We start from the raw sequence: 144,179 nt of genomic DNA, 5'->3' as shown, positions 1-144,179 counted from the left end.
GCCAAACGTCCGGCACCTCAGTGCGCGTTGCAAGCCCACCAGCGTGGGACTTCATTGCGCTTGCTGGGGCCCCAACCCTTGGCTGTGCTCCCACCCGGGGCTCAGCCCAGCGCTGCAGGTGCCCTGTACTATGCCCATGAAAGCCAGAATAAAAGGGTGGTGGGTGTTGGGAAAAGGGCATCTTTTGCTGCTTTAAGGTGCGGATCAGAAAGGACAATCTTCTTAACAGCCAAGCCCAGCTATGCCACAAAACCTGGCTACAAGCCACTGTGGCCCCAGAATGTTAATTTAGGTGAAGAAAAGGCAGTGGCGAGGCACTGGCCCAGGTTGCCCAGAGAAGCTGTGGCTGCCCAATCCCTGGAGGTGTTCAAGGCCAGGTTGGACAGGGCTTGGAGCAACCTGGTCTGGTGGGAGGTGTCCCTGCCCAGGGCAGGGGGGTTGAAACTGGGTGATCTTCAAGGTCCTTCCAACCTAAACCATTCTATGATTCTATGATCAGCAACCGATGAGCTGAATTATTTTTTAAATAGGAGCTTTCAGCGTCCATGGCTTCCCTGGCTCACCGCTTTGGCCCTGGGTTCTGCAAAAATCAGGCATTACAGCCCCAATGCCTCCCGTACAGTGGTGCACATCTGCTCTGGGGGCTGTGTGCATCAGCAGGTGGTTCAGATGGGCAGGGTGGCACGGCCGTGTGTCCCCCCCCAGGGCCAGGGGTGCCCGTACAATAGGGATCCTGGGGCGCCTCGCATAGTGGTGCCAGTGTGAGCCGCAACAGAGGCTTCATTCAGGCTGCGGAGGAGCTCTCCCCGGGTGGCACTTGGGTCCCCACTGACCCCAGGGCAGGTTTTGCTTGGTTAAATAAAATGCTGGGGAAAAAAAACAAAACAAAACCAAAAAACACCAAAACCCCCATGTTTGATCCAGGCCCGGGCATTCTGATGTTCTCCGGCTGGGGTCAGAGGAGGTGTGCGGTCACCCAATATTCGCCCTAACGGCCGATTTGCAGATTTATGGCAGCAATCTGAAAAATGCGGCGTCTTGCAAGCAAGCTGCTGAGGCTGGGAGGAATGTGCTGAAGGCGAAACATGATGAGAAACAAATAGACAGGAGGTCCCCGAGAGCAGGGAGGAACCCAACCCAAGGCCAAAACTCAGCTCTGGGACTCAGGAAAGAAAGAAAAGAGGCACGGGAGAGGGGAGGCTGTATTGTGTTGGAGAAAATGGTTTGGAGGTGAGCTGGGGGAAGGAGACGTCAAGCCATCAGTGCGTCCCCGCCGGTCCCTACCCTGTTACCTCACGCGCTGCTCTTCATTGGCGTATGGCATCGTGTCAGGGGAGATGAATTTTGCCTTAACAACTTGAGCGGGAGAGAAAAGAGGAGCAAGGGATGTCTCAGCCCCAAGCCTGAGGAGGCCCAGCAGTGGTGCTCCTGGGCTGAACTGTCTTGGGTCTAGCCAGAAACAGAAAAACACAGGTATTTGCTTTTTCCGCCCCCTCCTAGAAATATGCTGGTGTTTTGTTTTTTTTTTGTTTTTTTTTTTTTTTTTTGTTTGTTTTTTTTTTTTTCCAGAGAGGACACACAAAACAAAGCCAACCATTCTAGGCAAAAAAAGGAGTTTTGTTTTGATTTTCTCTCCACCTAGTTCAATCAGGGTTTGCTTAAGTCCACATGCAGGCAGAGTTTGTTCACCATCGTATGCTCTTAAAACTCTTCATACATGGTCAGGCATCTCTGGCTCGGCGTATTTGCTCTTACTGTGAAAACCAGAGGATTTGCACTTACTCTGAAAACCAGGGTTGTGATCAGTGGCACAGAGTCTAGTTGGAGGCCTGTAACCAGTGGTGTCCCCAAGGGATCAATACTTGGTCCAATCTTGTTTAATATATTCATTAATGACCTGGATGAGGGGACAGAATGTATCCTCAGCAAGTTCGCTGATGATACCAAACTGGGTGGGGTGGCTGACACCCCAGAGGGCCGTGCTGCAATCCAGCGTGACCTGGACAGACTGGAGAGCTGGGCAGAGAAGAACCTAATGAGGTTCAACAAAACCAAGTGCAAGGTCCTGCACCTGAGGAGGAAGAATGCTAGGCACCAGTATAGGTTAGGGGCGGACCTGCTGGGAAGTAGCTCTGAGGAGAAGGATTTGGGGGTCCTAATAGACAGTAAATTATCCATGGCCCAGCAATCTGCCCTTGTTGCCAAAAAGGCCAATGGAATCCTGGGCTGCATAGGGAAGAGTGTGGCCAGTAGGTCGAGGGAGGTCATTCTCCCCCTCTACTCTGCACTGGTGAGGCCACAACTGGAATACTGTGTCCAGTTTTGGGCTCCCCAGTTCAAGAGGGACAGGGAACTGCTGGAGCGAGTCCAGCGAAGGGCAACTAAGATGATTAAGGGCTTGGAGCATCTGCCTTATGAGGAAAGGCTGAGAGAGCTGGGACTCTTTAGCCTGGAGAAGAGAAGGCTGAGGGGAGACCTTATTATGGCATACAAGTATCTAAAGGGTGGGTTGAAGGAGGATGGAGCCAGGCTCTTTTCAATGGTTCCAAGTGACAGGATGAGGGGTACAAGTTGGAACATAGGAAGTTCCGTTCAAATACACGGAAAAAACTTCTTTACAGTGAGGGTGACAGAGCACTGGCACAGGCTGCCCAGGGAGGTTGTGGAGTCCCCTTCTCTGGAGATTTTCAAGACCCGCCTGGATGCAGTCCTGAGTAGTGTGCTCTGGGCAATCCTGCTTTAGCAGGGGAGTTGGGCTAGATGATCTCTAGAGGTCCCTTCCAACTCTGAAAACTCCGTGATTCCGTGATATGATGGCAAAGAGACACCTCACACACCACCGCCCCCTTTCCCAGAAGCAGCCCGTTTTCCAGCTAGTGCTCCTCGAGCACAAAGATGTTTATGTGAAGCCATCAAAGTCCACCACCCGTGGGAATGCTTGGCTGGGGAGGCAGTTCCCACTCCCACTATCTCTGGCCGTACAGCTCCTGGTGACAAGGTGGGGCCATGCAAAGTGTGAGGGTGTCACTACCGGTGGCTTGTCCCTGGCATGGTGAGGGCTGCTGGTGTCTGGCCAGCCAGGGGGTGAAGAGGTGTCGGTCGACCTGTGCCTCTGCACGTGCTCCTCTGCTCCGCCAAAGACATTATTTCAACGCTGCAATTTCCCTCGTGACCTTTACAGCTGTTGGTTTGAAATGCTTTTTGGCTTCTTGTCCTGGAAGGGATTTGATGTTGAAGATGAAGTGTCTGAACACTTAACCCCTGCTCTCCCCCATCTTGTCTTCCTTTTTGTCAGCACTCAAGGGCCTTTCAGCTGCTCTTGCCTTGAGGTGAGTGGCTCTGGAGAGGGGTTCAAGGCAAGAGGACCAGACCCAGGTTAAAACCTCACCCAGAAGATGCAGATGGTGAGCCTGGAGTGAGGTAAAGTCCGTCAGGCTCCCCACGGTCTGTGGAGAAGAAGGAAGCCCAGAGGCTCCAGACCACGGTGGACAACACCCCATAAGGGTGTCCCCTGCCTCCTACAGGAAAGCTGTTTTCTTTGCCCTGGATTAGGTAGAGCATCTTTGAAACTGAGAAGCCCCAAGACCTTTGCGGTGCTAGATGACATAAATCAAGGTCCCATTTAAGTGGTGTGAAACCCCAAGGGTGCATTTGTGGTGGGTTGGTCTACACGGGTAATGTTACTTATTCCTGAGCTCCATAAAATGCTGAATTTACCTTGAAATTATCTCCCAACTGTGTAACTTGAGCTCACCTTTGGGCTCCGGCCCTCTGGGGCTCTGCGTGCCCTGACCTCTGGCTCCCCTGTCTGGCTTGTTGGTCTGCGATGGGACCAGCCCCCTTTCCTGAGCAGAAGCACCCTTTGGTTCTATGGTGGGCACAGGGAAGGCAATAGAGAAGGCAAAAATAGGGGAAAACAACATTTCCCCTCAGCACCTCCTCCCTTGCAAGTCCTCCCCACTCCAGCTCCACTTCCAGAAGCTTCCCAGGCTTGCATGAATCTCTGAAGCACTTTGACCTCCTTTTTTTCTACCTTGGTGGCACCGTACACTTTATTCTCTTCCTTCAGAACTCATCGTAACTATGCAGGGGATGTTTTTGAAGCAGCAATTTCTCCCCAGGAAGCAGAGAGCTGCTGTCTGGCCATAGCAGACAAAGAAAATATATACAAAGACATGGAAAGACACAATTTCGAGCCATGAATTCAACCCAAGTGTGAGGAACTAATGTTTTTATGAAGGAACCGTTGTGCAATTGAAAGTCCCAGATGTAAACAACAGCAGTAGGCAGTGCTCAGGAAAGGTTACAAAACCTGAGATGTGGTTATTGAAGTCTTTGAATGATCCATCAAAGAATGCAATTCGCTCACAACTGGTGGAGCTGGGAAAGGCTGCACAGCATAGAAAGTTGGTCACAGAGGACTTGGAGGAGTTGTGTGAATCGGGCAGGAAGGCAGACAAATGTGGAGACTGTTTCAAGATGGCGCTGCTGCTGCTTTTGCTGAGCATAATTAACACCATGAATATGTAGGTCGAAAACGGGTGACATGCAGGGACATCGCCTGCTGCGTGGACAGGCGAGATGCTTCATAAAGCGTAGGTGTGAATGCAGATTTAGCATGCTCGAGGATGGAAAGCAAGCTGGAAAACTCGCAGGCATATCCGGGCATCCCGATCTGCTAAGGCTCACTTCAGGGGCTGTCCCTCTCCTATGGTTTGCCCACCATAGGGTCAGCAACAGACGCGGCTCCTTCTGCTCCCAGGGCCAAGCCCTGGCTTTCCTGAGGTCCAGGAAAATTTGTTTCTCTTGGATTCAGTGAACACGTGCCGTGGCATGACCAGCAATAGGCATTAACGTCTCATTGTTTCAGTGAACACAAACAGGGTTGCAGAGTTTTAGGTGTCCACCACCGCAAGTATTCGTGCTGGGCGCCTTGGGGATGTACCCCAGCTTTGGGTCTGCTCCCAGAACCACTTCCTCACCAGTGCTGATGTGGGGAAAAGGAAGAATTTGAATTGGCTGCTTGGGAAGGAAGGTCCAATGTAAAATTTGTGGTATCACCAAGACCTGTGGTCATTTTTCACTGCCGAGCTCTACTTGTACAGTGTTAATTTAATTCCTGTGATATCCTGGGGACAATGGGTAGCATCAGCACCCCTGCAGACTAAGTGATGGACAAGGCTGTTGAGGAGTGGATTAGTGTTGAAGGAAGAAAAGCAAACTGGGAGTTTTCACCCACGTCCTACTGGGTACCATCAAGGATCAGATGCTTCAATTCAGGGAAACCAAGTTGTGGAGTGCTGCGTGGTTCTGCTCCAGCACATTCAGGAGTCTTCCCACCCCACCAGAGGTGTCTAATACACAAAGAGCAACTCTGATGGGGAGAAATGATCTGTCCTACTAGAGGTACCCATTTGAGGGTGAACTAAATCATGAGTGTTTTCCCTGAATATCCACCGCCTCAGCCTCTCCGAGGAAATGACTCACTCGACTCCTTTGAGACTCTGCTTCTAGTCTGGTCTGCTGTGGGCTGTGGTTGCGCAGTCCATGAGCCTGTTAGAGATGAGTATAGAGGTTTTTTAGGTAGGACACGGCACGGCAGAGCCCTGAATTTACTCAGTTTGCAGTGGAGGGTGACTGGGGCAAGAGTGGGATATCTCCAACTGTGTTTGCGCTACATGAATCGTAGAATCATAGAATCAATCACAGAATAGTTTGGGTGGGAAGGGACCTTTAATGCCTGTCTAGTCCAACCCCCTGCCATGAGCAGGGACATTTTCAACTAGATCAGGTTGCTCAGAGGCCCATCCAACCTGATCTGGAATGTTTCCAGGGATGAGGCATCTCCCACCTCTCTGGGCCACCTGGGCCAGTGTTTCACCACCCTCAGCGTAAAAAATCTCATCCTTATATCTAGCCTAAATGTTCCCTCTTTTAGTTTAAAACCGTTACCCCTTGTCCTATTGCAACAGGCCTTATTAAAGCATGAAGGGGTCCAGGACCATGATTAGTGGTCCAAGCTGCTTCTATGATATTAATATTGAGAAATGATAATGACAACACTGATAAAACCAGCAGCAATGACGGCAGTGCATGATGCAGGACACGTCTCCTGGGGGAAGGTGGAAAGGCAGCAGACGGCTGGAGGAAACGGGAATGTACAAAGGCCGTCTTGGGAGCGCTGTCTTCGAAAGCGCCTTTCCTACACAGTTTCTCAGCTGATGAGCACAGAAGGGTTTCACAGTATTAACTCATTAAGGCTGACAATGTCCTGGGGGTGTAAAAGCAACGGGGCATCCTTTCATTTCCATCTCCACGGCTCTTTTTCTGAGCATCGCAGGTGATGGAGACAGGGAGAGGTGTTTCGGAGCAGTTGCTTCTCCTCCTCCACATTTTTCTCTTCTGCCAGGCAGACTGCGGCCGCCGCAGAGGTTTTCTGTTGGTGCCGCATGTTGTATGGCTGCAGCTTTTTGTGCATGGGAGATAAAACGCCCACTGTCTAGCAAGTCATTAGCTCTCCTTCGGCAACGTTAGTGGTTAACAGTGTAATTAGTTTCAGTGGCAAAAGGAGGTTTTTGCAGACCCAGGAGAGAGATTGTTAATCTTCTGGCATTTCGGACAACGGCAAAAAGTAGCAAATTGCTTGTTAGAAACATCAGCAGAAATATGGGCGTGCTGTTAAGCAACTTATAACTGAGCCACTGACCTGAGGTGGCTTTGTTTTGTTTGTGAGTTATGTTAAAGAATAGTGATTTTAATGTCGTGATACGTCTTATAATATCAATGAGCAGGCAGCAAAATATCCACCAGGATCCCGGTGTTCGTTACCGTTTCTGGGTAGTTTGTTACTCTGTGAGTATCTGCAAAATACTGTGTTCAGGCTCAGCATCTGAGTCATCTCCCTGCTGTGGGAAGGAGGCAGATTTTATAATGAAGATAAGAACATGCAACTGTCCTTTGCTTACATGTGTGCCCAACATTTAGCAGATTGGGCCTTAAATCAGGGCAGGACATTGCAGGAATTGCAGAATAACGGTGTTGCAGGTAACGGTGTGCATTTGTCATCTTCAAGCCTCCGGGTGATGGTCATCCCTGCCTTAGAACTGGCAAATTGGAGCTCAGAGTAGGCAGTTCTTGCATGATAAGGGAAGATCTTTGAGTGATTTCTGGGTCTTGGGTCTCAAGGATTGGAGCAAAGGCAGGTGGAGGAACATCTAAGGGCCACGTCCATGTTGTTGGAGACCACCTGGAAGCTGTCCAAAGCATCGTCTGGTGTTTGACCGTGACCCAGACCCCAGCCCTCCTGGCCCTGGTCAGCAGATGAAGCCAAGGACCGACTGCTCCAGGAAAAGCATTTTTGTGCTAGTGATGCTGCAAACTTTGCTAGATTCATGACGTGTTGGTAATCTCATGAGGAACACTGGTTGCGTCGCATTTCCAGACTGAAGAAGGTCACATAAAGTTCAGGGAAGCTTTGGGAAAATATTTGAACTTCAGGATGTTTGTATGAACCCAACCTCTGACCTCCTGAGCCTCACATTTTACTAATTCATAAGTGCTGAGGGACCAACCCATCTACGTACATGTGTGTGTGCATTGTGGAAAGATGACCAGATTGTTACAAGAACATAAACTAGCAAGGATGTGAATGCATTACTCCAGAGTGTTGTGTCCCAACGCTTGGCAGAAGGAGAAGAAACAACTTGGATCTAGACAATGTCTCTGGAAACATGTCCATCCCTGAACAAAAGGAGGTCTGTTACCACTAGGACTCAAATAACTCAGCCCCTTTGAGGAAATGGTCCTTACACCCTATTTATCGACTTGTGTATGAGTATCCCTGTCCCCCCGGAGCAATTTAGGCACTGTGTATCACACCGTGCACATTATTCCTGAGAGCATATGGAAGACTGGCTCATTGTTTGAAGAGGGAAGGCGGATTTTATCGTCGTGGCAGTGAGCTGGGGATGCAAGCGCCAGAACGCAAAGGTGGCCTGAGGGTTCGGCGTGGGCTTGGAGCGGTGCTTCTGGCTTTTGAGAGGTTGTGATTCTCCTCTGGCCCTTTTCCTCCTGCTCTGAGGGCTTGAGTCCCTCAAAACCAGAAAGCAGAATTACAAGTTATTTAAAGGTTGTCTATTGCGTGCTGTGTGCATTTATACACGTGTATGTAAATGCTGAAGGATTGATGGAAACAGGGAAAAAGGAGGAAAAATGGAGTGAGGTTTGCATTTCTGCAGGATCTTTATGGGGCCGAGAGGAGGCTGCCCCGCAGCAGGCGCACTCCGTGCCCAGGACCAGGAGACCCGAGGGCTGGGGAGGGACCGTCTCCTCCGGCAGCAGCCCCCGCTCAGCCTGGCACGCTGCTTCCCAGCTGATTTCGGGGTCCTTGGCCACCATCGCTCGCTGCTCTGCAGGAAAACCGTGCTGCATCTGGCCTCGCAATCTGACCGCCGAGCTCGGTGAAGCATCGCTAGCACGCGGCCAAATGTGCTCATCCCACCCAGAAAGGGGGTATGGAGATGAGAGGAGGAGAGATGCTTAAATACGGGAAGTCAAAACCTCTGTCTGATGGGCCCCGTTTCCTGCTTTTCCACTCAAAAGCAGCGTGCGGGGAAGGGCGCAGCAGTATTTCCCGACAGCTCGCTTCTGGTAGCTATAGAAACTTAAAACACAGCCAGAGTAACAAAAATACATCTCTTTGCTGGAGCTTCCTTCCCTTGCGGGCCACGGCTCTTCCCCGACATGAGCCGCCCCAACCATGCAAGACCCCAGGGACCCTCAGCCTGGGGTCGGAATTTTTTTTTGCCAGTTATAAATGAACAACGTGATTTTTTTTTTTTAGTTGCAAATGGAGACATGCGGAGGCAAAACAGGGAAAACTGGGGACCAACGGGCACTGACTCAGGGCAGAGTTCCAATCTTAAACAGTGTGTTTGCGATAGCAGTGATATCAGTACGGCTACGAGTTTCCTACCAAATGGATGGAGATATATTGAAGCAGAAAGGCTGCCGGGAGGGCAGGGATGCCGGGGAGCGGCGGATGCCAGGAGCAGCTTGTTGGCAGAGTCCCGGTGGCACCCTCCTGCCCACAGGTCTGCCAGTCTGGTCTCTGGCTCGCATCCGTGCAGCTTCGTGCCATGCCATGGGCATCCGAACGGCTTTCAGGCTTTGCTGCGCACCACGGGGCTCAGCGACCTGCTGGGACGAGGTGGGGTTCCCTCCATCACACCTGATGGGCTGAGATAGCTGCTGAGATGATTAGCAAAGACACAGGTGGAGGGGAAGGGAGTTTTTTTTCTTTTTTTTTTGCTGTTCTCTGGCTTTTTAGGAAATGTGTGCTCATTGCAGGCAGGATTATGAGCAGCAGAACCTCCTGAGACATCCATCCCACCGCACATTTCCATGCTCAGACGTGCCCTACAGCTCAGCACCCCAGTTTTGTCCCAGATTAGAGGCAACATGGGGCAGAGATACACCTGAAAAGAGCCAAGTGAACAACATATTTCATTGTTTGATCCCCCCCAACAAACAAATAAATAAGCAAAAGCCTACTAGACATGGGATTTGTCACCCACCTGCGTGCCAGCAGACTACTCTGCTCTTGATCTCACCCGCTGCTACGTACTGAGCCATGGTGGCCCCTTTGCAATCCCCTTGATGGGAGTTGCCTGCAGCTGCTGGGGCCGGCTCTGCAGCAGCAGGCACGCCGGCAGGCAGGGGGGGTCAGCACAGCGCCCCATTTTCTTCCCTTGAAAATTGTTCATGGGGAGTAATTTAGTTTAAAGGGAGCTTACGGCTTTTGGGGTTGGTTGCTTGCTTGGTTTGCTAGGGCTAGCAGAAGAAAAATGGATTTTTTTTTCACTTGTAAGGGAATAACAGGTGGCCTTCCTTAAGTATGGACCCCCTGCATGCGGATGATGCTTGGGTGGGCTGCAGAGCAGACCTTGCAAGCATGTTCTGCCGCTGCTGCCGGTAAAGAGGCAGTGCCAATGGGGGTGGGCTTGCAGTGGATACCAGCGCGTGGCTTTCCTGCCAAGTGCTGCTCATGAGGGAAAGCGAAACACCCACCCTCACCTCCCCATCCGCCCTGCTGCCTTCTCCCAGCCCTTTGGAAAGGGGCACCATGTTCTTAACCTTTAGAGGGACTCTAAGCGTAGTGGGTGCCAAGGGTCAGGGAGAGACCCTGGAGTGTGGTGCTGTCAGAGGAGGGATGCGGGGATGCCAGAAGAGGTGATGTGATGGGGTCAGGAAGAGAGGGTAACCCCGTAAATCAGCGTGGGAGAGGATCAGGTATGGACCACAGAGGATGAGGTGACAATGTTGCAGGAGCTGGTGTACAGGAGAGCATCTCCCATAAGGCCGTTTCTTAAAAATATGGCTGTTTCCGCAGCCGCCTGCGGTGGCTGTTCCCATGCGTTGCTGCACTATTGCCAGGAAGTTTTTCCTAATAATCTTCCTAATTGATGTCTTTCTTTGCTGCAGATAGAGCTGATTTCCTCCTCTTGTAGCCGCAGCGGATGAGGAGAACAATAGGTACTGTGCCTGCTCTGCCCACCCTGTGTGACGGGGACTGTTATCCTGCTTCCTTAGCACTGATGCCCAGACCTTCACTGGGAACGAAACAAATTCAGAGAACTCACCCGAGGGAGAAAAGCTACTCCGAAGAAGTGATTTGGAAAATACCTTTGCAAAAAATGGTGGAACGCAGCAACGGAATGAAGAACAGTGTCTACAGCTGTTCCAGGACAGGTACAACAAAATACACATAGGTACCCATAGCACAACTTTTATAAAATTAAAATAATCTTGTCACTGGCATTTCTGTGAGCTCTGGGAGTTAAGAAGCAGCTGAGAGCGACCAGCATGGCAGAGGAAAATCGTGACCAAGCTTCATGCGCTGTGTTGCATTGCTGCGAAGGGAAGATGCTGCTCAGGGCAACCACAGCACGGGAGCCCTTCGCAGGGCAGAGACCCGCTTTGGGGATCCAGCCACCGACGTGCAGCTGCTTATTGTGAAATATGCAGCTGAACATATCCAATTATCACTCTGTCTCTGGGTAAAGTAGACAAAACCTGGGCCTGATTTTTTTTTTTTTTTTTAAATAGCAGATGGTGTAAAAGTCTGCAGCCCCCAATTCTTTAATCCTTTCTGCGTCGGCTGTTGTTTCCAGACCACGTCTGGTTGCTCTTTCCTGGACTGGCTCCAGCTCATCTGTATTATCCTTAAGCTGTGGTGCATCACGGTGAGTCGAAGCATTGGGCACAAAGAGAGGTGTCACCTCCCACAGATGTGCCCAAGGTTGGCCTTTGGGATGCGCCTACCCTTTCCCTCCTGAGCAGCACCCCAAGCTGGATCCCATCACAACCTCCTGAGCTATTTCTTGGAGGTTATAGACCTCTCCAAAAGCTATTCCCCAACTCGGGCTTGGGTGTTAGTTATCCATCCAAACACAGAGCTCTTTTCTGTTCTTAACTGAATTTTGTCTAGCTCGCTCTAAAGAAATGACATGAATTTATTAAGATTTTTTCTAACTATCTGACTTTCAAAAACCTTGCAGTTATCGCAGCCCAGAGTTATCCACACACTTTATAACATACTCTTTATCATATATATATAGCGTACTCTTTATCATGTATCATCCGGGTTGCTAATGCAAATTTTGACTATATGGAGACTGGGTGCCCTTTCAGACCCCCCTGGCAGGGAATGCCTGATAACATCTTGCTGAGCACAGGTTTTCTCCCCTCTGCTGTGCCCCCACCCCCTTCTCCCCTTTATAAGCTCACCTGGATGGGGTTTCCCTCGTTTGTTTGCAAAGTTGTCAGCCAAGATGGTGCCAGGAGCTTCCCTGGAGTGAGGATCTGTCACAGCTACAGCTTCTCTCCATCAGCCGGGCTGGTTTTCTTGTCAAAGAGTAGAAAGGATTGAGAGGAATTTGCTCGTGAAAAATCCCTGTTGGCAATTTCTCTTCCTTTTATTTCCCTCTGATTTACGACTTCTAAATTGCTTAACAATTTGTACCGGTAGCTTTCTGGATGCTGACATCCAGGTCTTGGCTTGGGATGCTCTGGGCCCTGCCTGAATACACCATCTCATTTGGGTCTTGTATTGCTGATCACTAACTGGGATCAGTTTGGCACGTTTGATTCACCAGTTCTTTCATCGGCGAAGGCTGGAAGGGACAAGAGACGCCTGCTCCCCGTGCATACTGCTGCAACACCTATAGATTCGTCCTGACCCTGGAGGGTCATCTCCCTGCCGTGCATGGAGGTTATTGCATTAAAAGGCTCTGCTACATCCACAAAGAGCAATGTCAGAGGTTAATTGTGTTTAGGTATTTGGCGCTTGGCAACATTGAGGAAGGACGGAGAAAACATAAGGGACCCGCGTATGTTCTCAAATGCTCCATAACGATGTCAGCTGAGGAAGATTTACATAGGAGCTGGAGCATATGGCATGCTTTATCACTGCAATCATCTGCCAGGATGTTTGCCGTCACCTAATTATGCACTCACATTTTGTCTTCTCTGCTTTCCATCTTGCCTTATTTCCTTCAGAGGCATCAGCCACAGGTTTTTTAGATGGAGCACTGAGTGGTTCTCCATCGGAGAGGTGCGACATCCCGGACAAGGAGAGTGGGGAGAGGTTTCCCTGCAGGGATCTCCTGGGTTTGGTCTCTGCTCGTGTTAACTGGTGTCTGAGAGCTTGCCGAGGAGCTAATGCACCTCTTAGCTCCCATGTGGCTCATACCAGCCGGACTGACTCCTGGGGAGATAAAAAGCAGAGGATAAGACCATTCAGAGAAAATAGATGTCTATTTAACACGCTGCTTCTTCCAAGGTGACGCTCTGGTCTGCATCACTCCTACATGCTTGTCTAATTTGTTCTTAAAGATTTCCAGTGATGTAGACTCCTTTGTTTCCCCAGCTAATCTATACCTCTGCTTAATTAACTTTGTCATTAGAAAGATTTCCTGAAGTCTCACCTGAATACGCTGCACTTTAATTCACCATCTCTTGTCCTGCCTGTGGTGGACATGGAGAACTGGCTCCGAAAGGCTATTATACCTCTGAGGACCGCTGGGATGTCTGCGAGGTCTTCCCCCAGCCTTCTATCCCCGTTTCCTTCAGACTTTAAGGTAAGTTTCCTCGACCTCTGATTGCCTTTATTTCCCTCCTTTGGGATCTGCCCAGTTTGCATCCTCCTGCGATGGTGGTCTCCAGCTGAGACCTCGCCAGTGGTGGGCCACCCCAAAGGAAGACTCCATGTGCCTTAAATCCAACAGCTCTGTTAACTCATCCCATTTTTAATGGCTTTTTCAGGAAAGAAAATATCAATGGCTCTCATGGCCCTGTGTTATTGGTGAAGGGGGGGGACAGACACTGTGGTGGAGAAGACAAGAGCATCTGCCCATCTTGGTGGGATATCTGACAGCCTGCAACCATGGCCTTCCAGGTTGGGGAAAAAGCTTTTCCAATCTAGAAAAAAAAAAATAAATCTTTCAGCATCCGAATGTTTTGCATTTGGAGTTTGATTTCAGTGATGTTTTCAGACCTGCTTTGGTTTTAGTGTGTCTCGTTTTGCGGGGATGAGAACATTTTGTGCTGATAAAATTGTTCAGCTTAATTGCATGCTAAAAGCATGTTGATGTTTATATTATGCGAGTATTAATTTTAATCTCCAATATTAATCAGTAGCAATGTAAACAATGTATTGAGTATTATCTTTGCCAGGTTGTATTTGTATAAAACTTAATATTTATAACAGGTGTTTAATATTTTATATTGCGTGATAATGTTTCCCTGTTATTGTTCATCAGGGATGGGAAAAGAAATAAAGATTTAAAAAAAGGCAGCAAGGGAGTTTAGATTAAACCATCAGGAGCATTTTTTCTTACGGGGAGGGCAGCGAAGCACTCGAGCATTTTGTTGGGGTGGTGAGGAACTGCCGTGACCTGAGTGTCCCCAACCCATGCTGCTGCATCAGGACATCACTTCAAGTCCCTTTTGTCCCTGTTTTCCCCACGGGGAAGGAAAACTCCAGAAGCGGCAGCCTGTGGGAGGGATTTCTGATAAATTATCCCTGACAGGTCACAAATTTGATTGTCCTAAAGGAACATTTATTTTTTTTTATTTTGTAGAAAATGAAGAGGATTAAAGGTAAGATCTGGACTGGCTAAATTTTGCTTTGATTGGGACGTTGGAGTTGTTGAAGTAACTTATACGTGAACTGCCCAGAAAACCATATTCCAATTTTTCCTGTTCCCAGAGTCACCCAAAATTCAGCCGGCATCTCCCTGCGTGGACTGAAGACGATGTGTTCAAAGATCAAGGCTAAAAACCTCTGCATAAGAAACTGCATTTTTTGCTTGTAAAACTGGGCATCTGTCCCGCTGATCATCTGCACGCGTGGAGCACCCAACTCAGGCACAGCACGGGACCAAGGCCATTCTTACCCTGAATTTGGAGGGCAGAAGAATCTGCTACTGTTCATCTTTTGCATAATAACCTGGAATTAGAAAACTTAGTGGAGACGTCTAGTCTTCAACATACAAGACGCTTTGGACGCTGCAGGAACCTCATTTTTGCCTTCCAAAGGACAATGGCCATTAGGTAGCGGTGGCAAGAGGAGGACAGGATGGAGACAGCGTCTGTGGAGTTGAGTGTTGTGTCACAGGCTATACGTTGTGAAACCTATGGGTATAAAAGCAGAAAAGACGCCTTGCTCAGCCCCCTTGTCTCAGCAGAGATACCCGATGCCAGTGGTGAACACACAGCACGTTCACACACCTCAAGGAAAGACATGAATTCAACGATATCCAAATTACCGAGACACCCGAATTGCTGTTAAAAAAGCAATGCCCCTTCCTGAGCTCTTTGAGCACTTCTAGAAGTTTTCCCCACTATTTTCTTACCCGGCGTGTCTCTTCTTGGAAGATGTGAGAAGGTCAGACCGAGCTGAGGAAACCTGGGCTGTATTTCTGCCGTGTCCTCTAACGCTCGGAGCTACGGCAGGACAATTTCCTTGCATCCAGCTCTCGATTCCCAGCACTGAAAAAGGGTTAATCCACCCTATTTTCTTCCAAAAGTATTTTGAGATCTCCTGCAACGAGTTACATAAGAGCTAAACAACATTATTATTTTTCACAGCTTAACCACACTTTTGACTTTTTTTTTGACTTTTAAATTAGAAAGTTTTTTTTTTTTTTTTTTTATTATTATTATTTTCCAGGAAGCCATTTAGTTAAATTATATTTTAATAATGTTTCAACAGACTTTAGTACAGGAAATAAAGTACTCACAAGTTATGCACCTAAGCGCTGATTTGCATTATATTTCCCCACAAAAAATATATATTCGTTGTTGCTATGAAACCAGAAGTTTTGCTTAGATCAGATCATTTTGTTCTCATGTCATGGATAAAGGAACTGAATGAACAATGCACTGCTAATGGTTTTCACTTTAAATCTACTTAAAGAAACCTTTCACCTCCCACACTTTCCAAACAAATAAGGTCTTTTTAAAATGGTTTTGGTAAGTTTAGTGCTCCTGAAAGTGCCTTCTGCAGCATGGATGGGAGAGGCAAGAAGGGTGCTGGGGCTGCGCGTTGGCCTGGCAATTTGAGTGTTGCAGTGATTTATCCCCAATTAAGTCAAAGGGTGTTTTTTCCCCTCTGCGATAGTGAGGGGCTTTGAGAGTCCTCCTGCTCCCGGGTCCTGAGTCCTGGTGGGAGCCCAGCTTGGCACCAGGATGTTGATGGTGAGATGTCGATGATGAGAATGTAGTTTTTGGTTGAATAGCTTTTTCTGGTTGCCTTTTTGAAGAAAGCTGTGGTTACGAAAGATTCGCTTGACTCCTGGAGCTGCGTTTTTAGGGGTGAAAGACACAAAAGAGGTGAAAAGCCGGGACAGAGTTGCCTTTGGGTGACAATGTGCCTGGCCTTGGGCAAGGCAGGCAGGTCCTCTGTTTCTTTTGGCTGCTTGTGTAGATGTACAGCGTGCATATATCTGTATATCTACACATATATATATATAAAAATACATATTCATACATGCTGTATATATAAGTGTATATGTACACTGTGTAGCTTTAACTTGAACAAAAATTCTTGAAAATATGTATGTGCACCTGTGTGTGTATATATATACACACACACTTTTTAATATGTATATATATAGACACGTAGGCATATCCCTGAAAAAGGACTTGAAAAGAGAAAGTTTCTCTTGCTTTTATCCTCATTTATTTCTAATTGTGGATGATGGATTGCATTTATATGGCTTCCTCTAATCTCTTTTATTTAATACAAATATATCTCCGTAAGAATTCCTTGGAAGAACTGTGGGCAGAAAGCTAATTTAGCCTCGGTACTGATTCATATTCCTTCCTCGCTGCAGACATAACACTAATGGGCTTGTAAGAGCCGGTGGTTGCAGAAAACCCCCACCTGTTTCAGGGAGCAGCTCGGGGGGGGGCTCGTGAACCCCCCTCTTTCCCGTTATCAGCGGGAGGGCGGCTGTAAGAATAGCGCCTGTGTAACAGCCCCTGACTGGGAAACGAGATGCTGCAGCCAAAAGTGGAATGAAAGTCTCTTTTTAGCCGCTGAACAGAAGATAGGAGTTAAAATATGCGAGTCCATGGGAGAGCCAGAAAAATGTGCGCTTTGTTAAAATTAACCAGTGAGGGCTGTTCCGCGTAAACACCACGGCTCCTCTCCAAACAGGAGCTTATTTTTGGGTTCACCTCGTGCAAGCTTCAACCCTGGCATCCTGATTCTTGTGTTGGAGGCACTGGGTGCCACTAGCTGCAAAAATCTCCCCGGCTATCCAGCCTGGGATGTATATTTATATATACATACATACACATATAACATATACACACATAATATATATATATTTATATATACATATTTATGAGTCTCTAGCTGCTCTGTTTGCAAAATAAACTTTCAGTCTGTGAACTGAAAAAAAAAATAAATGCAGAAACAGCGACGGTGGGTAAACTTCCAGTTGTTCGGAGTGAAGTGATGCTGTCTGCAAAATCAAAATGTTTCCAGAGCTGTCTTTGCTGTTATAGGTGTAAGTCATGCCATGAATTACCTGCCTCACTAATGCAGTGCTCGTGGCAAATTTACTTTTAGACTGAGTTTGCCGAGAACCTGAGAGAACAGCCCTGAATATTAACCCCTTTTCTACCACTGTGGCTTTAAAAAGGAGCATCATTAACTACGATGTAGCTCATTAAAGCAGGGATGAAAGGACAGGGCAGCTCAGAGCTCAGGGAATTAACTCAGCAGGGAGCAGGGAGGGATGGAGACGAAGGGGATGTAATACCCGACGTGTGGGGCTCCAGGAGCAGGTTGGTAAGAGACATTTACAGGTAGCCCTTAAAATTTTGGGAAACGCTTTTTCTACTCTGGGAGGAGGATTTTCCAGGGGGGTGAGATACCTACCAGTAATTTGGGATAAGCCCCGTGCCACACGTCAGCCACTGATCCAAACCAGTTTCTTTCAGACTCTTCGCAAATTCTGGCATTAAACTTCCAGTAGTTATACTGGTTAAACTGGTGGTCTTATATAGATACAGAGAAGACAGCTAACGGTAACTTGTCACCTTTCCATTTTGCGTCCTCAAAGACAAACTCCTGTAAGAAGGTGTCCTCAGCTTTTGGGGCAGAAAAGTTTGTAAGAGCCACATCTCTCCCCTTGAAACCAGTGCTAACTCCCAGCTGCTTTGGATGGGAGCAGAGGGGGATTAGAGGACGCTCAAAATGGAGCTGTTGTGATCAAATTGAACTTTGGGGTTTGTCACACCGGGGTGTGATACACAGTGTGGCTGTTTATACCTCCACTAGGTTAAATTAGCATCATTATCCCTTTATCAATGGGTAGATATTACCACGCTGCCTCTTAAAAAAAGCAATTACCGTATCTATTGGGCAGTGCATTAAATGACACCATTCAATTACAGCCTAATTTATCTCTGAATGAAAAATATTTAAAATTACTGTACAGTATATTATCCCATTCAATTACTGCAAATCTCTGTCCGTTTGCTGCCATGGATGAGCTCAGTTGGCAAGCCAGCCGGGCGCACCAGCGAGAGCTTTTCTCCCCTCTGCCTGGGGAATCAGCTCCAAAGGCAGCCCCAGCAGCCAGAGCTCTGCCTTTGGTGGCCTTTCGGAGCTTTAGGGGAGGTGAGATGTTTTCCAGCCATCCCCGAATAACCAGGGCTGAGTTCAGCATCGCTGCTGCTCAGCCCTCCTCAGAAAGCCCCCCGCGTCCCGGGCTGCATCCCCAGCAGCGTGGCCAGCAGGGCGAGGGGGGGGATTCTGCCCCTCTGCTCCGCTCTGGGGAGACCCCCCTGCAGTGCTGCCTCCAGCTCGGGGGGTCCCAACATAAGGAGGACGTGGACCTGTTGGAGCGGGTCCAGAGGAGGTCATGAAGATGATCCAAAGGCTGGAGCCCTTCTGCTGGGAGGACAGGCTGAGAGAGTTAGGGGTGTTCAGCCTGGAGAAGAGAAGGCTCCAGAGAGACCTTATAGCGGCCTTCAGGTATCTGAAGGGGGCCTACAGGAGAGCTGGGGAGGGACTTTTTACGCGGGCATGTAGTGATAGGATGAGGGGGAATGGCTTTAAACTGGAAGAGGTGAGATTTAGATGAGATATGAGGAAGAAATTCTTTGCTTTGAGGGTGGTGAGCCCCTGGCCCAGGTTGCCCAGAGAAGCTGTGGCTGCCCAATCCCTGGAGGTGTTCAAGGCCAGGTTGGATGGGGCTTTGAGCAACCTGGGCTGGTGGGAGGTGTCCCTGCCCATGGCAGGGGGGTTGGAACTGGGTGATCTTCAAGGTCCCTTCCAACTCTAACCATCCTATGATTCTAAATTGCATTTCTGCAGGTGACGAAGCTCTTTGGAAAGCTCATGCCAAATGGGATGCCTCATCCTTGGAAAAGCTCCCAATGTATTTCCAGAGTAGGCACTCCAGGAGGTCAGCTTTGGGGCTGCCATGGGAATCCCAAATCAAGCCCATATAGAGCTCAGGAAGAGGTTGAAACATCTTTAAGGGATGTGGGATGATATCCCGGCCCTACTGAAGTCAAAGAGGAGTTGATGACCATGTCCCTGGGGTTAGGGTTTCTCCTGGGCCTCTGCTGAGATTTCCAACGTTAACTCAGAGGGAAGCCAAGCTGAAATCCAACAGTGGTCCATCCTTTTAGTCCTCCTAGCAGAGTTACATCATGCCCCTAAAGTTTCTATTTCACAAAATTCCTTGTGTTTTTAGCTGCAGAAGCTCAACAAATGAAATAATCATGGGAAGATTTGCCAATTTGGCATAAATTTGGGCAGAAAGAGCTGTTGCTGCTAGCCAAGGACAGATAATGTGCTGCCTGTGCTGTTTAACCAGTCACAAGAACTGTGCCTGCTTTACGTGTGAGTGACTAATGGACCGGTAAATTAGGGCTTTAAAATAAAGAAATAAACCAGCTATACCTCTGGTCATATGCTGTGGGTTTAGGTTGAGTTATGTCACGTCCCATTTGGCCAGACCACTTCTGAAACCAGTGGCAGGAGGATGCATAAGACACCGGGGCAGCATACTGGCCAGGGCGCAGCAACATTGCTGAGTTTAAGCAAGCCCTCCTTAATCAGAAAAAAAGAGGGAAAGAGGAGATTAAACTATTACATTGAATTTATAATGCCACTTCTGGCAAGGTCTGCCGTCCGAAAGGGCGGACACGGGTGTGATGTGGGCCGCCATGGGATGCTGCTGCTTATCCGAAGGCAGATATTCCCCATCGCCGCTCGGGTTCATGGCAGAGCCTCAGCTCTTCTGCTTTAGCCCAGCAGAAGAGGAAAGTGCCGACAAAGCACTTTTCCATCAGCTCGAAGAGCTGGCGGCGGTGCTAAGTGCCCTAACGACGCCACGTTTGCGCCCGCCGTCCTGTTTGCACAGAGCTGTGGGAAGCGGGAGAGAGGATTTCATGGCTTTGGGACTACAAAGGGCAAACACTGTTGAAACAATAACACTTTTGTGCAGCAAACCAGAAGATACACAGCTGCCCACTGGAAGCCTGTTAAATACACGATGGCCATTAAACATACAGTCACAGTCTTGCAAAGTGCAGCGCGAGAGGGATGCTATTTCTGTTTTTCTTGTTTTCGGGGATACCGGCATCTTCTGAGCAGCCTGGAATTAGGCAAACGGGTTAGGGACGGCTGGGAAACCGACGCAGGCAGCCTTCCCGCTGCTTTTGCCCCGAGCTACAAACCTCCCCGTGTTAAAGGTGTTTTCCTCACACACAGGTTCCATCACTGCATCATCCCAGGGCTATGAAATATTCGGGTATCGCTTTGCAAAGGGGAGGAAAACCCCCTTCCAGGGACACCTCCGGCTCCCTGGCAGGGCAAGCCCTGGCTCTAGAGCATGGATTTCAGCACGCACCGAAGTCCTAGCGATTTCGGTCCTCCAGTGCTTTGCCGAACAGCTTTGCCTTAAATATATGTGTAAGGTTGGGCATTTTCCAGCCTGGGACTGGGCACTAACAGCCACATCAGCACCTGGGAAAGGGTTTTTCTCACCAGGATTGGCACAAGGGGAATGAGATGCTGATCTGCTTTTAGTCAGGGGTGAAGAGGAGGAAAAGGGAAAGGGAGAGAAATTTTTTTTAAAAGTAAAAGCAAAAGTAAAGAAAAAAAGAAATAAAAAGACAAAGGAAAAAAAAAACAAACTAAGGACAAAGAGGAATAGGAAAAGAAAAAGACAAAAGCAGAGAAGGAAAAGGAAAAGGAAAAGGAAAAGGAAAAGGAAAAGGAAAAGGAAAAGGAAAAGGAAAAGGAAAAGGAAAACCAATGGCAGACTATACCCTTTTGCAGGATGCTGCTTTCACAGTTGGTTGGAAGATATGAAAGATGTTGGTGATGGGAAGATCAGACTTAAAGCTTTAGGGCTCATTTTCCTTTAAAAACTAACTGGGAGTGTGGTCAGGTGGGAATTAGGAGCCCATTACTCCTCAGTTCACACTCAGAGCTACTCAGAAACAGCCTGGAAATGCTCTGCGGGACCCAAAATCCTCCCCCAGCTGTGGAGAAGGTGTTGCACAGCCCCACGGGGGCTGAGCTCTGGTACCAGCGGCTCCGTGGTTGTGACATCTCTGACCTATTCCCCAAGGGGGGTTTACTTCCAAAGGAAAATCGCTTTTCTTTCTTGATTAAGCAACATTGTCCCCCCCCCCCCCCCCCCTTTTTTTTTTCAGCCTCGCAGTTTCTTTTTCATTATGGCTGGGAAAAGGGAACGGGACTATAGACACGGGAGAAACCTGACAGTATTCAGCTTCGTGGGGAATCTGGGGCAGTATTTTGCTCTTAGATCTGTACCGTAACTCTCGTCTTTATTAGAGAGGTTGACAACTGTGCTTATTTCTCTGTGTGATAAATCTACTGTAGTAAAAGGCTGTTCCCAGCTGATAATAGCTGGCATATGGCAGCATACGCAGATATAAGCAAAACAAAGGAAACCGCCGGCGGGCTGGTCAAAAATTCTTCAATTTTAAAGGGGTGTGAAACGTCACGTGAAATCACTCAGTAAAAATCACGGGGAATGTGATTTTCAAATGAACTCTCTAATTAAGAATATTTTCTTTAATCTGAAACTTTCATTTGGTGCTGGAGAAGCGGGAAAAAAAAAAAAAAAAAAGCCAACGCAGCCGATCTTAGCAAGATGAAACAAGAGTATCGGAAAACTGGGGGTGGGGGTGAAGAGATAATTTAGGTTGTAAAATGCTAATTAGCTCCTGGGATTGCAAACCCATTTGTTTGGGGGGTTTTTGGCCGCAGATACGCTTACCGTGAAGCCACACAACCGCCTTCAACCTGGGGAAGGTCGGGGTGGTCAACCTGGCTGCCGAGGTCGCGCTTGCGGAGGAGGTGGGGCGGGATAAGCCCTTTGCTCCCCGAGGCACAGACCCGAAGCTGTCACAGCTGTAACGTATCTTTCGAAGCGGGTTAACTCTCCTGCTCTTCGTTACCGTGCGATCTCTGGGAAAGCGCTGGCGTTTGCCCGTTTGTTTCGCGTTTGGATGGTGCCGCTCACACTCGCGCCTGTGGCGGGAGGCGAGCGGCGTCGGGAAGGTGCGCTGTGTCCTCCCCTTCTTCCCCCTTGCCCCGGCTTCTTCCTCCTTCTGGCTGCAAATCTAATAAAACACAACCCCCCCCTGCATTTTGCAAAGCAATTTAAAATTTAATTTAAAATACTATCCGTAAATCCGGCCGGCTTTATTTTGCCGTGGGCGGTTTTTTAGCTGTATTGGCTGCTTTTGTGGTTTTTTTTTTTTTTTTTTCAGGGGTCTCTGCTCTGAATCCCCTCAGACCCACAGTCAGGGTTTGCTCGAGTGACCACATCTGCCCTCGCCCTCCTGCCTTCGTACTCCTGCCCCGCACCAGTCCTTCCAGGCAGCCACAGAAATGTGCTATATATTGCCTATAAACCATATAATGTCCGGCTGCTCTATATGGTCTGTGTGCTCTATACCGTCTATGTGCTCTATAGGGTCTATGTGCTACACAGCTATATATTGGGATTCCAAATACATTTACATACAGCGGTTGTTAGATGCACTTTTTGCCTAGAATCGCCCAGGTTTGGTTTATTTTCCGGAGGCAGCTCCCTAAGCGTGCCTTTAGGGGACACACCAACCTTCCGCCCGCGGAAGGCCTGTGCCGTTTTTCCCAGGTAAACAGTCTAATATCCACGCTGGCACCCGCTCGGCCCGTTATCAGCCTATGGATTACATGTAATGCCACCCATTATGCAATGCCGCCCGGATTACAGCCCGATAAACTCCATGTAAGCGCGGAGCTTTGCAAAGCCGACGCCGTCTTTAGCAGCCCTCGAGTGATAGTTCCCCATGTGAGGCCGCTCACGCACCGAGGCCTTTGAAGGCTCAAGCCCCGTGGTTTCGTGCTTTCCCTTTCAGATAAGCCGTGCAGCTGAGCCCCCCCGCCTCCCTGTGGGGGGCACATCTTGGTAGGGGGTTGCCTATAACCCCGGGGGAGGCATTCGCGGCGTTTCGGCTCCCGGGGCGCATCCCGGCGGGGATGGAGGGGGGTTGCATCCCTGCCGTGGGGTGCGATGTCTTTTTGCAGCATCCTCTTGTCCTGGGGGACTCCTCCCTCCGCTCAAACGCCGTTCGCCTGATCCAAAATTGCGCAGTTGGGGTGAGGTCTGCCGTAAGGTTACGACGTCCGCGTGACCTTTTTTTCCTTCTTTTCCCCCAATCCAACTACACTTCCTGCTTTTTTCCCCTGAGCTACAATAGCTCCATCTTTGCCTTTTTGGAGTATCGTGCTAATTGGGTTGGAACAGAGGCTTTCATTACCGAAAGCAATAGCTCGCAACTGGAGTAGCACCAATTATTTCTCTACTGAGTGCAGAATTATTTAATCCAAGGCTGGATTTTGAAGTCAGCGGTACAGGGGGATGGGGATGCCCCCCAAGCCCAGCCACCGGGACGCGGGGCTGCTGGTGATTATCTGGGAGAAGGGCGCGGGCAGGGCACCGCCTGCTTTTCAGCTAGGTTTTTTGGGGCTGAGGAGGCGTCAGATCTGCTAAAAGGGGACCCCCGCCAACATTCGGATTTCCTGAGGCCGAGGTTTAGCCCGTTTGGAGCTGTGCGTGTCTGTCGTGGAAAATGAGAGAACCTGGAATTGCAACGGTCATTCGTAACGAGAGAGCTGGTGGGGATATTCATCTTCCTGCTTTCAAGGTTAAGCTTAATTAACCTCTCGCTATTAGACGGCAGGCTGAAGCCTCGCAGGGGGGACGGAGCACCCGAGGGCTGCCCGTTTCCATCCCTTAGAGCAATGGGGATTTTTTCCCAGCCTTACCCAGTAACGTGCCTGCCCAGTCAGCCCAGCAGCACTCAGGATCCCCGTCTTTCCCTTCCCGAGATGAGACCAAAGGACGCCAACAGCGAGGCGACATAATACCGATGAATATGGGAAAAGCCAAATTTCTTACGGGGTGAAATTTCGGGGTTGCCACCACCTCTCTGGGTCGCCACAGCCAAGCAGGAGCTGCAGAACAGATGCAGGAAAATCTGCTTGGTCCGGGGGAAACGCTGCTCTGAGCTGTTGTGGTGTATTAGGACGGGACAAAGCCGGGCTGCGCAATAGGGATAGAAACCTCCGGGCTGTGCGGCGCCCGCAGAGCAAGACCTTTTCTAATCCCTGACCTCTGCGCAGCTAATGCAGGAGATTAAGGGAGTGAGGACAGATGCTCCGCTCCTGCAGAAACACCCGGCTTGGCTGCTGCCCCACACGTCGGGTTTTGTCCTGCCAGAGAGCTGCTGTCGAAGACGAGGAGAGAGGGAAAGCAGCGAGGAATCATCTCTGATTAATCAAATAAGAGGGCACGCGTCTGCGGGGATCAGATCAGCCCTGCACGGGAACGTGAGCACCGATGTGCCGGATTAAGCCCCAGTCCGTCTCCTTCAGCATCTTGCACCGATACTGGCCATGGCCAGATGTTTCTGGGGAAGGTGTAAGAAAGCCCGGGAGCAGGCAGAAACTCCCCCAATAATTTCTTTCCTCTGCCTCCCTGCCCTATTTCTGTGCCACGCAAAGGGAACTGCGGTGGCTGCTTTGCTCTGGGCTGCGGGATGGGCTCTGGGTGCTCAGGGGTTTGTTTATTTATTTTTGTGTGTGTGTGTGTTTGGGTTGCTATTCATCACCACTGCAACTGGCAGAAAACGCTGCATTTGCGGCTGGCTGAGGTTGCAATGTGACCCGCAACACCCTGCCAAAAAGGCACTGGGGACATGGCGGGGACAGCGGGGCAAAACCTGGGCTGTCCCGCTCGCTCCCGGGGACACCGCAGTGTCCCACCCCCTTGTCCAGCGGCACGGACACAGCCTTACAAAGTCCAGCCGGCTCAGGGAGGGGAGCAAGGCAGCGGCTGGAGACACTTTGCAGCATTTCTTTTGTATTTGAAAATTCTCCCCGTGCCGCAGCAGCTCAGGCTCGGCAGGTTCAATCCCTTTGCCTCCTTCTCCCGGCGCTAAGCTCCCGGGAGACAGAGACGCAGCCCCTTCTCCGTCTCCAGCCACGGTCCCAGAGGACATGGGACGTGGATTTTTCTTGAGCCGTTCCCTCCAGCAAAGGCAAACGATGGCTGAAGCCCAGGAGTGGTTGGCTGGGGACAGGCACCGGGTCCCCAACGGGTGCCCCCGCCTCGGTGGGCAGCTTCCCTGCCTCCCCAGCCTTAGGGCAGGACCTTGTCTTCACCCGCCCCTGCTCTCGCTTCCTCGCCCTCCTTGACACCTGGATGCTGCTGCTTTTGCGGGGCGAAGGGCTGGTGCCCATCACGCTGCTGCAGACGCAGTCTTGCGTTGAACCTCCATGAGCACAGCCACGCTGCAGAGATACTGATTTTTTTTTATTTTTTTTTTTCTCCAGAAATGAGACCCATCTTTTCTTAGATCTGCGAGGCTAATTGAGCGGAGGAATTGATTACCATGGGCATGAAAAATTTCTTATCTCTTTAAACCCATAAATGACTCGCACCGGTTTAGTTCAAAATCCCTGAAAAGTGGTTGTGCGTGGTGTGTTCTGCTGGAGAGCAGAGATGCTCGTGGGGTCCCTTCCCTTGAGAAACTCCAAATCCAGGGAGTGATGTCCCATTGCCTGATGCCTCTTCAGAGAGGAGCTGTGATTTTTGTCTCAAGTGGCCCCATGTTGCTCCAGCCAGCAGGACATTTCCCCGGCCATAGTGGTGGAGACCACGAAGGCAGCTAGTTTTTTTCTGGGATGGGGCTGATGTGGGTACATCTCAGCTCATTAGTGCCGCTCGTCCTCAGTTTGCCGTAGCCCGCCAGCCTGAAACGCACGGGAATTGCCAATCCTAAACACGCTGAAAGCAATGACATACACTTGGTGGTAGGAAACTTGTTGCAGCAAAAGACCATGGTGCTGGTTAATTAATATCACTTGTTTTAAAGGAATATAGGTATTTAATGTATGCATTTAATATTTTTAAAATGCTTTTTAAACTGTGCGAAGTGTCGGAGCTCCAGGAGGAAATACAACGAGAGGCGCCGTCCCCTGATGCATTCAAACAGCTCTGACGTTTAAACTCTGCCTTTTGGCGTGATCCTCAGCATCCCTCCCTGACCCATGTGTGTGCAGAGCCACACAGAGTATTACAGGCACCAAGCGTTACAGTTTCAAGCCAGGCTTTGGGAGACTCCGTGTGTTTGTGGTGAATCTCGGGCCATTAGCGATTGCTTCATTTTTTATTTTTTTCCACCAGGATATTCCCAGCAGCCTAAATGGATGCTTTCTGCATATTTTTTTTTTTTTTTTAACGTGTCCTTCTTTGTGGGCAGAACCACGTAGTGAGCAATCTGTGCGCTCCAAACAAGATAATGCGATGATGCAGCGGAACCCCTGCTTGGCTGGAGATTGCTAGATAATATATGGTATTCTGGTGAGATAATAACCTGAAATGGAGTCAGTATTTCTCCCTGCAGCGTTTACATCGAATACTTTAAGGTAGCCCTTTGTGGACAGAGAAGTCAGAGGTGGTATCATCTGACTGGAGAACAGAAACTACTTGAAAAGGGGGAAAAAAAGGAGCTAGTCATCGAGACGATTTTGTTTTCTTGAGCTTGCGAGGCTGGGAGGCTGCGGGATGAGAGGGGATGGAGGGAATAATTGGAGTTATGAAGTGTGGGCAGCAAGCTCGCCGCTGGGTGAGTTAATGAGCTATATGAAAATTAAATCCCCGGCCGGAGAACGCTGTATGAAGATGCTCTCCTTTGTGTTTCTTCTTGCTGGCTGTAAACAGGTACTGGAAAACAGGATGCACAGTGGCACGGGGTTCGCCATGGCCAACCCGCTGTCACTCAGTTTCTCTCTTTGAAAGGGAGCAAACTTTCTAGGCAAGGAAAATACAGCGGCTGCGGTCTGCCTGCTTTCCCTAAAGCACCGTCTGTGTGCTGAGAGGAGATTACAGCTGGAGTTTAGGGGTCAGTGGTGGTGTTGTGGGCCAGGGAAGGGCTGGGAAAGCAAGAAGATGGGTTAGAGGTGATACAAAATAGGGCAAAATGCCATATTGCAAAGGGTGAGCTCATGAATTTGGGGGATGAAGCTGATTTTCCGCTACACTCAGGGCTCATGAGTGTGAATTAAAAGGAGAAAGACCTCGGCGCATTTGCTGCGTGCAGCTTATATGTGATGCTGCTGGGGAAAAGGAAAATGTGACCCTAAAGTGTCATCAGCAAAACAGTTATGAGGAAATATTTAAGCGCCCCATGAAATGCTGGGGAAACCTCTTTGGGAATGTGCCATGGAGTTCTGATCTTTGCCCCCAAAAGGCTGAGCTTGAGTCGCAGCAGGTGCAGCAAATAGTCGCTGGGAAGGGCAGGAGAAAAGGAGCCTATTTTAGGTAGGGCCGTGAAAAATATCCTCTGTATTTGGCCGAGGAGGTTGGGAGAGGACGTGATGCCTGTCTATAAATACAGCGGGAATGTAAACACCAGGGAGGGAAGCAAACTGATTTAACTCAAAGGGCCATGTCAGCAGAAAAACAAATCGCTCTCAACTGGGCAGGAATAAATCTGAGAGGAGATCGGTGCAGTTATAGGATCCTGGGATGACTGGGGCTAATAGGATTGTTGGGGGTGAAAGACCTCAAAACTAATTTTGAGGCAGAGCTTGTTAAAGTGATGAAAGATCTGACAGGGCTGTTTCTGCCGGCAGCAAACTGGGGGCTGAGCTGGGAAATCCCTTTCAGTGCCTATTACTGTGAGCTCCCTCGCATTTGCATCCACAGCATCCCGGTGACCCGAAGCTCACGGTGATATTAGTAGTGACTATTAATAGCACCACGTGATTTTTAATTTTTTTTTTTTCCTCATGCCTATCCCATGCTATTTGCAAGAAAAAAAAATAATAAAAAAATAATTGGAATATCTAAAAATGCCTCCTTGCACCAGGCTGGATGAATATCAGGATGAGCACGGGGGTGTACCAGCAAGGTCCCCGCTATAGGTACAAAGGAGGGGCAGCAATGCAAAGCCACCTGCAAATGAGCTCGTGTGGGTCCTGTGCTGATGAGCACAGCGATAGCAGAAATGCAGTTATTAGTCCCTGAGTGCTCAGGAGAGTTAACGAGCCCACGGACGGGTCGGGTGCGTGCCAGTGCCGTGCCCGAGCCGGATCCTTTCAGCTGAGCTGGGGAGCTGAGCCGTGCCCCGGTGATGCTGGGAGGTCCCCGGGCTGTTTTTAGGAGCACGCAGAGGGTGATGAAACCAGTACGGCTTCGACTGGTGAGGCGGGCATGGACTGCAGGATTTGGTGTGGGTCTGGACATCGCCAAAAGTAGGACGAGCAGGGCTGCAGGCTGCGTGGTGCTCTGCCCAGGGGAGGCAGCAGGAGCTTGGAGGGACCGGGATGAAGGATGCTTGTGGCGGAGGATGCTCAGCTCCGCCTGAGAGAAGGATGCGTGGGGGAGTGTGGGCACAGCAAAACCATTGGGAGCTGCTGTGTACTGCTCCTGTTGTGGGAACCACAATTTGCATTAGTGTTTTATAAAACAGCAGCCCAGAAATGGTCAAAATTGACTTCTCCTCTCCCCCTTCCCCCCCCCCCCCCCCCCTCAAGTTAGTCTGAATACTTCCTGCAAGCTGAGGGCCTCCAGACAGATGAATCGTAAAGTTCTCTTGGTGCTTTTTGGGATAGGCCCTCGCAGGGAGGTTTGTGGGCTGCCAGCCACACTTGGGATTTTGGAGAGGGTCATGCAAGGGAAATGGGAGAGGCTTCCCTGGGGGGAAAGAGTGTTTGTTCCACAGCAGGAACAGACCTAGGAATGATTTCCCTATTTTTTTCCCCTAGGCATTTCAGTTTTGTTAATTGGACGAAGCTTGCAGATCCGTTAATTCGCTGGACTGGAATATGCTTAACCTCGTGATGAGGGTGTTTGGATAAAGCGTTTGGGCGGCTGTGCTGTTTGGACACAAAGGGGTTTGCTAAAGCTTACGCGGGGTCACAGTGACCTAATTATGATTTAAGGGAAATGCTGGTTTTGTAAATGGGCTGGGTTTCAGATAAAGGAAGAAGGTACCTGGAACGTGCTCTCAGATGTAGGGTATAGCGGTAAATGAGCATGTAAATTAGATGGCTCTCATTATAAAAGGGCAAGTTTGATGAACAGTTCCTGAGAGCTTTCCCCAGAATGACGCCTTTGACTTCTGCCGTTCGCCTTATTACAGCAGGACGAGGAGGCTGGGCGGGCAGGAGGGATAATGAACTGCTGATAACGCTGTGCCTTGGAAGAGCGCGGCTTTGATGCCGGCAATAAAGAGCGATCATTTCGCCTCTGCACTAGTAAATCTGTGCATCGTCACAAAGTTTAGCCCGGCTGCTCGGGAACATGGCAAAACCCACCATCAGGCCCTGGGGGGGGGGCTGAGGTTTTTTTGAAAGTCGAGGTCAATGTGGAGTTGGGGGAGGTTTTTGGTAGGTCTTGTGCCTTGTGTCCTGCTGGGGTTGGCACGGGCAGGTGAGTCTCTCCTGGGTGTACTTACAGTCAAACCCAAGGTTGCATGGGCATTTCCTTCCAGGACCTCCCAAACTTCTCCCCAGGAGCGCCCCAGCACCCAGTGCCCAGGTGGAGAACGAGTCAAGAGTCATCTCCCTGCACTTGGCTAAGTCCTCAGGATGAAGCAGCTGGTTTTTCTCCTGCCTAAAACGATCTTGACTACTAAACCTCAAGCCCTAGACCTTCTCAGCCTGATGATATCACTTCAAAGGCATAACGTGATTCCCCTTGAGCTTCTTACTTGCTGGAACAACTGTGTTTCAGGTCAGCCTGTGCATATAGGCTGTGTGCTCTTCTGTGTAAGCAAAATCCCATTTATCTTTTCTGAAGGCCAATGGTTGGACGATCAGAGATGTCCATCACATTTAGAAGCAGGTTAGAGCAATTCTTACATGCCTGGGATAGGTTTTGCTGAATGAGATGGTTTTTGTTACCAGTCTCGAAACCGAAGATGAAAAGTCTGCTTCTCATGAGCCACGTTCCTGGTTTCAGCGGTCACCTCGTTTGGTTTATTAGAAATACGCTAACAGAGGGGAGAGCCTTGGGGGCTTACGGAGTGAATCTTTATGGCATCTGTGCTGGATCCCCCAAGCGAGGCTGCAAAGGGTTTCCTGAACTCCTCTGCTCTTCTGGAAGAGGTATTAGGCTCTGAGACGCATCTCTAGCCAAATGTCCCCAGGTGATGTAGATGTTCATGGTTCTCCTGGATAAGTTTTCTCTGGGATGAGGAGACTGATACCTTGAGCATCTGTAAGTATGTCAGACCCAAACCATTTTCCTTTTGGACTCATATTCTTCTGGCTCAGAAATGAGAAGCTGTCCCACACACTCTCCGTGCTGCTCTTCCTCATCTCTCCGGTACCTTTGATCTTTAGCTGCGGGTGCGTCAGGGCCGGGACTACCCCTCGCAGTGTGTCTGTGCAGGTTTAGGCAATGAGGTCCCAGTGTTGGTTACATCCCTCAGCAGGAATCCAAATTCCCTTAAGCTGGAAACTACACGAATAAACCCTTAAATTGCAGCAGACCCTACGCTGCTTCCCTGACTCCGCCAACAGCAGTTAGCAGCCCTGTAATCGTCGCTGTAATTGTAGGGGACTTGAAAACCCTGAGCCCTGCCAGAAATGTAACTTAATCTTTTCTGAGATGTTACTTTTGAGGGCTGAGCATGGGGATTTGCTCTTCTAACGGTGGCAGGGGACCAACCCTGAGCCCAGGACTGGCAGGGAGGGTCCGGGGGCTGCTGCAACCCTCCCGGCGCCTGATGAAAAGCCCAGGTAAGGGCAGCACGTAAGCTTGTTACAGGGGCTTATTCACCAGATGGACGACCTGTTCCCAAGTAGATCTTATTTTTCATTAATATGCCATTAGCCTTATTTGTGTGCCCTGCTCACCTCCCCAGATCTTGTTCCTTCCCCCATCTGGCGGAGAGATTGTGTTTCCAGCTCAGCCTGTCCTTGGCATCGCATTGCCATCGCTCCTCACCTCCCCAACCGAAAACAAGTGGCGAGGGAGCTTGGACCGCCTGGCTATGGCCATGCCAGCCTGCCTGGGGTTTGAGAGATGTCCCAAACGTGCCACTGGGTCACGGTCCTAGGCGACAGGGAAAGGCACTGGTCCCAGTGCAGGAGCACGGGACCTCGACTGCGGGCGCAAGCAGCCCCGGGTGATGTGCCATGGGGTGAGAGGGACTCTGCACCGGCAGGGACACAGGCTCCAGGAACAAACGCTTCCTCCTCGCTTCCCCCGCAAGCAAAAATGGGGAGGTGACAAGGAGGAGAGTGTATAACCGCCATTAAAAATGAATTAACCGTGTTGCCCAGAATGGTGGGAGATGCTCCATCCCTGGAAACATTCCAGGTCAGGTTGGATGGGGCTCTGAGCAACCTGATCCAGTTGAAGATGTCCCTGCTCAGGGCAGGGGGTTGGACTAGATGGCCTTTAAAGGTCCCTTCCCACCCAAACTATTCTGCGATTCTATCGATTTGACTCCAAGAGATGCCAAAGGTTTCCATAGCTTCTCCAGGTGCGCTCTCTTAGCATTACAAAAAAGCCTGGGAGTTCGGAGCCCCTGGAAGCATATTTGTGAGCTTTGCAGCGTGTCGGCGTGAGGACAGGCGGGTTACACAAAACACCGCGACCTGCGGCGCGGGGGAATGCGATTCGAGGCCGGGAACCCGCTGGGTTCGTCTGTAGCATCTATCAAACTCCTCTGAAAAACTTAAGCCTGGCAAAATCCCTCCTCCTGTGTCATTCTTTCTTAAATGTTTTCTGTCAGTACATTTTGTTCTCCATTTTCCTCGGTACGTACTGAAGTGGGAGATTTTATAATGATTCACAGTGTTCTGCTGAGCAGCTTCAAGCAGCAACCGGGGAGTCTGTTAAATAGGCATCCAGCCCGGAATATTTTGTACACTATCTAAACGCAGTGCTGTAATTAAAAGACATGCTTGAAATAAATGACAGAGGGCTTGGGGTTGGTTTTTTTCTTTTTCTCTCTTTTTTTTTTTTTCTCCCCAAGAGAGATGGAAAGGGGGGGTTGAAGTTGCACTGAAGTATCAAAAGGCACAACAAGCGTATTTGAACAAATAGTATCCAACAATGCGGGCCGATGCAATTACTTTCAAATGCTAGATGTTCAGTTATCACCCAGGGAACTTTCTGTCTGATTAAAAATAATTATTGCTGGCGTTAAGTCTGTTTAGAATTACTCGGTGCAATTCATCTCCTATTGCACGCCGCTACCATATGCCTGGTTTGTTGAGTGGAAAAATGTCTCTTTCGTTCGGATAAATAATGCTTTGTAAATATTTAGAGATGAATGTTCTGGATCAGTGAGCGGCTATTTTTTTTCTGGCGATAAATATGTGCAAATGAGCTTGGTTTTGGCGGCGGCTCAGTTTGAGGCAGGCACTATATGGGGCCAGATTAATCCCCGTGTACCCGCGCAGGGGCCGTGCCAAGATGACTTACCGCGGGGACGGCAGAAGGGACATTTCTGCTGCCGAGAAAGTGGGGCGAAAGCAACTCTTTTAAGATTTTAAGTCTATTAAGAGCAGCATCTGCAACGCCTTCCAGCCAGCTGTGGTCGCAGGTACCTGGATATTTGGCAAATGCCATGAATTGCCCTCGTTCCCGCTGCCGAAGTCCCAGGAGGACCCATGGGGTGCGGAGAAGGGCGCAAGAGCAGGTCTGACCCTGCTCCCCAAAGCCTGGAAGAAGGATCTGCTCGAGGAAGGAGACACAAAACGCCTCGGCATGCTCCAGAATCCCGCAAGCCTGCCCATCACCATCACCATCACCGGCTCGTGGGGCTGGATGGGACAGCGGGTTATTGCTCCTGAAACCGCGTGACAGCAAGGGAGCTGACGCTTTGCATCTTTCCCCTTTTGCACATCAAAACTGCTGCGAAGAAACCACCCAGCGCGGTGCCAAAGAACATATTTGCTGAAGACACATAACCACCAGTACAGCTGCTCTGGCTGAGGCTTGGTGATTCACGGAAAGGGAATACAGTGAGGGCGTCAGAGGGTGCACAGGCTCTTTAAAGAAATACGGTTTTCACTTATAGTGCTTTGTCCAAAGGATTTAAACGGGAAGAAATCTCTCCCACCTGTAAGACAAAGGGATTTGCGAGGGATGGGAGTTCAACCTGACACATCCCTCTGCTCCCGAGATGCCTCCCAAGGAGCTGGGGTCTTGGATAGCACGTCCAAAAGATTAATTTCTTTCCCTTGGGATATGCATAGGAGAGGAGATGCAAGTCCTAAGCTTGCTGGTCATCTTCACTGAGGTCCTGCCACCTCTTTGTCTTTGTGTCCTCTTTCTTCCAGGCAAATTAAAACCGACAGGAGATCACAGTCCTGCCTGACTCGGGCTGACGGTCTCAGCAAACACTCTTTGGATGTATATTTGCTTTGCATTCGATTAAAACACGAAGGCAAACAATGGGCATTAATGAATTCATTCGTTTATGATGACAATACGTTTTCGAGTCCTCCAATTGATTTACCGAGCAAGCTGATAAAAAGAGCAAACCTTGCATTATTTACCACCCCGAGTCTAAATGTAATGTCTGAATCAACAGAGCCTGTTTGCTTTTTAAAATTCAAATGAGGCCGACAATAATCTCCTTTCCAGGAGGCTGGCAGTCCCCTGCAGGAGGGGTTTTACCCACCTCCCTCAAAAAGATGTCCCAGCTGGAGGCCAGCTTGGAGGACCTGGTGTAACTCGTATTTCCCCAAGCTTCAAGGTCTGCACTAATGCATACAGGGGCAGACACAGGGTCAAGTTGCGAAAACTCGAAACCAGAGCAAAAAGGCTTTTGACAGTCAGCTGAGTCATCAACTCCTCGTGGTTAATTAGACATAGTTCCTAATTAAAGTCACTATTTACCTTGGAAAGCAGGGAGACTGGGCTGCTCCAGCCCTCGCTGGGTGCAGGGATTGGATTTGCTGTTTCCTGGGGATGCCAGGAAGGAGGAGGGATGGGAAACGGAGGCACATGGCTCCTCCAGGTACCTGGAGGCAAAGCAAAAAAGAAGAAATTGAGGAATAGGAGCCACTGGGAGAGTCGGTGTCACCTCCGGTGCTCTGGTCCTCCACACTGTCCCACATGCAGCTGCAGCCATGGGATGGAGGGGGATGGGTGGTGGGAGCCCTGCTGACCGTAGGCTGGATCAAAACCACCCCTGTGCAGGCTAATAAAATAAAATAAAAAAAAAAAACTAAAAAAAAAGGAGGATTTAAAAAATTCCTTTCTTTCTGTAATATTGGATACCGCAGGCCACACCTCTGCCTCCACGCTCACTCCGAGAGCAGATAGAGCAAACTCATCCTCTGCTCTCTGCTCCGAAATGTGAGAGCATGTTCAAGCCTTGACCAAAGAGGCCATTACAAAAGCAAGTCAAAGCCTTGATTTAAACCAGCTTGTTTAAATATTTTCACTCTCCCTGTGGTTAGATTCCAGACTTTTACTCCCTGATTACTTTAGCCTGGAAAAAAAAGCGATATGTCGGAGGGCGAAAAGAAAGGCCTGATTCATTGATGAGGGCACGGCACTGCTGAACACAGGGTGCTACAGTTTCCCCAGGAATGCTCTTGCGTCTTAAAATGCCCTGTAGTAAATAAAAACAACCAAAGATCGCCAAGGAGCAGGGGAGATAATTTTGCCCGACCTAAGGAGTTCCAGGATGCTGTTTGGGTGATACTCCCTGGCCGCAATTAGCAATCAGGTGTGGTTGCTAATGAACAGCCCTTTCGAATTATTTTTGTTGAGGATCCTGGAGGGACTTTGGGTTTCCTGAGCATCCCCTTCCCTGCACACCCACGGTGAGGGGTGAGGCGGACACTTCCCATCTTGTTTCTTCCCCTGAAGTGGCGGCTCTGCGGGCGGGGGGGAGGTCTGGGGGCTCCATGATCAGCTCCAGCCTCACCCCCAAATTATTTATGGTCATTACTGGCTTCCTGCTGCAGCCGGCTCCTGGGATCTTTGGGGCATCTGGTGTCACAGAGATGCCCAGTGAGCAAAATCCTCCCAGCGCGTTTGCCTTGATGCCCAGAGCTTCTTGTTTCTCCTGCAGCCAGAGATGTGCTTGCAGGAACCGCTTCAAAAGCCACAAACTCTGATGTCCGGGGAAGAGACTGGGAAGATCTCCCCCATACCCTACATCTGACGAGTACTTGTGTCCTCATCCCCTTTCGCTGGTGACATCGGGCCTGGCTGAAAGCCCATCATGGCCATGAGCATCTCTCCAGGGTCATAAACCAGGCACAGGATCAACGTTTTTTGCAGAAGACGATTTTTAGGAGAAAGGAGGCAGCTGATGGCGGTGTGCGCCCTTTTGAAACAAAGATAAACAAGGGTGCCCCAAATAACTCCGTTCTTGCTGGCAAGGGGTATTTTTAAACAGCAACACGACACAAAAATAACACAGACGGCTGGGGAAAAAAAAAAAAAAAGGAACGGCTGCTTTGCAGGGAGAGGAGTTTGCTGTGTTTCACGGGGAAAGCAAGCAGCATCTTTTCTGTAGCCACACCATTCCCAGGAGGTGCCACCCATGGCGTTTGCATGAATGTGGTGAATGTTTTTAAATGGCTGCTATAAAGTAATCAAGGTTGAAAGGTCAGGCTCGGGTAAAAGCAGCTCCCAGGAGCCTGTTTTTACACCCTGGCCATGCCCTAAACCGAGAAAGAACTGGTCAGCTTTATGGGTCCGTTCATCCAGAGACACCCTGGACATCTGGGTGCTCCGGCTAATGCTGTCAGAAGGCAGAAAATACTGGTCTGACTCAGTGCCATGCCAAAAACCGACCTTTTTTTGCAACACCCCTGCCTGCAGCCTGCCTTCCCCACTGTGCAGCAGAGCCGAGGCTCCCCTGCACCACGCCGGGAGCGGACCTGAGCCTGCCCATGGCGGGGACAGGGCTCTGCCACGTCCACTAGGGTGACCAGGGGTTTCTAGCTGTGATAAGAACCTTCGTGGCTTTGGGGTAGTATATATAGATGCCTGTCAGTTGGCTTTTCTCTTAGTAAAGAGCAGGAAACGAGCTGGGGTAAGGATGGGATGTGCAACGCGTGGGGGAAGATTTGGAAAGAGGTTGAGACCCCCAGGCTACATGAGGCATGTGGAGGCTGCCGGAGATGTTATAAATTGGGGTGGGAAAGCAGGCGTAGCCCCACGCAGGTACACGCACACACACGCGTATGGGAAATGAAGCCTCTCTCATGCTTGTCAGAGCTTCATTTGGGGAGAGCAGTCAGGAAAAAGAGCAGTTACGGAGGAAAATCGTGGCCTGTGCTCACATAGCGGCCCTGTGCCAGGGGAAAATCAGGGCCCCGGCCTCGCTGGCCCCTCTCTGTGTTGCCATGATGTGAGTCAGCTACTTCCCTCCGCCTTCCCCTCCAGGATGAGTAATTCAGCCGTGACAACCTTTAACGAGTCCCGGGGACTGTTACAGCTTCATATTTAAATGCAGCCTTGTGTTTTATTAGCAGAGCCCAGGATGGAGACAAAGTGCCGGTGGAGGAAACGTGGAGGTGTCTGCTGGGGGCTCGAAGGAGAAATGCCCCAAGAAATGCATTCAGTTCCAACAGCAGCATCTGCCTTCGGTGGGGAGGGAGCCCTGCAACTCAGCCTTGCTGAAATTGCAGCAGCTTCCAGTAAATCTTATTTGGGTTTTAATGCTTAAAACCTCCGGCAGCCACGAGAGCCCTTGTCGCAGCGTTGCAGCACCTGGAGCGAGCCTTTGCTCAGACGATCTTTGCAGTGCTGGGCCGTGCCTGGGGCCGTGCCTGGACGGGGAGGTCTGGCTGCAGCCTGTCCTCAGAGCAACCCAGCGGCGGCAGCAATTCGGTCACCAAAATGCACGTCTAACTCAATGTCTAACTCAAAACTGGTCCTCGGTTTGCTTAGGCTGTGGGCTCTTTGCAGGACAGGTTGCTTTCATAGAATCATCGAATGGTTTAGGTTGGAAAGGACCTTGAAGATCATCCAGTTCCAACCCCCCTGCCATGGGCAGGGACACCTCCCACCAGACCAGGTTGCCCAAGGCCACGTCCAGCCTGGCCTTGAACACCTCCAGGGATGGGGCCTCAACAACCTCTCTAGGCAACCTGTGCCAGGGCCTCACCACCCTCACAGTGAAAAACTTCTTCCTAATGTTTAATCTGAACCTGCCCTCTTCCAGTTTAATGCCATTCCCCCTCGTCCCATTGCTACATGCCCGAGTAAAAAGCCCTTCCCCAGCTCTCCTGTAGGGCCCCTGTAGGTACTGGAAGGCCACAATAAGATCTCCCCGGAGCCTTCTCTTTTCCAGGCTGAACAGCCCCAACTCTTTCAGCCTCTCCTCATAGGATAGGTGCTCCAGCCCTCGGATCATCCTCGTGGCCCTCCTCTGGACATGCTCCAGCAGGTCCATGTCCTTATGTTGGGGACTCCAGAGCTGGATGCCGTACTCCAGGTGGGGTCTCACAAGAGTGGAGTAGAGGAGCAGAATCACCTCCTTTGACCTGCTGGCCAAATGATCATTTAGGGTGGAAAAGACCCTTAAGATCATTGAGTCCAACTGTTAACCTAACACTGTCAAGTCCACCACTAAACCATGTTCTCAAGCACCACGTTTCTGGCTCCTTTTATTTGTACAGAGGCTTGGAGAGGTGAGCCCTGGCCCATGAGTGGGACATTCGATGGTTCTGGGTTGCAAATAATGACCCCAAGCATGATGGGATGAGCCTGGCAGGTGCTGAGATTTCCCTGAGCAGGTCCTGCTCCTTAGGCAAGGGTACCGAAACTCATACTGAGCCCTGTCCCTTTTTGACTCGCACATGAAGTATCTATACCACATAACTGATGTGCCGTAATTGCCTTGGAGAGGCAAGATGTCAAGATTCTCCCCACCCACCCCCCACCCCCGCCTTGCAAATTATAAGGTACTGTATTGCCATTATAGGGTTATGATTCTGTCTAGTAAGTAGGAATTTTGGGTGCTGGCAGCTCTTTAAACTTTACCGCAGTGATTTCTTTGCCTGTCTGGAGGCAAAGGCGGGTGGCAAAGTCATGTGGACAGAGAGGGCTGTGTGGCCGCCCAAAAGGAGATGGCTTTTGGAGGCCAGGATGAAAGGAGCCATTGTGCGTGCATGTCTGCTGCCCATCATGGGAAGGGTTTGACAGTCAGCAGGGCTTATCATGTGTCGGCTCTGAGCACAGTTGCTGCCCTTTGATTTTGGGACCGAGGGGTTTGATCCCCTGAGGTAATGCTCAGCCCTGTGTTGGCCATCATGTAGACCAAGGGTGTTTCAGGCTTTGAAGTCATGGGGTTTTGCAGAAGTATGTGATCATTCAAGGCAGTGTAAGACCTTCGTTGTGGTCCTCTCTCCACACGAAGGGCCTAGAAAGATGCTGGTAGTGATGCAGATGGAGAAAAAGCAGATGCAAAGAGAGCAGGATAAGACCATAGCCACAGGTGAGCCATTTTAAAACAACTCCTGCTCCTTGCTGGCTTGCATGTGCCGGCCATGCTGTGCCTTTCTCATATGTTATAGGTCCTATGCTGCAAGGGACTGTCCCCAAAGATGGTGGCCGCATGTAAGCCATGTTGCTTGGCCAGTGGCTGGGTGACTCCTCGGCACCCATCGCAGCCCATGAACTGTCCTGGTGAGGGAGAATAACGCAGGTGCTATCTGATATGTTAAAATATAAAAAGCCTTTTGGGTACCTGGGCGACAGGTTGCCAAGAGCTTCTTACCTCACTCAGTTCCTCCACTACCCGCAAAACAGCCCTGCATGGGTTAGTCAAATGTAAAGTTCATTTTTTTTTTTGTGGGTACTGAGCAGTTTCAACCCATGAAATTTCAAAACCCCAATGTCAAATTAAAAAAAAAAAAAAAGGAGTGCTTTCTGTATCTGTTATTTTTTCAGTGTCAGTGTCAAGATTTTGGGGGGCTTGGTCTCCACTTGCACAACTGCAGTTGGTAAGACTGGATTTGAAGGACTATTACCTGTATATTAAATCTCTGGTCTTCAGTTATGTGTCATTTGCATGAAAATTGAAGCCACCTTCTCCCTCAGATCTCCTGCTAATAGTGTTGTTTTAATTTGGGCCTGTTAATGGGCTGGGTAATTTAAGGACAAACCCCTGTGTCTGAAGCATTCCCAATCACTTCAAGTCGCTCATCAGTGCTAAGGACTGTCCTGCCTTTGCAGAAAGAGGCAGCTGGATAAAATAGGGCTCTCCAGAGCCAAACTACAGGTGGAGATGTCTCCATCTCAAAGGAGGGGATATGTATGTGTACGTTTGAGTGCCCAAGAGGTCGGGGGTCTGTGCATGCTTGAGAAGATGCAGCATGTCTTTGGGGAAGTCTGTCTCCTTGCTGGAACAGCCCTCAAAACCCGTGGTGTTGGGGTAAAGGGTTGGGACAAAGGATCAAGTTAGTCATGCCCAGTTTGGCAGCTGATGCTCCAGCTAGGATTTCTTCTTTGGAAATGTCGTCTCCTGGGCTTTTCCTCCCATTGCCTCCCTGATGGTCTGCCGGGTTCCTTGAGCAGGAGGAGAAGGAGGAAGAGGAGAAGGAGGAGGAGGAAGAGGAGGAGGAGAAGAAGGAGGGCTGTCACACAGTGTGCTCTTCTGGGGATTTTACAGCACCCACTCCTGCTCCCTGAGCTTCCTACCATGTTTTTCTCCTCTGCAGGAGGATCTCACTCTCCGTGCTGACGTCTGGTCTCATTCTTCCCCCATGGCTCCTACCCCACTCTTGGAGCAGAGGTCCTACATCTCCTGCAGCTTTATTTCATCCACCTCTCACCGTGCAAGACACAAGAGCAACATTGAGCACATGCACACATCTCTGCTAATTTATGGTCCAGCTTGGGAACTCTGTGGCTTTTGGATGTTGCTGAGTAGTTTTGCAAGCAAAATGAATATCATCCCTCCAGGATTTGGGCTGATAGCTTTATTTTAGGCATTTTTCCCAAGGGGGAAATACAGAAACTACCCTTTAATTCTTTGCTGATACCTGTTCCTTCTGAAAAATGTTGCTCAACTGAGTCATGGGGAGAAGAAATACGTCTAGTTGCGGAGTCAGTTCCCACCACCTGGGATTTATGTCACAGACAATGTCATTCCATCAGGATGTAGCTGCTGCGGGCACCTCACCAGCGAGACAGGAATTGCATTTATCCTGTTGCGTGTATGCAGAACAGGTATCTTTGCGATAAATCCAGTGCCAGTGCCTCACTGGAGGATTTCGTTTCTGTGGTAGGAGGAATCTCATTAACAGGAACTTCGGAGGAATCCAGCACTGCCAGCCAGAAGACAAATGCAGCAGTGCTGTCGTCATTTATCAAATGGCGAATGACCTTTGCTATCCATTAGGATGAAATGAAAAGCTTTGGGCTTTAACTTTGTTAAAATGCACATGGCTGTCTTTTTGAGATCTCGGAGCCGGCGCATTGCTGAGATTAATCAAATTGTGCATTTTGCTAGTGTTTAAACAGTATTGTTATATAATTCAATCTCTGCGTGATTTCAAGACAGCAGGCAGAAGAATTACACCGAGCCCCGTTGCAAAATCACCCTGCTGTGGTCAATGGCTGAGGAGGCAGAAGGGGTTTGGAGCCAAGTGCCAACTTAATGTTTTTAAATCACATCTCTTGGATTCAAGTTACTTTTGGTCAGAATTAAATATGTGTGCCTATAAAGTTGCGCGTGAGAGCTCAGCTGAAGGAAATGGGTGCATCGCACTCCAGGCTGCTATAAATCTCCCCATGGGAAGAAGGTGTAGGGATGTTTTTTTTTCTCGTATTTCACTTTGAAAAAGGATGATGTCCCAAAGAAAGGTGGCCACGCTGAAAGGAGGGAGAAGGTGGCGTTGCTCTACTGGCATTGGCCATCAGAAAGGGAGCCCACAGAGGCGTAGGGGGGAGGTGGGTGTCTGTGCCTCTATGCCCCTTACCTCCCGGGGAGGTGGGTGGAAGGGGCTGGCACACCAGTGCAGAGCGTGTCTGGAAAATCCTCTTTCCACTAGCTATCTAAGCAGGAAGCCTCAGGACATGGGTCCCTCTTCTTTGCTCACACATTGCCTCCAACACAAATTCGTCTGTTCCCTAGAAGAAGGAATTGGCTGAATGGCCATGTCCAAAGAGTTGCAGTCAGCAGTTCAGTGTCCAAATGGAGACTGTTTGGTGGTGTCCCTCAAGGTTCTGTATTGGGACTGGTGCTGTTCAATATCTCCATTAATGACATAGACGGTGGGATCGAGTGCACCCTCAGCAAGTTTGCAGATGACACCAAGCTGAGTGGTGCAGTTGATGCACTTGAGGGAAGGGATGTCACCCAGAGGGTGGAGCAAACAAAACAAACCCCAAAAGTCCATGCAGCTATGTGAATTAGGTCTGGTGAAATCAGTGTGAGGTCTCACCTTACAGGCTTATCCCGGTGGCGGAACTGAAAAAACTATGATTGGGTCTCTGGTTAGAAAAACTACCATGTTTATAGGTTGTAACCCAAACCTGTATGTATTTCACTGTAGCTCTGCGCAGATGCTTTATGTAAGCCCAGAAAGATATATTTTTTTTTTTCTGATTAATGTATCTGCTTATTTACAAACATAAATTAAATCTGGTTTAGAGCATATGATGTAACAGGGTCTCGTATTGAAATAACAGCGGGCTTTGCGTTCCAGCTGGTGTAGCTCAGCTTGCAGATAAGACCATAATACTTTTGCACATAGACGAGCCCAGAAGCAAACATATATATACTTGTAGCTTCAACGCGAAAACCAAGAAAAAGCGATGCCCATGAGTGGTGGGGCTTTGTAAATCAACTGAGCACCATCGGCTGGTCTGACAATAGCTGGACAAGCAGCGGCCGATACCTCAGTGGAAATCAATCCATTAATGGACAGGTTTTCTTGTCTGTTCCTAGAGTTAATGCGAGTCTCTGCAAGAGAGAGGATCTAAAACGATTAGCTGGAAATACCTCTTTGTTTGAGTAGGGTCCTGGGGATGTGTCTCTTTATCTAAAGTTATGTGAACTTTCAGTCAGCCAGTGATGTGGATGCAAATCACCTCTAAAGCGGACTCAGTGCTGGATTTTTGTTACACCAATTATCATGGATATCGGCATATAGGATGTGGCATTTATTTCTGGGTGCTTGTAGTAAGAAAGTTTGCATCACTCAATTAAAAATCCGTCTGTAAAAGTCATTCCCACTGTGGACCGTGAATACCTGGAGGAGCTGCGTGGCACTGGATCCGCGTCTTGCTCAGGCCCAGCTCTCCCCTGGGAACGCCTCTGCTCTGAGAAACTGAGCTAGGAGGCTTGAATGAGGAAGAAGTGACTAAATATTGACTCAGAAAAAACAAAGATCCCATTTAGATGTAAATGGAAAAGGGGAGGGGGGGAGGAGAAGGAGGAAGGAAACTGAAATACATAAAATAAGAGTCTACAAGCAGAATTATCTTGTTGCAGAATCCGTTTTCCAGACTTCCCTCGGTGAGTTATCGGCAACACTCCACATATTTGTGCAGCCAAATAGCTGCAAGGCACAAGTACATCCTCCAGTAGCAAATAATTCCCTTTCCTGATAACATCTTCAGCAGGGCTTGGCTGCAACGTGCAAGCGCAACGGCACGAATTTTGCTCTGAAGGTGGGGGGGACACCCAGCGTGCCGTTTGTCAGGCAGCTCCAATTCAAAGCAAAAGCAATATGCGCACCCAGGAGGGGAGGCGTTCAAAGGCACTCAGGTTTTCCCCTGGGAGACCGGGCACATCGGTGGCTGGGGGACCTTTAAGCACCTGCCTTCACCCTTTCTACGTAGTCTGCATCCAAACAGCGAAGGTGATAACCAGGAGGCGGTGGGAGCATTTCGATGCTTAGCAGGATGGTGCTCGGGTACCAGCTCCAGAGACAACAAATTTTTGGTTGTGGAGAGGGCTGGGGAAGAGACACAGGGCAGGAGAGTATACTTTTTTTTAATCTTCTTTCCTGGCTGTGTTGTGGATCTGGGCTTCTCGTCAGGTCCTCCAATGATATCAGGATTTGGACCTGAGATGTGTCAGGTGTTGGTGCTGCCAGAGCCAGGTCTGGACACTGGCCTTTCCCGTGACCGGGTCCCACTTCAGCCAGCTCACCTCAGCCAGGCCTGTCCACCTTCTCTGCTGCTGACTTTGATTATCTGCGAGCAGAGTGTAGCCGGATTGACAATGAAATGAAAGCGCTCCATTGCAGATATGAGCAATGGGCGTCAGCACTGGGCTGCTTCTGAGTTATAGCAACGGGAAGGTCTACCGGGGAAAAGCCTGTGAATTTAACAGAGCAGTTTCTTCTTTGCCAATAACACGAGACGCACCTTGGTGGGAAGCGTCAACACTTCAGCATTTGCAAAACAGGGTCTGTCAGACCTCTCTGCACAAACCCTAATTGCTTATACGTGGTGAGGCGGCAGACAGACCCGGACGATTCTGGCCCTGTCCCAGCTCCTCCGTGACCGTCCTGACTTTGAAAGACAGGTTGTCCATCGGTGCCACCCATCTGCCTTACCTTGGTGGGGGAGTCCTCACCCCGGGGTCTGAGAGCGTGTGGCTCCATCAAGTTGGACTCGATCAGATCCAGAAAGGTGGTGTTCACCGATCTCCCTGGCCAGCAGAATGAGTGCTCAGGAGTGTAAAATTAGGTTAAAACAATGTAACACCCATTGGTTCAGATTTTTATTTCTCTTCTGTTGGTGTCACTAACAGTGACTGACCAAGACAAAGTGGAGTACTCGGAGAGAAGGATAACTGCGCTTTCAAGGTCAATGGTTTTTCTGAGCTCCAGCGGGATAATAAAACATGAAGGAGCAAAAGTCAAATCTCTGCTACAAAGCCGTGAGCCCACGTCACAAAATTGTGCCACTAGCAGGTGTTCCTCCACTGCTGCTCACGTCAGTCCCAGTGTTCACATCAAGACGTCAAACCTTGCGGGGACACGCTTGCCCACGTTGGTTTGGCTGCAGCTGTGTTACATGTGTCCTACCCTCGCCAAGCAGAAACACACCTTTTTTTCTCTTTTTTTTTTTTTTTTCCCACTTGCTGGGAAAATAGTGGCAGATGCTAGAATCTGTCATCCCATTGCATGGGATTCAGCCACTGCTCCACACTGGAGGCACCACGACACAAGAAGAATCAGTGCAAGAGCTCAGCCAAGGGATCCCGCTCCCGGCACGCGCTGTTTATTCCCGTCTTGAATTTTCCCGCAGATGAAGAGCAGGTTATCCTTGGAGACACAACCCAGAGCTGTGCTTGCAAATTGAAATCTTGGGCCCCGCACGCTTGCTGGGAAGCGGCGCATCGGCGGCAAACGCTCGCAGCATGCTGTGCTTCACGGGGGCACATCTGCGGGGGCTTCGCTGCTTGCAAGGGTCTCTTCCTCCACAGCGGGGTGAAAATGTGATTTTCCTGTGTTTTTTGTTTGGTTTTTTTTTTTTTTTTTTTTTTAGTGGAAGGCTTTACAGGCTGGGATTTGGAAGCTTTCCCAGTTTTTGCAAATAAAACTGTGAGTCTGTCTGTGGAGCGTTGGAAGAGGAATCTCAGGAACGTGGGAGCGTTCTCCCTGGAGCCGCTCTGGAGTTTCTCCTCTTGCTGCCTTGAAATACTCCTAAGGCGGTGATTGTTCTGCACATCTCCATGTGCTGGGAACAAAGGAAAAGTGGGACCTAACAGCAATTTTGTTTGAAACAGGCAAAAAAAAAAAAAAAAAGCATCAGGATTAGGCCCTGCAGTTGGAGAACAAAAAGCAGGAAATATGGACCTCGTATTCTGCACAGTGAGGGTGGGACAAAATTAACACCAGCAGCGGTCCCTACTGCACTCATCGCAGTTTGTAAGACCTCAGTGCATCCTTGTGTCCTGTTTTTCATGGCACCGCACAACGGAGGCCGTCTGTTGGGGCAGCTAACCAGCTTCTTAACCCTAATGGGGCTTGAGCAAGCCAAGAGATATTCAACGAGCTGAGATAAAAGGCTACAGCTGTCTCCCAGGCTGTATATATTACAATGAGAGACTTTCCTTTCTTGTTGTTCCCCGACTATATGATGACTAATCATAAAATTTTACAGAACAAAAGCTTATGGGCATCGTATTCCCTATTTTGTGAGTTAGGAGTTGCAGCCAGTTCAGGAATGGGATGAACCCTGAAAAGAAGAAGTTTTATCTTCCTAACCGAGGACTGGAGCTGCACAGTACCACCGGCGGGATAATCTACTTCCTCCAGGCTGCTGCCTTATAAATGTCAAGAAGTTAAAGGGATTTGAGTAAAAATAGAAAACAACATCCTGGATGACGAGGGAAGGCTTCACGTCCGGCAGGGAGCTGGGAAAGGCAGGAAGGCACCAGGCAAAGCCCAGCACCGTCGGGGAGCCGGGATCACACGGGGATGTCCAGGCTGGGATGGGAGGGAGGCAAAGAAAGTCAAAAATCCACCCTGGTCCTTTTTCTGGGGGGAACACGGGGTTATTTCTGCTTGTTCTTGCTACTCTGCCATGCACGTGGGGTCAAAATGAGATGTGCCCAGGGTTCGGGCAGGCTCTTGGGGCTGGTGGGGTGGAGGGTGAAGCACCTTCTGCTTCCCATGGCAGCGCCGGCGAGCATGGCAAACCCCTTTCATTTATTGCACATGGGCCACCATCTCAGCAAAGAGGAGCTCTTGAAATTTCCTTTTGAGTAGCAGCGGACAGGCAACGCCGGCGACCCCGGGATGGAGATGTGGGGACATCAGGAGCTGAGTGGTGGCGTTTTTCCAGGGCTCAGTGCTGAAATATCGTCTCGGTATAATTGAGTGAAGAAGACTCAGTCTGTCCTCTAACAGCAAATTAAACACAACTTTGTGGGTTTGGTGGTTTGCTGCCAAGTGCCAATACAGCTCCATATTAATAGCTTATGACAGGATTATTCTCCCTGTTTTTGGCAGGAAGGAGCTCTTTGGCCTTAATCCTGGTTGTGGCTAAGGGAAGAAACCCAGCACGGCCCCCGTATTTACCGACGGTGTAACTCTTCACTCCCATATATCACTTAAATCCCAAATTTTCAGGGGCGAGCAGAGTAGAATGACCCCACATCAACCCAAAAATGCTGCCAGGTGATAAGGAGAGGTGAGGACCCTTCATACACGTCCCAGCCGCCGAGCTCAGGCTCCCCCATGAAGCACCCATCCTCCCCCCAAAATTTAACATAATATAATGTGAAATAAATTGTCAGGTTGTTAACTTGAGGGCTCTCTAAAAATTGGTTTATACCTGTAGCAAGCTCAGCATTTAAATGCCTGAAAGGGGGAAAAAAGAAAAGAAAAAGAATAGGGCTGGAAATAGAAAAGGAAAGGGGATTTGAAGTGGTAGGGTTAGGCAAAGTACTCAGCACACAACCAGGTCAAAACCTCTTTGGGGGGCATCTGGATGAAGGCTCCCCCAGCATTTAATCCTTTTTAAAAATCACAGACTCCAGCCAGGGACCTCAGTGGTCGCGGGGAATATATTTAAATGAAAATCTCCAAATTACACATGTAAAATAGTTTCCTGGTAAGCCCGGCATCCCACCCTTCCCTGCGCTTGGAGCGATGAGGAGCCAGCTAGAGAGACTTCAAGGGCTTGAGTTTGGGAAAAGCTGAGTTGTTAGGGCTAGCAACTGAGAACTCGCTGAATTGAACTGGCAGCATCGCTGGAAATAAATGCAGGGTTTTTCACCAAGAAGGAATTTTGAAAATTCGTCCCTAATTGTCAAAGTTCTGGCTGGGTACGTCAGAATTTGCTGGTTTCTGCGTGGGCAGCAGGGCTGGACTGGCACTGGAGGCTTTTGGACAGACCAGCGCCGGGGCTGTGTGGGGACAACAAAGATACGTGTGTGCAAACCACCAAAACCTCCAGGAAAAATGAGGACAGCCTTGAATTTTTATAAGGAGGTCAGCACAGCCATCCCTTTGTGCTTCCCACGGACCTGCGGACAATGTCCCTTCTCACTGTTACACATTTGCAAAGAGGAGGAAGGGAAAAAATAATGTTAAACTTTGTCTCCTTCGCCCTGACGGTGCCAGCAGTGCCCCGCGGGCACAGAGGAGGTGACGGGGTGGCCGGGGTGGAGGTGACACTCCGCAGCACCGAGCTCCTGTCGCTGCATCCGTCAATGCTGCACAGAGCCGACGGGAATTTTGGGAGGCAGAAGTGTTTATCTCGACTTCACGCTGGAAACTGTGTGGAGTAACCAGGAGTCAAAGCAAGAATAAATAACTACAGGGGAAAAAAAGAAACCCAAAGCCCCCAAGATGCTTGAGTCGGCTTTAAAGTTCTCACGTGGCACAAAACAGAGACATCGACCCCTTTTCTGTCTTCCCTTATCTTACCAAAAACAGAGGAGCATTTACCCACGCGCACACAAACATTTCAGAGAGGATCCAGGCAAAAACACGCTAAAATATTTAAATGTAGCACCACGCTCCGTCAATGACCTTTGCATAATTAGAAACTCTTTCTCTTTCTGATCATGGAAATGGCCCGTGGCTTCTGCCTTTGTTTTGCTTGCTATAGTCTCCATATGCTCCATCTGCATCCCGAAATTATCGATCGGCCGCGCGTCTCAAATGTAAAGATTTATAAGCAGCGGTGGCGGGGTTGGAGGTCCCAGGTGGCGGGTTTGCAGGTCACCGAGGTTTTGGCTGCTGCAGATGGGACAAGCAGAGGGTTTAGCTGCGTTAGGGCCTCGTTAATGAGTCGCAAGTTGGGCCAGTTCTTGAACGAGGAGGCTTCCTATGGCTCTGTTCCCATCTGTTCCCAAAAATCAGGCTAACAAAACACAAAATAACTCCCTGCTCGCACGCAAGGCTGTCACAGCCTGTTCTTCCTCGTAAAGATGTTAGCGTGTTCCTACCATCGGCTTCATCACGTGCCTGGAAATCAGTGGGTTTAACCGCCCGCGGAGAAGAAAATGGTACGTGTCTCTTTCTCAGAGCAGGTTTGGGATGTTCACCGTATAATCAGCTTGGCAGGGGGCTGTAAATGTGGCCACAGGGCCATCTCGCATTGCTTTCGCCCTTTGGAGAACCAGAGTTGTAAGACCTTATCCTACACCTATTAAGTCAGTGAGATTTTGTCACCAGCTCTGTGGTTCCTTACTATCCAGATGGAGATTTATAGGGTTGCTTTTGCTTTCCTGGATGCTTTGATTTGACTGAAACATCTGAACTGAGGAGTCCTTCATTCCAGAAGGCAGACGGCAATTTTTATTAGCAAGTGGTTTCCTATTCTTTCTATTCATTCAATAACTTATTTTCTGTTGCTGTAGAGGGATGTATGCTACATACATATGATTGCTAACACTTCACGTTATTCATGTTGATTTTCTTTCAGCTCAAAGGCTTTTTTCATTCATATTCTGTCTCTTAACGGCAACAGCAGGTATATGTATGCTCTTTTTGTACAAAAAAATGTCTTGCAGTCTTTTCATAGCTTCTTCTAGTGTTTCCATACAAAATCTTCCCTAATTTAACATAACTAGTAAATCTCAGCAACGCATAATAGTGCTTTTTCTCTGTCCGAAAGGCAAGGAGCTCTCAACCTCTTCCAAGATAACTCGACTCCTTTGTTAAGGAATGACATTATCTGATGAGGTACGAGTCATCTTCATCTTGTAACAATTCCAGCGAAAGCCAGCAGCAATCGGGGGCTACCAGAATTGCATTTCTCAGCCATTACCTTATTGCTGCGAAATACAGTTTCAGCCATCCATCTGCTAAAGAGCCCATAATAATGACAACTCGACCAGTGTCTCGGCCGATCCTGACAGTAGCGAGCCTTTCAGCTTACAAAGCTAATGACTTACTAATTACCCATACCAAGCAGGCGTAGGAGAATTGACCATCTATAACCATCTATATAGCGAATGCTCCCACAACCGGGAGGAAGGCAGCGCTCAGGATTTCGGGACCTGCAGTTGCGTGTTGATTTAACAGGACGTCGCAGGACGTCGCAGGTCCTTTTGCTGCATCTTCCTGACATCTGCGCCCGGCTGGTGGTCGGGTTGGTTTTTTTTTGTGGGATGGTTGGTTTCTTTTTTTTTTTTTTTTTCTCATGCTCAGATTTCAAGGTTTTGGGGGCAGCGACAGCCTTTTTTTTTCTGAGTTTATCCATCGCCTGGCTGAAGGCAGCCTGGAAGCCTGCCAGGAGCACCTGGCAATGCACTTAGTAAATTATAGTAATGAAAAGAATGTCAAATGCTAGGAGGTAGTTATAAGGCTTTCCTGATGTATATACTTTGAAGGCCAAATGCTGCCTTTAACATATTCAGGTATGACCCGGCACCTCTTTACCCTAACAAGATGCAGAGGAGCAAACTGATTAATCGTTAGGTCTTACTGCCGGTGAAGTCTGAACTCCCAAGTGGTTATTAACCGCAGATGCTGCAGTCCTTAGCAAAAAGGTGGTTTTCTTCTCTTCTAAAATCACACGCACGTATCTGTACTGCAAAGATTGCGAAAGGCAGCGCTGATGAGTCTGGGGAGACGAGGTGATGGGCCCCCGCCGGGTCAGTGCTTTTGGCCGCGGAGCTGGATCCTGCTTGGGAACAGCACGGGCTGGATCACACTGGAGAAGTGGCGGATGTTTCTGCAACCCGCTGATTATCTGCTGGCTGAACGGGAGCCGGGGGACCGTCTCTCATTTCTAATATGCAATAATTTCTAAAATGCATTTCATTCCCTGTAGCGGAAATATGGGAAAATGATGTTTCGTTTTAAGTGGCTTTGTGGGCGTTCACGCTTTGCTGGTGGGTGAAATACTTTGGCGCCTGCAAACTGGGAAAGTTGTGGGTCTGAGGTTCTCGGTGCTGACATAGCGGAGCTCCCGTCGTCCCGCCACTCTTGGAGCATCCCTGGACAAGGAGATTCTTTGGTTAATAAAAAATGGTTGTGTGGTACCAGCAGCTAGATGAGGCTTTCAGCACAGGCAGGGATCAGTGCAATTAGCCGACAAGCCCTCGCAACGGGAACCTTTCATGTGCGGGTTGGTGTAGTGTAAACGGGAGCCAGGCTGAGGCCATGCATCCGAGCTTTGCCAGAGCTTCAGCACTTGAAAAGCAGAGCTCCTCTCCTGCCTTATATCCTGCAATGATTTGGGTGTTTTCGTTCTGTTCAATGGGGGAAATCTGGGTGATTTATGGGATGGCCGAATATCTCTTTGTGGGTGGGGATGCAGCCATCTGCTCTCAAAGCTGCTCTCCCGGGGGGTGGGGAGCGTCGTTGCCAGGGATGGTTCTTGTAGTAGGATAATGTGGCCCAAGCCTGGGGAGCCAGTCTCACCAGCTTTGTCTGCTGGGATGAAGGTCAGAGTAGCAGAATTTCCCCTAAATTAGGTATAGGGAAACTATCCCCATCCTCTACCTCCCACCACTGTGCGAGTGTTAACTTTCAAATGGAGATGAAATTTAAAAGCAAAAAGGGGCAACATCTTGGAGAAAGAAAGTCCATTCCCAGATGAGCAACTGGGGCAGGGGAGAGAACCTTCAAAGAGGGACGCGGTGATTTTAGAGGGGACTTTGCTCAGGGCTCTAGGTCCTCTCCAGGGGTTGGAGCTGTGGATAGACCCAGATCCTCCTCAGGAGAGGGCAAGAAAGGCAATGCTGAGATTTGGGTTTACAGTGCTTCTGATTTTGACAGACGTGTACAAAATGTGTTTATTCCCCTTTAGCTATCACAAGTCCTTCAGAAAAGAAGCTGCGAAGAGGGTGCACAGTGGCGGTGCTCCAGGTAAGATGGGTGAGCTATGGGGCACAGAGCAGAGTGCTACGCTTGGCTCTGCCCCATAGGAGGAGGGATCCACACCATCCACCCGGAATAACCGACGTCATTGGAAAAGACGTACAGAAGCTTCTTGGCACATTTTATTTGTCTTTTAGACTTACATTGATCTCTGAGCTGCTCTTTCAAGAGAAGGACCTATAGTGACTGTAAAACCTCAGGATGTCTTTCTTGAATGATAATAGCTCAATTAGAGTCAGTCATTAGACAGATATGGCTAAGGTCATCTTCTCTTATGTACTTTACTTGGAAATTTTCTTGCTGGGTCCTTCTACAACTCTTTGCAGTCAGCTGAAAATATTTGGCTTCTCAGCAAACTTTCCCGTTATGAGTCAGCCGCCTGGCCAGGGCCCCACATCACCACCCCACAAAACCCCAGCAACAGCCTCTCCCCACCGTGAAACTGAGAACCTCTTTCTAGCCTTTGGTTTCTCTTGTAGTCAGCTGCTAATCCACGAAGCCCTTTCTTTCTCTCATGCTACTTTTATTGCTTTGACAGCTCTTGCGGAGGCAGAGCTTTCATGAAACCCAGGTAGGTGAGACACATTGAATCCCCTTCATCATAGTCATTGAATCCTTCAAACATTGCGAATGCATTACAAACTTTGACTTCTTTCTGCAAAATCCCCCCCAGTTGCCCTTTCCCCGGTGTGTCAGATCTGCTAAATGCATCCCTATGTAACCATATACACCTATAATTTATTGTAGTTTCTACTAATTTGCCTAGTGCGGGTCAGAACGATTGGGTCACAGCTCTTGAGCCTGCCTCTTCAGAAACCGGTGTCAAGTTTGCCATTTCCCATCCACTGCAGAAAGCCACTGTTAATTATTTATATAATTATATTTGAATCTCTTTACAAGTCTTGGGCCAGTGACATCTCACCCTGGCAATACGCTCCTCTCTCAATTTACCCATTTATTCCTGAATCTCTGTTAGTGACACTTGTATTTAAGAAGCTCATCAGACGCATTCCAGATAGAGGGTTTTGCTGTGGGAGCCTCCAGCCCCTCTCCCACTGCAAACACACGGGGGGGGGTCGTTTACCTGACCCACCAGGGTTTTATTTCACCCAAGACCTCTTTCACACTTCCACCGCTTGCCGGCCCCGGCGAGTCCCAGGTAGACTTTCTGTCTCTGCTATGTTTTCATGTGCGTTTTTATGCCTCTGGCAAACTGTTCTGCAATATCTTTTTTTGCTTGCCTTATTGCGGTTTTATATTTGCCAGTGTTTATGCTGTGTTCTATTTTCCTCTTGTAGATGTGGATTTGATGACTACCTTTTTTGTTCCTAATAGCCTTCTTCACTCTGCTACTTAACTTCTCTGCTTTTAAGAAAATCCTTTAGGGTCTTTATTAAGGAGTCTTACATGTTAAGCTGGAGCCTGTAACATACCCTTAAGCTGCTGCCTTGATACTTGAAAGTATTGTACCCTTTTAGCTCTTCCATTAATTTTTAAATGTAATGCCCCTTTCTAAATTGTAGGTATTACTGTGAATCAAGACCGTCACATGGCGTGATGGAAAATTAAAACAATAGCAGGTCCAAAGCACATAGACAGCTTCCCAAATGTTGTACAAAAAAGCAAATCTATTTTAGCCCAATCTTTATTAGGCACTGAACCCCTGAAACACAGGACTCAAAGGGTCTCCAAAATATGCTAAGCTCAGTACTGCATCATTATGAGTAATCACATCCTATTTTGCCTGTCATATATTTCTCAAACCTAATTTTAAAACTTCTAAGGCTCTTTCTTCTGCTCCTTCCACTTGGTGGCTGCTCGAGAGCCTCAGTGACCTGTGAGCTGGGGACTTTCCAGCCTGAGAGGTCTGCACCCACCCAGGAGATACCTGGTTGATCCTAACCTTGAAGCTGAGACAGTTTTTCTCCTTTCCTGGGGTTTATTCCCCACCCTGGAGCACCAAAGCCAGGCTGCTGTGACCCCAGCGATCAACTTTCCCAGCCCCAACCATCTGCACCGATGGTTGAACATAGACCTCACCCCACTCCTGGAAACCTTTCTATTAAGGGCAATAATATAGAGCTGGAAATGGAAAACTTTATCCCTATATATGCATTGATCCCGTGTACCGTGAGCTTCACGTGCAGTATAAGCCGCAGATATGATGCAAGGGCTATGTATGTCTTTCCAAACTTTCTCTATAGGTCAAGTTCGGTCCCCAAGCCCTGATTCATAAAAGCACTGAAGTACTTACTCAGAGTCCAGCACATCTGCAAGTACTTTGCTGAATTAGAGCCTTATTAATCTTCCTGCATTAAAAATAACTTTTTATTACATTTTAAAAGTAAATGGGCATGTACTATTTCTTCATGTTTGGGATTTTTTCGAACATGGATTTTAACGCTCTTCTGGCTTGGCTGGATAGCCCTCCTTCCAGCCAAGCAGCTGCTCGTGCTAAACCTGGGAGCAAACTCCCACTCGCTGTGCCGATGCCGTCGGGAAGGAGCTCAAGTTATCTGTGATTCCCACTTCCAGGGGGAAAACAACCAAACCTCGCCGAGGAACCACACTGAGCCATTCCCGAATCCAACGCCGCAAGGCGTTTTGAGTTGAAAAATAACGGAATGCAGCTGTGGGTACATTTCTCAATTATTTCAATGGATTTTGGGGAAAATGCCAGCCAAGTGTTGCTTGCACCAGTTGCAAAAGGAATTTTTGGAGCTGGAGAAAATAGCGGTGCTGGGATTCGGGGCTGCGATCTGTGCAGAACAGGGAGCTGTGTGATGTACAGCAAAGCTGCTCCTTCCTCCTGGCTCCACTTCATTAGTCAAAAGTTAAAAATTTAAAAAATTAAAAGCAGGTTGCCAGTGCTGGGACCAATAGGTCCTTGGAAATTCATAGAATCACAGAATAGTTTAGGTTGGAAGGGACCTTTAAAGACCATCTAGTCCAACCCCCTGCCATGGGCAGGGACGTCTTCAACTAGACCAGGTTGCTCAGAGCTCCGTCCAACCTGACCTGGAATGTTTCCAGGGATGGGGCATCTCCCACCTCTCTGGGCAACCTGGGCCAGGGGCTCACCACCCTCAGCGTAAAAAATTTTTTCCTTATATCTAATCTAAATCTTCTCTCTTTTAGTTTAAAGCCATTACCCCTTGTCCTATCGCTACAGGCCCTGCCAAAAAGTTTGTCCCCATCTTTCCTGTAGGCCCCCCTTAAGTACTGGAAGGCCTCAATAAGGCCTCCCCAGTGCCTTCTCCTCTCCAGGCTGAACAACCCCAACTCCCTCAGCCTGTCCTCACAGCAGAGGTACTCCAGCCCTCTGATCATCTTGGTGGCCTCCTCTGGACCTGCTCCTTCCTATGTTGGGACCCCCTGAGCTGGAGGCAGCACTGCAGATGGGTCTCCCCAGAGCGGAGCAGAGGGGCACAATCCCCTCCCTCACCCTGCTGGCCACGCTGCTGGGGATGCAGCCCGGGATACAGTTGGCCTTCTTGGCTGCCAGTGTACATTGTCAGCTGATGTTGAGCTATTCATCCACCAGTACCCCCAAGTTCTTCTCCTCAGGGCTGCTCTCCATCCCTTCATCCCCCAGCCTGTATTGATACTGGGGGTTGCCCTGACCCAGGCACAGGACCCTGCACTTGGCCTTGTTGAACCTCATAAGGTTCACACGGGCCCACTTCTCGAGACTGTCCAGGTCCCTCTGCATGGCATCCCGTCCCTCAGGTGTGTCAACCACACCATTCAGCTTGGTGTTATCCACACACTTGCTGAGGGTGCCCTCAATCCCACTGCCCATGTCATTGATGAAGACATTGAACAGTACTGGTCCCAGTATGGACCCCTGAGGGACACCAATCGTCACCGATCTCCATCTGGACATTGAGACATAACGGCAGTGAGAAAACCTATGATTTGGGAAGAAAAGCCCCAGCAGCCCTTAAAACACCTCCTGGGGCTGAACTTTCTCCTCTTTGCTTGCCCGCCGAAATACCCCGTGGGGAGACACAGAAGGAAGAGACTGTGCAAGTACAAACGAAGCACATTTCCAAGGCAAAAAATAACGCAGCACCCAAGCGGCAGGGGTTATCTCGCTGTCTCCCACCTCACGTACATGGTGGGCAGGTGCCTCCCCACCCCAGCACAGCTTATCCGCCTCCTAAAAATGCATCAGGTGCAAATATTCCCCCATCAATCCTGCCGGGCTCTTTTTTTTTTTTCCCCAGGCCTGAGCATTTATTTTTCAGCAATGCAAACCAGTCTATTTTCTGCATTTAATTATTTTTTTTTTCCAGCACTGAAAACCGGTGCATTTTCTGTAGTTAATAATTTCTTCATTTCTGTATTTAAACACAGCAAATGCGCTGGTTTGCATGCTGAAAAAAAAAATGTGCAGGTTTGGCAAAAGGGCGCAGAGCTTTGCAGTTAACGAGCCTCGTGTGCAAGGCTCTGCGCGACTTTTCCCTGTTCTCCAGAAAGCGTAGCGTTAAAAAAAAAAAAAAAAAGTGAGAAAAAGGGGCAAAATCAGATCTTGAAGGTTCTTCCTCATGTCTCCATCCCCCCGCGGGGCTGGGGGAGCAGCAGAGGATGCTGTAAATGCAGCCACGGTAACGGGAGGTGGGAGTTAGGGGAAGCCCGGCTGAGCCGAGCTGTTTGGGACTGGTGTTTTTGGAAGAGTAGTAGAGTTTGTTTATGCCATGCGAAATCCAAGCTGCCGTGAAGGTCTTGCTTTCGGGGGGAGAAATGGGAGAAGTTGAAGAGGATGCAGCCAGGAGGTTTGTTTTTCACACTGTTTTCAGAGCCGTATTTGTTTTCTTTGACAGTGACTTACAGCCCGGCTTTCTTTTCTATTTTGTTAGGGCAATAAAGAAGATAAATCTGTAATAATTCAGCTCTCTGTCTTTAATAAAATCTTGTCTTCTTCACACAGCCCCTGGGAAGATCTCCATTTTGCAGCCCTGTGAGATTGGCTGGGTTTTTCCATTTCACCTCTTCACCAGAAACGACAGAAAAATAACATTACTGGGAAAATTAATAGCTAAATACAATTTCAGGCAGAGGCAAAGCTTTCGGCAGGAGGAGCAGGACTCCATCCTGAGTCTGACCGCAGCGGCCCGGGGGATGCTTTTCGGCGAAGGCCAGGAGGAGCGTGGCGGCCGCTGCAATTACTTTTGTCTTCGTTAACAGGCTCTCGGGTTGGAGACCTCAAATAGTGGCTAATGAGAGTTTCCATTCTCGACGCGGATCGATGTCGAGCTAATCTTTGTTGGTTTTGTGCTTGTGCCGGGTATCGAGAAGAAAGGAAATTAAGCTCCGAGCGGACGGGGATGTGGGTGAGACGCCGAGGCAGTGGCGGGCTGGGGGAAAGTCCTTGGAAGTTGCTGTAAAAAGTTTTGGGTTTGTTTTTATTTTTTTGCACCCCGTTGCCTTTTTCAGTCCGATTTTGCATTGCACGAGGCCTTCGTGTGTGGGCTGCCCCCAGCGTGTGGGCACGTGCCCCTGGACGCCTGTCTGCCCACCAATTTTTTGCCATAATGACTTCTTGCAGCCAAATTTGTCGGAAATGGAGTAAAAATGAGTTTGCGCTTGAGGACTGCTGGGGGGGGGTGGGGGGTGGGGGCTTTCAGACTGGGGCCATGGCCTTGGGAATGCCGTGGTCACCCGCTTTTGTTCCAGACTTTTTCCTGGATTTTGGGGTTGTTTTTTTTTTTGAAAGTAAGGCCTGGTCCAGCTTCGGAGCAGACCTGTGATGCTGGGGATGCTGGTCGCTCCTGGAGACATAAGTCGGAGCATTGAAAAGTGCCAACTTTGTAAAGGTCTTTCTGAAGAACAAAGGTTGGGTGGGCTATTCCTGCAGCCCCAGGAGAAGAGACCAGACATCTCGAAGGTGGGGTCTACAGCTGCTTCCTCATCTAGGGATGAGAGACCCAAGAGCCCCAGCCATTCCTTGGCCATAAGCACAGAAGCTGATGGTGGCCTCGTCGCTGGAGACTGCCGTGTTGGAGACCGAAGGGAATGTGTAGGAGGTGGGTGGTAGTATGGAGCCACCTCGCTCTGGGGCAGGAGGTGATGTAGGATCTCCCTGGAGAGAATCCAGAGCACCACAGCGATCTAGAGCCACAGGGAGGTGATCTAGAGCCCCCCTCCCCCCCAGCTGCAAGTGGCTAGAACCACTCTCCCGTGCAGGAGGTGGCCTGAATCCCCTGGAGATGATCCAGAACCCTGAGGTGATCTAGAACCCCCAGATCAGACAGGAGGTGACCCAGACCCCCAGGTGATCTAGAACCAGGCCTCCAGGCAGGTGTGGGTCTAAAGACACCCCCCCCCCCCCCGGCATCTAGACACCCCACCCCCCACCCCCCGAGGCAGGCGGTGATCTAGAACCACACACGGTGATCCAGTCCCTCCAGGTGATCTGGAACCCTGGACCCCCGGGGCAGGTGACCTAGAACCCCCCCCCCCCCCCCCCCCCATGCTGTCGGGACCCCTCGGTGATCCACAGCCCCCCCCCCCCCCCCCCCGGGCGCGTGCCATCCGGCCCCGCCCCCTGTTACCCCCCCACCCCCCACCCCGCGCTGAGCCCGCCGGAGCGTGGCCCCTTTAAGAGCGGCCCCGTCCCCTTTACTCTATGTTTACATAACACAGCGGGCCCGTACCACTTGCAGGCGGGGGGGGGGGGGAAGAGGTGTGCGGAGAAGGGGGCGGAGCGGCGCGGCCCCCCCTCCGCAGTCGGTGAATGGGAGCGGGAGGGGGCGTGGCCATGCGTGGGGGTAAAGGGGGGGGGGGGAAGAGGGTGCTGCTTGGCTCCTCCCGCCCCCTGCCGCGGCCAGTTGGTACGGCCCCCTCGGCGCTCCTCCCCCCGCCCGGGTGTAGTGGCCGTTGTCGGCGGCCGCCGGCTCAGTGCGGGGCGCAGCGCGAAGCCCGCTCGGGTCTGGGTTCATTCCCCCCCTTAGTCCCCCGTCTCCCCCCCCGTCTTCCCCCCCCGGCGGCGGATGGGACTGTAGCGGCGGGGGGGGTGACTTCGTGGCGGCCCTCATGTTTTCCCCCAGCCAAGAGGAGCACTGCGCGCCTAACAAGGAGCCCGTCAAGTACGGGGAGCTGGTGGTGCTGGGGTGAGTGCCGCGGAGGCGCGCCGGGGGCTGCGGAGGTGGTGAGGGGGTGAGACCCGTCCTGAGGAGGCGGCGGGGCCCGTCTTGACGCGGGGGGTTGCGGGGGCCCGTCCTGGGGCGACGGGGAACGGCGGCGGGAGGGTGTGGAGAGGGTCCGTCCCCTCAGCGCCGGCTGAGGTAACGCTCGGCGGCGCGAGACGGCGCGGGGGGGTGGGGTGGGGGGGGTGTCGCGCGCCGCTTCCCGCCTTTCCCGTCGGGGTCCCGCTGGCGCCTCTCGCCCCGCTGCGTGGGGGCGGCCGGGGGGTGCTCGTGGCCGCCGGGAGAGAAACTTTGTGCGGGGTGGAAGTGTGGGGTAGGAAGAGGGCTGGGGGTGTGCGGAGTTGCCGGGAGAGGCGGCGGGGGATTGGGGAGGGAGGCCGGCCCCGTCCTTCCGCCGGTGCCGCCGGCAGGTGCGAAACGAGGAGCGCTCCTTCCCCGCCGCCGCTTGCGGAGCTCTCCCTGGCGGCTTTCTCCCCTCGTCCTCCTCCGTGCAGATTGCAGGGGGAGATGACTTTGGAATGAGGAGGAGAGGCGGGGGGGGGGGGGGGGGTGTGGGTGGGAAGGAGGAGGGTGAAGCACTTATATTCAGATTCGTGGTGGAAATGTTTATTTTCTCAGCTTGATACGGATCTTAAAGTAATCCGCTTGGTATTATGTTCTTGCCCTGCTGTTAAAGCTTGAAGCCTTTCTGCTGAACGCTGTAGAAACAGATGAGAGAGAAGCGTCTAAGCCGTGCTTGCTGAGAGCCCTTGTGAACCTTATAAGAGATGCTTAATTTTGATAGTTTAATATGTAGAAACATATGGTTAATGGAATAATTTTTAGTAATAAATACAATAGAAAGGTTTCAAGCCAGACACGAAGCAGAACAGTTACAGCCTTGCTGTGTTATTCAGCCTTCCCTAGAATCTGTTATATATTTGCTGCAAGGACGTAGAAAGCTTTATTGGGGTTTGTTAGGGATTTTTTTTTAGTTTTGGTCAAGTTGTTTCATAAAGAACTGTGTTCACCTCTGCAGAATAGCCGATTGAATCGCTAGGAGCAAATAAAAAGAGCAGTCAAGACTGGGTACTCACGCATCCGATGGTGTATCTTTTTTCCTTAAGGGATGCTAAATGTTTCTTATCACGAGACTAGGTCAAGATACAGTTACCATGGAATAAAATACAGCTGTTACCATGAACATGGCAGAGCTGGCACTGAATGACTTGAATTGAAGTCGAGTAACTTGATTTGGGAGAAATATCCATATCAAACTAAATTTAATAAAGAAATGTTCTTACTGTTTCAGTTGTGGAAATGGAGGGTAACCTCAGCTGTGCAACACTGTCTCTAACAATAAAGTCATAGTATAATGTTGAATCTTTAATTAAATTAGAGTGCATAAATTGATGTTGTGCTGTGGAGGCTTTTTGTGCGCAGCTGGAAGCATTTTCCTTTCTGTTGCTTTACTATTTTTAGCAGCAGTTGAAAGTACAGAATTATGAAATGTTTTGGCTCTGATCTTAACCTAGCAAAGTCTGGTGTGCTTTTCCTTTAATATGGAAATGCATTGATCTCAGCTTATCGGTTCTGCCAGAGGTCTTGATCTTCACTGCTGTGTGTTGAAACATGCCAATAAAATTAAAATAAACTTTATGACTGAGTTTAGGTTTTATTTGAGTATCAGCTGCTTTCTAAAGCTACTGAGGTTATGTCTTCTGGGTGTTATATATACTAACAAAGCAAACAAATCCTCTTGTTCGTGATTCTGCTACAAGGACAATAAGTCTGCAAATGGGCAGCTGAAGGTCTCTGGTCAGTATGTCTCTGTAGGCTACACTGAAATAATAGGGCATTGGCTGTCACAGCTTGCTAACACAATGTGCTTGGTAGATGTGATGTAGAAATAGGTAGATGTGATGGAAGCAGTCCAGGAAATGCCATGACTTCAGTAACTACATTTTCTCTTTTTGTTCTGGAGATTGGGGTTTTAAGATCCATTTGACGCTTCAGGAGTTGATTACTGCATTTCCTATCAGAGATGTCTTAAATGTTACATGTAGTGCCATAAATAATACAAGCATATCTTTCTTTTTCTTTGATGATTCAACATTTATAACTTGGAACTCTTCGAACAGCTTAAGCATCTGTTCAATATTCTAGAAAAGATAAATTCTTAATACCTGTTTTGTATTAAAATCTTATAATCTGGAGTTCTGTTTAAATAAGACAATGTAAATCTGCTCGTCTGCCCATAGCGAAACTGAGACCTGTGAACTGCAGAAGTGTAGCATCACAGCTCTTGTCTCAACTGCTTGATTAAAATTGATAGAGTGACCTCACAGCTAGATTAAAGAAAAAAAGTTTTGAGACTGTGTGGTGGTTTGTGGTGTGGGGTTTTTTGTGTGTGTTTTTTTTTTTTTTAAAAAAAAAAAACCAACATTGATTGTGATGTTGATGAATAACTTCTGTCTTAAGCTGTGAGACTTTTAAATTAGGTGGTGAAAAAGTTGATGAACAAAGGGGTACCTGGCAAACTGCTGAGAGTCCTGTTTTTAAGATGAGAAAACTTTCCCTTTATCTTTTGCTCTTACTCTCTTAGCAGTATTAAAGTAGGGTTGTTCTATACCTGACCTTTAAATCAAGGGGAAGGCCTTGTTTTGTCAGTATGTAGTTCTCCTACCAGACCATGTTCCTGTATTGTCTCGCAATAGTTGTGATTGCTTGTCTGCACGTTAGTGTGATCAGAGGGTAAAGCCTAAGGCATTTGAAGTCAGTCACTGCAGCAAATACATTTCTAATAACCTTCTCCCTGTAGTCCATTATGTATTTTCTGTCAGTGATGTGGTAGTGCATGTTTTGGTTAAGATTTTGTCGAGGTTTACATAATCAATGTTGTAGTGAATAAAAACAGTTTATGTAAATCAAGCCAGACAGGTCAAGATGGCTCATAAAGAAGAGATCATCTACAGATTGTGAATCTGCTTGTGGAATCTGATTGTGTACATCTGTTTGTAGCATCATCTGTTCACAAAAGTCTATGGATTTCTTGGTGAAGCAGAAACATTCATATTCTAATTTTTTTTTTTGGGGGGGGAGCTTTTTCTTTCGTTTTTTTTTTTTTTTTATTTTATTTGAAGTTACATCAAAGTAGTGGCCTATTATGTTTCCAGCATGGGGCTGGAAGGAGTTTCGAAGGAGATATTGAATGTAATAAAGAGTAGCTGAATAGAGTGTTACGGTATTAGTGCGTTGTTTGTCAGTAGCCTTCACTTGATTTGTCTGGTATCTGGTTAGTGTCTTGAGCTGTATGTCCTGCCCCCTTCCTCCCAGTACCCCTTTTTCCCCCAACTTTGAATTGCAATCTGAAGAATTTATTCTGGTCTAATAGCATTCAGGCCAGCATGGCTTTGTGCTGGTCCCTGGCTGTGTAGGGTAGTTTTCACTGAAGGCAGGTGTCAATGGCCTGGACTGTGCAACCTCTCTGCCTTGGGGACTGTGTGAATGCATCTGTGTAGACTTTTCCAATAATTAATGTTGGTGAGCAGCTTAAACTTCTCAGAAAAGTCACTTGATTAAAATGATCTAAGTTGAAGGAGGAATATACCAAAGAAAGGTAAGCTTTACTCAATGGCTGAGTTCTCTAGTGATGAAAGGATTTTATTATTGACATTACATACACAACATTGAAAGTATTGCAACCAATTCTAAGGAGTTTTGGATGGGGATTCTAACAGGTGTGTGTGCCATGTAAGTGTAATACTTCTTAGTAGCCACAGACTTCTGTTAGCTACTCTGAATTAGCAAGAAGGTGCAGCCTGGTGCGTCCCCAGCTGGGGAAGACTTTGTCTTACAGACTTAATGAGTTTTGCAAATCTAACCCATTTTTTTGTCTTAACTAGATAAAACTAACGGCTGTTATTCAGTGTTGTTGCAGTGATCACTTTGAAATCGCTGCTAGCATTCGATGTAGACATGTTCCAGAGTCAACCATTAAAATAAATGAATCTGTTAACATACAGGCAGCAAAGGAACCACTATGAATTCCTATGAGAGCTTTGTTTAATGCAAACTACTGGACATCCTCAAACAGGCTGTGATTCTGCTTAAATTTAACTTTTTGAAAGAAGATGATAAAATTCTTATCTATGTTTACAGTGATAAATTCTGCAATAGCTTTTGGGAAGTTGTTCTGATTGATGGACCACTTTATACTTAGAACAAATTTAGATTTGAAACATGTCTTTTTGTGTTAATCTGAAGGCACCTTCATTTTTAGACTCCCGTTTCTCATACAGAAGGTAGGTGAATTTTACCCCTGTAAATTTAGGGAGGTGATTTTACCCCTGTACTCGGCACTGGTGAGGCTGCATCTTGAGTACTGTGTTCAGTTTTGGGCCCCTCACCACAAGAAGGATATTGAGGTGCTGGAGCGTGCCCAAAGAAGGGCAATGAAACTGGTGAGGGGTCTGGAGCACATGTCTTATGAGGAGCGGCTGAGGGAACTGGGGTTGCTCAGCCTGGAGAAAAGGAGGCTGAGGGGAGACCTTATCGCTCTCTACAACTACCTGAAAGGAGGTTGCAGAGAGGTAGGAGTTGACCTGTTCTGTCAAGCAACAGATGATAGAACAAGAGAAATGTCTTCAAGTTGTGCCAAGGGAAGTTTAGATTGGATATTAGGAAGAATTTCTTTACTGAAGGGGTCATCAGGCATTGGAACGCGTTACCCAGGGTAGTGGTGGAGTCCCCATCCCTGGAGGTATTTAAGGGTCGTGTAGATATGGTGCTGAGGGACATGGTTTAGTGGTGAGTTTGTCAGTGTTAGGTTAATCATTGGACTAGATGATCTTACAGGGCTTTTCCAGTCTAGGAGATTTTGTGATACAGGCTTTCTCTGATGTATCAAATTTGCTCCTTAACTGCTACCTCCTTGATGAGGTATCAAATTTGCTCCTTAACTGCTACCTCCTTGATGAGGTAAATAAAATTCCTGAAGTGTTTCCTACTTTTAAGCACACTTCCAGTTTTTAACTCATCTGTTTGGCTTTTCATGGAACTCTTCTGTTAATGTCTTGCTGTGCAGTTCAGAAAGAAGCTGATGCAGTTTTCCAGTATTGTTGACAAATGCAGGTACAATATGATATCTCTGCTTCTCCTTGCTAGCTGTTTGTTTCTGTTTATGGACCCAAGGCAGAGGGAGGGTCATCCTGGCTATGGCATTAAACTGGGGACATATGTTGCACTTACACGGATTTGCTGTTTGATATCAAACTGAAGCTTTGTTTAAAGTTTCTGTAATTTTCTGCACTATATGGTGTAGATGTATTGGTGAAACTGCTCAGATGACTCAGGTTCTGCTTTTGAGCCTTATTTAAAAGTGTACTTTAGGCTTTATTTAAAGGCATGTTTGTAGCAAATAACGGTAGCTGCCCGTTATATATGTTCAAGGTCATGATTTTCTCTGAGAATCATTTGCTTCAGCAGTCATAGCTGGAAGGCTGCTGTTCTGGAGAAACTGATTTATTTTTTTTGTTTGATAGTGACAGTGGCTTCTTGGAGACCTTTGTCTTGTGCTTAGTTTATGATAGATCTTATATGCTACATATTGAGGATACGATCAGTGCCAGTTCAGAGCTTGCAAGTAGATTAATCAAACACTAGAAGTGTTGTGTCTGAATAGAACATTAACTGCAGTGTAGAAAAAACAGTGGAAAGGGTTATATTTGAGGAAAGATTCGTGGATTTTTCAGTGAAAGCTTGTGTATGGCTGGATAGAGCAAGGCTTTTGCTTCATTTAAGCTAAGAAAGAAACATACCCAAGTTGGTTCTCTGCAACTATCCTATTCCTTGGAGTACTTTTGACTTGCTCAGAGTGCAGATTTGTATCCAGCTGTAGGCTTTATTCACACCATCTCGATACCAATGTAAAATCAGAGAGCAGAAACTTCAAGCTCTAGAAGCTAAGATCTATATTTGTTGAAGCAAATCAGAGCATCAAACATCTGCATGTTTGTTATAAAAAGGAAACTGAGTGCACTCTGGAAGTTAAACTGTAATCCCTTTGGCATGTACAGGCAGTAGGTCACACATGCAGAAGTGGAAGACTTTTTTCTTAAAATATGGGAAACACACTGCTTACTCTGAGTAATTAAGTCTGAGAAATGTAAGCCTGTTGCCTTTGACTGATGCACTTCCTGTGTAGAACCAAATAGCTGCTCCTTTCCTATCTTGGCAGAATCAAGGATGCATAGTTTTCCATTTTCAGCTGAAATTTATAAATGAGTAGATACTGTGGAAGTCCACTTGGTTCTACTTTAAAATATACATATAAACCCAGAAATTACTTTCTAGGCTATTAAGATATTTTTTTGTTGTTGTTGCTGGAAGTGGCATCTTGCTTAAGCTATTTCATGCTCCATCCTAACAACAGGCTGTTTTTCAGCTGTATTACAAGGTTGCTCGAGAACAGATTTTTCTTAAGAAGTCAGGAACTTTTTATTATCCTGTTCAAACTAAATTATGGCTGGCTTATACTAATTTTTTAAGGGGCTAATGCAGCTCTTTAACTTGCTTAGTCCTTATTCCTCAGTAGTGATAGCACATAGCAAAGTATCAGTGTGATACGTTGAGAAGATGCAACCCTCTTTTCTTGTCCTGTAAGCTAACGAGAAGTTGTGTGCGTGTATTATGGCACTAAGCCTGAGCTAACGTGCCCTGCTGAAGGTGGGGTTTATTAGTTGAGAGTGCCAGCAGAGAAGTTTTACAACTGTTTGCAAAATACTATAGGCATGCCTGTAGGCAACAGCTGTTTAGGCAGGCTGAACCAGCCGTTGTCTCGTGCAGTTTTTCTTGTTGGTATTGTCTGTGCATGCTTTGGTTCTGAATTTGTCTCGATTATCTATGACTACTATGGGTATGAAGCCTTCCAAAGATGACTCCTCTAGCATGTTGTACAGTTGCAGTCTTACTTCATGTTTGGTAGAAGTGCTTCTCATGATGTCATTTAGAGTTGTTTTGTTTATTCTGCACTGTCATACTTGTGGCTTATTTGTCCTGTGGTCAGCAAGGCAAATGGAGCAGAGGAGGATTCAGTCTGAGCTCCCAGCTTCAAGAAGAAACTCTAGTTGGTTTCCAGGTGTACTTTGTGCTGTCATATCCTGTTCTGTTTGTGCTGTTTGATAGCCTAAGTCTCATTTGTGTTGAGGATGCTTTTCCCTTTATCAACAAATATCCTTATGTTTGTTCTTGCTCTGGCCCAAGGTCACCACTGAAAAGCTTGCATGTGACTTGTCACAAGCTTAAACCTTGAGGGACAGGAACAGGAATGCTGGCATAGAGACCATGCCTGCTTCCAGAAAGACTTGTAACGCAAAGTTTCTCATTTTGTTTGTTTTATAAATACATCACTAAATGGTGTCCTTGCATTTTTTCACTTTTTTCAACTGTATATGCTAATACTGTGTTGAAGGGGTCCTGCTTTTCTTTTAGGTAACTTGCTTGCCTGTTGACAAGGTGCAGTTCAGCATTTTATGCCTCCTTTACTTTTGCCATCTATTTTTTAGACATCTGTCAGTGCAGCTTTATGCAGGTTAGTACGGAGATCGTAGTGTCATTAGCATACTTTGGGGGACCAATTGGTAGCTTCTCTGGCAAACTGTAAGTAACATCTGGGATTAGACTGTTTTAATCCTATTACTTGATGGCCTAGAATAGGTCTTGGTCCTCATATTAAGCAAATAGTACAGTCAACCGCAGTAGGGGCTTCCAAAGCAGCAGATTAGTGTGCTCTGTGTGTGGGAATGGCTGGTGCAGTGCTGTCCAGCTCTTCAGCTGTGGTACACCACCATGCATCCTCTCTAGACAACCAGATGTGCTGCTTCTGTGAGGTGACTTGTACATTTGTAATATGACCTCCTGTGCGTGTACTCTCTTGCTGGGTCTCTGTGTACTGTTGATGACTATATAATGGGTACACTTCTGGCTATTCGATTTAAAACCAAACAAAGACTGGAGGAGGGGAAGAGCAGCAGGCAGTAAGCTGTTTGTGTGATTTTCTTAATGTCCGAGTAGGCATCTTGGTGCTGAGAATTCAGCAGTAAGAGTAACCTGTCTTTGGGTTTGACTGACTCTTTAAAATATATGTTTTTCTACTGCCACTCCCATGTGCAGCATGTGTTGGCTAGAATTAATAGTGGTTAGCATACAAGAAAACAGTCCTTACAGGAAATCTTTGCACAGTGAAGCTTCAACAGTTGCAATATAAACATTCAGTGTTTGCAGATTTGTTACTGAGGGGCATTGTGGCAGGAGGACTTAGCTTTATAATATGATTGGGTTATGAATGATATGTGAACAAGGTGTCACTGGACTTGCATTTAGATGTAGCTTTACTTGTTCTGATTAGTATAACTTCTGTTACTAAATATAGGGGGCTTCTGAGCAGTATATGCAAGTATCAGCTGTTTTGCACTGGAGTTTTGTTCAGTTATTCCAAGGCTAGAATATGAAGTCCAGTGAGGTCAAAAACACGCATGTAGCTTCATAGTAGTGGCAGTTACTAGCTCATGGTGAAGAAAGAATAGTTCAGCTAAAAGCTTTTCCCTGTTTGACGACAGAAATATCATATAGACAAAAGGTATTATAAACAGCAGTTGTGAAAATGGATACAACATCTACAATGCTGAAGAGTTTGTTTTATTAAAAGCAAAATGGTTCTGAGATGAGCTGAATTTGATTAGGCATGATATGAAAGTGCCAATTGCTGAAGGACCTATTAGGCATGCTTCTATCAATAGTAATTTGTTTCTCCTTCAGGGAGGGAAAGTAAAGTAAGCAAGCCCTGTTCTGTGCTTCTGCAAGTGATTTACTTTAGGTGGTTTGTTTTTTTTTTTCCCCCATTTAACAATATCGTCTTCAATGTCGGACTTGGGCACACTGCATATCCTGACCTCACAATAGATAAAACTAGCCACAATAGATAAAACTAGCGTGCTTCAAGGAGGATGAACTAGACGTGGGACTTCCTAACCTAATGTAGCTGAAGGCTTCCTATGCTAGGGAATGGTATGGAGGCCACACGTGCCCTTATGAAGTGTTTGGCAATAAAGACCTAATGTTCCTCAGTCATATCTATTGCTTCTATTAACTATGATACATTATGGTGTAGCAACTAATTGTATTAAACAGAGACAAAAGCAACCAGTTGCACATTGACACAAATACTAACTTGAAATGTCATTTTACTGTCTTGACAAAGGAAAGGCAACAAAAGTTGGAGATAGCTGGCACATAGGATGTTAAAAAGGAGAAGGCCACGATTGTCAGTCTTGCGTATTGTAATGTTAACTGATCCCCATTGTTGCAAAATTCTTCTTTTTCCTCTTTACATTCAAGGAATTGAGGACAAAGGAGAAGTGTTGACATAGTCTTCCAAAAGAGTTTATGAGTTAAAGGCAATCTTCATAATCAACTGTAATGATGTGCTTAGGAGGCTTTCAAATTACTCTTCACCATCAAATATGTATGCTGTCTTTATTTTAGAATCCAGTTAAGCTTATAAACTGTCATGAAAGAATTTTATTCTTCAAACTGGATGGCTTTAGTAATGCCTAAACAAACAGGTAGGTTTTAGACTTGGTGTATCCTTTTAAGGCATGTGAGTGTCATGGATGAAGACAAAGTGGTACTGACTGTGAAGACAATTAGTCACTGTATGAAAGTAAGCTTTTATGCTTCAATTTGTTTAATTTAAATCTCCTCTTGTGTATTGCAAATAAACCGGTGACCAAATGTACAAACTCTCTAGCACGTGCCTTTAGGAAGAGTGAAAGAACTGTTTAGTCTAGACACAGAAGTTAATGGGCTGAAACTTTGATATAAGCACAGCTGTATTTCTTCATGTGTGACAGCATGACTTTATTTTGATTGTTGAGGTCTGATTTAGTAATGGTGGAGTCGTAGCCTTTGAAACGGGAGTAGTGTGCATATGTCCTTCTTTGATAGGTAAGACTGAGCTGTTGAAAGATACTGAGTGTCTGTATGGTTTCTGCTTCCCTGCACATCCTGTGACAGGGTTCTGTATCTCACAAATGGCTGTGTTTTTTATGGAACGTTGACTAATGAACCAAAATGTTTCTGTACTTCCAACTTGCCTTCCTCCTAGTCCATCCTTGACCTCTGAGAGCAAACAGCTGTGAAACTCAATACTTGGATTAAAAAATCATTTTGGCCTTGGAGATGGATCTTTCAGACTAGATAGGATTCATTACATTGTAGTTGTCCTAACTGTTCTTCTAACAGATGTGTGAGACTCTATAAATGTAAGACTACTTTGAATTACTTAGTGAATCTTAAAATTTGCTGGTATAGTTTCCTAGTGCATCAGGGAGTGAGTTTTGAATTAATGAGTTTAGTGTGGCCTTTTGTCATGGGCTGTGGGCAGAAGTCCTTTTCCAGAACCGTGTGTGTGATGTGAGAGGTTACAGTGTCTTGCTGCAGGTCTGTACCCCTAAACAACAGTGGAGACACAGGATTTCTTTGTAAAAGTGTTCTCTAATCTGATTCTGCCAGAAGATTAATTAAATGGGGTGTCAGTACCTTGGTGTGTTTTGCCAAATTGAACAAATTGGTCTTAAGGCAGATCTATGAGGAGGCAAGCTTTGATTGATGTGAGCAGCTGAGTAACTTCTTCCATCAGAGCTAAATCCAGAGAAGGCAGTTTGGCAATAGCCAAATGGGTCAGTCTTGGATCTCTTTTCTTGCCTTTTGTCTTTAGCTGGTCTTCACTGGACTAATGAAAAGTCTGAAATGCAAGAGGCACCTTTTAAACACCACTGTTATTCCTAGAGGTTACAGGAATGTGCCTCCATGGGCAGTGTCTGGAAGTTGCAGTGCTGGGAGTGCCAGGGTAGAGACTGGAGACTGCAAGCATTTGCATCTGCATTTGTTTTTAGGGATGTGCACTGCGTTGGTGTGTCTTTTTTTTTCCACAGTACCAAAAGCCACTTTCAAAATAACCCTTTTTGGTAGGGAGCCCCTGCACCCATTTAAAGACTTTGACAGCGTTTTCCCAAAAGCTCTAAATACGTTCTTCCTTTTGCCTTTGAAAGGTAAATAAGCCGTTGTTTACACTATTTTCACAGTCTGGTTGCTGTCAGAGCAAAAAAAGCCTTAACTTTGACTTTTGTCTTATGCCTTACTTTCAGTGTTTAAGCACAAAATACTGCTGTTACATTGCTGGCTCAGCCCTGCCTTATCTCTTTGGTTGCACAATCACACTTCCAGCTGCAGTACTTGAGTGCTATATATCTGGTTTTATTGCAAGTTTTGAGTTTCCAGCATGCAGAGGCTGGTGTAATATAGCAAATACCTTTCCATGTAAGGATGCAGGAAGACTACAAAATATAAAGTACAGTTCCCTCTGTAAGCAAAGTTAGGGTATAAGTGATTAGCAGGGTTTAAGTCAAGCTCAGTGTATCCTCCTAGTTTATTATGTGCAATGTGACTTTAAATTAAATTCAGGAATTGGCCTCTGATCATATATTGCTAGCTTGCAGCTTAAACTCCTTGGAGGAGACTAGTTTATATTAAGGCTTTACCTACTGGAAATCTCTCAGCATAGAGAGAACAATTGTAAAATAGTACTTTGTTAAAGGGTAAGGAGATATTTCTGTGGCAAAAGTGATTTGCTCTTTCTCCTCTGGGCATTTTGTAGTCAGTGCAGGCAGGAAGGAAGGAACTGGATTTGGGGTTGGCTAGATTCCAGTTGCAAATTCTATTCAAACCCAAGCCAGAAAGAGTATGGGCTGACTTGTAAGTTTTGGGCAGAGATGGCAGTTGAGAAAAAACAGCTGTCTCGGTTTTGTGAACTGATTAAATTTGTTATGAATATGTCAGATGGTATAAGTGTGATGCTTGGTGCTATGCAGAGTTAGAGAAACGTGTTAAAGATCAGTTGGTCATGTATAGGTCAAGGGAGAAAAATACTTAGTTGAGTTAAACTATGAAAAATATTGGTAGATAAGCATGTATGATGCTCTTTAATATGCAGAAAATAAGTGTATTTGTAAAAGCAACAACTTGTTTGTTAAAACCAGATGTGCAATGTGACTTTCTTGTAACTGTGCCCCCTGCTTCTTACTTGTGCATGAACTAGATGACGCTTGTGTAAGTGATTTGTAAGAGTCTTTTGTTTACTTAAATGAAGGTAACTTTGCACCTATACTCACAACTGAGTCTAAAGAGTGGTCTGGTTTGGGATAATCTAAACTTTTCATTTTCTTCCTTCTTCCACTCCTAGGTTTTACATATGCTGTTGCCCATTTTTGAAGAAAGAGTTTTATTTGATGTACAAGCCCATGCAGAGTGTGACAGCTGTTGTCAAAATTAAAAAAAAAAGCGGTATAGAATGCAGTATTTGACAGTATCTTTTAGCTTTCTATTATCTTTCTTTTTATCTTTCTTTTCTTTGGAAGAAAAAAAGTCCAAGTAATGACTGTTCAGATGTGCAGTTAAAATCTAGAGAAGTTCTGAACAAGTGCCTGTTACAAACTGATTGTGGTGATTCTAGAAGTGCTTGTAAGTATAGAAGTGGTGTGGGGTAAATTGTTTAAGGATCTGATGCCTCTTTGAGACTGTAAAGGGTGGACATTGTATAGGAGCAGAACAAGGTAGTCAGTTTTTGGGGTGATGACCCAAACAGATGGAGTGTAGTCAGACAGACGTGCTGGAGGACACCACATCCTCAACTCTGCTAGCACTATTAGCTCCCTATTCCAGTCATTTTCCATCTGCCTCTGAGTACTCCGTGATTTACTGAAAGCTGTAGTGACAGGTGAGGCTGTAGCCTGTAACTGGAAATGAAGTATGTCACTGAACTGATTTTATTCCGAAGCCCGCTAGTGCTGTCTGAACTCCATTGAGGGAAGTCTCTTAGATGAATGAGCTCCCCACACCCCTGCCTTCTTAGACATCAGGGAATCCATATGACTATGATTCTCACCTCTGAGGAAAAGCTTCAATTGCAGATGTCACCTTAGTAGACAAAGAAGGAATCCCTCTGTGAGATGTGGACCTAGAGGAAATCATGCTTTGCTGGTTCTCTGGCTTATGAAACTCCCTGTTGTTTGATTGTTCTTTTGGTCACTATGATTGCTCTACCTCTGCTCCCTGCAATAATGGTGGGATGTCAACTTTGGGAATGGACACAAATGTTTGGGCACTGCAACTAACTATGGTGAAGAGGTTTGGATGTAGAAGTGGTGTAATCTCTAGTGGCAGCCTGGGCCACACCATTAAGGTCTGTCACAGGTGTTTGTGAAGACAACTTCAGTATAGTAAGTGTTCATTGTGTTGTATGTACAAGTCAGTATAGTGCCTTGGGGTGAAAAATGTTCTGGTTATTACTCGTATACCTTAAGCAAGTGTTGCTTTGTGAAGTGCTCAGTATAGAACATGGCTCTTATGGTGATATGAACTCTTGCTTTGGATCAGTTCATCTCTGCTTTTTCAGTGGGAAAAGATGTCCCAGAAGAATAACTCCAAGTAGCTACTTTTCTTGAAAAACAAGCTCTTTGGAGGCATTTTCAACACAACCTGAAACTTTGTTTTGGAAATTGCAAATAGTGTCCTATGTAGTTCAGTAGCCTCATACTTTTGCCTCTCATGTATGAGCTCAGTTCAGAACTAAGATTAGTATTCTGTGTTACTCAACATAAACATTGAATTTTCTGAATGTGAAAAGTCTCCCTTTCCAAGTGACTGTAAAATAGCCTAGTTGAGTATTTTTGTCCTTGTCCAAAACTCTGAAAGAAGTTTGTTTGGGATTTGTCCAGATGTGAATGCCTCTCTAGTGGACTTTAGGCTTGTTCCATTATAGTGGGCAGATCTAGAAGACCTCTGAGTTTTACTGATGCAGATATTGAAAAAGACAGGGATGTGTGTGTTTCTGTACATCGTTCTTATCTTATGCTACCCCACAAGGTGGTAGAGTGATGGCATCTTTTGCCTGAGAGATTTCTACGTAAGCTCTTTGACCAGAAATGTGGCGCTTGGGGACATGGTTTAGTGGTGGACTTGTCCAACTGTTAACCTAACACTGCCTTGATGATCTTAAGGGTCTTTTCCACCCTAAATGATTCTATGATCATTTGGCCATCAGGGCAAGGGAGGGGATTCTGCCCCTCTACTCCACTCTTGTGAGACCCCACCTGGAGTACTGCATCCAGCTCTGGAGTCCCCAACATAAGAAGGACATGGACCTGCTGGAGCATGTCCAGAGGAGAGCCACGAGGATGATCCGAGGGCTGGAGCACCTCTCCTATGAGGAGAGGCTGAAAGAGTTGAGGCTGTTCAGCCTGGAGAAGAGAAGGCTCTGGGGAGATCTTATTGCTGCCTTCCAGTACCTACAGGGGGCCTACAGGAGAGCTGGGGAAGGACTTTTTACTCGGGCATGTAGCGATAGGACGAGGGGGAATGGCTTTAAACTGGAAGAGGGCAGGTTCAGATTGAACATTAGGAAGAAGTTTTTCACTGTGAGGGTGGTGAGGCACTGGCACAGGTTGCCCAGAGAGGTTGTTGAGGCCCCATCCCTGGAGGTGTTCAAGGCCAGGCTGGATGTGGCCTTGGGGGAACTCGATCTTCAAGGTCCTTTCCAACCTAAACCTTTCTATGATTCTATGAAATGCTGTAGCTCTTTTCTCTGCTTTTGATTGGGTTGTAGGAGGAAAGTAAAACAGTTGTGGGAGACCCTTAGATATTCTTATGGGTATAGTACCAAAGTATTGATAGAGTAGCAAGGAAGTGTGCTCTTTGTTTTCTAAAATGCATATGCAGTATCTTTAGCTGGATGAAGGAAAAGGGGTAAGAATTTGGGTACTGCAAAACCCACATAAAAAGGAGATAGATTCTGTCTGTACTTGTGTGTCTTCACGGACTGCCAGGGGAGTGGGATGCAAAATTTCTTAGCATTGTACTACTCCCCTATAAGGTACCCTTATGGAGAGTGATGTCAGGTATAAAAACTTGAGGGCAAAAGGGAAGTCTCTCGATCCAGCCAGCTGTAATCGATTACTTGATTTCTGTGTCTCTGAACTAGCTCTTTTCAGACATGCTTTGCTGGGGAATCCGCTTCCAATTCCAGTCTTGGGCTCATGAGCTTTATTTCTACAGCTGAATTTCCATTTGGCTTGCAAATGCTACTTCTAAGTCCTGTAATACTGTTTGGAATTCCAGCAAGTACTTTGGGAAACATTGCTTTAAACAAATCCTCTATTTTCTTGGTCTGGTTTGCCCCATAGGGCATCCTTGCCTTTAAAATCAAAGAAATCTAGATAAATAGAGAGTAACATATGGGGTGGCTTGTTTTTTTGAAAGCTGGTGAACAAAAATAGTAATAGTATGCTGACTGTCTTTGTGGGTTTTGGCTAAGAAAAAGAGCTGGATTTCCAAAGGAAAAAATTTGAGGGAGAACTGTATGTGGTTTTAAACTTGTTTTCTGTTCTACAAACCATTGTGCCACTTGTGCACATTACTTAATATCTGTTGGAATGTATAAATGCAAATTTTATGAAACTTCAGTTTGTAGAGTAAGTAACCAGAAGTAGGCAGGCTGGATTAGCACTGTAAATAAGCCAAGTGAAAATTTTGGTCCTCCAAGAACCTTGACCTCTATAGGGCATTCAGTGTGCCTTAAGGTTTCATTGGTTCCATCTGTATATAAAAAGTCTTGCATGGTTAACTTGAATAAAACGTATGTCTTGCTGCATCGCTGAGAATGATGTGCCTTCCCGTCTGGAGACAACAGTAATGCAAAATCTCTTGTTCAAGCAGTTGCTGCAAGAAGCTATATAGTGAGATTCTTCTAGAGATCAGAATCTCTGAACATCTAGAAATTAAGCTTTAAGAATACATCACTTGGGTGACTCTGATTCATTCTTAGTAAGTGCATGCAGATGCTTCATAATTCTTGAATATTTGTAATGGTGTTCTGAGACCTGTAAAGGGTCAACGCTTATTTGATATAATTTTCTGGAAACCCTCTTAAGGGAAGAAAGATCTCAATTTTGTGGGTAGAAGAGGGAAACTGAAGCACTTTGCTGTCATAAAATGATATAGATCAGAATTAGTTTTGCTGATCAGCAGTAAACACTTAACAGCCTTGCAAAATCTTTTCCTGTATGGAGTTGACTTATTAACTTTGTTATAAATTATCATAAAAGCAAACACCCAAGGTTGCTGTGAGTTGTCAAGGTGTTTTAAGTCTGAAAAAGGTATATGAAAGTCTATTTCTCTGCACTGCTGCACTGTTAATTTCTGGTTTATTAAGTCTTTTAAAAAAAAAACAACCCCAGCTTCAGCTGTACTGTGATGCTTGAATACACACACTGACCTGCTAGATTTTAGGTAGTTCTTTAAAACTGGGTGTAAAGAATACTGTATCCCATATGTTTTTTAAGGCACATAACAAAGACACTTTTTACCAAAAAACAGGTGCCGCTTAGCTTCCTTGCTAGCTGTTCTAGGTGTAATGCTGCTTTGCTTCATGGTGTTCTCCAGGCTTCTAGTGTTGTGTGGTTCTTCAAGCTTTCTCCATGTTCTTCATGTCTCACTGGTTTTATTTCTACATCTACCTCATAGAACGCTCATTCTTTTTTTTTTTTTTATATATATATATTGGTTGGAGAATATGAATTAAAAGCAGGAAATCCTGACAGTAACTCACACTGAATACTACATGTTAAATGTAACCACAGAATGATTCTCAGCTAGGTTGGTACATCTCGTCCAACTAGGTAGTAGTGGAGCAGCCCTCTCAGATAACCTCCATGTTGAAGCTTTCAGCCTCTAGATCTTGCTGGATGCTAGAAGGCAGAAAGGCAACTTTTTGGTTGGTTGTTTTTTTTTTTTTTTTTTTTCGCTTTACTTTAAATCTGCTTGGAGCAGGCTGTGTGGTAGATTACTTTGCCTTTGACTGCTTGTGCTGCTGTAGCAGTCAGTGATAATGCAGCACCAGTGATATTAAGGAAGCTGCCGTATTGAGGGGCAGTAATGCTTGCAAGTGCTACAAAGAAGGAAACCCAGTTCTTTTTTGTTGGTTTCAGAGGCAAACACTTAGGATTCTGTTAAGCAATTGGGATTGAACAGGGAGCTATGCATTTGTAAGGCTGTCTTTTGCTTGAGAAACTAGAAGGGATGTTAAACTTGATAAGATTTGACACAGATGTTGCAGGTCAGGATACAGTAGTTGAGTGCTTCACTTTCTATTCAGTACACTGCCTGTGAGATCACATATATTCACAAAATGGATGCAAATTTTATCTCTTCCTTGATGCTAAATGATACTGGAATGAACCTAAGAAGATTCTTGTCATGCTTGAGTGTTTGAAAAAGCTTTAAGTAATAGACATCCTGGAACTTCTTGTCTGTGGAATCGCAAAAATGGTATTACAACTGCTTGTATTTGGAGGATAACTGAAGTTGTAAGAAAGCTATCACATTTTCTTATGAAAATGTGAGCTGTCAAATAGTCCTTGGTAGTATTTTAGGGAAAGCATTTGATTGCTTAGGAAATGAATTGTCTGCATTGTGCATATTTTTTTTTATGGGCCCAAATAGCCCTTTGAATCAAATGTAGTTTCTCCATAATGTTTAATGTAGCGAAGTTTCAGATGTAACACTGTATTATTACTAGTTATTCCTCAAACTAAAACTTGAACAGCTTTCTTCTGCACCTTCAGGCATGTATGAAGTACAAATAGATAAGATAGGCTGGGAGCCTATTTGGTATGTCAGGGCAGGTGTGTTTTGAACTCTCTTGTCCCCTTGTGTTATATGAAGTCTAATTTGTCTTAATTTTGAAACTTTCATCCTTTCTTTTTGATTTGGTATTTGAGAAGATTGTTTCCATACAAAAGTGTATGGATCCTAAGCCACTGGTGTTTTGGATAAGCAGTATTCCTCCTTCACTTCTTTCTCTCTTGCATCAAAACCCAGCTGTGCCTAGTACTTTCCTTTGAAAGGGATTTTGTGTTTATCTGATTTGTTTTGAATGCAGTAAAAGCTATATCTCACTTTCTATCATATCTATCTATATTTAGTTTAACAAAATGCCATATCAAACAATTTCAGTGGCATTTGGCTACATTATAGATAGTTCTCAGATGAACAGCATTTCCTCTATAGAATGAGAAGTTTAGGGTTGCAAAGAGGATTCACTAAACATGGTTCTTTGTCCACCTTTTATGCTCTTTTAGCTAGAATAGAAAGCATGCTTTGAAATGCACTTGTATTTTGCTGTGCACTAGCATTGTTGGTTTTATGCAGCTGTGAATAGTTTTAGTTGACAGCTTTGGAGGTGGCCTTAAAGCACTGAATAAAATTGCCTCCTTGTTAGATGAATGCTGGGGGGAGCAGTAAAATGTTGGAAATAAGGATTGTTAAGGAAGTCATTATGAGAAATCAAAGATTCCCTTACCCTTTGCTTTTTAAAAGCAAACCCCCTTGCATTCTAATGCTCTTCTGGCATATTACTTGTTATAACAATTCTAATATATCTTGGATGTCAGGGTTTTATGTGTGAGGTCCTGTAAAAGGTAGTTGCTCTTTTTCCCTACTAGGATCATGGCTAAGGATGGCTTCTAAGAAATCTATGTTGTAGGTGAGACTATAATCATTCCTCTCTCTGGCTGTAGTGCTTAACTGATCTGCCTATATAGGTTTTCAGCTACTAAGTTGTTTGGAACTGTCAGGTTATTTGACTGCTTTAATTGAACCTCCTACTGCTCCAGTAGTCTGCATCAGCATGCTCTTTTAGGCTCTTCTAGAGTATTAGCTTTTAATCAAATTCTTGTGCTGCTTATATAGTTGTCTTGCAGAAGTCTGTGAAGCAGATATCCTCCATTACTGCCTCTTGAAATGCCTATTTCCACATTGTCATTAACACATGCAATTGAAGATCTTGAATTTCAAGTACACTGAGGATGCAATGCCAGTTGAAACTTCCACAGAAACTTGTTTCTTTCAAAAGTAGTGGCAAGGGTCTGCTGTCTTTGATTTCACAAAAGCAGAAGTAACAAATTCTTCTCCAGAAAAACAATCTGGGGCAAGTAACAAACCACTTGCTAAGGAAAATATAGTCAAAGAAAACTATGAGAATTTTCTATAATAAGTTTCTCCCACCCCAGAAGATATCTCAGCTAGTTTACGTGACTGTCAAAACTATGCTCATGACTGGATTTCAGTAGTCTTCTGTTACAAGTAGCTGAAGTTGATAAAGCACTGACTCCTGTGCCCCTCACTTTGAGACTGGTTGCTTTTGCATCTCTGGTTCTGTATTTTCTTACTCTAATTATTTTTCCCACATCAGTGAGGGGGGAGAGTATCAAAACAGGAGAGAGGTTTGGGACTTTTTAAGGAAACTGGATGTTAAGTGTAAATGAAGCTGATTAAAAGCAGTTCTTACACAATTGATTCCTTTAACTTTTTGTATAGGATGAAACGAATATATATCAGCTGTATATTTTCCTGAATTGCCTAGACTACATGACCTAAACAAGCATGAGGATTAGTCAGCTGTGTTTTCTAGAAAAATGGACGGCTGCACTCAAAGAGTTGCGGTCAATGGCTCGATCTCCAAGTGGAGAGTAGTGGTGAGTGGTGTTCCTCAGAGGACAGTACTGGGGCCTGTACTGTTCAACATGTTTGTCAGTGACGTGGACAGTGGGGGTGAGTGCACCCTCAGCAAGTTTGCTGATGATACCAAGCTGTTTGGTGAGGTAGACACACTGCAGGGGAGGGATGCCATCCAGAGGGACCTGGACAGGCTGGAGAGGTGGGCCCAAGCCAACGTCATGCAGTTCAACAAGGCCAAGTGCAAGGTCTTACATCTGGGTTGGGGCAATCCCAAGCACAAATACAGGCTGGGCTGGGAATGGCTGGTGAGTAGCCCTGAGGAGAAGGACCTGGGGGTGCTGATTGACGAGAAGCTCAACATGAGCCAGCGGTGTGTGATCGCAGCCCAGAAGGCCAACTGTATCCTGGGCTGCATCAGAAGTGTGGCCAGCAGGTCAAAGGAGGTGATTCTGCCCCTCTACTCCATTCTTGTGAGACCCCACCTGGAGTACTGCATCCAGCTCTGGAGTCCCCAACATAAGAAGGACATGGACCTGCTGGAGCATGTCCAGAGGAGAGCCACGAGGATGATCCAAGGGCTGGAGCACCTCTCCTATGAGGAGAGGCTGAAAGAGTTGAGGCTGTTCAGCCTGGAGAAGAGAAGGCTCTGGGGAGATCTTATTGCTGCCTTCCAGTACCTACAGGGGGCCTACAGGAGAGCTGGGGAAGGACTTCTTACTTGGGCATGTAGTGATAGGACGAGGGGGAATGGCTTTAAACTGGAAGAGGGCAGGTTCAGATTGAACATTAGGAAGAAGTTTTTCACTGTGAGGGTGGTGAGGCACTGGCACAGGTTGCCCAGAGAGGTTGTTGAGGCCCCATCCCTGGAGGTGTTCAAGGCCAGGCTGGATGTGGCCTTGGGCAACGTGGTGTAGTGGGAGGTGTCCCTGCCCATGGCAGGGAGGTTGGAACTGGATGATCTTCAAGGTCCTTTCCAACCTAAACCATTCTATGATTCTATTCTCCCTAAAACAAACTTGATTTTTTTCTTAACTATTTTGTTCCAGTTGTTATAATAGTGGGGTGGTCCTGCTGACAGTGCAGGGAATGTGTGGAGTGGAATATTTCAAAAAGCAGCCTGTGAATTAATCTGAACTATAGTGTACCAGATCCTTTCATCACTTGTGGTGAAGGTGGGCAGTGGAAGAGGCCATAGCAGCCAGAAATAGTTTTGTTTTGTTTTTTTTCCCTCAGAAACAGGCTTTTCCCCTGCGAACCAGAATAGCAACCAGTTCTATCCAGAACACTGAGGGAGAAGTAAGGTGAAGTACCTGGGGGGTTCTCCAGGGTGACATGTGATTTCTTGTGGTGTTTTCAGTAGATAAGCTAGAACCTACCTCCCTCTTTCACGAGGTATACAAATTAAGTAGAACCTTATCTGATCTGTTGTAGGTGCCTCTGAAAGATTCACCCCCGCGGTGCTCATGACCTTCCAGCCATGTATTCAGCTAATCCACACTTCTGATTCTGATCAGAAAGAGGCTGGTTGTATTTGAACATAAAAGCACCATAAGTGTTAGTATACAGCTTTTGGTCAAGCTGCCTGCTAGGTTCCTAATGGTAGCAGGAGTAATTAGGAGCAACTTTTGAAGGGTAGCTTAAAAAAAAAAAAAAAAACAACAAAAAAAAACCAACCAACAAACCCTAATCACTAGCCAGTGATGCAAAACAGCCTTCTCTGAAAAATCTGCCTAATAACTATAGGGGCTATCAGGTCAAACTGCATTTCAGTGAACCACTGCAACCTCTTTGAAGGCTCTAGGGGTGTACAGGTAACAGTAAACTAGGCAGGCAGTGCTCAAAGTTGGTGCTGGGGAAGAGGAGGCTGGTGGTGAACACACAGGATTGATCACTATGTCAATGAGTACTCCAAAAGTACTGGGGAAGGGAATACTTTCTAAAGTGTTTTATGACAGTCAAATGGCTTCACAGATGCAAGTTGTAAGAATAAGCTGTCTCAATAAAAAAAACTGATTATAGCCACAATTAACTACTCCAATATACCTTTCTCAGCGATAATCAAGTTCACAGATGCAAAAACATTGCTCTTAATTGGGGAGAGAGATGAGATTATTTGAGTCTTTGGAACTTGCTGGTTTGGATTTTCTTGCTCTGCAGGAAGACTGCTTTATTAAGCTGTACTGCTGGTAGTGATTAGGAAACATGTATGCTTATAGAGGTATCTCGGCCAGCAGAGCCTCAGGTGGGACTGTATTTCATTCAGGACTTCCTCCAAGGTTGCATAAACCAAAGGTCTTGGATCAGTGGCTCTTGTTACCCAAAGGATGGAAGCCCATGAGTAACCCATGAGTTACTCATTGCTATAGTTATTATTGTAACAAAAACTCTACGTAAGGCTACTTTAGTTTGCTGCTATAACTTCTTTCTTTCTATAGGAAAATATTTTGAAAAAATTCAGATGGGAATCAAATCTTCTAGCATGTGAGCCTGCTGTGAAAAGGGAAAGAGAACAGGTTGTTTAGGTTGTTTGGATTTGGTGGGAAGTGCATGAGACTTGCTTTGACCTGAATCTCCCTGCTGCGTGCATGGGGAGAGTTTTAACTGTAAAGATGTGGAAACAAGGTGAGGAGGCCTGGATTTCCCAGACTAACTGAAACAGAAACGTTGTAAATGGATTGGATCAAGCCTTTGAGTTGAGGATGGATGAGGGGACTCCTTGAAGTTCCATCTAGCTATGTATTCTGTCCTCCTGTGATCAGGAAGCAACTGTACATTCTGCTGAAGTTGCATGCAATGCAATGGGGAAAGTGCAGGTTTGGAAGATAGAAGAGATTCTTCTGGCCAGTCCAGGCTTGTTGAGCTGCTCCTTGAGTGCTGGGGGATGATGACGACAGGGACAACAGTATACTCCTTCCAGCCTCCAAGAAACTTAAACATTAAAGGTTTTTGTTGTAATCTGTGAAGCACTACAGTGTTCAAGAAGCAGTATTGCCTTCACTGCCAAAACCTCACCACAGGAACAGGGTGATGATTAACAATACCTCTGGTGGTGGAGGCTGCTTCTGAGACAGAAGTTGATGCATTTAATAATCGGCTGGAGGCAAGCTTAGACTTAAATGTGTATTGAGTTACTATCTTTAATACTGGTACATAGCACCAGAGAACAGAGTTCAAAGGAAAAAACAGCGCTGTCCCATTGGCACAGAAGTACTACTTATTTTTGCTTTTCCTATTTGGCAGCACTTCCCAAGGAGATTAAATTTGTGAATAACTTCACTGTCCTGTTTCACTGAATTTCTTGGATAATTCGTAGACAGCAACTGCTCGTCTTATGAAGGCCTGATACAGAAAAATATATTGGGAATAAATGTTGTCTTAAAAAAAAAAATTCAAAATCCAAAACCATTCAAGTTAATTTTGCTGAAATAGTACATCAGTTCTCCGAGATACAAAGTTAATTGGTCAGTATGATACAAAGGGGTGGTGTAAAGAGTATGAAATACTGGCAGTGATACTACATAAAGAGACTTAAGTTCACTTATTCTGTTGTGTTGCAGATGTTGAAGCTTTCTGTTTGTGTTTTGATATAAACTAGCATGTGGCTTTTTTTCCTTTTAATCTGTGTTCAAGGGAGTAAATGTTGGATATTTAAGCAGATGAGGGCTTTCCAGTTAGTCAGGACTTTAGTATACAGTCATGAAAAGCTCTAGGACTGGACATTGTGAAGGTGAATAATGTATCTTTAGGCTTGTAATGTACATGTCATAACTGCCCTCTGTGCCTGGTTGCCGATACGAGTGTTTCTGAAGCTTTACAGTGAGCTGGAGAGCAAGGAATTGATGTGGTTTAAAACTAAATTTAAAGCACAAGTCTTTAGGGTTTTTTTTCTCTTCATGTGAACCAGGGAGAGAAGTAGCAGGAACAAACTAGCAAATGAAAGGTGGAATGCTGCTTTTGGCATCAGCGTTGGCCTACACTAGTTCAGTGGTGGTAAAAATATGGTGTAAGCACAAACTGAATTTTTGATGTGTTGAGTATATACTACTGTATGATACCAAACATGAAATCAGAATGTACCTAAAAAAAAAAAATTCACTCAGTCTGATGTCACAGTGAAAGCTGTTGCTAATACTTCTGTAGCTTTATTAGCACAGTGAAGATGTGCTTTCTCTCATGTGTTAGAGCTATGGTAACAGCTGAACTGTAATATGTCATCTGTTCAAAGCTGAGTCTGTGAAATGGGTTAATTTGCATCTAAAAATGATGAGATGTGCAGTAGAACTGTTAGTAGTAGGTGAGGAAAGCAAAGTGAAGTTAGTCTCTCTTGTCCAGCGGAAATACTACCTGTGAAAGTTTGACTTGTTCAGTTTGTAGTCTTTTAGGAGTAGGTTACATAAGTATGGAGAAATATTTAAGTTTTATGATAGTTTGTAGTTTCACAGCACTGTTTAAAAAAAAAAAAAAAAAGCTACATGCAGCAGCTTCTGTTTCTGGTGGCTAGTAGAAATTCTCCTTAATTTTGAGGATGACTTCCTTGAGTTGAAGTCAAACTTTTCGAGGTGTAGATCAAGATTTTTAGAGCTCCTGTCCTAAATAACAGAGGTCTTGTTTACTCTTTGCCACTGGCTAAGCCCGATTCCTTTTAAAAAAACAAAACAAACCAAAAAAACTTGTGCAACAAGCCATCCCACAAAGGGTTCAAAACTTCATGATGATCTCTGAGGTAGTCAAATAGATTCCTACTAGACTTGTAGAAAATAGGAACTCAGCAGTGTTCGGACTATGGGAGAGAGCATGTGTGGTCTTGCTCTCCAGACAGCCATGAATCCATGCAGAGGAGAGGCTTTCATTACATATCCCAACCATGGGAAAAACTTAATTGGAGTTTGCATTTCATTATATACTAAAGTCCTCAACTGTTTGATGTAAATCTGTAGGAAACTGGCTTTGATAATTATGGTGCCCATGGCCTATGCCAGCACCACTCCCTTATTTGCAAGGAATAGTGCTATCAACAGAGATAATTATCCCAAGAGGTTTCATAATGCTAGTTGTCCCAGTATTGCTGTTGCTGAGAAGCATTTGGAAAAAGTATAGGGCTACTTTTACCACAGGCATTGGTCTGATGTTTTGGAATATCTGCAGAACTTAAGAAGTGTCCCTTAGATCTGCAAGTGAGCAGGATGGTCTAGAAATGATCATTCTCTCTTTGTGAAATTTAATTTCTCCTAGTTTGTTTTATTAGCTGGAAACAACATTTGTTCTAGGCTTTTTGGTGGGATGGAGGGTTCCAACTGCAAGTTGTTTTTGGTAATGCTGGCTGTCTTGTAAAGCAAGAAGTTGTCATGCTAATGTGCTGGTCTCTAAGGTGCATCAGGCTTCTGGAGCTATTGGAAGGGTGCAGGGAGAAAGGAAATGGGATGATGCTTGTGGAGAGGGGTTGTGAGAGGATTCAAGGAGTTTACAAAGCTCCTATTGGCTATGGGGAAGCTCAGAGTCTCCCAGCATGCCGTGATGGGGAATTTGTGGCCTTAGTTCTTATCCTTCCTCTTCCTGTGTAGTTCCATCCTGCTGCTGCCCAAGAGGAGGCAGTTGTTGCTCATCCAGGAGCTGCTCGGTAGAACAGTTGAGAAAAATGAAGGATAGGAGAGGGTTGCTTCTCTTGCTATAGCTCCTTGTGCCTGTGCTTAGAAGAGCTGACTGGGCAAGGTGTGGGTGGTCATGCCTGTGTTCCTCCTCCTGAATGCTGAAACCTGCCATGTCCGGTGGGACAGCTCAGTTTAGAAAGGCAGGGACTTGCCAAGTAGTGGGTTTGCTGCCTCAAGAGCAATCTTAGTTGTACACTTACCGGGGCAGAGACGCTGGGTGGGTGCAGGTCCTGTTGTGGCTGACAAGATCCCATGGCTTTAATATCAGTTCATTTGGTATGTAGATTGTTTAGGTAGTGGTAAGGAAAGGTGTGGCCCAAGTTCCATGGGGAGTGTTGGTTTGTGGTGAACAAGTCGAGAGTCCTGGCCTAGAAAAAATGAAGGTGTCTGCTGGCTGTGGAGAGGAAAGAGGCAAGTTCTTTGACATGCATTTTTTACCTGTAAAACACATATGTATGCCTAGTAATTGTCCTAGCTCTTTTTACCAGTGTCAGATCAAAATAAAACTTGCATGTCTATAATTAAAGCATAGCAAATAGTAAAACTACTGCTCAATTCCTCCTGCCCTTTTGTGCAAATGAAATTTAGAAATTGGCACAAAGAAAACCTTCATGAAAACTTGTCAGTGCTAATCAGGATGAATGAATTAAACTTTCACTTTGCTTGTATTTCCTTCCTATTTGAAGTTTCCAAAAGGCCTTTTAACCTTGAGCGGCTGCTTTCTTTTTTAAAAGATAATTAAGTCCCAGAGACCTGAAATGAAATCAAGTAGCTTTTCCCAGTTACAATTGTTTGTGAACATGAGAAAAACCAAACAAAATAACCCCACTAACCTGGTTTTAACTTTCAGTGGATCTACTTAAATATGGTATTGCTTAAGAGTTACACAAACGCAAAAAAATTTAATTACAGAATATAAAGCTAGTGATTATACTAGTTGTATATTATTTCTGAAGGAGTTATTGCTTTCTCAGATTTTCAAATAAAAATACTTGTAGAAAGAATGCTGTCTTCAGGCAAGTTGAAACTTGCTGGCATATTCGTGGTAATATAGTCTTTCTGAAAGAAAGCACATGTATATATCTAGGAAGGTTCAAATCATTCCTATTTTAAGGGTTGATATTTAAGTTGCTTGTGGATTGTATTGATATATCTTTCTAAGAATTGGTCTCTCGTGACAGGGGTCTGCTGTGTTAACTGATTGCTAATCTTCTCTTATGTAGGGTTAATAACAAGTTTCAAAGATAGAGGTAGGCCTGGCATGAAATAAGTGATTTACTCCTGTTTTTCTGCTGTGTTGGGGGATCTTATAATATTCCAGAGAGATACAGTAGTCTTCCCTATGAAAACAGGAGTGAGGGAACAAGGTCAACTGTAGCCCAGCTGAAAAGCTCTTAAATTATTATGTCTTTGGCATCATGTATTAAATGTGTATTTTCTAAAAAGTCTGGGTTTATGTTCTGGAGTACTTGAATTTTAGATTATTTCAATCTTAAATATGCTCTTGTTTGTGCTTGCAAACATTCAGCAGTCCTGCAGTTCAGATCACTGGTATTTAGACATTGTTGTGCATGTGAAGTTTTAAAATATTTTGCTGGGTGACACCAGGGGATCCTTGCCTAAAGCAAGCAGTAAGACTTCTGCAGGGCACTGCTCCAGAGCTTTAACAATGAGACCATTTGCTTTCATCCACTACCCGTTTCTCATTTGTTTGCAAAAGGATATGAGGCTCTCCAAGTGCATTCTCTTGTTACACAAACTAGTTAGCTACATATACTGAATGTAATGATAAGAAAAAAAAAACGGTTCTGGGTTACTATTGCTTTTTCCTAATCTGTGATTGTCATAGAACTGCTCTTACAGCCTGAGCAGCGAGTGACTATTAGCCTTTCTGCAGGGCTACAAACAAGTGTGTTTGTTTTCTTTGTATCTGCAGATATTGTGGTGGATGTAAAGCTGAACTGTTTCTAAGTATATCTCTAAGCAGATAATGAGTTCTCCTAACTTTTTTTAACCTCTTTTGCTTTACAGGGAGTTAGTCACTTTTAAATCTTCCTCTTTCTTCTTTTCAGATTCTTTATCTGACTGTGATGTTAGCTTTTAATCATAAAGACTGTAGGAGAGGGATATATGTGATCAGTGTAGAATAGACTGCATCAGTAAGACAACTGAGATTAATTGGAATAACATCTGTAGTTCTTCAGTCAAAAGTCTGAAATCTCTGAGGATCGGGAACGGAAGAGGCATCTATGCAGTAAAGCCCTGAGAGATTTTCATAGAGCAGTTGATAGTTATCAAGAACCTTACAGGTGACAGCGCTGTGATGAGAATCATCTACTTGGCCTAAATCTTTGGGGTGGGGTGGCAGTGAATTCAACACTTATGCATTGCAAAGAAATTTCCAGGTGATTCCTTCCCTGGGGACGAAGCTAGGTCCCCTTGAGGCTTAAGTCTTCTCTGAATAATTAATCCATTGGGTCTCTGTCCTGAGAGATAGAGAGAGATGAAAGAACTGTTGAAGGCTACTGTGTTACACCTGATAAAGGAAGTCATTAGCAAGTCTTCAGATATATTCACATAAATTAAAAACATTTGCATTCTCTGTCCTTAATAATAGATGAAGCCTCTAGGATTAGAGTTTAAAAAAAAAAAAAAGGAAGAAAAAACCTAAAACCCTTATGTGAGTGGAGTAAAATTCCATTTCACTTAGTTTGACTTACCCCTAAATTACTTTGGTTTTCCAAATTGCCCCTGTTCTTCCTCTTGTCTTCCCCATTCCTGTGTGGGGAAGGGGATGGTAGGGTAAAGGGATTTTTAAAACTCCCCATGTGCTGAAATTACAGAGAAGAGTTAGGATTTGTTCTCCCAAATTCCTTTAATTCTAGAGTTGAAGTGTTTTTCTGTGGCTGAACAATTCAGTATTTCATTTGTAGTTGATGACTGTGTTAATGATGAATAAAATTTCAACCATTGGTAGGGAAAGAATGTTAGAATGCTTATAATTTCGGAAACAATTTAATATGGTTGTGTTACTTTCTTTGGTTTTGACTGTGCATTTGATGACATCAGGATATTGTGACCAAATTGCTGTTCTCCTTTTCTGTACTCCAAATTGGTGATCTTTTATGCCAAACTTTTTTTTTATTTCTAGGTATAATGGATCCCTCCCTAATGGTGACAGAGGACGCAGGAAAAGCAGATTTGCCCTTTATAAGCGACCGAAGGCAAATGGAGTTAAGCCTAGCACCGTTCACGTGATTTCGACTCCTCAAGCATCGAAGGTATGTGGCGGCGGGGCAAATCCTGTTTTTTCTGATGATCCTGGGTGGAGAACAACTCTCATTTTACTGCTGATTTACCTTGCTGCCAGTTTGTTCTATGGTAGTCAGATATATGTGTTTTAATGAAAAGTCTGCAGTGGATTTTCTTTCTAGGGGTATATATCTTTAATCCATTTACCTGTTAGTAAAATAGTCTTTAACCTCAGGTATGAAATAATCTGACCTTTTTGCCCTGGTTCAGACAGCTGACTCTTGTCAATGCTGACAGTTTTATCTGAGCCATAGAAATTATGACTACTATATGACTATTCTTTCTTGCTGGAGTGTTAAGATTGGTGTGTCTCTTTTCCTCTTCAGGAAGATAACTGACACGGTATAAAAAAAATTAGTAATCCCTCTAGGCCTCTCATTTTCTTGCTGATAATGATATTGTATATGTTTTCACTTGAAGTCTAGTGTAGGTGAAGGAGAAAAAGCAGTAAAGTAAATATATTAACGTAGTAATATAGTAATCTATAGAACTATCTGTGTTAAAGTTCTGGTGGTGGAACATAATTCAAGCTGCAAAAAGTCATGCTATCTCTTCTCTCAAACTGTTTTTCCTAGAAGCAAAAAGTGACTAGAGTTCTGGCCAAACTGGAGGGGCAGTTCTGTGGTGACCCTCACAAGTGGAGGGTTTGTTAGAGGTGTACATCACTTTTACCAAAAAATACATATTGGGGGTGGGAGAGTACATATACCACTTTCAGAAATGTGTTGTCTAACTTAAACCAAGATAAGAATATTGTTTAATTCATAGTGTAGCATTATGTTTTCTTGTATAAAATATACAATACACAGTATATGCCTAAACTTATCAAAATCTACAAGATCAGAGCTTCTTTTTTTTAAAGATTGTATAGGGCCTGCCTAGTGCAGATAAATACGTAGTCTTTTGGATCAAAAGTTTCTGTAAATATTTTTCAGTGTTTTGTTGTGTCCACAAACCAGGACAGTCCTGTCTTCTGGAAACTGAAAGCATTTGTGAGTTAAATCTTCCTGATGAAATCAACCTTCAAAATAGGTCTTTAGTATATGTTTGTATGTTGGTAACTCTGTTCTGTTGCTTAAAATGTAACAAATGGAAAAAAATGTTTTACATAGCTGGTGGAAATACACATGATCTTACTGGATAATCCTAAGCATTTGGACTGCAGATAGTATTTCAGCATTTGAGTTGCAAAATATCTAAACACCTGGCAGACACCACAAGGTATCTGTTTAATGTTCATCTGCATTTTTATTGTAGTGCAGATATAATGTGTGCTGTACAAATTAGTGCCCTTATAAAGATAGCATAGGGTCTGAGACATTAAAGCCCCTCCTTTGAGGATTTGGATTCAGGTAGATATGTCAGGTTGAATGTATTCTTTTGCACTTTCTCTGAACTCTTATAAAAAACCTTTTGTGTATTTATACTGTTGTCTGGGGCAAGGCTGGTGGACACGTGCCAGAAGAGTGATACAGTGGATTTCAGTTAGTGCTCTTCCAATGCACAGATAGGACGCTTACATTTTAAGACTATTTCATAGGCTTTTCTGAGACTTTAAACAGCAGAGCCTAAATGTGTTTTACTAAGAATAGCTTCTGCATACAACTTTTCAGAAACATAGACTAAGAGAAAAGAGTGAGCTGCTTTGTTCTAGGAAAACAATGTGCAACTTGACCTCAAAAGTCTTGTTCTGTGCTCAGTCTTTCAGTCTAACTCATATTTAAGGAAGATGAAACAGTGGGAACTTGTGCTGCACAGGATATTAACAAGTTTCCTCCCTTTACATCCTTCCTTCTAACTTTTCAGATACCAGTTCTCTGTTTTGCTATGCTTGTCTGTCAGTGTGTAAACTGGATCTTTGAGTAGAAAGAAACATTCTTTTCAGAGTACTGATGCTTTTTGGGTGGTGGATTTAGCAGAGGTGGGTAAAGCACTGACTGTCTCCATTTGTTTTGTCTCTGCTGTGGCATGGATGCTTGAATACGGTACATAGCTGGTTTTATGCTAATTCCATTAATGCAGCATCTCTAGAACTGTAACTGTCACCAATTTTCAGTTAGCGTGTCAGCCTGAAAACTGCAATAGATCCTAAGAGGATGCTTGTCATGTTCCTTTGTCCCTGCTATGCAGGTGTCAAGGACAGCTGGAGTAGCAATGGTTTCAGTAGTAAATTTAGCTGAGCTAATTGCATATGAATCAGTGCCTTTTGTTTTTTCCACTGGAGTGCTTATTTTTTGCCACTCTGCCTTCTGGAGGTACTGAAGAAAATTTAGAATTGTTTGTCCTTCTGAGGGTATATGGGTATATTTGGGGGTGAAAGCACTGCATGGAGTAATAAGTCTCAAGGTTGTTGGGTTTTTTTAGAGTACTGTTAAAATATGCATGCATCTCTTCAACATTATGCACTTGACTTTAAAACCTATTTTATTAACTCTGTGCTTAGGCACCATTCAGGGAATTTTCTAGTGTCCTCTATTTTACAAAACTCAGACTATTTGAGACAGACTTTCTCCAGCACTTTCCTTTCTTACAGTAACACCAGTTTTGAAGCTTAAAACTCTTACACTGTCTTTTTTGTGTATGTGTCTGATTGAGGGGGCCGAGGGTGGGGGGGAAGTGAAAGGCTGTTCATTAACTGTGTATGAACCTTACTCAAGATTTTAATAATCCCCTTTGCTAGGCTAGAGTTTGTTTTGAAGTCATCAGGTCACAGGAGAGGCCATTCCTTGCATTGACTTGGGTCACATGGTGAAGAGGAGGACTGTTGTCAGTCATGATTATATGATCTGTGAAAACTTTTCCTCTGACTACCAGACTTCTAGGTGTGTTTACTACTAGCTCATTGTGACATAGCCAGGATTGCTGATATTTGATTTCAAGCTGAGACCTACTTAACAAAATCAAAAGTTACTTGTAAAGTTTATTTTGTTTGGTTGAGTTGTCTTAGCTGTTGCTTTCATGCACAGTAGTTAATACTTTGGAACTGAAGCCTAGGTCTGCTGGTGTCTGAGATAAGGTTTACTTGTGCAGAAATTTACCAGTGAGTGCTGAACTTCAAGTGAAAGGGAGATGTAAGTCTTCAGAATAATCACCTGGGAATGATGGGATGCTAAACTGGAATTTACTAGGTTTTGGGGGGGGGATATGGGAGGGTTTTTATGGGTGTGTTGTATTTTGGGGGTGTTTGATTTGTTTTTCTCTGGGATATACATGTCTGACAGGAAAAGAGGTGTCTAACTCAAAACCAGCTTAATATCTCTGTAGCGTAGTATTTGAGGACTACATGTCTGTTTTACAGGTCTTAAGTAGGTGAATAATATGCCATCTCTAAGTAGAACTGTATAATCCCAATTTCTGCTGAACAAAGATGTTCATCTTCCTGTATACATCTAATCTATTGGTTCAGTGGGCCATTAGGTTAAAACTTCTCCCTGTGCTAACACAGGTGGATCTTCGTTCCTGTTTCCTCCTCTTCATAGTCATTACTAACTCACTGTTGAAGGTTGTTAGTTGGAGTTCTTAATTTTGTGGAACCACGGGAGAGAACTCCCCCAGTACTGTATGAGGGGTGCTGGCATTAGCAATGAGGGTAATGGTGGTACTAAACACTCAAGTCACGTAATCCCAGGACCCTAGGTATGTATGCCGTTATCTTTCTTTGGTTTCTAATGTTTTGGGATTACATCCATGGGTGTGAAGGTTAGCAAAATGAAAAAAAGGAGCTTCACGTGCATTTGAGTTATTGGAAGTATGGCATTAGGAATGAAGAATTGATGACATTAGCCCTTCAGGATTACCTAGGGTTACTCTGGAAGCATGAATAAACTCTATTGTAACAGCATGTATGGTATTTGAGACCTTCCAAACTATTGAGGCAGTGGGCAAGAGAATATAATTAGCAAGCACTAGGAGTACTCCTCTCTAACAAGTCAATGTTGTGCTTTGATACCTAAGCGCTTGTATTCTTAATACTGGCTTGATAGAAGATTGCAAATGTCTTTAGAATTGCTGCAGTACAAAACCCCACCTTTAATACCTTTTTAGGGTGGTATCTCTTGGTATTTATTTTGTCTGCCTTTCTTGGGATCAGAGTTTTCCTTTGGTAACCTGTGGTAGATAAAGACAACCTATTTTCTCCCCTATGAAATTACTATTTCAAGCTGATGGGGGAAGATCTTTCTGACTTCAAGTCCAATTACCTGCGAAGTTGGCTTCTGCTTTATGCTGTCACAACAGCAGCTTGTATAGTCACTGGCTGGGTTCCTGCAGCTCAAATCAAGTTTCATGCTGCTACTGGAGAAGAACAAAATGCAGCTATACGAATAATTATTAGGTCGGGGAGAGAGCTGCAATTTGTGCTTTGAGTGATGAGAGAAAATGAAAGTGTAGGATTCTTGTGATTAGTTATCTACTGTAGATACTGCATCTGCTTTGACATACTTCGTGGTTTTTGAGTAAAAAGACCAGAAATCCTTTTGGCACTGACAGCTTTTTGGTGTTCATTCTGTATGAGAGCTGTAGAGCTCAGCTGCTATCAGGAGGGTACTGGTCTGTCAGTGGCTTTTCTCTTTCCTGTTGGGCTTATTTATGGTGTAATCAGTTCATGGAGCACTAATTTGTTCTGAAGTAACTTAATCACATAGGTATCTTGAGAGTTCCAAGTTGTGCAGAGGCAGCTTTTTCTTAGCTCGTCAGACTGACCCTGCTTGAATAATAGTTTCCTCGGTGCACAGTGTCCTTTTCTTCTATTAAATGCGCATTATCTTAACATGCTAAGTCCCTGTCCCCTTTCCCATGCAAATAATAGGGAATGGTTAGACAAAAGAAAATGGTTAGACCAACTTCATTACTAGGGCTTAATAAATAACAACTGTTAACTTGGTTTGAAGCTCTCCTTCCTGAGCTTTTGGGACCTATTGAGCCGAATGCATGTCAAAGGTTTTGGAAAATCATTTTACAGTGTTTTCTAACAAAAAACAGATGTTTGTTGAAGGAATGTGAATTAAAAATTGCTGAGGACTACAACAGTTACTTTTTTATGACTTTATATTGTTTTTTGTTTTCATGCTCTCCCTTCAGAGAGTAGACAAAAGATCAAAAAATGCTTTCCTTGTAAACTCTTTAAACTACATCTGCTATAAATCAATACTTAGAGCAGATTCTACTTGAATTTGAGTGCCCTTTGAAAGCAGAGGAAGGTGCATTGATCACCAGGGCTAATGTTAAGAAACTCAGGAGCATTTTGTCTCCCTGTATACTTTCACATCACTTCCCCCAGGGAGCCAGGCTGTGTAACCCACCACTGTGCAATATCTATCAGTTTGCAACTTCCTTTACCCTGTCAGAAATAACCTGGAGGAGTTAAGCCTTGTGGAAATTGAGAACTAGGTGAAGTAGAGACTGTATCTTGGCTAAGTTTAAAATGCTGTTGTGTAAGGTCAGCCACTGCAAACCTTTGCTGCCCATCAGGGAATGTCCTCAATTGTTTGTGCCACTCGATAAGCTACAAGTAGGATTTGTACTGCAGGCAGCAGAGCCGCTCGTTTCACTGAAAGGTAGCAATGTCACTACTTTAGCTTCACATAGCACAACTTGTTTAAAACTATCTCTTCCAATTTCACTGTTTTCTGCATGTTTCCCCACCATTCCTCAGGATTTAGAGTGTAAATTTTGGACCACCTACTGTAGTGGTGCTGCTCTGTCTGTTCTGTCCTGTTACACATTTCTTCTGTTTGGACTCTTTAATTGGCTGGAATGGATGTGGTCTTAGAAGTGTGTGTCTCCTGAGAGGTGGGCTGGCCTGAGCTTCCTACAAGTTAGGAGAAAACCTGAAACTGATTTCAGATCAAATGAAGCTGCATGGACTGAGTGTAATGTTTCTGCCTTCATGGTACTACTGCCTTTTGAACTTGCTGTTGGGGATACCACATCATTGCAAGCTGGCATTAATAAGCCAGAACCTCCCTACAATATTAAAATGTGATGACAACCTGCTGTTGTGTTCCAGGTGTTTGGGTGGGCTGTGCTGCAGCACAATGACTACAACAGATTTACCACTACAGAGGCTCGTATACAACTGTTAGAAGAGTCTGGGACTGTTAGCTAGGAATTCCTATATTATAGATGCTAATGTTTTGGAAACTTGCTTCATCACGTCTGTCGTGGGGGTGACTTTGCACAAGTCTGAAGTGTGCCTTTCACTGTTAGCTTTGGACTACAAAGCCCCTGTAGGGAGAGACAGTTGGGTTCTAGCCTGTATAGAATGTAGTTTTCTAGGACAAGTGACAGAGCCTGTCCTTGACTGAGACTTGTACCACAGAACTGAAAACAGATGTTCTGGCACTTTTGAAGAGGTGTAAGGCAGTGTGCACCTTATTCTTGTGTTACCCTCTTTCAGGGAAATTGAAGGTTCCTGGAGTATTTGTTGCTAATCTGATGCATATAGGTTGTTTCATGCTCAAAAGAAAATGTGGTGACAAGAGGAACGTACAGCTAATGTATGTGCTTTTCCTGTTATTTTAAACTGAAATGTCCAAACAATTGTCTTATATGGATGGAATGTTGTGTTTTGGAAAAATCAGGTAGCATATACTCAATCACAGCAGTGTGGAACAGCTTTCCTGGAACAGAGGAGCTGGAACTGCATCAAAGGGTAGATGAGACTCCTATGCTTTGAGGCTTTGTTGAGAGGGGCAATTATTTTGAAAACACAGAAAGCAATTCAAGCTTCGTGGGCCAGCAGTAACTTTCCAAAGAAATAAACAGCTGCTATTCCCGCTTACAAATTAGAAAATACTTACTTTCCAGAGTGCTTTGAGATTTTGTTGATGGAAAGAACAAAATCTAAATATTTCTCTTTTTGGGAGTCTTTTATGACTACATCTGTAAAATAAGTAATTTTCTGTTCACTAAGTGAAATACTACAGGGGTGACAGACTTGTGGAAAGAGGAATCTTGTCTTCGCTGTTTGTAGGTCTCTTGTCTGAGACATGTTTATGCTTTTAGATGCAGGATTACTTTGTTTTGGGATCCTGCTGTTTTGCTCCTACACAACCCCAAACACCTCACAAAGCTTGTGGTGTGTGGTTTTTGTGTTTGTGTTTTTTTTTTTTTTTTTTTATATAGGAGAATACAGGGCGTGTTCCATCAGGATAATCTCTTTTGAAGGGATGTATCCCCAGTGAAGTCCTTAGGCTGATGCTTCATTCACTGAAAGCTCTTTAGCTCTGTGTGCGGAAATTATCACGGAATCACGGAGTTTTCAGAGTTGGAAGGGACCTCTAGAGATCATCTAGTCCAACTCCCCTGCTAAAGCAGGATTGCCCAGAGCACATTACTCAGGACTGCATCCAGGCGGGTCTTGAAAATCTCCCAGAGGAGGGGACTCCACAACCTCCCTGGGCAGCCTGTGCCAGTGCTCTGTCACCCTCACCGTAAAGAAGTTTTTTCCGTGTATTTGAACGGAACTTCCTATGTTCTAACTTGTACCCCACGTCCTGTCACTTGGAACCATTGGAAAGAGCCTGGCTCCATCCTCCTTCAACCCACCCTTTAGATACTTGTATGCCATAATAAGGTCTTTCCTCAGCCTTCTCTTCTCCAGGCTAAAGTGTCCCAGCTCTCTCAGCCTTTCCTCATAAGGCAGATGCTCCAAGCCCTTAATCACCTTAGTTGCCCTTCGCTGGACTCGCTCCAGCAGTTCCCTGTCCCTCTTGAACTGGGGAGCCCAAAACTGGACACAGTATTCCAGTTGTGGCCTCACCAGTGCAGAGTAGAGGGGGAGAATGACCTCCCTCGACCTACTGGCCACACTCTTCCCTATGCAGCCCAGGATTCCATTGGCCTTTTTGGCAACAAGGGCACATTGCTGGGCCATGGATAATTTACTGTCTATGAAATTCTGTGTTTGGTGGTCATAAGAGCGATTCAGAATTCTTTAGTGCTATGGATTTGCTTCTGCAAGATGATTATCTTTTTTGGTCATCTCATGAGCTGTCCTTCCATGAAAACAAGCTTGTCTAGTCATTGTATCTACATCAGAGCTTGTACTTATATGACCTCCATGCAAAGACTGCATGTGTTGTGTACGGACTTGTGTTAATTTCTAGATGTCTTTTGTCCATAGTGATTCTGCCGGTACTTCAGGAAGTTCTGGACTCTGCAGATGCCTGGTGTGATATAACGCATGTGGTAATATATACTTTGGCCTTCTAATTTCAGTAACAGCAGATGCCTATCACTTTGACTTAAGGAAGCTCATTAAAGGCCCATTACTGCCAACTTGGTTGGTTGTACAGTACTCAGTTTTTTTCCAGCTCTATATCAGTGCGAGGTCAGTGATCTCCCCTACTGAGTTTACCACAGTTAGGGAATGATGGATGTTTTCTCCTCTGCTTTTTGATATTGGCAAGCAAGGAGGGGTATCAGTCCCTGTCAAGCTGAAAAACTGTTTGCTGCACTGAAGTCAGACTTGCATAGTCCCTCTGGAATTCTCACTCCAGTGACCACTGGCCTGGCATTTGACTGGTTGGTCATGAGAACAGGACTGGTGTCTTAACAGAGATCTATCTCAGACTGGGGTTATCCAGAAGTTTTGCATGCTCAGCTGTGGATGCTGACAACTACTGCTGTTGTGGTTCCAGAGGTTTCCCTGGGAACTATTCCTGTTTTCTAGGTTTATGATACTGAGACATAACTACTTCTTTTTCCCTAACCCAGTATAAGGAAAGGGGAAGCAAACATAGGTTTGATTTTTATTTAGTTAGTTTTGTTTCATGGCTCCCATGTGACCAAAGGAACTTTGGTTCCAGGACCTGTTGTAGTTACCTGTAGCTGCACAAGTCTGGTTTTCCTCCCAGACTTCTCAACTGATTAGAGGCTTAGATGATGAAGTGTTCCCAGCTTGCAGCTTGAATAACTCTTGTATCTAAAACAGTGCTGTTCAGCCTCAGTGAAGGATTTTGTTCTGAAGCAGGGGAATATGAAAAGAACCTGGAACTTCCCTGGTGATATAAACCATTCCTGCAGAATGGTTCGGCTCCTGAGATTGGCCTTAGTTACATGTCACCAGCATAATACAACGCTATTGCTGAAATATCTAGATGCTGCACTTGGAAAAAAGCTGTCCTTCAGTCCTTTGCTTAAGTGTGGACTCCGGGAGACCTTTTCCCACAACTGGGTGTTCGGGTAGTTCTGCTTGAAGTTCCTCACTGTATGGGTGGATGTAAGCAGATCATACAGATAACTAACCACCCTCTCTCTTCAAAGCTCTTTCCTTCAAAGTATTTTGACTGTGCATCTGTTCAACATGCAGTTTCCTCCTGAGTTCAGATTTCCAGAAGAGGTAATTAAGGAGACCATGTGGGTGAGGGAAAGTGAGAAGTGCATTTTTTTGTGCTTGAGGTTTTTTAGTGAGTGTTACTAAAGCAGAACTACTTATCTGTACTGCATGAACGCAAAGAAAAGTGCACGAATGGTCAAAAAATCTTCAACAATTATGGGTTGCTGGCTCTAGTTTGTACATTTGATGGCACTGTACCTTATATATCCTAACATTACTAGTTTTGAATTTTCTACAAAGCAGGTTTGGAGGAAATATCAAATAGGACAGTGACTGCAAACCCATAAAAACTGTAAAGAGGACTGAAAGGAATTTTGGGGGTCTCTGTGAATTACTTTTGACTGCTAACCTTTGTAGTAAACATCATTGTGTTATAAACTTCAGACAATAGACTAGTGTGTAAGAAACACAGAAGTGTTTCCTCCTCCCTGTTTTCTTATGCTAGTATTTGGTTTTCCACACCATTTTCTTTCTGCTTCAGCCCACCAAAGAATTGTCCACTGCTGAAGGTCAGCAATAAGGCAGTGCCTTGGTGGTCCAGGTGGGAGGCAGGCAGGAACAAAGCTGACCTCGCTTCAGCATGGGCAGCTGCTCTTATTTTGTTCCAAATGAAAAGCTGGCCTTGGAAAGCTGGATTGTGAAACTTCTAATAGCTTATAAAGTGTTCTTCCTAACTCATCCCTCCCCCTCAAAGCTTTCTCAAATCTTACTGTTTGGTGTTTTGTCACAAAACTTGACTGCATTGCTGCTTGAGTGTTATAAATAAACTGTAAGTCAAAACAAAACATTTGTGCAAGAGACAAATTTTGTGCAAGAGACAGCCTGTGTTAAATATCTTAAAATATCATTTTGTTATGATCTTGACTGTTACTGGGAAGGTCTAATGCTAGTTTCCTTGGTTAAAAATATCTTGGTTATTTAATGTTGTATCTCTGTACTGTAGTAGCAGATACTGCTGGAGTAAGAGTATTATTGTCTCATTATGTGATGCATATAAAAAACAGAACTCTTCCTGAGGAACTTTTTCCTGGAAATAATAGAAAAAGATTTCATAAAGGAAAGAAGTTGAATATCTGTTAAGTTCTTTTGGATGTGTGTTTTTACCTAAGGTCTCCAGTAGATTGTAAAAAGATCAGGCTTTTGAGTTAAGGTAGCCCCATTCATTACTCAAACTTTTCCAGAAGTGTTTTTGTCAAATACCTATGTAATATACATATTTAGATAATGCAACATATGTTTTACAGGTATTTTTCTAAACTGGTTTTACGGCTTTTGCCATGGACATATTTTAGGGTTGGGGAAAAAAATAAGCATTCCAATTGTTATTTAAAAAATAGTGGAATTTTTTGAGAAAGAATTTTTTTGCTTTAGATCAGTGGATATAAAACTTGTTACAGTAAAACTTGGGTACAGAGTTCATTAAATAAGCCTAAACAGGAGTATATGTACTATACCTTGTACTTTGTTCTAATATTGGATGTTGGGCAACTACTTCTTTACAATCCCTTATTAAAACCCTTTGGCAGAATGCTTTTCTTTGCTGTGGGTTTTAATTCCAGACCTTCAAGTTCAGAAGGCTTTTTCCTGGGGAGTGGATGTGAGGAACATCCCCAAATCCTGACAGATTGGCCTGCGCCTCCCTTCCAAACCTCTGTAATATCCAAGCTTTATTTTTACTCCTTAGTGCTCTAGGATTAATCTCCCTCTATACCAGTGTCTACGTACTTCCTGCTGTCCTGTCTGCTGTTGCTTTAGTTCCAGTTTTCCTCATTTTGTAAACTCGATGTGGAACACTGTCTAATGCTGTGGAAAGTTGACATTTGTGCGATGGTGGTGGTGAAGCAGTGGCATTGTATCGCTTCATTCCATCTCCTTAAGGTGGGATTTCCCTTGCTGCAATCTTTCTCCCTTCAGATGAAGGTGCTAAGATGAAAATGTAGGGCCCTGTTTTTTCTCTGTGTAAGAGTAAATGCTCAGGAATTCTGTGTAGAAAATACTCTGATTAAACTTTAGCCATAATGATAAATAAAAATACATATATGCATACCAAATAGAGATTACAAGAGGGAATACCATCATATAGTGTGGCAGTATGTATGTACTGAGTTTTTTTCAGACTGAAGTAGTAATTTGTTTTACTTGGTGGCAGTGAAGGTAACCACATTTAGCCTTAAAAGCACTAAACCACTTTGAAACATGAGTGTAGAGGCACCCTCCTGGCTCAAAGGATTGGATGGCTTCAAACAGATCTCGGAAAAGGAGGAGACTTTGGAATGTAACAAACAGTACCTCTGCCTCAGGTAGGTTTGTGGGCTATGCAAATGCTGAGAGATGATAGTTCTGCCTCAACAAGCAAATGTTACAGCTTCTACAAAGCAGTAATCTTTTCTGTTCTAATGTTTGCCACGTAATGCTTAGCTGCAGTGTTGATGGCAGAGCATTAATGTGAGTTAGATGATCTCTGATGCCCAAATAGTCTTGCTCCCAGCTGTAAGTGTAACAGTCCTGCCTGGAATTGCTCTGACTAAGCTGCTTTGCACTAGATAAAACACCACAACAGTACTCAAAGGTAGATACAGTGGAGATGGTCCATCACTTCAGCAGCCTAGCTGTTTCAGCAGCTCTTACTTACGGAGGTCATTGAAAGGAGTGTCATGGTCATTAAGGCTGGGCTTGAGTCTGAGACTGACACCTGTGTTGACACACTTACAAACACACTTTGACTTCACACTTTGTGTGTGAAGATGCTGAAGCCTTGTCTGTGGAGGTTAGCCTATATGTCAGTGGAGTCTAGAAGGTGGCTTAGCTGAGCAGCACATGCCTGGTTTAGAGCAAACTGATTTGGTCAGTTGACTCAGTAGCAGCTTACACAGCTGATGTGTATGGTAGGTCTTACCAATTTAGGCCTCTTAATCACTGATGTAACACCAGCTGAAGATGACTCAAGAAGGACTCTAGCAAGTTTGGGTACACTGGGTGTTTGCTGATTTGGGAGCCTCATGCAATCTGTTGTCCTTCAGCAAGTTTTCTGCCAACCACTCAAGGAGTGTCTGCAGAGTCTCTTTGTTCCGTATGCCTGCCAATATTCAGATACTCTTTGTTTTGAAGTCAAGGAAGTCTTCTGCAAGGAAACATCATACCTAGAATCATTTGTTAATTGTGCAGCTCATATTTAGGGCTGTCTTTAAGACAGGGCATTCGGGGCTAAAAGGCAGTACTTTCTTGACTTTCACTTGCCAACTTGTGAATTGAGTTGTTAGTACTAGTAAAAGTTCATAAATCACAGATACCTCAACTCTGTCTAATCAGCCTGTTTAGTGTTTCAGGATTGCCTCAGTCTTGGGTTTCTCAGGCTTGATTAACAGGAAGGAGAGAGCACTTTAACACTTGTTACAGGTACATAATGTCTCTTCTTTATCATTTGTGTAACTTTTCCCATTGTATATCAAAATGTATTTGAAGGACAATGAAGACAAAAAGTACATTTTATTTAAAATGGAAAACATCCTCATTCAAATATTAAGGACTCTCCGTCTCATTTCAATGACTGGCCAAAGTCTTCACATTCATTAATGATAGTTTGCTGTTTATGCACTTTAGTTTGGGGTTTTTTTTTTTTTTGTCTATGCATTGATCTAGATACTACATTCCTGTTGTTACTAAAATAGATGACTAGTGTTAAAGGAAACTTACAACCTGTTAGGGGAGTGGCATGCAATTTACAGTTGCAACCCTTTTTCATGAAGTGTCTCAGACACATTTAAATCTGTTTATTTAGTGCCTGCTAACTACAACTGGTATGATGTTTGAATGTTCTTTCATGCAGTCTCCTGGCAGACTTGGAGTGGAATAAGATTCACCTTTGGAATTTGCTAACTTAATGTTGTCAACAGCAAACAATTGCATGTAGAGCAGAAAGGCCAAAAATATACTAAGTGTCTTGGCATTGTCAGTGCTGTAACTAATTTATGATTGTGCCTCGCTGTAGTAGTTCTGTATTAATAGGTTGTTACACTGTGTGTATGTTTCGCTTCACATTGCAGGGGGGAAAGATCTTGCCTTTAAAATAGGGATTGTGGTTATATTAAAGTGCATTTGGCAGAAACCAAGACTGATACCTTCTGGGGCAGGTTGTCTTCTCATCAAGTATGCAGTTTTGTTGGCTGTATGTGTAAACAGTGAAGACTTGCTCTCTGATGTGGTGTTTCGGGTGAATTGCTGCAAAGTTATTAGGTTGGGAGTTAGTTCCTAAATTTGCCAAGGTTTAGAAGCATTAAAAACTAGGGCTGAGGGGGTTGCATTAAACTCTTAAATAATTGACATACAGGATCAGGCTGTGACATAGTTTTGGAAGAATGTATTCTAATAACTTCTTATGAGAAGGTGACACAAATGTGGAAATAAGCTGATAAATAAGCTTACAGTTTGTCTTTTTTTCCTTATGCATAATCTCCTGTGCATCTTATGAAAATAGTTATAAAACATGGCTTAAAGAAGTGGGCTTTTGATGTAATGAATTGTTTTGAAAGGATGTGTTAAAGCCCTTCTGCAGTTACTCTCCTTCCCAACACACTTCCCCTTTCCCACTCCCTGCCAGTTACCCATCTTCTGCTGCACCTCTACTCAATGCTCTTTTGTCACTGGGAAGTAAGGGACACCCAGAGTCTTGAGGCTGGTGTTTTGTTTTGTTTTTCTCCTTGGCCTATAATAGATATTGTTGAGATCACAGAATCACAGAATTATCAGAGTTGGAAGGGACCTCTAGAGATCATCTAGTCCAACTCCCCTGCTAGAGCAGGATTGCCTGGAGCACATTACTCAGGACTGCATCCAGGCGGGTCTTGAAAATCTCCAGGGAAGGGGACTCCACAACCTCCCTGGGCAGCCTGTGCCAGTGCTCTGTCACCCTCACTGTGAAGAAGTGTTTCTGTGTATTTGAGCGGAACTTCCTGTGTTCTAACTTGTGCCCATTGCCCCTCGTCCTGTCACTTGGAACCATTGAAAAGAGCCTGGCTCCATCCTCCTTCAACCCACCCTTTAGATACTTGTATGCCATAATAAGGTCTCCCCTCAGCCTTCTCCAGGCTAAAGAGTCCCAGCTCTCTCAGCCTTTCCTCATAAGGCAGATGCTCCAAGCCCTTAATCATCTTAGTTGCTCTTCGCTGGACTCGCTCCAGCAGTTCCCTGTCCCTCTTGAACTGGGGAGCCCAAAACTGGACACAGTATTCCAGTTGTGGCCTCACCAGTGCAGAGTAGAGGGGGAGAATGACCTCCCTCGACCTACTGGCCACACTCTTCCCTATGCAGCCCAGGATTCCATTGGCCTTTTTGGCAACAAGGGCACATTGCTGGGCCATGGATAATTTACTGTCTACCACAACCCCCAGATCCTTCTCCTCCAAGCTACTTCCCAGCAGGTCTGCCCCTAACCTTTACTGGTGCCTAGCATTCTTCCTCCCCAGGTGCAGGACCTTGCACTTGCTTTTGTTGAACCTCATTAGGTTCTTCTCTGCCCAGCTCTCCAGTCTGTCCAGGTCATGCTGGATGGCAGCACAGCCCTCTGGGGTGTCAGCCACCCCACCCAGTTTGGTATCATCAGCAAACTTGCTGAGGATACACTCTGTCCCCTCATCCAGGTCATTAATGAATATATTAAACAAAATTGGACTGAGTATTGATCCCTGGGGGACACCACTGGTTACAGGCCTCCAACTAGACTCTGTGCCACTGATCACAACCCTCTGAGTTCTGTCCCGCAGCCAACTCTCAATCCACCTCACTGTCACCTCATCTAGCCCATACTTCCTCAGCTTCCTAATGCGGATGTCATGGGAGATGGTGTCAAAAGCCTTGCTAAAGTCAAGGTAGATGACATCCACGACTCTCCCCTCATCCAGCCAACCAGTTATAACATCATAGAAAGCTATCAGATTGGTCAAGCATGATTTACCCTTGGTAAATCCATGTTGACCACTTCCAATAACTTCCTGTTCCTCAACGTGTTTGGAGATGACATCCAGAATGAGTCGCTCCATTACCTTCCCAGGGACAGAGGTTAGACTAACCGGTCTGTAGTTCCCTGGGTCCTCCTTCTTGCCTTTTTTGAAGACTGGAGTGATGTCAGCCTTCCTCCATTCCTCAGGCACCTCTCCTGTTCTCCATGACCGTTCAAAGACAATGGTGAGTGGTCTAGCAATAACATCCGCCAGCTCTCTCAGCACTCGCGGATGCATGCCATCAGGGCCCATGGACTTGTGAATGTCCAGCTTGGCCAAGTGGTCTCTGACACGGTCCTCCTCATGCCTTTGAGCTTTTTAGAAAAACATTGCTGAACATTTTCTTTTCAGAAAGAAAAAGTTAAAACTACTCATTGGGTTTTTTTAAGAGAATTTTGCTTCTCATCTTGCATTTTATATATAAAACATAGATGCACTGTGCTTAGCACTCTCTACTGTTGTAGATCCTTGTTCCTATTGGAATACATAAAGTAAAAATAGTCCAGTATGCTCAGGAATTGTAAGACTTGATGTGTCCCAGTTTTCATTTGTACCACTAACGCTTGCATTGTGTTGATCCATCATTCCATGTTGGTAGCATTTTATTCTTATTTTTTTCCTTTTGAGCTGGCAAAATGAGAAACTTGGTTTTGCCATAGCAAGTTTCTTTCCTGTCTCTGAATACAAATTACAGCAGTGTAGCAATGAAAGGAAGGGGATGTGTTGACAGAATATTCACATATAACATTAGATCCTGAAAAGATTTTGGTAATCTGAAATGTGGAACTACACATTGTTCTCTTAATCATTTGTTTTAAATGCCTGTGTTCATGACAGCAGTTCAGAACACTGTATTTTCTGGCTTAAATCCTAAAATCTTCATTGAATCCTGGTTTTGAATCTTCATGAATAAATAGGTCTTAACTTTAAAGCAGGAAACTGCATGATTTTATTGCATTGCTGTTTGTTCATGTTTCTGTGAAGGAGAATCTTGGAGTGGTAAACATGCTTCTATAATTAGAATATTAGTTACACTAGATTATCTCTTCATTTTACTATTTCATACTGAAAATCAGTACTTTATATGCTTTACTAAGCGAGATGCACAGAGGCAAGCATCAAAAAGTACATGTTACAGTTGACTTCAAACTTCTGCTGTTTTTATATTTTCCTCAGTACTGAGACCTTTTGCAACTGAAGGGAAAAATGTAGGATACATGCTGTTCTTTCATAGCTGTCGTTTTCTCAAAACTATTATTTTGCTTGGAAGCTAGTCTGAGCAGAAAGTGTCAATCATGTATCTGTGTGTCTAGCGGCAGAACACTGATTTTTGATCTCCTAGTGTCACAAATCAAATGAGTCTTTCCAGATCTGGACAGAATTTTAGCTCGTTTTTTCCTGTAGCGTTTGCACTGGAGAAGCTTCATAGTAACAGTTAACTCAGCTTTTTTCCTCCAGGAGGAATGTCTGTCTTTTGTTCTTACAACTTAAGCACATTGTTCTTTTATGAATGCCTTTTTCATAAGTGCTGTGTGGGTTGGTTTTTTTTGTTTGTTTTTAACTAAAACTAAAAATAAAATAAAGTTCTTGCATTAATTTGTGAAATTGCATTTGAACTTCCTAACAAAAGTTAGTCAGGTTGATGTGCAGAGATACAAAGCTGCAATTATCTCTATCTCTGTATTCCTGTGGGGCTTCATTAAAGTGGCTTCTCTTTAGCTGCTTTTGTTTCCTGGCAAGGGGAAGTGCAGGATTCAGCAGACACAACAAATATTTTGTGTGCAGTATTTCATACCTGCAGATGGAACATTTAACCACCCTTTTTTGCTGCTCTTGTAGCAACAGGAGAATCTGAGTTCTAACAGACCTTCTAGTATTTAAACCTACTTGTTTGATAGCAGTGTAGCAAAAGTATCAGCTGTTCCGCTGCATCAGCTCATTCACTGCCATCAGCTAAAGACAGGGACAATTGCATCTCTGAAATGGCTTTAAAGTGCTGTATTTCTAATATTGCTTAATACAATTTGACGTTTAATATTTTAACTCTTAAAACCTCATGCTATACAAACAACTTCATGATAGGATAGTGTGTATTTAAGCAGGTGTTCCTGAAGTTTTAGATTTGATAATCAACCCTGAGGGCAAGTACTTAATACTTTAGACTTTCCAGCCTGTTAGTTATGCATCGTAGTAACATTGTCCTCTTCGGGTAGTGCTTTGTCTTCTCACAGCACTTAAACCTTCTTTCATTTGACAGTTTTAGCTATCAAGTCTAAGTTTGAGCCTCAGCAATAAAGATGCATTGGGTTATGGACATGAAAACTGTCTGCTTCTACTTTCCACTGCATAAGAATATGTATCAGTTGGACTCCTGGTATTTCAAGACTCTTCAAATGATTCAACTCTGTATAATTCATATTAGATTTTTTTATTTACAATTGCATGCTCTCTTTTGCTTATGTATTTTATTGGGGCATAGTTCTTTTTCCATAGTGTATATGGTGATGTCTTTGCTGTCATTTAAGTGTTGAGTGCAAGTCAAGGGAAACGAGTAGCTTGTACATGCATTTGTAGCTCCTTAAGGGAATGTCTATAATCTTTTGAAAAGAACGTGCTCAAGTCACTATCTGCAATTCATGGTACTCTGTCTATGCCTCAAATTAATATTAACTGTTATTCAATATCTATTTTTAGAAATGGAGGTCATATGGGGTGGTCTGTCAAAAATATTTTTCTTAAAAGAGAATATGCCTATATATAGATATGGCACCATGCAGATCCTGGCTTTCACAGATTCTCTTAGCAAGGAGGAAGGGAAAAAATGTACCATGACTAGTGAGAATTAGGTGTTCTAGTGTTGTGCATTTTCTTCCATTTCAATGGAAGACAGGACTACATGAAGGATGACCCTAATTGTTTGCAAGTAGGATTGTCATCTGGGTTGAAGACAATTTAGAGCACTCAGGAGAACTGTCTATGGGAAGTGTGTTAAGCAACTTATTTGGAAAGCTCATTTGGCAAGTTCTAGTCCAAAGAAATTCCTTGCTTGCCTACGTAATAATGTGAGGAATCTCTGTAAGTAATCACTTGAGAAGAAACTTTCTTTGGCATTTCTGTAACTTGCTAAGGATTTGTGTAAGTGAAATGCTGATATAATAAAGGACACTTTCAGAAAGTGTATGGGGAAGTAGAAAGGGAGAGCGTGGTATTCTACTTACCCTCCTGTTCATTGAGGAAGGGAGCAGGAGCATAGCATGAATGTCCTGATCTAATTCCTCATCCATTAGGTTAGGCCCCTTATGCTATCATTCCTATAGTTAAAGTAATGAGGCATTCTTTAAGCTTGGGAACATGAAAGTGTCTGGCTGTGTTTCCTTCCCAAAGGTAGGTGGGCATGATAAAGCTTGCACAGCACCTCTTCAGTGCCTTTTCATCCCTGTTCACACACATTTGTTGCCTGTATTTGGGGTGAGAAGCAGAACAGTGTGTGTCTATTCACAGGAGGGTTATTAAGTGAGTCCTGGTCTATTGAGTAAGTACTAGAAAAAAAAAAAAAAAACAAAAACACTTAAATGGATGTGTTTCCAAGAATCCTAAGCGGCCAAAGAGAGGGAGAGTGAGAGTGCACGCTGGCTTGGTAATTGATTGCTGGTATTAGAGCAGTGGGGGAATTCCTGAAGAGTTTTAATGGTCCACTAAGGGTGTGAAAAGGTAAACTGGATGATTAGGGATCAGAGTCGAATTTCTTATAATTCCATGTACAAGATGGGAATACAGTGCTAGTGAACGCAATTCTGTGGATGATGTGCTTTTTAGCAATAATCCACTGATTTATGCAGGACCTGAGTATGCAAGCTTGTCTGATTAACTGTATTGATACCCTCTTGCATGTAATCCTAAACAAGTTATTGTGGTTCAGCTGCCTGGTGATAACAGTTTAACTGTGCTGTTACTATGGTGAGTATGAGGAAGCTTACTTGTTTTTAACTGAGAGGGATGAAATAGCTGCTAGTGTCCCACAGTATTTTATGATGCTGTGAAGTGAGAATTGTGTGCAAGTATGGTAGAACAGTCGATTGATGGTGTTGTGTATTGTATTTTCCTTATTCTTTACAATTATTTTTTTTTTTGGTTAATGATATTCTGGTATGAAAGTCAAGAAGAGAGAAATGGGAAGGAGCACTATGTGGTATTATCTCAACCATTATTAGCTGGCTATTAATTCATTTAAATCCCAAGAAGTTATTTGGGAAACTTAAATTCCTGAGCCAACTACTAATGAGATTCCATAGAGGTAGGCAATTTGCCACATTAAATGCATTATATGGAAGAACATTGAAAAAAAGCAACAAAACTCAAACCCTACAAGTGTAATTTGACAACATTTGCAGCAGTGCAACTGTCAGAAGGGCAAGTAAGATAAAGGCAGCTGCGTAGAGTTATCTAGATGCCTTGCTGATACGTTCTTTTTATAAAAAGGCATGTTATTTACAATCCAACTATAACCAAAATACTAGCAAAGCTCAATATTTGGAGGGTTTCAGTAGGGTCTATAGCTATTGCAACAGGGACTGTATCTTGGAAAGCAGAGTTTTCTACAATCACTAAAAAGGAGTAGTAGAATTCTTGGCTTGGATGAAAAGGAAAGTAGTAGCACTGTATAGTCTATGTTGATGAGGCTGCTTAATGAAATACTGTGTGTAGTTCTGCTGTCAAGTTTGCAGAAGGATTTTGAAAAACTGGAGAGGATGCAAACAGGAGTTGCTGAAATTACTTGAAGGAGGGAATAAAGAGACTCTGACTTATATAGCATCAAATGAAAGCTGGCAGCTTAAACTAGCTTATTCTACAAGTTACTCACCACAGCTACTTGAGAAACTGCCATTTCCATGGCAGAAAGTGGCTCATGAATTTGCTTCTGCACTGCAGCAACTGCCTAGCAATTTTAGCTTGCTGCTGCATGAAAGCTGAAGCTCCTTGAACAGTCTGTTTTGCTTCTCAAAGACTATTGAGCTCTGTTAGTGTGTATCCTGCGGCCATGAAAATACGGGTACTAAAAGGCATTCTGTTCTAGCCGGATAATCAATAACAAGAGCTAGAAGCTGAAGCCAAACTGACTCAAACGGGAAGCTTTTTAGAAGAATAGTTAACTATTGGAACAAACTAGTGAGAAAGACAACTTTTAATATCTTGATGAAATCAAATTAGCATAGAGCAGATTGAAAGGTCTTAGCCAAACAGGTGTACTTAAAGTGATACACATACAACTGGATGAAATTGGAAGATAGCTGGTATGGGGAAAACTGGAGCTGATAAAGAAATTATAATTAAGATATTTTAAATTTTTTTACTAATTCAGAGCTTAAGTGCTCTTTTGGAGAAATTAATATTAAGGGCACAAGGGTATTTGGTTATTCTGAACCAGGTGTTCACGGTTTCCTTTAAAGTTGGGGGAGGTAAGTTGTGTTGCAGTAACTATGGTTGTGTCTTGAGAATAATGGAAAATGGCTACTATAACACAAAATAACACAGTTTGAAATGCATGAAACATGTGGAGGGGAATGGATGTTGTAAAAACAAATTAGGGCTGTTTGAGTAAATGGCAAAATTGAGACTCCTTTTTTTTTTTTTTAAGGTATAGAAAATGATAGTGCTTACTGAGAGAGAGTAGTATCTGTATGCAATGTGGATAGAAAACCTGGGAAGCATTAGTCTTGGAAGATTAAAGGAAGATGCAAATCGCATATGGGCAATAAAACTGGTAGCTTCAGCTCTGTCTGCAGAGGCATCATATTGCAGGGAAGGAGGTAAAAGCCCATGCCTTCATGGATGTGGAGAAACTCTCTCAGCTGTAGGGGCTTTTTGTTTCTGGTGCTTCATTAGACAAAGCAGATGCCATCTGTCTTTAACAGAATAGAGATTTAAGAGACTATTTGCTACTCTTACAGAGGCTGAATAACAAAATCCAATACCAAAAAATCTTCAAACTGAAGTTTGTATTTAATCTGTGGAATTGTAAATTTGGAATGAAACTGAAAGGCCAAAACGAGATACTTCGATAAAAGGTGTTTTAAGTTACTTACAATAGCTATAATGGTAATAGAGGTTGATAGAGTAGGATAGAGTAATGTAGTTGAAAAAACAAACTTTTAGTTGTGAAATGTTTTCTACTTATTGCCTCACTTACTGGGCTTTTCGTTAATGAATGAATGCTATTATCCCAGAGATTAAGTAAAGTATGGGGTAGTCAATACCAAAATTAATGTTTTGATAGGACAAGACATGCTGAGACAGTAATTGTTCGAAGCCACGTTGCAGGTGATGAATGCGTTCAGTTATTGAGACAGACTAAACCCCTTCCCTACATCTTTATAAAAGAACTGAATAGGGGTTCCTCTGTTTTTCTGAGGGCTTCCTCAGTTTTCTGAAAGTAGTTCTTTATTTAAAGCTAACTATTTGTGTACAATCTGTAAATAAATAGTTTGTGTTGGTGTTGCACTCCATGTGGTCTGTACTTCAATGTTGTTTAGTTTTGTGTTTTTTTTTCCAAGGATCGGTGAATCTGTACTACTGTATTGGGTGGTGGTTATGAAAATGGATAAGTTTTTTTCAGTTATAATTATATTAAATGTGAATCTTTTTTTTTTGTCTGGCATTTGATCTGGATTGCCATTTTCATCTGTTGTCATTAGTCTTCCTGCTGTTTTTTGTAGCTTTACAGCTCATACTTTGTGAAAGAATCAATTGGTTTCAGCGTAGATTCCCACATTAACTGTTCTTAAATTACTTTTTAGCTCAGCAGAGTGGTGACTGATCAGTTCTTGCAATTTGATCTTTCATGGTCACTGCTTTTTATTTTATTTAAAAGAGTGTATTCATGATTTTTGTAATGCTGCCTGCATTAGATAATCTGATCATTTATTTGTAGATAGTTTGCTCCAAGGTGTCCCTATAGCTGCTTCCTAATTCACCCATACACAGTTGACTTCACTTGCTGTTTGTACATTCAGTGTCCTGAGGATTCCTTTGGATACTGTCCAGATATTCCAAAAGTGTAATGGAATTTGACTAACGTCTGACCTAAAGCCATGTTATTTCGATGTTTTTAATTCTATACTACATATAAAATGTGAGATATAGGTAACTTAGATACACTAGATGCTTTCTAAATTATGTGAGAACTGTTATTAGATATTTGAGGAGCACATAAAGTGTGGATAATTCTGGAGGTTGAAGCTGGGTGCAGAAGAAAGGGACAGTACAAATGATTTAGACAATTCTGGGTATGCTTTTATGTGGCAGCTCTCTGAAAAGTGGTAATGGGGCTTTTTGGCTGAGGGCTTGCAAAAGGGAATCGTTTCTCATGCAGCATAACTTTTATGCTGAAGTCATCAAAGCTCAAACTTCTATGAATGTTGGTCTGTAATACACAGCAGTTAGTATGCATTAATTTCCTGTGCCAAATAAGCTTAAAAACCTCTGTAATGTGAGTAGTCAACAGAGGAAGCTTCAGACCAAGTTGTGTGGATGGAAGAGGTTGCCCTTCAAACTGGTTGGTTTGTCAAAAATGCATTAAATAGGTATCGGCTAGCTCAGCTCATGGATCCAAACAGTTTAGGGAACTTCTGCACAAGCTGTTCCATTGGCAACAGTTGTAATCATGGGCTGCAAAGAGTGAGTGAGTAAGCAGTAATCTCTTCAACAGTATGCAAAATGTGTAGGTGTCTGTACCAACACTCTGTAACTGGCAGTCTCCAGCTCACGTGCTGCCTGCGAGGGAAAGCAATGCGTGCCTCACCAGCAGTCAAAAACACTTAACCTGGGGCAAAGTCTTTTGGAAATTCACTGTAACTGGAATGCAGTGTGGTGTCATACGGGGGAGTCTTGCAGGCTCCTCACGCTGCATCTGTGGTGTGCTGCAGTGTAAAAGAGGTTAAGAAATTAAATACTGGGGGGGCAGGTGTTCTTGGGTTTTTTACCTACTTCTCAGTAAACTTATAAAATTGTGGATGGTGAGGTGGTTTGACTCTGAAACGTGTCAAATATTGCTATTAGAACTCTTAAACATACATGTAAATTTATGAATTCTTAAATTAGTTCATGATTATTGCTTGTGTTTATCATCTTTATTATGGGCAGCCTAATAGTACTAAATACTCTTAACTGTCACAAGACTGAGATCTGAAGCTTTACTGGGAGAAGAGTTCAATGCACCAAATATTTTTCCAACTTGTTAAAACCTGCTTTAAACAACTGATTTAAGAAATCGAGTTGTTTAAGACACCAAATTAAAAACATGATTTAAATCAGTTAATACTGGGAAACATGATTAATTTTTATATAAAGAACTGGGGGGGGGGGGGTGTACTTGAAGTGCTTTTTGCCATATGCAATTTCCTAAGCCTTCTATGTTTTCCACATGAATGTAAGCTGCTTTACCCTCAGAAGCACTAGATATTCTATAGCCCTAATTAAAACTGTGCCTTATTTATGCTGTGGGCCTGCTAAGTGCATTGTGTCATTGTTTAATATTGTTTCTCAACGTTTGTTTCATTCAGTATAAATCCCCAAATCTCCTATATCACTGAGTACACTATTTCATAGAAATAGTGTCATCTTGCTACTGCAACTCTAGTCTTGTGCTGTACCTTTAAAAAAAAAAGTCTTTTTGACCATGTGTTCAGATAACCTCAGCCTTATTACTAAAGGTACCTACAGAAGAAATGTGTTAATACAGGATAGAGTTCTGCCTTGCTTATTTCCTGGAGAGCCTCTGTGTGTGTGTCTGGGGGAGGGAGGGAAACAGGTCATATCAGTGGTAAAATCACGTATGAAGTGCATAGCTTTTGATGGGCCGTTCTCTTATCTAACATTACATATGAATATAAAGCAAGTTGCCTGTAAAGCTTGCTTTAATTTTAATAAACTGCAGAAGAGATAAGTGGTAACTTCTGGATACGAGTGCATCTCTAGCACAGCCTGCTAAAACCAAATTCCAGTATTATAAATTTTAAAACAAGTCTTTGTGGCTTGAATTTCTAAGCTGGCATGATAGATTTAAATTTTAGGGACATAAATTTTCCTTCGTCCCTTCTGTCTGAATCAATCTTACTGAAAAATGACAGAAGATTTGAATTTGAGGACACAATGAAAGTAAGAGGAACTGAGACCAATAGAGGCAACTAATCCTCTAATTACTTTCTCTGAACACTGGGAATTGTACTGCAGAATATCCGTCAGTACAATCTAGAGTAAGCTAAATTTATTCCATTCCAAAGCTATAGAGGGAGGGATTTTGCTGCCAACTCAGAATAGTAATGGGCTGTGGTGGTCTTTATCTGATAGAAGTGAAACAGATGTGGCTACTCTGTCAAATGTCTGTTTAGAGGCTTGAATTTTTCTGGGTGTTAATTTTCCTGGGTGTTAATTGCTCTGTGCTCACCCTTTCACACCCTGGATTTTGAAACTTAACTAAGTGACCAGGTGGCTAGAGCACTCTGCTCTGGGGGAGCTGTGGAGGTCGCATGTTTGCAGCAGTGGCTGTTTATGTTGGACCCATCTATACAAGTTCTCTTTGGCTCTGCTCTGATATCAAAGCTATTTAGTGACAGACATGACCCATATTTCTGCTTAAGTGCTCTCAGACAGTTCTTTTGTACTTGCTTTACTCTGTAACGTACTGTTGATATTGACATTTTCCCCATCTGGTATTCTACAGTGAAGTTAGTAAATAGACAGATGCTGAAGTTAAATACCTGGCTTTCAGCTAAACCTCCCTGTACTAGTATTGAATGTATTTAGTGAACGTAGCTGCTAGCTTGGACTGTAAAATTCTTGGAGTGACAGCTAGGGACAAAACATTCTGCTAAATGAATCCTGAATTTGGTTGTTAACACTTTGTTATAGTTCAGGTGGCTGACTGAAAATGGGGTATGTACTTGTTGTCTTCTCACCATCCTTCTCAATTTGCAAGATGGAGAGGCAGTGCTATTTACTGTGTACTCCCAGAGCCATGCCATCTCCTGTGTGAAGAGATGGTCTGTCTGTGTTGCCCTGGAAAATTAAAAAAAAAAAGTTTGGGAATCAGAGCCAGACTTGTTTTCAGTTCTGTACTGATTCAGAGACAGCACTGGAGGGGCTTATAGTCAGTTATGTTTTGAAATGAGCTTGGCAGCTGCACATTTCAGCGAAGAAAGCTCCTTGCTTCCCACTTGTTAGCAAGTTTATTTTCCAACTCCTGTGCAGCAGCATAAATCAGGATTGCATTTTCACTGCTGTTTAGTATGTTATCTTATTGACTTAAATCACTTAAGTAGTTCAGTTTAACCAAGTTCAAAGAAAGAGCATGTGTGTATTTTGAAATATATTACATTTTGTGTAAGGAATGTAACTTCTGAACTCTACATATCACCAAGCATCTTCCTGGTATAAACGATGACTGGGAAGATTAGGAATGCTTTTGTTTACTGTAGACTCATACATAGGACTCTTAAAAAAACCAACCAAACAAAAAAAACTAAAAGCAATCACTTCCCACATGAGATGCATGCTATTAACTTGCATGCTCTTTCTTCTACTTGAGTACTGAGAGCCTGCTGGTTAGACCTGTCACCTTCATCCATATAGGAGACAGATCCTGCAGATGTACCCTTCTGTGCCTTCTGCCCCCAAACTATTTTGCAGTGGGGATGCTTTGTTTGAAAGAAGGGCTTAACTCACTTTTCCTGAGAGCTATTGTCACTAGTATTTGTCCAAATTGGTTTGAGTACCAGTTGAACTATTCTGCAGGTATTTTTGTTAGTCTCCATGAAGGAAAATGCTGCAAAGTCCAGCTTGTTGCAATTTCTGTAGGAATCTTAGACCAATAAAAAAGAATCTGATTGCTTGTGTGTTTCTTCTATAGAAGAATGCTTCCTATCAGGACAGTACTGTAGCTATAGTGTGAAGTCTAGAAAACAGCTTCTGTCCCTTGTTGGGCTTTATAAAACCTAACTGCTTTCTATAAACACTAAATGGCTTTTTGGCAAGAGGAAGTTCACTTTTTTTTTTTCCTCTTGGGAGATTTTTGTGCAGCTGCTTAACAGGTCTGTTAAGGTAACTGTCTGGAGACTCTTTGGCCGTCTTAATGTAAAATTGATTTGTGTCAGATTGAATTTATGGTTTTTGGAAGCTACAGAATATGCAGCTTCTCATCTTGTTGTTACGTGCTCTCCTTTGGCAGACGGGCTGAGGCTGGTGCTCATGGGTGCTTTGATTCACAGAAACATTCACTGCTGATGCGCCGAGCGTACAAATCTTTCAGTCTATGTATTGAGAGAAGCCCTTGAGGGGACTTTAACACTGTATATTTTTTTGTCTGGTTTTTAGTTAAGGATTCTAATTCATGGCTATTTTGTGTGCTTGGCATATCCAAGTACACAAGTGTAGCCAGGCATCTGCTGCTTTTGTTCCTGATGTATATAAATGAATTGTAGACTGTTGGCACCAGAATGTTCAGCTACAAACACTGTTGCATCCTTCTCTAATTACTGATATTTTTGTGGGTGTATCAAGAGTTTTGGGGGATGTGCTCCAGCTGCAGTGGCAAAATCATGATGTTCACGCTTTCATGTTTAAATTTACAGTCTTGTAGTCTTCCAGAAGAAATACTACCCTTAGTAAACTAATGCCAGGAGTTTGGGGATCAGAAGTTTTGCTTTGAGAAGGTCACGTGTCAGGGAAGGTCTTGCTGGTCTTCAGTATGTGATCTTAGTACAATAAACAACATATTCAACACAGCTCTTGGTAATAGTAAGCATTTTTCCAGTCAACCGTTTAGTCGTTTTCTCCCTGAAGTGGCTGTAGCTGAACTGCCTCTTGAGCAAAGTCTCTTTTAGTAGACTGCTAGTCTCTTCAGCTTCTCTTGCTTTTAAACAAGAAGGTTTCTTAGCCTTCTTTTTTTTTGTGGAGATGAGGAGAACCAGCTCTGTTATATCAAAGTAGCAAGCTTAGTACTACCAAAATCCTAGCAGTGTGACCAGGATCAGTAGCTCTCAGCAGAGCTCAGCTGCTTATCTCTTCCTTTCTTCCCCATTTGTTGTAGATAAACTGTGCATTTGAGGTCCTGTATTTATTTTAAGAGGTCTTGTTCCAAAGCAGTATCCTGGCAGGAATATGTTCAACTTTTTGGTCCTACTTTTCTGGGCTGTGTTGCTTCCTTTTCATAAATGGCTGTAAAATACTCTGCAAAAAACACTTTGCAAATTCATGCTTATATGCATTTTTCTTTTAGATAGTGCTATGACTGCATGGTGGATTGAAGCCGAAACAGGAACAGATGTGTATTCCAAAAAAGTATCTTAATCGTTCAATTGTAATCAGTATCGACACAAACATGCAACTCTAACCTGTAGTACAGTGGGTGAATCTCTATATATTCTGTAGTGATCAGCTGAGATTGTGGAGTAAATGAGAAGTTGTAGTATGACTGTTTTTTTATAAAGTATGAAAAAATTGTTGGCTACCACTATATGAACAGCAAAACTTAGAGGAGTATGCACAAACCGACAGTCTGAAACAATTGTTCAAAAATCAGTTGAGGTCACATATCAAATAAATGAAACTCAGTAGAAGACAGTGATAAACACGTTTCCTGGGTGTCCAAAGCAGGTAAATTTTGTCCTCGAGGCAGGACTACAGCAGGCAACTCTGGAGCAGTTACAATAGAAAGTGTAGCAGCAATGTGCAGGCACTAATTTCCCCAAATGAGCATTCTGGAGTTTGGGGGTAAATGATTTATGCTGTGAGTAGCTGATGATCTGACATTGCTGCAGCTTTGTGCTATGTCTCTGAGCTGTCTCTAGCTCTAGTCTGCTTGGGTGAGGAAATTTAGCAAGCTGACTAAAGGAGGAAAACTACAGACTCGATTTCAAAGATGGATGAAAGACCACTTGTAATAGAATGTTACTGAACATGGGTGGAAGAAAATGGAAAGGGATAATAAAGGTTTTAAGGGCTAGCAAAGCTAAAAGGTGAGATTGGGAGGAAAATGATTCACAGGTTAGGTAGGTGAAGTGTTAATTCACAACCACCAAAAGTTTGTGATTTAAAAAACAATTACTGAGCTACTGTGTCATATAGCTGTCCCTGTTAGTACAAACTTGCATCTATTTTGAGCTGCTTTTAATACTTCAAAGTGAAACAACTTGGGTTGCTTTACCAGAGCTGGTCAGGAGTCCTGTGTATGAGGTAAGACTTGGGTCTGGTAAGCGGCTGCAACAGTGGTGGTTTTGGCTACCTAACCTTAATCTCTGCAGGTTAGTCAATATGCATTTTTGAAGGTGCGTTTTGAATACTTACATGCAGTCTGTCAACCCCAACCTAGCTTTACTATAGCTTATCTAGAAATACTTTTAGATTGTTGCCTCCTTACTTGTTGCAGTACCCAAAATAGAGAATTACATATATATTACATATATAAAATGGAGAATGCCATATTTTGATGCCCCTTTTGGAGAAAGGGTGGGGTGCACTGTATTGGCTGGTTGTCTGAAGTTGCACACCAACACAAATTCAGCAAATGTCAAGCAATTTGCTCCATCTGCCTATTGAGTTGATAAATGGTAAATTGCTTGAGTAGTAGCACACAATCTCACATGTACACTTGAGCAGATGGCTTTGATGTATGCAAGAGACAAATGTGTTGTCCCTTCTGTCCCCTCCCCCTCAAATCCCCAAGCTCAGCATGAAAGGGTACATAACAAACTTGTGAATGCTCTGAAAGCCATAAAAGCTTGAAGTGTAAAACTGGAGTGTTTGCTGAAATTGTTTCTGCATAGGCACTGAGCCCATGTACCATGAGTTTCAGGGGGGTGATTTGCATTTAGTGGCTGAAGAGGGGTGGCCTGCAGGTTACGTGTGCCACCTCGCTTACTGTGACTGGGATTGCAGACAGTGCCACATATACATAGTTTTGAACTGTTTCTTTAAATTTCAAGTATCAAGAATCATATGATTTTATGATCTGTTGTCCAATTGCTTGTTACATGTGCATTTTTAACTTTCCCCTGGTCTGTTAGTGCTTGGATCATTTAACAAATGGACAAAACTATCTGAAACCAGTAAGGAATTTGTAATGGTTTTATAGTTAAATGGCGTTTTTCAGAAGGTAAGCATTGCTCTATCCAGTTTACCACATACTGGAGAAAAAGAAATAATTTGCCTGTAGATGGCCGCAACATCAGGATGTGTATTAAATTTTTTGTCAGATATGCTCACTAAGTGCTGCGTATAAAACTTAGTTTCTGTATGGTGGCATATTCTCTTACTTCACCTGCATTTGCTGACTCCTTGTCTCTTTTGACCATTTCCTAATACTTGCTTTGTTGTCAAGAGAATATTGACAGGTCGAATACTAGACAGACAAGGTCTAAGCATTAATCTTCCAAAAAAAAAAAAGTGTGCATAGATGTTACAGTTCTAATGTAGACACTTTTTATAAGGAAAGGGAGGAAGGACATTGAAGGATGGGCTTGTATGGAGCTGTGCAGGAAGCAGATGCAGACTTGTTCGACAGATAGGCCTGTGATTCTGGTTGGTACAGTCATATCAGCCTCTCCTGTAGGCACATGAAACCCATACAGTTTCCATGATAATGTCTCTTATATATAATTTTCCTCTAGCCTTTTGCAAAGAAAACAATAGCTGTATCAGTAGCCAAAGGTCAGTGTAGACTTTCAGTGTTATTGAAATCTAGTGTTATAGTAGCAGTAATTCTAGTCAATTACTGTTGGGTTTAAGTTGAGACAGAGTAGAATTGCAAACGGTCTTTAGTTAATGTTATATGAATTTACATTTGTTATAATCTGCTGGGAAGCTTCCTAAGTGGACATGCTTTTCTGATGGTGGGCAAAATGTCAGTGTGTCATGATCATAAGCTTTTGTTGTGTTTTCTTATGGTAACCTAATGTCTGCTGGCTCTGGCAATCAATCCAAAAATCCAGTGGAAATGAGATGTGTTCTTCCCTTTAAAAGGATTCCTTCCTTGCTAGCTAAAGCTTCCTTTCTCTTAAGTTGTAAGATCTTTTGTCTGACATCCCTGAGTGTTGCTTGTGTTCTCTTTTTATAAAAGAAATTGAAGGCTGGCAGCCAAGTAAGAAAGCATTTAACTCATGAACGCACTGCTGTCATTAATTTTAAACACGTCAGTGTGGTGTCGGTCAGCTTGACTACCAACAAAGAAAACTAAAGTGTTCCCATAAATCATTTTATTGTCCTAATCCAACCTAATTAACTAAACTAAAAATCCTATTCTAATGGAACAGCCCTTCCTGTGAGACATCTGCCTCTTTTTCTTAATGGATTTTAGCCTTCGCTTCTGCTATAGTGCACAAGAGTTGGTAACCATAATAACGTTAAGTCCCTCTCGTGATCTTTGGGGAGCTAGCTAGGCATGAGTGAACTGTGAAGTTTGAATTTCCAAATGCAGAGGTCTGAGGTTTTGGTTCTGGTTTTTTTTTTTTTTTTTTTTCCCCTTTTCTTGGAAACATTGTTTGAAGACCCAAAGAAAGTGGAAAAATCTCAATTTCTAGAAGTGGATTAGACCTGCTCTCTGCAAGCCATGTAAGCAGCAGCTTAAAGGCTGTGAGAATTTGGGGATCTGCTTCTCTAGTTCATTGGCACATGCCTTATACAGAAGGTTTGACCTAATAGTGTTAAGTTAATGTAGTCATGCCGTGAGCTCCTGACCTGTTCCTGAACTCTTGGGCTGAAGATGACTAAGGGAAATGAGCAACTTTATCAGTGTGCGGGAGAGAGCTGCGGCACACCAGAAGATGCTCCTGGATAGGGAACATCTGGCTGAGGGTAGATATAAAGTCTGTGTAGTAGATAAATGTAGAATCTCTTACTAAAACAATTAGTATAATTTTGGGGGGAGGAAAAAAAACCCACCACCACCCTGTGTACTTTGCAAGCCTTTCTTTGTGTTTGGTCCTTAAGCCAGAACATTTGCTCTACCCTTATGTCTGTTGTTAGTCAAAACAGTGGCATGCTCATTACAGAAGACATTTTAAGAATATACAGTAGTTCATCACTTGTGTGCAAAACCAGGAGCTCTCAAAGAATAGCCCATAAAAGAGAGTGCAAGGAAAATGTGGGTTTTCCTGGTGCACTTGGATGAATCCAACACTGGTACAGTTAACCTCTTAAAAAAGAATTCCATCTTAGGTTGGATTATTTTACGGGCTTTTTGTATGCTCCTGCAGAAGGGGTGGTCTGCTCCTGGTTTGCCTCCTTGTGGCTTGCCAGTTGATAGGGGCATTTCTGGAGATGTTTGACACTAATCTGTCATTGTGCAACAGGAAACAGTTAAGTTTTTCAGATGTACTGACCTTTCTGCTCACTTCCAGCACAGTAGCTGCTCATGCTATCAGTGGTTACGGGAGAGGTGGCACTCTGATTGGAGTGGTGTCACTCAATGCAGTGCATGTTCCAGGGTAACGCTGTGTGTTTGCCAATGTGGTGTGCATCGCTGCCAGTCGGTTGGGCCTATGTCCAGTCTGGAGATGTATTTCTTTTAGTTTCGTGCTCCCTCCTTTTTCTGTATCTTTGCTAAAAAAAGAGTATTAAGAAATACTGGTTTTGAAATGAAACTTTTCTGTATTACTGTTCCCCTTATCTGCAAGGCATTTTTGTATGTGGGATGAGGGAATTCTTTCTCAGTTCTTGAAGTGGTGATAAAACTGATAGCAACTACCTTTCTGGGGAAACAAGTGGAGAGCAAAGAATTCGGGTGGGCTGGGATGTTCCAGGGGCTGGCTGAGTTACAGCATTGCTGCAGGGAAAGCAGTCTCTATTTGATCTTGGTTCCTCTGAGACTTGACATATTTGTAAGCCGTAGCCTTTAGCTGCTGCTTTGATTGCGAGTGCAGAGTGCTGGAACAAGGTTTTGTTCTCAAAATGGAGAGAAAGGAACAAGAATGAAAAGTGTGTATAAGGAGGCAAGGGGAAAAAAACAAGGCCAAGTGTAATTCCAGCCGGCAGGAAGGATATAACTGAAAACTTGCAAACTAGCAAAGTTTAAAGACAAAAAAAAAAAAAAAAACCAAAAAAAAACTTGCTTAGGCTATGTTAGTGTGGGGGTGAGATGGTGGGCCTTTGGATGCAGCTCTTTTTAGTCTCTGATAACATGGCAGTTTTGATGGCTGTACGTCACTGGAACACAAATCTCAAGGCAGTGGGGGTAGCTGTGGGGTTTACTTTGAGTGATGGGGAGGAGAGGAGCCTTCCTGTTAAGGTAAACTGGCTTAACACATAGTGAGGCTTGGAGCTGCTGCATGCTGTCCTCCAACTTGAAAGCCTTATGGAGGTGGATGGATTACTGTGCAAACATGAGCATCTTGGAAAGATGCTGGGGAAGTGTGTCCCTTCATGCCAAGTGGAATATGGCACCTCAGGATTCCCTTGTTGCTTTCATATGGCATTTGGACTTCTTAAAATCCCTCAGTACCAGTGCGGACATGGAGTCGCTAGCAGTGAAATTATTTTGGAAAAATTTGTTGCTGCTGTTATCTGTTCCCTCTATTCCTCCACAGGGTTTTTTTTTAGTTAGTCTCCACTTTGCTATCCGTTTCCTCCAAAGGGAATTACTTGAATTCAGCAGCTTGAGACAGTTAACCATATAAAACAAACCGTTGTGTAGGCAGCTGAATTAATCTAGCCTGTATCTCCACCAGCATTCCTGCTGGACAAGAGATGGCATATGCTATGGCCAGTCTGGAGCCACGTTTCTAATTTGTTTGGCTATATATGTTAGCGGGCTTTTCCCAGCATTTGTTTTTGTTGGGGATTAATTCTACTTTTGTGTTTGGTTGTTTTCTCCTGTGTTCAATTGATGATTTTCATTAAACTTTTAAGAACCTGAAAGCTTTGAGAAAACTGTCTCAAATTAAGGTGATGTTGGCTCATGCACTCTAAAGTTTGACTCTGAATACAAGCTTTGAAAAGATGCACTATTTCTCTGGTGGATTTTGGTGGCCTTGGGGTGGAGGTGAGGAGATACAGGTGCCCAGCTTTTGTTCTTTTGTGCTTTAATTTAATTTCCTACCTGGAAGGTGGAAGTGAGTGTTCAGCTCAAATCTGAAATCATCTGCTAGAAGTTGTGATGCTGCTATATGTCTTGTGAGAGTCAGGGCTTTTCTCACAACTTTAGTTACCACAGCAGTGCAATTATGTGACAGCATCAAGGTTTTCTTGGTGGGAAATCCTGCTGGCTGAAAAAAAGTCTAGAAATTTGAATGCTAAAAGCAGTAAAAGGCAACCTCCCTATTTTGGTTGCTGCAAACCAGTCTTAAGGGGATTGGGGCAATCTATCTCCAGACACTTTTGGGACTTGTAGTGGTATGGTTCTGTAGCTCCTTAAGCTGTCAAAATCCTTCATCATTTTGCCCATGGCTGCATTCCACTTAAAATACTCTTTTATTAATATATTTACCTTTTACTTGTCATAGTCATTGTGAATAGTTCATAGTTCTTCTATTTTGTGTAGTTCCTGAAATATTGTTGTTACCATTTTTTCAACTTGGAAGTGGCCAATTGCTTTGAGACCAGCAATTAAAATGCCTTTAAGATGTCTTTCAATTGGAGCAACTGTTGGTGCTGAGCAGACTGTGAGAGCACACAAGTTGAAACATTCCCCATAATGTTCTTAGCTTTTTGAAAAATGTTTACACAATTCCAGGAAATGAAATGGGGCATTTCACACTGAAAATAACTGGGTTTAAATGGTGGAAAACAAAGATGGGGGGAAATAAGATGAGGAAGAAAGGCTGGGAGGGTAAAGGAATGCACACAGAAAATAAAATAATTATGGCCTACTCTAATATTTCAGAGGAAATGCTGACCCTGGCCAACCTAATGGGAATTATTAACATATCTAAGTCCTAAGTTCTGCAGGCGTAAGATGTCACCTTACTAAGTAATTCTGGAAGTTCTTAGACTTCCTCCCTTGTTTTTTCCATCAGACCTTAAAACTTTCAGTTTTGGGTCTCACCAAAGTCTCCATTTGATCCAGTATCTTGTCTGATGAGCATAAGCTTAAGGCATGCATCTGTGCCCAGGAATTTTACCCAGTGCTGCACAGACTGGCCGGAGCTGAAGCCAGGACCAGCATGTTAACTGTTCCATTGTATCCTCAGCTGCAACACAGTTTTGTGGAAATGAATGAAAATTTGGTGTGTGAAAGCTATTACTTTCTGATGTTTGAAATAATGATACCTGATAATGTGAATATAAGTTGATTATTGCCATATTATGCTTAAAATACAAGGTATAAGTCTCTCTTGTTCATCACTTAATGTTTCACTTATATTCTAGTAACACCTGAGACCTGCTCAGGGCTCAAGATCTGCTTGTTAGTTGTCAAACATGCATAGAGGAAGAGCTCTTGATACATGGTTTGGCCCAATGGTTCAGTGTCCTAGCAGGTCACAAAGTGTTAGTGTCTTTGTTTGAATTGCATCTGGAGATGCTGGTTGGTTTTGCAACATACTGTGTGTCAGCATAATGGTTATTAAAAAACTATAAATTTAAACTTGGAGATTTAGAATCTGAGTACTGCTGATTACCAAATATGTTTACCTCACTTTTCAGCCATTGTTATAACTGTTGGAACAAAATCAGACAAACTAGACTTTATAGCTTGAAGTTTTATCAAAACTTCATTGCAGGGGAAAAAAAATACAGGAAGAGACTGGGAAAGGTCATCTTGCACAGTCCTTTTGCCTCCAGGTATTATTGCCTAAGCCTGAATCTTTAGCCGGTGCTGGCGCTGCTAAGAGCTTTCAGCAAGAGGCATGTTGTAAAAGTAGTCTCTAATCTGTTGCTGTAAATGCATAAGGCTTACAAAAAAGAATTCTTCTGTTATGTTTTTTCAATAATTCTGTGTCAAATACTTTTGCTAACCCTTGGTAGGCTTTTAGTATGCATGTAGGTATTTTTAGTACCTCCAACATTCAGCAAGACTTTTAATGATTTGTTTAAGAATTGATCTGTAGCTTTGGGATCACTTAGACTTTTGTGAGAGATGAGACAGATGAGTAGAGTGTATTTAGTTGCTTAGTTTAATCATCCCTATCTGTAAATTTTGTAGGTGAAGAGAAAGAACGGAGCATGAAAGAATGGAGCTAGTGAGGGAACCTCTTCCAGAAAATGCCCCCCCTTAGCAGAAAACTGAAAAAAGCTTTAACCTATTAATTCAATACTTAAGCGTCTGCAAAGTGTTTTCTGAGCAGTAATGGTCATTGCATTACATAATTGTGTGCAGTTGTATGGACCTTGTATTTACATATATTTCCCTGTTAGCCAATAGATGTAGTTGCTCAGCTTGTTTCCCCCTGTCCTGAAGCTTCTACTAATGCATTTATATTGTACAGCTAGTGCAATTACACTTTGACACCACTTAATCATTTGAAGTGAGTGTTAAAGTCTTTAAGCTTTAGAAATGATCATCAGTGCCATAAAGACTTTGTATGCTGTCTCGGAGGTTCTGAAAGGATTGCTGTACTCCTTGCAGCTCTCTGCTGCAGCAACTATGCTGCGCATTTATTTATCAAGGAAAACTCATTCTCACTGTTTCTTTCTGAGTTTGGACTGCCCCTGTGTTGGGGTGATGTCTCTCTTCTGTTCTCTGAAGTAGTTTCTGGACTAGTAAAAAGGCAACTGGACTTCCTGAAAAAGATAACCTAGAGATGGAAACCTGGGAAGCCATAAGAAATAAAGAATTCAGTCTTAGTCAGACACAGCAGAATTACAGGAGTTGTCCTCTTCTAGTCTTGTTTTAAATACTGTTTAGTCTTTTGTGCTATATCCGTATTGATAGAGATCAGTTTCATATGACAGGTAGTAAGTACCCTTTAATGAGGAAAAACAGGTTGAAAGTGCTCACTCTGTAACAATTTATATATAATTGCTAGGCTCTTTCTGATATAACTAGAAATCTACTCAACTGTAATATCTCTCAAATACTGGCACTTTTAATTGGAAATCAATTGTATTGCTCACTTAAAAACAAACAAATAAACCAGAGAACCCTACCCAAGTCTTTGCTGGGGTACAAGGTCCTATGAGGGCAAGGAACTTAATATCATTTCAGAGAAAACCATGTGTTTGGAGTCTAAACTATGAAAAGTGGTAGGTATTGGGTACTTCTGAACTAGAAACAAACAAGTGCAACCTGGGTTTTCCATTAAAAACAAAACAAAAAATGCTATTGTATGTGTTTACCCAACCTTGTAATAAAATGTTATGATACACTGCTTTTCCTGATCATAGTAAAGGTGTTTATAATCAAATTCATTTCACTATGTAATATTTATGTGGAAGCTGTGTGTAATAGACATTTTTTTTTTTTATTCAACAGGCAATCAGCTGTAAAGGTCAGCACAGTATCTCTTACACATTGTCCAGAAACCAGACTGTTGTAGTGGAGTATACTCATGATAAAGATACAGACATGTTTCAGGTAAGATTTTTATACAATGTATGCATTGTTTTTTAAAAGCAACACATAGAACCACGGTTCTGCATTATATTCTTCTGGGTATTCTGTGAGCTGTGGAATTTTGATGGTTGAACCCAGTTGTAATAATTCGGGAGCTTTTGAAGTTTTATCATCTGCTCTTATCAAACCAGCACCAACATCTGTTAGTGTCCTTACTGCCTTACTGCTTTCATTGTACTCTGATTTTTGCTGCAAGGACAGCATAGCAACTGTACTAATAGTACTAGAAAGAAATGTGTGCTCTGTTTGGATTGATGAATAAGCACAAGAATACACCCCCCCACCCTCCAGTTAATCAAGTAGCTGGAGTAAAAAGGAAGCAGATAGGATTAGGACATGGAATGGGGAAGGAGAAAAGTTAAAAGCAAAGGTAGGGAGGGGAATGTGGGAGCTGTGCACTAAAGGAGACAAACTGGTGATAAAATCATAAAGAAAACTGTTCCTGAAGGGTGTGCAAATATATCATATGGTATAGGGGACTGTGCTAAGTTTCACTGAGGTATCCAATGTGTTTTTACTCTCCCATGTATGCAGTTGTGGTTTTCTGCATCATCTAACATTCTGGTAACCTAAGTTTTATTTTCTTGTGCAATGCTTTTTATATATCTTAAGAGAGCAGAAATTCTGTCCAAACTTAAGCCTCAAGCTCAGAGGAAAACAAACACGCACAACCTCTTCCAGTCTAGACTAATCGGGTCTGTCTTATCAGTGACCTCTGTAATTAGAGCATCTTATCATGAATTGTTATCCCTCCTTATTCAGCCGTTCATATTTAGAAGGGTCAGCAGTTGAGTGGTGTTGACAGAAGAGGAAGTGGCTCTGTCAAGATGAAAATATTTTTGCTTCATGTGGCTTCTGTTTTTTTTTTTTTTGTTCTATATAAAAAAATTTCCTAGTGTGACTTTGGAGTGATTAGGTCTAAATAGGGTTTGATAAAAAAGTCTTGTTCATGTGGTGCTGCATGAATAGGTAGTTAAAAAAGGACTAGAGCCAGAGTGAACCAAAATAGGCTTTTCTATGTTAGCTAGTAAAAGGAAAATGTAACCCATCCTTTTGGGTTATCGTGTGGTACTTGTTTATCTCTGCAAGATGCTTTTGTGCCTTGAGTAGCTGCAGTGAAACTTTCTGTATGTAAATTTTGAAAAAACATTTTGAAAGCTGGAATTTTTCCACTTGTGTGTACTAAAAAATGAATAAAGACTAGCAGAACAGCTGCTTTTCTGATCTTATTGTATAGATAACTCTTTCCCCGATTGCATAATGTCCTAGTGGTGGTTACAGCTTTTACTTGTGGGGTGGGATATTGATAAAGAAAGGTAGGTTGAGGTGCTTAGCTGTCACTCTAATGAAATCTAGCAGCCCCACGTGAGGAGATACGGTATCGGCAAAGCAGTGCTCCACAGACTGTTGTTCAAGTGACCCTTGTCTAAGACAGTAGGTTAAGGGAGCTAGTTAAGGCTGCTTTGGATCTAAACCAGGGTTTTTAGCTCAGTGAGGAATGAGCTGGTTAAGCATAACGTAGCCCAGCTAACAATGTATCTTCCCCTGCTCGGCTTTGAGATCCATTGGTGCTCAGTAGAGGAGGAACTTGCACTGGGTAGTGCACTGCAACAGCTTGGCCTGTGCTGCCTGACCCACAGACCTACTGCACTTCTATTGCTGGTGCTGGAGTGCGCATCTCTTACTGCTACTTCACAAGCACGGATCATGCTTTATCCTTCCAGCAGTGCTCAAGTGCCTGGTGAAATGTCATAAAAGCCCTAATTTTGTCAATTCACCTGTTAAGAGGCTGCCTATGCTTCAGGCAATTATCTGCCACAAATCTGCGGTTATGTGACTGGTTTGGCTTGTAACAGGTCAAACTATCCCATCCTAAAACTTTTTTACCTGAATCCTGTGTTGGCAGTATGTCTGTCCTTCTGGTGCTCCCTCAGATGGCTAGTGTGTCAGGGTTAAGGCTTCCATATTGCTAAAATTCCTCTTTTCAGTGCAGTCTGTTTCTTCGTTCTTGATGTGTAGACTGTCATGCTGTGACTTGATCTCAACTTCACTTGAAGCACTGTGTCCCAGTTCACATTTCCATTCTCTGTACCTGTCTTCTGAGAATCGCATTGCAAGCATTGGCCTAGAGGGGCTGACAGCTGTGAGAATGGGAAAAGGAATGGTCTGTTAGACTGTGGCAGTATTTTGCTGCTAAAGCAATGCCACATAGCTATTGAAGAGGTTTCCATTATTTAGATAAGCCATTAGGCTTTAATTTTTCTCAGTAATCTTACTGTGGGCAGTCAGAGAAAAAATATTTGAGGGCTGTTTTGTGCTGCTCCGTGGTACATGATGGCAAATTCCATGTTGTCTTTATTGATCCACAGAGTAAAATCTGGTGATCGTGTCACTTGGATAGACAGTCCTTGGAGTTTGCTGTTTTCTTTTCAAGTGTGTTTTCCTGGCTTTGGTAAAACAATGGCAAAGATGTGGAAGCTGAAAAGGGAAGGATAATGCCTGGAACTTATCCTGGAAGTATTATTGGGAAGCTTGAGGTCCCTCCTTGGCTGCTGATAACATTTATTATCTTGGACAAAGCACTTAGCTTGCTTTTATTTTTTCTAATCTCAATCTTCCCCTGTGTAAAATGGGATAGTAGCACTGCATGACTTCACTAAGGTAACCATAGTAAGGAGTGTGATAGGCTTAGGATGGTGGTTGTTAGTAACAACTTCGTCACTGGGACTGGAAATAGAGAAAAGGGAGGGCAGAGTTCTTGCTTTGTTTTCTTGGCCAGTGTACGATTTCTAATCTGTGAAGTCTGAATCCGCTGGGCTAGAGCTGATCTCCCATGAAAGTGAGGGAGATCCATAGTTGACAAAAAAGCCGTCATTTTTCCTTCTTCCACTTTGACAGTCTGTAGTCAGTCGTTTTCTTTGAAGGAAAAGATGAGAAGAGTTGTTTTGGTGACTTGTATTCTGCAATTTTTCCAGAAATGGGAACATTTTGAAGATTGCAAACCCAGAATAGCTTCTTGGTTTATGCTTTCCAAGCATATAACTAAGAAGCGAGAGTAGATACTTATCAGAAGTGAGGTATGTATGGAAAATGTGAAGGGACTATACAAAGGATGGTAAAAAAAATTCAGAAGGCATTGAAGAGCAGTGTCCAGGCTCCCTAAATACCAATTTTCTTGACATTTTCCATAATAAAGTGAACATATAACTGTTAAGTGGTTTAAATTGCCACGCATGTACTCTACCCAACCCCCCATGCAGACACGCATCAGTTATTAACCATGCAGGTTATATGCGTATTCAATGCATGGATGATGAAGTTTCATATAGGAGTAGTCCTACCCCCTGTTCTACTAGCTTTTTTCTGAAGGTAACATAAAGAGTTATTTACAAGTAAGCATGCTCTTTTAAGAATGTTTTGAAAATATTACTTAAAGTGCTTACCAGGAATGTTCTTACTTCTTGAAAGCCGGAAACAATGCAAAAGTGGGTTCTTTTGTCTTCCCTGCTTACTTGTGCCCTGTTCAGTCACCTGAAAAACATCTCCTGCTGGATCACTTTAACAAAATGGCTTCACAACCTCCTGCAGCAGGGCTTTAAAGGTGCTTTGGAAGGTTGTCCTGGACATCTCATTGTTCTATTCTTATGTCCTGTACTTGAGTTTTGAGAACAGTCTTTTTTAATTTATTCCTACTGTACTTCTTGAACTGTTGTTCTACTGTGTATTTGTTACATAAATTTCACTACAGAATTACATATATAAATGCTACGACATACCTTTGTCTTAGTGATGTCCAGATCAGATTTCCTCATGTAATAACAAAAAAAAGGTACTAATGTGTTCCCCCTTGCATGTCCCAAAGTTTATGCTGTATGCTTCTTAAAATGAAGATTTTCTTCAGAGTTTAGTAATCATTCTGATGATACATCAGTTGGAGTAGAACCTTGTCCTTGACAGTTTGATTAGATGAGAATGGGTTGATTATACCTGTTTGTACCACTACAGGGAGCCAAAATGTGTACGCAGTACCCTAAATAACTCCAAGTTTGTACAAGAAGCAGTTACATTCAATATGAAGAATGGATATTTTTTTTTTTCTGAAGAGCAGCCCTTCAGAAGATGCATGGTCCAATTCTCCCTATCATCAGAGTGAAATTTTGTTGAACTTCAAGAATCTGTAGTTGTTAAATTATCTGCTGGCAGGTTGTCTGGTTTTAGCTTGTCTCAGGAGTGAGCGTTTTTAATAGCACTTCTTTGATTGACGGTAGACACTAGCAAATTGATTGACTGCCTGGCTTTTACACAGCTTTTAACAATAACCTGTAGTGTAGACAACAGAAGCTGTCTTATGCATCAGTTGGAAGATTTATGGTCTGTTATTGGAAGTAACAGTGAAATAATATAGAATATGACACAGTTAACAAGAAAAGTCCCAAAATACAGCCTGAAATTACTAAAAAGAAAGTCTCTGTGCTACAGAGGAAAATGGAAGAAAAATGAGTAATAAAGTCTGTAAAGAAGAGCTTTGAATAGTGGAACTAGGTCTGTAGTGACTGCAAGATCAGATGTGTTAAAATTTTTGGTGGGTAAATGTTGATAGCATACAGTTCCTATTTTTTTCCAGAGGGACTTTCTTTTCAGTTGATCTCAAATGCAAAATCTTGAATTAATATGGAGTATGATAAAACTGCCATGTTTTGAAAGCTGCCACTTAAAATTTCTAGTGGTGAAACATAGCACAATACATGAGACTGATCCTCTAGAAAGCTTTTTCAAGGGGGGGGGGAGAAAAGCAAATACTGAAAATACTTGACATTATAGAGACATACTTGTGACACAAATGAGAGAATATAAATAAATTACTTTGCTTAAAATATTATATGTAATTTTAGAGTTTTTTAAAACCACATAAAAGCTTCATAGATAGATTTTAATCCTTATATCCAACCATATTTGGATTTCATGTTGGTTGATTGGTACAATAGGAGGAACACTAGGAGTGTGTTTTGTCATCCTTTAAGGGAAAATAAGGCAGGCTTTTCTCTGTTTGCATCTAAAAAGCTTTGCAAGTGATCTATTTAAGAGACTGCAACAGGCAGAAACTTGTTATGAAGAAATTTATTTTCGTGTTCATTATCAGTTATCCTTTAAGAGACTTTGTGTGCAGATAGAAAATAGTCAAATGTTACAAATAAGCTTCCTGCTGCTGGTCGGTGCTGACTGTTAGCAGGACTTGCATTGGATGGGAAATAGAAGCCTGTTAGAAATAATACTGTAAAAAGAAAAAATATACTTTTATAAGCTTGAGCTTCAACTTGTCAAGTTATATAAATCAGAAATGTACCATACTGAATAGTTTCTGAACTCTGTCTCTTGAGTATTCTAGTAGTCACTTTACTTTCTGTGAAAAATTGAAGTGCATACTTTTGATTAAGCCTTTTTTAGTATTTCCTTGGCGCTGCTTTTGCGGCAAGCGCATAGCATTTTATACTCAAGTTGAGACCTGTGCTATGGAGAAAGTAACTGGATGTGTCACTTAAGACGTGAATTTTGGCATGAGTTCGAGTTTAACACTGCAAAGTAGAACTGAAAGCAGAAGAGCAGTATGGGAGAGATCCCTGTACTGTTGCTATCACTTCCATTGTGACAAGGGTTAAGTGTTAATATCAATTTCCTTGACTCTTGAATAATGTTTCTTTACTGTTCAAGCAGGCACAGCAAATGTAGTTTGCAGAGATGTTTGTTAATGATGGAACCATACATGTGTTGCCACAGCTGGTTTTGAAGAGCAAGAAGCTAAGCAGAATGTAACTTCTTGGAGGACAAGGAAATCGTATTTAGGGAGGAGGTTATTTTATAAATGCAGATTCCTGATATTGAAGGTAGTTTTCATGTGAAGAATACTCTTAATTTTCTTCTGTTTGATCACAAAGTGTCTATGAAATTCTGTTCCACTCCTTGTTCCTCAGCTCCACTTTCCCAGTTATGCTCAAACTTGGTGTAATGGTTATTTGCCTGTAGAAGTACTGATAAAGTCTCACGGTATGTTTGATTTGCAGTCAGATCCCTGTCCATTTTGTAATTAAGTTTTTTGGTTCCAGATGCCTAGATGTTTCCAGTTTTAGAATTAAAATTTATAGATGTCAAGATAGAAAAATATTCTTGTCTACTGATCAGCTCTGTTTTATTTCTGCTGAAGAAGGGGTTTTTTTAAATTTCTTTAGTCATGCACGTGCATGACTAGGAATAGATTTAATCATATTTGGGGTTTTACCTGAAAACTCTTTTGTTCAAGAACTACAAATTCTGCAAACATGAAGGTGGGTAGCTTTTTGTTATCATGTGTCAAAATAACCAAGTTCTGGGTCTAAAAAAAACCAAGTCCTTTATTTTCATGGCAAATTAACTTGGAACTAGAAATGTGAATAAAACTTGTCATTTCAAGCTAGCATTTTCTTAATTGACTGAATAGAGTGGTAAGTAATTTGCTGTGGTTGGATTATGAAATATCAAGGTAATGGATAATACACTCATGCTGTTAATGATACGCTACCAAACAATTCATAGTAGCTGTGTTGGGCAAGCATGTACATCAGTTGTAGTAAGTGAAAATGTCTTGCCATGTCAGTGATGTTTTCTGCCTAGGACAAATACAGATTAATCTCTGGTTGCATCTTGCCATGCAAAAATTCAGTAGACAGTAGTTTACTCATGCCATCAAGATTAACTTGGCAAAATTGTGTCCTTAATGCTTGATATTTTTATGGCTCTTTCTAGTATACTATTATCTTTTTTTTTTTTTTCAGGTTGGGAGGTCAACAGAAAGCCCCATAGACTTTGTAGTAACAGATACTATTTCTGGAAGTCAAAATAATGATGAAACCCAGATTACGCAAAGCACCATATCCCGTTTTGCATGCAGGATTGTTTGTGACAGGAGCCCACCATATACAGCAAGGATTTTTGCAGCTGGATTTGACTCTTCTAAAAATATATTTCTTGGTGTAAGTACTACTAATAATTATGTATGAGCAAACTCTGATTTTATTCTCTGTTATTTTCAAGTCCTAACATTCCCTTGTACTAGTTGATAACTTATACTGTCATTAGACTTTTATTGTTCCAGTGTACCAGCTGCAGTGTTAAGTAGAAACTGCAGTTTTATGTGCCTGATTTATTACCAGCATGGACTCATGGTCATAATTGTCTTTAACAATGCAGCTCTACTTTAGTAACTGTTAGTGGATTTTCTTTATGTATGTTTGATATATTCTTTATACTCATTGTGAATAAGCGGCTGTTGCAGTTCTGAGTGCAGAAGACCAAGGAGCACATCAGCCGCTTTATGGAAAAGGATTTGCCCATTGCAATGATATTCTGTCACAGTGGTTATGAGTATCTACGCTGCTGACCTCTGAGGCCTTAACGCTTACCTGAACTGCGGTCAGAGGCACTCAACTAAGTTAAAAATATTTAAGATAGAATAGTAATTGAAGATGCATAAGCAAAAGATGTTACTACTACTCTGGCACAAGGTATTAAAAATTTTTTTCTGTAAATCTATGTCGAAGCACTGCCGTCTGGTGAGGAAATGTTGTGTTGTAGACAGTGCTGGTGAAACTTTAGCGTGTAAAACTTTAACCCATAAGCGCTTTTTTTTTTTTTCCTGGGGTGGCTGTCACATACAGGAAAAAGCAGCAAAATGGAAAAATCCTGACGGCCACATGGATGGATTGACAACTAATGGGGTGCTGGTCATGCATCCAAAAGGAGGGTTCACTGAGGAATCCAAACCTGGAGTTTGGCGGGAGATCTCAGTCTGTGGTGATGTGTACACTCTCCGGGAAACCAGATCTGCTCAACAAAGGGGAAAACTGGTAAGTTGAAAGTAACTGGTAGTTAAAACAAAACAAGGGATACTTGTTTTCCTGGGTTTGAAGGGACACAGTCATAGGGTGACTGCAGAGTAATAGCATTGTCCCGACTCAGCGGGCACTGAAACTATCTAAGTAGCAGTGTGTTATGGTAGATTCTGTACTGCTGCTTTGTTTCTGCCCAAGCAGGAAAAAACTCTCTTAAGTTATCTGCTAATGTCACCTTTCCAACTGAAACAGCATAGAGTGTAAAACTTTGCTCTTGATCTCCATCTCTGAAACATTCTCCTGGGACATGGGGACATCTGGAAGCTAGTGCATAGAGAGCTGTCTTTTGCAGTACAAAGAAGAGTCCACTTGCATGCAAAGCAAGTTGGAATAACTCTGCTTCTGTTTGATTTACCTGCACTAGGAAGCTAGGAGAAACCCTGATAAGTATATTCCTGTTTTAACCTGTGGAGCAGGATGGCCTTTGTCTTTACCAAATGTGAAAGGTTTCAGCTGCCATAGACCTGTGGCATACATAACCAGGAGAGAGGTTCCCATGAAAGAATATGTCCATAGGAGAGGGAACGGAATTCCCATAGTGCTCTTGTTCTTTCCCCTTCCTAAGATCTGTGGGGCCTAGGAAGGAGAATGCTATCATTACTCATCTTTTTTTTTTTTTTTTTTTTTCCACCCTCTGCCCTCAGAGGGCAAGGGGGGAAATCAAACACCATCATATAGAAGCAGGCCAGCGAAATACTACATTCTTGTCTTTTCAGTCAGGCAGATGAGCTTCCCCAGAAGTCCTCCTTGTCTCTGGTAGGTTAGAACGCTCTCCTGCCTGCAGACCTGGAAAAGCCTTCATGTTTCATCAATTCTGCTCTTTAGGTTAGGATTCAGGAAGCCAGAGGATGTTCAAGGGGCATCTTCACAGGATCTGAAGGTGCCCCTTCTCTTTTATAACATTGTTGTCCAGCTGTTAGAGTTCAAAGACTGAGAAAGTGTGCATGGCGAGAGGAATATCCTTCTATTCATGCTAAAGTTGCTTTTTTGCTGCTACCTTGAGTCCCCATTAGCTTGATGCTGTTAGAGGTATCCCACACACTGGCACTGAACTGACTGTCTGCCTTTGCCACTGGCTTTGCAGAAGACTGACTGTTTAAAGGAGTTAGGAAAATACAGTTGGAATATTTTGTTCTGCTTTCAGTAGACAGCCTGCAGTATGTAAATTGCTGTGTCACTTTAATGGTGGCAGGCAAACATCGCCTCGGGACTGGGATGGATGATGTTGCAATTGCGCCCTTTGTATGTGGTCAGCAAAACACCTTTTTAGTGCTGCTAAAGAAAGGCAATACTAAAACAAATTCCCTTCTCTGCATCCAAAATGACTTGAACTCATTTAAATAAAATTACATGGCACGCTGGTATTGATGTGATCAGTATTTGTTGACTGGGTTCATAAAACCAAATGCACACTGTATAATGAATTGAAAGTATTGCATGCAAGAAAGCTTTTGCTGTGCTGTTTGTGAAGGAATTATCTGAAAAGTGCATCAAATCAAGGCTTCTCTCATCTCTATTAAACAGCTGAATTTTTCTGCTGGAAGTACTTTACACTGGTGACCTTTTATCTGTAGTCTGTATTGTACCATCTAGGTGTTTTGTGCAAGGATGATCCACAGTTAATCTGTGAATTTAAACTGGATTAAAATGTAAATGCCACATTGGTTGTCATTCATAGTATTTTCAGATGTGATGATTTCATATGACCTACTTAATGTACAGGGTATTTGTTTTGCATTATTGGTATTTTCTATGCACTTTCAATGTATAAAGCCAGGCAGTAGGTCTGTTTTCCTCTTTAATTTCATAAAGAACTTTTTTAATGTGCATTCATCGCTACTGAACCGGTAGCAATAGCACAAGTTGCTTATATGTTTGTGGCATTAAAATAAAGAATATTTCAGCAAGGTTCTACATGCGTTTGATATGATCTCTTGAAAATGTTTTAAGTGCCTGCTTTTAGTCAGATGAGAGAAGCCTTTAGGCAGTGCACATTGGGGGCTATATTTGCATGGAATGCCTCATTAAATAAAGAGCCTAACTAGCTGGGGTGGTTAATTGTTCACAAGTTGAGCCTGTGTGGCATCAGTTGCAGAACTTGTCATTTGAGAAATGCAAGTGGTAAGTCACTCTGCTGTAATGATAATCCATGAAAGTACCTGTGTATGTAGTTAGTATTGCATTTGTCATCCCTAATGTTATCTGTGGAAGAGGTTCGCTGTTGATGAGGTACACTGTGGGAGTTCATGCTTCTGCAAAATGCTTTACACTTCCCAGAAGCCAAAAAAAATGGTATCTGAGTAGCAGGACAGCTGGTCTGTCCTGGGTAGCAGTTTTTAGTCCAAAAAAGATCTTGTGCTGCATGAGCAACCTCTGCCAGTCTATGTGGGCAAAGGATTCTGGGAGAACAATCTGCTAATGCAGCCCTTAAGGAATGGCAAGTTTCCTCTTCAGCCTTGCTAGAATATTTCAGCAAATATTACCTTAAACGTGACAGAGGCGTACACAGAATCGGTGTTCGATTGAGGGGAAAAAAAAAAAAAATTAGGGTGCTCAGAAGTACAGGATATTTGTAAAGTTAATGATTACTGATGTAATACAGTTCCCAAAGAATTACAGGAAGGAAAACTGTATAATTAGTACTGCCATAGCATGTAACGCTTGCAAATTTGGAACCTCCTGTACAAGCACAGAGTAAGAGACCAATGCTCATTATAATCTTAAATATAGGGTAAGAGACAAGAGATGGATCCAGATAAATGGAGGGCCACAGGGAAACGATAAGACAAAGTGAGGTTGTGTGCTAGGGAGGGTAACAATTTGGTGAGAGATGACATGTTTACAGAACTCAGTTGTCTGTAAAAGCTCTCGGGCTTAACTGCTTATCCTTGTGTTTTACCACTAGGTAGAAAATGAGACCAACATCCTACAAGATGGCTCTCTCATTGACCTGTGTGGAGCCACCCTTCTGTGGAGAACAGCAGATGGACTGTTTCATACTCCAACTCAGAAACACATTGAAGCTCTGCGACAGGAGATAAACGCTGCCAGACCACAGTGTCCTGTTGGGTTAAACACTTTAGCATTTCCCAGCATCAACCGTAAAGATGTGGTAGAAGAGAAGCAGCCTTGGGCATACCTCAGCTGTGGTCATGTTCATGGCTATCACAACTGGGGACATCGCAGTGACACAGAAGCAAATGAGCGGGAATGTCCGATGTGCAGAACCATTGGCCCTTACGTGCCTCTCTGGCTTGGTTGTGAAGCAGGCTTTTATGTGGATGCTGGTCCTCCAACTCACGCTTTCACGCCCTGTGGACATGTGTGCTCTGAGAAATCTGCAAAATACTGGTCTCAAATCCCACTGCCTCATGGTACTCATGCATTTCATGCTGCCTGCCCTTTTTGTGCAACACAGCTGTCTGGGGAACACAACTGCATCAAGCTAATTTTTCAGGGTCCAATTGACTGATATCACTTTGCAATGACCACAATAACATTTTCTTTTAACAATTTACTGTGAAGATTTTGCCACTAACTCTAGATTTTACCTTTTTTTACAATGTTATGAATAAGGTGGTAGGGTGGGGATGGGGAACTGACAAGGAAATTGTGAGGGACTGTGGTGGAATTGGGATACATTGATACCTGGAAGCTGACAGATATCAGTGGTGTTGCATGCTCAAAAGCAGCATATTCATGAAGTCTTCTTGGTCAAATTGTAGTATATTTGTAATCTTTTTATTAGTACCCTGGATCAGAAAAAGATGTCTTAATGATTTTTTTAAGCTCAGATTTTTTAATGGAAAGGTTTTTTCTTCTAAACTTTGACAAGCCTTTAAAAACCTATTTTTCAAATCTAGAAGGAACATACAGAATGTAACTGTCTTTAATTTGCAATATAATTTAACTTGAATAGTTTCTCAAGGAGCTAATACAGAATGTGTGGACAACCACAGGTGAATGTTCACTAGAGATAATTGGATACATAAGAAAAAAAATTAGCTGCCTAAATTGTAGAGTATAAAAGCTATTAAAATATCTATTACGGTATAACACAGCTGGCCAAAAAGGCATCAAGGATTACTTGAAACTGAGGGAATCCTGTTTGCATTGATTTCCTTTCAGTGTAATAGATATCCATTGCTCATTATGTATGGTATATGGCTGATTTTTTTCTTCTTTTCCCCCGTTTAACCTGCATCTGGGGAAACTGCTTGACTTTTTTACATACTTATTTCTGGTTTCTAAGCCAATGTTCTGTATATGTGTAGTCTGGCCTTTTTATTTCTGCTTAAGTTAGCTTGCCCTAACTGCTCCTTGCATGCCCAGGACCATTGGGTTAATTGAGATGTAGTAAGCCTGAAAAAACTGCGTTAATGAAGGGGGAGTGCTGCAGCAAGACAGAAGGGTTAGTTACAGCTTATACAGAACTTCCTTGTGTAGACCTGAATTCAGGAGAGCACTTAGTTCATGTTTAAATATAAGCCCACGGATGGGACTGTTTAAATTCTCAAGTGCTTCAATGGATTGTGGTTATTTGCTGTTATGTTTTGAAATAAAAGAAACAATTAAGAATAAGTTATTTTTTTTAAGCTCGCTTACTAGCCAAAATGCTGTAAGGAGAGCATCATTTCTAGTTCAGCCGAGTATTTTTGTTCAGTTTTCAATTTGCTGCCATCTGTCACCTTTTTTTTGCAGATTGAGATGTGTTTGTATCCACTTTTTTCAAATGTTTGCAAATCAGACAACATTCAAATGTAATCAAATATATGCACCATGGTGGTACATCTGAAACGGATCACTTGAAATTCCTGACTTTTTAAGAGAGCTGATAAATGTTTACTATGGAAATTATTAAATCAGAATTTCATGAGATGTACCCTGCCCACTGTTAGTTTCATTTCATACAGAATGATAACTCTCTGATTTTTGCTGTTGGTTGTTTTTTTTGTTTTGTTTTTTGGGTTGTTTTTTTTTTGCTTTCTGTACTCTTGGTATCTGAGGTATCAATCTATCCAGGTTTAAAAAAAAAATTAAGAATTTGGGAGAAAATTATAACATCTCTAGATGAAATCGATCATTCAAGCTTAGTTCTGTTAATCAACTATAGCTTTTTGCTATAATTGTGCCCTTTGTATAAATATATAATTTATATGATTTTAATATATTCTGTATATATATACTTGAATTGGCCTGTTCATATTTTGGTTGTAAAATTGTTTTATAGTTAACCTTATAAACATTTTACATGTCCCTTGCCAATGGTGATGGGATGTACTCTGTCTGCTGCTGTTTTTAATATAATTTTGCTGTATAAATGTTCAGCATTTTAATAATTTGACAATAGCTTTACTCTTCTTTTTATGCTTTTGCTGTTAAAAAATAATCTTTTTCTGCAGCATTTTCTCTAAAAATACTGAACTGTACAGGTTTTGTCCCACTCAGTGATTGGAAATAGGATGAATCTCGTTAACCTAAAGCTATATGCTTCTTCCTAGTGCCTTTTCAATGAGATCCTCTTGTGATTCTGTATTCCGAGTCCTTACTCCCACAAGACAACCTTGTGGCTAATCTTCATCAAGAGTGGCAGCCCAGCCAGACAGGGAAGAAACGCTTTTGGCCTTCAATACCTTGTCATGGTTTCTGTCATAAACGTGAAGGTGCCTCTTGTTGATATTCAGTACCAGTTCCTCAGGTCCCATATGCATACTGCAGCATTATTTCTATTTAGCATATACCTCATCTGCAAGAGGCAGTCTCACCTCCAACTCGTTCTTACTGGACTCTGTGAAATACTTAACTTTCTCACAAGAGATGCTATGAAAACACACTTTCAGGAAACGTTCCTTGTTGAATTAAGGCCACGAGCCCTCTGTTAATTCTTTTGGCTGGAGGTCTTGAGCTCCATGTACAACAGATTCACAGGCCTGGGGTGGCAACTGTGTTACTGAGCTGAGCCGATCAGGACTCGCATGTGTAGTCTTTCTCTAAGTATAAATGGACTGTGAATGTGCAGGTTTCCAGACATCTCTGTTATTGAGCTGCTCTTACTTTTTTCCTTCACTGTTGCAGTTTAATTGCTGCTTTAGGGCTTCGTATAGCTGCCCCCCCGTGCACAGTGAATGTACAGTGGTAGAGGAGTCCCCACTGGAAATACTTGCGCACCATCTGGTTGTGGTGTGCATGAAGTGGAAGGCTGGCTAATGGTTTGTATCTGACGGAAGTGTCCGTTTGAAAAGACTATTTTAGCAAGAGTTTTGTTTCTTTCACTGTTGGCAGTTCTGTATAATGCAAGAAATACTGCAGGGAGGAAAACTCTCTTTTTATCTGGGAAACAAAATTCCACAGTTCCTTTGCATGAATCCAGGTGTCTTGCCATTAATCGGTATTGAAATCTGGGGCGAGTCCTGCAGAGCTGGCTTTACTGGGAAGGCAGGAGAGTTTGCAGCATTATTTTTCTCAAACAGTACTTACTGCCACATATGCTGCTCTGATCAAATGATGGACCATTTGGCTGCTTAGCCCTTTTCTCCCTCCCTCGTCTCAGTAAACACACACCTTCACTGGTCTGGTAACTCAGTAGGAGAAAGGTGTTCCTGGATAAATAAGACCGGTTCTGTTTGGAGTCAGTAAACTTGAGAGCCACCCTCAAACTTTGTTTTGAAAGTTTATTTCATGATTTCAGTGTTACGATATTTCTTGCATACCATTTCAAATGCTGGCAATATATTCTGTAAGGATTTCTTCACCTGTTACTGTTGATTCTATTTGAATGCTTCAAAACCAGCTTTGACTGCATAACTTATAACTAAAAGTATTTTTCTAGTCTGATCTTTTAAAAAAAAAAAAAAAAGAAAAAAATCTGTCACATCCATGCACGCTGGAGCTGTAACGCTTTCCTTTTTCCTGGCAGCTTTTTGATAGAGTGCTGAAGTCTAAGTAGATGACTGCTTGGTAAGCGCTGTTCTTATTTTGAATTGTGGTCCAAGTTGTACAAAAGAGTTAGCATGATACTGCATTTTAATCACGGAATTTTTTTTCAAGTGTGGTCACTTTGTGCCTCGGGCTACAGTACTACTACTGTACTGGCAGAGTAATCAAAGGAGGATTTGGTGTGTGTTGTTTTTTTTTTTTTTTGTGTTTTTTTTTTTTTTTTTGTGGGGGTGGGAATGGGGCTTAGAAGAGACAAAAGCCATTGTCGGGCTGGTTCCAGTAGGGACAGAACCACCTTGAAGCAAAGGCATGCCAGGAATCCATCAGAAATACAATGGTAGCTGTTCCTGCTTGCAGACCTGGTTCATGCTCTAGAAAGGATTCTCCTCACTTTGCTAGAAGCTCCGGGATGACCTGGAAAGGCTGTGATCTTCCCAACAAACCACTCTGCTGTTTTAATGGCAGTTCCTGGAATTTGAGGGGTCCGCTTCATAGCCTGAGCGAGGAGAAGAGTTTGAGTGTATCATAGTGAGAAACTGCAATAGCCTCTGAAGAGAACATCTTTATTTAACTCCACACACCACCCAAAAGAAACTGTTCGTTTCAACTGTGGTAACTCTCCCTTTAGTGCTGTTGCAGTAGCTGATTGCTTTGCTCACCACTTTTTTCATCCTTCTGGAAGTGGAAGGAAGCTTCTCTAAGACTGTCACATTTCTGTTCATCCAGCTCATAGTCTTGACACTTATTCTGGGGTCAGAGAGCTGTTGGCAGTGATCCAGCCATCGTGAGACCCGATAGAGGCATTTAAATGCATTTTTACTGTGGTAGGAAAACTGACCGGGCTTTGTTCCTGCTCTTGCTGAAGAGCTGCAGATATGCTTTTGAAACGAGCTGTGCTTGTCTGCTCTTTGTAGAGGAACGCTCTGTCACGGGTGGTTAAGTCTTGTTTTCCCCGAGACTGCTGTTAATGTGCTGTGTTGGATGCCAGGTGGAATCAGTAGGTTGAGCTGTTGATCAGCACAGGTAGGAACAGAAGTCTGTTCGGTGCTTGCGCTGAATAGGTGCGGACGGCCCAGCTGTTCCGCAGTGTTCCGGCCAAGCATTCCTCCTCCTCCTTGTTTGCTCAGTTTTTAGCCTCTTGTGAGTTCTTGGCTCCTCTCGTTTTCTATTTATCCACGTTGTTGCAGGTAAACAAGTAAATACAGCTTGGAAAGAAAGCAAGGAAGAGAATTAAAAAGATACCTTCGGGCTTGCTTATCTCTTCAAGGAAAATATAAATTGGAGTTGCAAATGTCTTTTACAGATTTTTTTTTTTCTCATTGTTTTGATTTTTATAAGCACTCTTCACAAGTCTCTGCACTTAGTGTTGTGAATTAAAAGGAAAAACATGTAAAAGGTAAGGCTGTTCTCTGGGGGGAGGGTGGGGGGGTGGAGAGGGGGTAGTTTCTAGGATGAAGTTGCAGTAGCTCTGCAGGCCCTGTGCAAACCTCGTCCCATTGACTGCAGCAGACACTTCGGTCTGGAAAGAACAGTAGAGTCAGCCTCGACGGGTAGTAAAGACCGAGCTTTACTTTCTGTGTTGATCAGAGTTTTCATTTAATTGGCAGTGGAACAAAAATATGTGTTGCTTGGACAACCTAACTACAGGCCAAACTGGTGGCTGCCAAGATTTCCTTTTAATGGGGCGTATTTGTACTTCCCTGGTGGGCAAGCCAGGCTTCGAGTCACCTGGAATTCCCTTCTGTTTGTGTCACGGTGGTTAGGGATGGGTATCACTTTCTTCTCTAATTAAAGACGTGACGGAGAGCCCCTGGAAGGCTCCTTCTTGTGGCACAACCGTAGGAAAAGTCTTGTTCACGCAGTGAGCCCTTTATGATGGAGAAGTGATGTTTACTTTTAAGCAGTGTTAGCAGCTGTTAAAACTTCTAGGTATATTTGTAAAATTGGTCTTTTATACACCATGTGAAATGGACTGAAATAATTCCTTTGTTGTACCTGTGGAAGTACAAGCCATTTTACAGGGGGGGAAAAAAAAATACAAAAAAAAATTAAAATATTATCTCGGTATTGTCACTGACTCCTTCATTTTTTTTCCCCTGCTGGCTGGTTGTCAGGATTTAACTTTGATTTGCAAAAACTTATAAATAACTTCAAAAATAAACAGTTTCTCTTACTCTTATCCCCTTTCTTCTACTCCTCAACAAACAAAAGCCTAAGCCATTGAGGATTCTTGAGGATCCAAGGTAGTGGAGTGTATTCAGGTGTGAGTGCCCTGAAATTTCAGTTAATTCACTTCCCTGATTTTTAAATTGAACTGTTTGTTTTCAATGCCAGCTGCCTTCTTGTGGTGTTAACATAATTGCTAAATAAAAGCAATTTCCAGGAATAATATGCTTTGTGACTCTTAAAATTAATTTCCATAATGGTAATTCAGTGTTTTGTTTGCATCTGTGTATTCATCCCTTTTTGTATGCTGTCCCCGTGAGTACATAAGCCTCTTTTTTTTTTTTTTTTTTTTTTTTTTTTTTTTAAATGAGCTAAAATGAACTATCTGCCTTTTTTGTTAAGGGGGGGGGGGGGGGGGAATATGTTGGCGTGAGCATCAGAAAGGGAAATAAGGATATCTGCAACTTTCTCTAGATGTGGTCGTCTGCCAGCGGGCTGTCTGGCTGCCTTGTAATTGAAGAGTGCTAAATACTTTCCAGGGAAGATGCTCCCAGACAAAGGGGAGAAGCTTTGGGTTATTTGTGTGTAACTGTGCCCAGCTATCAAGGGAAGAGTAAAACCTCCGTCCACTGGGACCATTGCTGTCTGCATAGGGAAAAGCTTCGTTTCAAGACATCTTAAATGAGCTCAGAGCGGTGCTGGGCAGGTGCTGGATAGACACGGTCAGAGCAGTCAGTCTCTGGCCTGGTGGGTTTCGGAATAGGGGTTCTGTGCTTGAAGAAAAGCAGCGCCCAGGGGAAGAATGGCCGCTCATACCTGGCCAAAGATAGGGCTCATCCTATTATCTTTAAAATGGTTGGGGGCAGCCTAAGACGAGTGGTTCTGCTGGGGACATCGGTTGGGAGAGGCTTCTGCTGGTTGGAAGAAGACAAGCCTTGAGGGAGGAACTGGGAGCACTTGGAGCTGAGGCAGTTGGTGGTCTCTCTTCCAAGAGAAGTGTTGCAGCTCAGATCCAAAAGCATCCCTATAGTACTCCTCAGTGGTAATGCTTTCTGGGCTTTTTATGGAAATTGCACGGATTTTGTATCAGTTCTGTCAGACAACACCACAAGTTTGGGGTTTTTTTTTGGTTTAAACCTCCAGCTTTCGGTCTGTTTTCAGTTCGTTTTATGCAGGGCGACAGGACTAGACATCACCCTAAGGATCCCATTCCCTTGCTGCTTTTTCCTCCTCATTCTTCCAGCCGCCTGATTAAAGATGCCGTGGTCTTGTCTCGCTCCCCGCTGAAGAGGGAACGTGGATTCCTGCCTCTGTGCTACCTGCCCGCAAAACTTCGCTTCTTACTGCAGCTTCTGCAGAGAGGTTTCCAGAGCGTTTGTGATTACTGCTTTCCTTTCCCTTTCAAGGTATTGCTGTCTGGATGCATATTTTTGAGGAGGAACTTAAGAAATCTCTTTCATGTCAAACTAAGGCAGACAGAAGTTTGACACAGGAGTCTGAGCCTGATACTACTTTTCTTTTTAACTCACTGAAAACTCGTGTCTGAAGACGGGCTCGAGATGAGGGAACACTGAACGGCAGAAAGAATTCAGTAAAACCCCAGTTACATCAGTGCTTAAAATTACATGTAAGCGTGTATATAATTGTATGTGCACAGAAATACATTTTGTGGAATATTTGCCTTAAATGCTGTGTTCTTAAAACTCTAGCAAAAGCAGCCTGCGGGGGTGGGAGCCCTGGCCTTTGAAGTGAACAGGGAATTTGCTGCTTCTGGTAGCAATTGTCTTCTGCCAGAGCAGCGGAGGGCAGGGAAGGAGGCCGTACTTCCAAGTCTAAAACTAAACCTGGAGTCCCTCAAAACACGGCAAGGCCTTGGGGACTGCTGCTGCCCTTTCCGGAGGAGCGGTTCTGACTCCCCCTCCCCTTGGTCTGGGGTGGAGGGAGCTGCTCTGGCCGTGGGGCAGGCTGAGCCCATGGACCGCAAAAGGGACGCTGCTGGGTTTCGTCAGGGATGCCTTCTCTGTGGTCCTCCTCCTGCGCATCACCTTGCAGAGGTGAGGGAGGTGTGCCAAGGGCAGCTCGCAGGCTGCCGCAATCCAGCTGTGGCTCTGCGGAGCAGCTGCACAGCCAGGTGTGTTAGCAAGGAGAGGAGCTGGGGCTCGGCATGGGGTTTGGGCCAAATTGCCTGTCAAGCTCAGACCACAAAATCCTGCTCAGCAGGGCTGGGGAGAGCAATGAGTAACATCTGGCTAATGTCAGGTCTGTGGCGCATCCCCTCCCCTCTTTATTTCTCTCTGATTAAATAGAAGTGAGGAGCCAGGAAAAGGGGTGGAGGGAGGGAGAATGGGGCTGGAGTAATTCTACTGATGAGAATGGTCCAGACGAGGTCTGGGCTGGGCTTTGTCCAAGCAATGTCTGTACCAAGTGGAGTCTCTTCTTGCCTTAGATGTGATTCCGCAAAACTCGGTGCGTTCCTCAGCCCTGGGCTTGCCCCTGCCCTGCTTCATAGTCCTGGGAAAGCTGCTTTGCTTTTCCCACATATGCGTGGAGCGTCTTGTCCTGTTTGGAAACTGTGACTTCCACTGGAATCTTCAGGTCCATGCAGAAAGGAGTGGTCCATGGCCACCCTACGCTATGGGGGCTGTGTGGGCAATTGAAGCCGAAAAATTAACAGAGCCCAGGGGAAGACAGCGAGTTAAGAGGCAGAGCAGGTCTGACTTCGGGCTTTCCCCTGCTGTACCCTTGGGTTGGATGTTCTTCATTTCCCCTTTCCGAGCTAAAGAGTACCCAGCCCTGCTTTGGAGGGTTGAGACAATGAGTTGAGGGTTTTCTGAAAGAAATCTGGCTTTTGACTAAAGGGTTTCACCCCCACCCCTTCCCTACAACCCGAAAATAACCATTTCCTTTTTTTTTTTTTTTTAATGGGAATGCTCCCTGCAGAAACCAGTGTCTCCCTTCATGTGTCTGTTCTTCCTTCACCCTCCGAGGTTTCCCAGGAGTGCCATCCCTTCAGTAAGATTTGTTTTTCTCTTTCCCCTCCCTTCCCGTGAGGATACACCACCCCAGTGCTGGAGTCCTCTGGCCGGGCCCTACATCTCAAGATCCTCCTGCCTTTCCCTTGGCTGGGGAGAGCCTTTGCTGGCGGAGGGAGAGTCAGCCCCTCCTTGGGAGGAGAGCCAGGAGGGTCCCTTCAAGCCAGATCAGGAGCGGTTGGGGATTTGAGTGCATGTAACCGAACATGTCTAGACAGCCAGGAGCCTCTAGCAGAGAGAAAGGCGAGTTTTACAGGCGATCCCTGACGTACCAGGAGAAATCTTTCCTTCCCAACACACGTGTGGGCCAGATGTTCTGCCTCATTTGGCTGCTGTGATCCGCAGGCTCCCGAGCCGCGTGGACAGCAAGCAGCGAAGGTGGACTCCCGGTCTCCTACTCGAGGGGAGGTTTCCCCAGGCAGGGCCATGTGCAGCGAATGCAGAAAGGAATTGGATGTGTCAGGACAGACAAGGAACGTGCAGGGAATCTGAGAAACTTCAGGTTTGGTCTGTCCGTGCATGGTTCAACCTGGCAGCAGTATGTCTGGTGTGTCTCCAGTAGGGTGGACTTGCTGCAAGCCATCAGGTCAGAAAGTACATGCCAAGCGGTTATCTGCATGGGACTTTGTGCGTGTGGAAGCACACAAATATCCAAACTTTT

The 144,179-nt window shown here is 44.1% G+C and overlaps 1 protein-coding gene across 1 annotated transcript; it reads left to right on the top strand.

The window, feature by feature from the left end:
• Window positions 1-57,904: 57,904 nt before the first annotated feature.
• PELI2 (pellino E3 ubiquitin protein ligase family member 2) lies at window positions 57,905-134,856 on the top strand (the record flags this gene model as incomplete). Its single annotated transcript, XM_082484852.1, has 6 exons — window positions 57,905-57,981; window positions 86,428-86,557; window positions 123,322-123,423; window positions 130,269-130,466; window positions 131,151-131,339; window positions 134,290-134,856. 6 exons carry the CDS (start codon window positions 57,905-57,907, stop codon window positions 134,854-134,856), a joined length of 1,263 nt encoding a protein of 420 aa, XP_082340978.1.
• Window positions 134,857-144,179: the final 9,323 nt, after the last annotated feature.

The sequence above is a fragment of the Vanellus vanellus genome, assembly GCF_965231255.1.
Source record: "Vanellus vanellus genome assembly, chromosome: 6".
NCBI classification, from domain to species: Eukaryota; Metazoa; Chordata; class Aves; order Charadriiformes; family Charadriidae; genus Vanellus; species Vanellus vanellus.
This window is presented reverse-complemented; position numbering and strand designations above follow the sequence as displayed.